General features: G+C 36.6%; 2 protein-coding genes and 2 pseudogenes across 4 annotated transcripts; all 4 read right to left on the reverse strand.

Annotated features, from left to right (window-relative positions):
• Nucleotides 1–20,901: 20,901 nt before the first annotated feature.
• PGGT1B (protein geranylgeranyltransferase type I subunit beta) lies at nucleotides 20,902–78,359 on the reverse strand. Of its 2 annotated transcripts, XM_054488202.2 has the most exons (10): nucleotides 78,178–78,359; nucleotides 68,681–68,799; nucleotides 55,512–55,579; nucleotides 51,828–51,979; nucleotides 50,359–50,491; nucleotides 44,990–45,035; nucleotides 35,804–35,988; nucleotides 29,516–29,624; nucleotides 25,065–25,228; nucleotides 20,902–24,952 (listed from the first exon to the last, which is right to left on the reverse strand). In XM_054488202.2, the coding sequence occupies exons 1-10, from the start codon at nucleotides 78,315–78,317 to the stop codon at nucleotides 24,923–24,925; spliced, it is 1,146 nt and encodes a 381-aa protein (XP_054344177.1). In that variant the 5' UTR covers nucleotides 78,318–78,359; the 3' UTR covers nucleotides 20,902–24,922. The 2 variants fall into 2 exon arrangements, with proteins under 2 accessions (XP_054344177.1, XP_054344179.1); XM_054488204.2 differs by having other exon boundaries at nucleotides 20,902–25,228; nucleotides 78,178–78,358.
• A 1,744-nt stretch (nucleotides 78,360–80,103) lies between these two features.
• On the reverse strand, nucleotides 80,104–80,883 carry LOC129036227 (small ribosomal subunit protein uS5-like; annotated as a pseudogene).
• Nucleotides 80,884–82,648: 1,765 nt separating this feature from the next.
• Nucleotides 82,649–116,423, reverse strand: CCDC112 (coiled-coil domain containing 112). 2 transcript variants are annotated; one of them, XM_054488206.1, is made up of 10 exons: nucleotides 115,982–116,423; nucleotides 104,287–104,408; nucleotides 99,125–99,246; nucleotides 96,428–96,517; nucleotides 95,456–95,531; nucleotides 94,678–95,068; nucleotides 90,672–91,085; nucleotides 89,152–89,247; nucleotides 88,326–88,444; nucleotides 82,649–83,377 (listed from the first exon to the last, which is right to left on the reverse strand). In XM_054488206.1, exons 1-10 carry the CDS (start codon nucleotides 116,096–116,098, stop codon nucleotides 83,335–83,337), a joined length of 1,590 nt encoding a protein of 529 aa, XP_054344181.1. In that variant the 5' UTR covers nucleotides 116,099–116,423; the 3' UTR covers nucleotides 82,649–83,334. The 2 variants fall into 2 exon arrangements, with proteins under 2 accessions (XP_054344181.1, XP_054344182.1); XM_054488207.1 differs by lacking the exon at nucleotides 89,152–89,247.
• Nucleotides 108,536–115,606, reverse strand: LOC129037093 (non-histone chromosomal protein HMG-14-like; annotated as a pseudogene).
• Nucleotides 116,424–144,179: the final 27,756 nt, after the last annotated feature.

Genomic DNA, 144,179 nt, shown 5'->3' on the forward strand with positions numbered 1-144,179 from the left:
TTCTCCTCCTAGAGAACTATGTTTTTCCAAGTCTTGCTGTTCTTGATGCTTCCCTTCTCACAGACTCTGCTTTACTTCATTAATTTCTTTTCTGAATCCATATTTGAAATGGAGGCTTCTGTGTCTTTTATAATTTTAAGTGAATATACTCTATTTTAAGGACTCAAACCACTTTTATGGCTCCTTTCCCCCAATGCCCACATCATTTAAGCACATCTCTGACTGGTGCTCTGCAGCTCCTAGGTGTTCTGAAGTTCCTCCCACAGCTCTGTTGGCTGTGCACTCTGGCGATCAAAGATGAAGAGCTCAATAGTTTAAATGGCTTGTCTAGGGTCAGAAGGTGATAGAAATAATAACAGACTGAATATAACCCACAACAGCCCAGCCACAGCTTGAGGCACTTTTTCTGAATTTATGCCTCTTCATTTACTGTGACATGCATGGTTTTGAATGCTATCAGGGGAAACATTTTTATTATATTTTCCATTGAAGAAGAATCTTCTACTATGATTTTCTTCTCAACACATTTCTGGAATGCAGTAGCAATATTTATAAATATTCCCTTAGAGAAATGATATGGATACATTAATATAAGTGAGAAGCATATTTTCTGCAAATATATCTATTTCAGCATTCACCAGCTTGCTAGGGGAGAACTTTGTGTTTCACAAGGCATTTGTTTACTCTTGAAAGGAAAATTGTTGACATCTTCCTTCCAATATGCTTATCTTTAAAGATTTATAATATAAAATATTCTCTGTGTGATATGTATTTATTTGAACTATTTGAGTTTCCTATAATTCCAAAAGGAATTTTACCTTTCTTTTTCAGTATTCTATTAAGACAAATTTGGTTTACCCTTATGAAAAGAAACACTTTTTATTTAACTGTAAAAGTACTCATTGAGTAAGAGTAACAAGCTTTAAATAATTTGTTACATATTATCCCATTTTTTGGTTAATAATGAAACAAAAATGACTATCAAATATAAAGTATTAATATATAACACATATTTGAGTCCAAAAAGTGTTTACTCAATGAATAAATGAACAAATGAATAAATATACTTACTTTACAATGGGAGAAACTGAGGTCAAAAGAAAAGTGTTAGCCACAATCTAGTATACTATAATCCAACTAAAAACTAACCATCTAATTCAAATATTGTTTTCCCTTGTTTTATTTAGAAGACAAATGAAAGCTTTAGTACTGAACATTTTGAAAGAGAAACCCAAGAATAATGCCTTGTGGGGAGAAAAGCTTCAGATTAAAATTTCAGAATAGAAATAAGGAGAAAAATAATTTTACCCAAACACCACTTTGCCTTTCCTTTACTCTTAAATTCAAGAGTCTCAAATAACCATTTAAATACTATGAAGTTAAATAATTTTCTTAATTATAAATAAATTGTGCTTAAGGGAAACCTGGAAGCTTTAGTAAGGTTCTAATTTTTAAAATTATGTGCACCACCTTATTTATATTTTCTAAATGACTATTCCAAGTGGGAAAATAAATACAGTGATACAGTTATGTCTTCACCTGCCAACCAACACCACAATTATAGTCCAAGAAACTGTATTTTATGGTACATAGGTTCAATATTCACTTTTCCTCCTTCTTTGTAACAGAACTTTGAGAAATGTGCCCAACTTAAAAAAAAAAAAGGAAAACTCATTTTGCAGCTTTCTTTGCAAAAAGGGTTGACCGATGAGGTATCAATGTGAGTTTTTATGTCCAGCTTCTGGGACAGCCCTTTTGCCCTCTCTTTCCTTTCCTTCTAACTGAAATACAGTTCTGACACCTGGCATCTAACCACCATCTTGGACTACTAAGGAGAATCTGAGGATAAAAGTCATTCACTAAAATGGCTGGAGAGGAAAGAGGGAGGAGCCCGAATCTAAGGATGGTGGAGCTTCCATTCCAACTCTTGGCCACCTACCTTCTATCTTCATTTACTCCAGAGACAATTAAACTATAATTTGATTAATTGATTAAACCATGTTATTTGAGTTTTACATACAACCAAGCCTAGTCACAACTAATATAGCCATGTTATAGCTATGAGACTTTTAGCAACTCATTTCTCTATACCTCAGTTTACTCATCTGTAAAAATGGACCCAATAACAGTATTGACTCGGAGAGCTGTTATAAGGATTAAATGAGTTAATATATGTAAACAGCTTAGAATTGTAGCCAACACAGACTAAAGGCTCAATAAATCCTGTATTGTTATTATTCACTTGTACCGCCTATAATACCTGCAGAATAAATGAGAAAAGGAGTATGAAGAGGAGAAATCACATTTGTTTCCCACCGTCTTCTTCAGAGATGAAAGACCTGGGTAAAGAGCATAACGGAACACATAACACATCACACTTCTCAATTAAAAGCACTTTGCAGATTACAAGTCATTCTGTAAAGATACTCGAGTTGTTCTAATCCTTACCAGAGCTCCGAGATGAGGACGAAAGTTGAAACTTGCTTGAGTCATTTGCTTGCTGGCTCAAGAGCTGGAGCCCCAAGTTCACTGTTCCAATAAAGGCCAAGTTGGCTTGGTTCTAGTTCATGACCCTAGACACTACAGTATACTTAGCTTTGGTTAATTGTCCTCTGAATAGGATTCTAAATTTAAATCATGTGGGAGAAGACATGAGGAGGTCTGAGCCATGCTCCTGAGAAACTCCAGGCATCTTCCTTCTCCTGCTGTGACTGGCTCCACCTGCCAGCAGGTGTGTGGGGCTTGTAACTAAGCCTTTTTGTTTGTTTTTTAAAGGGAAATTTCCTGAATTTTTTCCAGAAATCTATTTTTTCCCCCAGCTAATTTATTTAAAAGCCTTCTGAGCCTTTGGGTCTTAACTTTAGGATGACTCCCCAGTGAGCTCTGTTCACATCTTAATATAATAATGATAATAGCTAATATTTTTTAAGCACTCATTATAGGTGTGGCACCATTTTAAGTGCTTACTCAGATCATCCTACTTAATCCTCACAAAACTCTGCAAGGTACTATTCTATTTGCCTTTTAGAGATAATCACCCTGAGGCACAAACAGTGGAGTGACACCTACTTACTCAAAGTCACTAGGAGGGGTGGTGGCAGAGCCAGGTGAGACCCCATGGTCCTAGCCACCACCCACTACTCTTATCTCATATTTAAAAACTCTCCACTATCTGCCTTTACTTTTCAAGCCTCAACCACTTGGAAGGGCCTGGGTGTGTTTCTTTGCTCAGGTGCCTTTGATTGTGGTCATATTTGAATCTTGTTATTCCACATGCCAGTCTTGCATTACTCACAAAATATAATAAAATCCCATAGGTGATGTCTTCCACTGCATCAGCTACCCAGGTTTTTCTGTAACCTCAAACTCCTGGGCTCAAGCACCCCTCCTGCCTCAGCCTTCTCAGTCATGGGGTATTCTTTTTCTTCCCCAAGCATTGTAAATTTACCCCTAGACTCCATTTTTTAAATCCTCGTCTGGACACTAGGGCCTTTTCATTGTGTTAGGGAGACTCAGAAAAGAAAATGTTATAAAAGACCAGTTTCCCCTGATGGCTAAACAATTAGTGGTGTAATTTACCAAAGAATTGTAGCCTGTGAGACACAAGGTGCTGAATAAAGCCAAGCAAATACTTTCTCTACTCTTCTTAGCTTAGGAAGGAGGATATGAAAGGAAGGATGTTAACTGTCTCAGGATATGTTGTGGGCATTTGCCTTTGACAGAAGGACCTCCTAGGATGAGGGAAGGGGAGGTGGTGCTGACAGCAAGCAGCAGGAGAAGAGAACCCAACAGCTGGCTGCTCTTCATCCCTCAGAGAATGGCATGGCAAGAGAGCAAATAATTTCAAAATATATGGAAAAACATTTAGATAGCACAGGCAATTTATTTGGAACCTCCATATCAGGAAATTGCTTCTCTAATGCAGTGACTTACTACTAAAAAGAAAAAAGTCTCTCATGTTTGCAAAATGGGCTTTGTACAGTGCCTCACACTGAGACCTAGAGGTCTAATGAGAATGTGGCTTACTAAATTTCTCACAGGGAGGAAAGGGGCCCGGGAAGTGTCTCCCAGATCTGGTTCACAGCCTAAGGAAAAAATGCCTCTGCCTTACTATCAAAGGGTAGAAGAAAATAGCATTAATCTCCATTGTCCTGATTAATCACTCCTAAAGGTATAAACAGAAAATGCAGGTCGGTTACCACCCTCCTAGGAGTGCCAGCATATTTTACAGTCCACAAAATCCGGCGCAAATCTCCCTTCCCCATTCATACCTCAGACACAAGAGTAAGCCAACTTATTTGAACTATGATTTTGCTATTCATATATATCAAAGTGCTTTCATGTTCTCACAAAACTTGAGTCCCCGAAAGTAAGATTTATGCCCTGCCAGGAAAACTGGCTTTAAAGTAGTCCCACTACTGCTATTGAGTAAACCCTTCAGAACAGCCCTCAAGGCTTAAGAAATCAGACATAGCAGAGCCCTTACAGAACTAAAACACATTTCCCCCTAACCAGGATTCACCTGCACTTCAGGCTGAGACTTTTTTCCTAGGGCTCAATACTCACCTCCTGCCTGGTGAGGTATCTTTCCTCCTAAGCTCCCTCAACACCTTTTACACATCTGCCATGATACATAACTTCTTGTATTGAAATTGTCTATTGATACATTTGTCTCTCTCCAATTACACCACACTGTCCTTGAGCAGGAAACAGAATCTTTTTCAGTTTTATTAGGTTGGTGCAAAAGTAATTGTGGTTTTGCACTGCAATTACTTTTGCACCAACTTAGTAGCTTCCCAGTGCTTACAATACATAGTAGGTGCTAGTTAATATTTGTTGAATTGAATGGAATTGAATTCATCTGGCCAGTTTTCCTGCCCAGCCTGGAATGGCACTGGAACAGGTACCATACAAGGCTCTGCACCCAGCTATGCTGCCATTCTGGTGACCTTTGGTAAGCCCTTCCCTATGGCAGATATCATTACTGTATAACCCAGGAATCATAAAAGTTGCCACCTGGATCAGTAGAAACAATAAAAACATATATCCCTGTCTATAAAGTGCCCTAAGCTCTTCAGAGGAGAGAAGGATGTGTTTGGTTCAAGGTTTCTGTAAAGAAGATGGTATATTAGCCAGCCCAGTAGAATCTCACAAATAGGACAGGACTTTACTACATGGTGTATACTTTTTTAAAAAAAAAAAAATCTTTTTAATTTAGAGAAGTTTTAGATTTACAGAAAAATTGCAAATATAGTACAGAGTTCCCAACTATTCTGCACCAGTTTCCCCTTTCATTGATATCTTACATTAGCATGGTAAATTTGCCACAATCAATGAGCCAATACTGATGCATTATTATTAACTATATTGAGATTTCCTTAGGTTTTACCTGGTGTCCTTTTTCTTTCCAGGATTCCATCCAGGATACTACATTACAAATAATTCTCATATCTCTTCTTGGCGGTGACACTTTCTCAGGCTTTCCTTGTTCTTGATGACTGTGACAGTTTTAAGGAGTACTGGTCGGGTATTTTGTAGGATGCCCCTCTTTTTTCTTTTTTGAGATGGAGTTTTGCTCTTGTTGCCCAGGCTGGAGTGCAATGGCGCGATCTCGGCTCACCGCAACCCCCGCCTCCCGGGATCAAGCGATTATCCTGCCTCAGCCTCCTGAGTAGCTGGGATTACAGGCATGTGCCGCCACACTTGGTTAATTTTTTTGTATTTTTAGTAGAGATGGGGTTTCTCCATGTTGGTCAGGCTGGTCTCGAACCCCTGACCTCAGGTGATCTGCCTGCCTCGGCCTCCCAAAGTGCTGGGATTACAGGCGTGAGCCACCGTGCCCGGCCAAGAACATGATTTTTAAAGTGGACATAGACCAGCTAGGAATTAGAAAGAACTTCTTAGTATCTAAAAAAAAAAAAAAAGAAAAAAAGACAGTGACCAATATCTACATTTTTGGAGGCTAAAAAGCACTGAACAACAATTTATTAGACAGTGTTCATATCAGAGGATGTTTTCTTCCATAACTTATTTTGACATGATTTAGTTCCTCATTGCTATCACTTTATTATATAAACTAACCGTTAAAATACATTAAATCTGGAAAAGATGGACCTTGATTTTATATCTGGTCTGAGTGGTAAGAAATGGATTTATATGCTCTCCGGCATTTTGTGAAACTGGCCACAAATCAGAGGACTACAAACAATTATTTTGAAATGACTTATAAATATTATATACGTTATTGTTTTTAAGAGGAAGTAATTTTCCAGCAGAAATGGCCAACAAGATTACCTGATTTCTCCAATAAGCATGAATTGCATACCTATCATGTACTGTGTTTACCTCCTAGAAATTAAAAAATGAGTAAATCAAAGATACTGACACCAAGAGCTCAGAGACTGCTTGGGAAAATAGAGAATAAACAGAATTATGGTACAATGTGGTAAGTACCGTAATAAAGGCACATAGAACTAAGAAGCAAGAGGAAGGAAGGCTTTATAATAGGCTGGTCACTCCCTCTGCCTAGATCTGCTAGGGCAGGTGAAGCTTGACTTTTAAATTGAGAGTTGAACGATAAGTAAGAGTTCAAAAGGACAGGTAAAGAGAATTAATTCTAGGCTAAGAATCACCTGTGCAAAGGCACTAGGGTAGAGAGTACAGTGCCTTCAGGTGTTAGATACTTTACTATCATTGGGTTGGAGAGAGGCAGTTACCAAAGATGAGGCTGGAAGAGTAGGTAGGGAGTAGATCTCCAAGGCCTTTTAAAGCATGCCACGGAGGTAGACATTACCCTGTAGACCAACACTTCTTAAATGTTAATGCTCATATGACTCATTTGGGGACCTTGTTAAAATATAGATGCTAGCTGGGCACAGTGGCTTGCACCTGTAGTCCCAGCTACTCAGGAGGCTGAGGCAGGACGAGTGCTTGGGCCCAGGAGTTCAAGGCTCTATTACACTATGATCATGCCTGTGAATAGCCACTGCACTCCAGCCTGGGCAGCATAGATAGGTCTCAGGTGGGGCCTGAGCGTCAGCTTTTCTAAAATGCCCCAGATGATGTGTTGCTACAATAAAGTTGGTCTACAGACCGTGTGTTAAGTAGCAAATATTTACAAATTACAAATTTTATTACCCGGAATGAATTCTATGTACTAAGACATACCTTCAGCCCTTGAGAGGAACTGGGACACGATTCAACTAGAGCTTCCAGGGTGGTGAATTCTGCCTATAAGTTGCCTCCTGGGTTTACTGTGGGTGCCCTACAAATGCAATAATTTTTTTCTACATGTTCTATGATGTGAAGACAGTGGAAAAGCAATGTAGCACAAATCATCCAGTCAGTACTATAAGAACCACAATTTGGCTTTTTCGGCTGTGGGGCGAGGAGTGCAAACAGTCCCGGTTACCCAAAGCAGCTGATACTCATTGTCAGCATGGCCTAGAGCCTTTTTCCCCCAGTAGTAATCATTTGGAGATTGAAATCTTGGCTCCAGTTCACCTCTGCAGTGGGACTTAATTCATGCCAGACTGTGGTGGTTTCTGCAGCAGTCCAACTCTGCCAAGGCTCAAAGTCCAAAGATTCTGTCATGCAGTGGCAACAAAGGAGGAGTAGAATTAAAACATAAAACTCTTGTTCTATGATCTTTCAGTTATTATTGCTTAATTATTTTTATGAGATTATAAGTCATTTTGCCAAGTCACTCCTTGGCCCTTTTTCAAACTGTGACAATGATTATTAACTTGGTCACTTTTCCTAATAACCTATAATAGATATTTGGAATAGGAAAATGTCAGACGGTATCAAATGAAAGAAATGTGAATTTCTGTGGAGTCAGTTGGTCTTTAGGTTAACATTGTATATAAGTATTTGTGTAGGAACATAGTCACACATATGACATTGTACCTGCAAGTCAATTTCTAGAAAAGAAACTGCTCACAGGTGTTGCCTCTGGAGAGAAGTGGGGAATGGGAGAAGGGTCAGCTCTGCGAGATCTTTTGGGCAATAGTACTTCTTTTATTCTGTTTTAAATTTTTTTTCTAATATGATGGCTTAACTTAAAAAATACAAAAGAAAGAACTGTCTCAATGACTGAAAAGTATGATAATACTTGCAGGTTTGGGTAATATAATACCTTTCCTCTGGGTCATCTAGTATTGAAACTCTTTTTGTACTGTGTTTAAGGAGAAAAGATTAATGCCTTTAGGTCTCCTGAAGTTTAAGCCCAGTTTAAGCTAAATTACCTAAAGTTTGTTAGTAAGGAAACCAATTTTTGAAATAAAAAAATTCCCCATAAGAATTTTTTTCAGTTGTTTTCTCAGTTGATGATTTTTGCCCTCTCTTCAGACAATAATGAAACATAAAATGAGATGCAGCATTACAAAACGAAAAGAATTGGAGGGAAAAACATTTGTTTTTAATGCAGTCAAGCATCTTCATTGATGCCCCTCTCTCCACCTTCTCTCTCCCCCAACTATAATATCATAGAATGCTGAAGGAAAGCACATTCCAGATACATGTTGTATAGACTAGCAACATTTAATGGATAACTTCCATTATGCTATTATAAATTTACAAGCATAGAAGAAGCATTATCTTCCACAAATACTATGAGTATTAAACATTCAACAGTCATAACCCAGTTTGCAATCTCCTATGACTTACATAAAATTTCATCTTAATAAACTGCAGTGAAAATAGATGGCACACGGGAGGTAGGACTAAATTGCAGCTCCAACTCAGAGCAGCATGCAGAGGCTCTCATCGTGAATTTTGCTCCAGAACGACTGCAAGAACAAACCAGAAATCCAGAGAGGACCCACAGAACATCTGAAGAAAGTGGACTGCTCCTGCAGGACCCAGGAGACACCCAAATACTGTGCTGGAATCCATGGCTGAGAGACCTATAGACGGTTCACATCGCAGGACTCTGTGAAGACAACCTGAAGTACCAGCCTGGAGCCGGGTAGACTTGCTGCATGGCTAGACTCAGAAGAGAGATAACAATCACTGCAGCTCAGCTCACAGGAAGCTGCATCCATGGGAAAAGGGGAAGAGTACTACATCAAGGGAACACCCCATGGGACAAAAGAATCTGAACAGCCTTCAGTTCTAGACTTTCCCTCTGACAGAGCCTATCAAAATTAGAAGGAACTAGAAAACCAATTCTGGTAATATGGCAAAACAAGGCTTTTTAATATCCCCCAAAATCACACTAGCTCATCAGCAATGGCTCCAAACCAAAAATTTACCTGAAAAAGAATTCAGGAGATTAGTTATTAAGCTAATCAGGGAGTCATCAGAGAAAGGCAAAGCCTTTCTTTCCTTGCATTGCAAGGAAATCCAAAAAACGATACAAGAAGTGAAGGAAGAAATGTTCAAGGAAATACTTAGCATAAAGAAAAATTTAATAAAAACTTTAGGAAACATTGGACACACATAAAAATGCAAAATGCTCTAAAAAGATTAGCAATAGAATTGAACAAGTAGAAGAAAGAAATTCAGAGCTTGAAGACAAGATCTTGGAATTAACCCAATCCAACAAAGACAAAGAAGAAAAGAATAAGAAAATATGAACAAGGCTCCCAAGAAGTCTGGGATTATGTTAAATGACTAAACCTAAGAATAATTGGTGTTCTAGAGGAAGAAGATAAATCTAAAAGTTGGGAAAACATATTTGGGGGAATAATTGAGGAAAACTTCCCCAGCTTTGCTAGAGACCTAGACATCCAAATACAGGCAACACAAAGAAGACCTGGGAAATTCATTGCAAAAGATCATTGCCTAGGCATATTGTCATCAAGTTATCTAAAGTTAAGATGAAGGAAAGAATCTTAAGAGCTGTGAGACAAAAGTACCAGGTAACCTACAAAGGAAAACCTATTAGATTAATAGCAAATTTCTCAGCAGAAACCCTGCAAGCTAGAAGGAAGGGATTGGGGCCCTATCTTCAGCCTCCTCAAACAAAACAATTATCAGCCAAGAATTTTGTATCCAGCGAAACTAAACTAAACATCATATATGATGGAAAGATACAGTCTTTTTCAGACAAACAAATGCTGAGAGAATTTGCCACTACCAAGCCACCACTAAAAGAACTGCAAAAAGGAGCTCTAAATCTTGAAACAAATCCTGGAAACACATCAAAACAGAACCTCTTTAAAGCATAAGTCACACAGGACCTATAAAACAAAAATACAATTTAAAAAGCAAAAACAAATAACAAAAAACACAAAGGTACACAGGCAACAAAGAGCAGGATGAATTCAATTGTACCTCACATCAAAAGTTGTTTGAAAAGACTTAAAAGAGTGCTTCCTGAAACTCATTTTTCTACTTATATACTATAATCCTCCCATTTAGAAATTACTTTTTAAGGTTTCATGTATAAGGAAGGTAGAGATAAAATATAAACGTTTGGCTGGTCATGGTAGCTCATGCCTGTAATCCAAGCACTTTGGGAAGATGAGGTGGGTGAATCGCTTGAGCCCAGGAGTTTGAGACCAGCCTGGGCAACATGGCAAAACCCTGTCTCTACAAAAAATACAAAAAATTAGCCAGTGTTGTGGCATGTGACTGTGGTCCCAGCTCAAGAAGCTGAGGTGAGAAGATCACTTGACCCTCAGAGGTCAAAGTTGAAGTGAGATGAGATTGCACCACTGCACTCCAGCCTGGGCAACAGAGCAAGACCCTGTCTCAATCAATCAATCAATAAACGTTTTCAATATAACTAACATTGAACCAACCCCACTTCATAATTGTTTTCAATAAAAACATCTTCCTTCTCCAGTAATGAACATAGCAGTCTAGTTAGCTAGGCTTGAAGTAGACAGTCAAGAGCTGCTGGTCTTTACTTTTTTTTTTTTTTTTTTTTTTTTGATCTTAAGGCTTCCTATTACTGAAGAACTTCCTAGGAAAAGAATACTTTTGACAGAAACCTAACTGCCTCCTAAAGATACTGCTTCAAACCACTATTTAAGATGCATAATACACATAGTACAATAATTACCAGCCTGAAGTCACCTTAAGATCATGGACTCTCCATGTTAGAAAGGGCTTTATGAATTCTTTAATATAGGGATTCCTAAACTTGGCTTCTTATCACTATTACCTGTAGAACTTAAAAAAATTTTTTCTATCCACCATAGCCTTCTGAATAAAAAGCTTCAGAGGTGAGGCCTTGGAATCTGTATGTTTTATAAATTTACTAGGTGATTCTAATGAAACTAACCTTTCATTGTGCAGATAGATGTTTAGAAATAATCAGTTCAAAATTTTAGCTGTTACATAAACTTACATGCCTTCAGTGGTCAGCCACTTAACAGAAGTGTGAGAGGCAGCCCTGTGTAAAACTCAAGAAAGTGGTAAAACTGAGAATGATGAGAGCCTGGATTTTAACACAATCAAATTAATATTTTCAAAACTTTGCAGTTATCAGAGTTTTCAGAGACAATAGTATAATGGTTGCCCATTCATGCAGATCACAGATAGAACTATTAACAATATTTTGCCATACTTGTTACATCAATCTCTTTTTTCTTCTCTCTAATTCTGTAGTCATTTAAAAAGACATCTTCACTGGGTATAGAATTCTCAGCTAACAGTTTATTTCTTTTAGTACTTTAAAGATACTCTACCACTGTTTTCTCACTTGCATTGTTTCTGATGAGAAATCTGTCATACTTTGTTCTATACATAAGGTATTTTTCCTCTGGCTGTTTTTAAAATTTTCTTTTTATTACTGGCTTTGTGCAATTTGTTTCTTGTGCTTGGAGTCTGCAGGATTCTTGGATCTGTGGACTTATACTTTTTAATAAAATTTGGGAATATTTTAGCCATTTCGAATATTCTTTTGAAACTCCAATTACATGTACACTAGGCTGCTTGAAGTTGTTCTGTAGCTCACTGACGTTTTCACTTTTTAAAAAATATTTTTTCTCTCCATTTCATTTTACATAGTTTCTATTGTTATGCCTTCAGTTCCTCTAACCCTTTCTTCCACAATATCTAATATCCTGAAAATACCATCAGTGTACTTTAAAAATCTCAGACACAATAGTTTTAACATCTAGAAGACTGATTTGGGTCTTTTTCATATTTTCCATGTATCCACTTAACATGTTCAATCTTTCTTCCAGCTTTTAAAACATATGGAATATAGAAAAATGACTATGTTTGTGTCCTTGTCTTCTAGTACTAACATCTGTGTCATTTCTGGGTCAGTTTCTATTGATTGATTTCCCTCCTCATTTGGGGTCATATTTTTCTACTTTGTATGTCTGACAATTTTTGACTGAATGCCAGAAACTGTTTTACCTTGTTGAATACTGGATATTTTTGTATTCCTACAGCTATTCTTGAGCTTCGTTCTGGGATGCAGTTAAATTGCTTGAAAACAGCTTGGGTGTTTGGTGGCTTATTTTTGAGGTTTATTGGGTGGAACTAGAGTAGCATTTAGTCAATAGCTAATTATTACCACCACTGAGTCAAGATCATTTGGAGTGTTCTACTCAATTCTCTGAGTTTGGAAGTTTTCCAGTCAGTCTGGTTGGAACAGAAACTATTTCTGGACCTGGGTAAGCTGTAGGTAATGTTCCTTTTCTCTCTGGTCTTGGGTAGTCTTCTTCCCCCACACACTGAATTCTCAAAAAGGATGCCTTGCAGATATTCATATATACTCTCTGTGCAGCTTTCTCCTGACACTTTGCCTTGTGAACACTAGCCACTTTGGATTCCCAGAACCCTTAGCTTCACCTTCTCCATCTGGGGTTCTTAGCCCTGTATTATGGCCTAGAAAATCTCTAGGCAGTAAGCTAGGGCAATAATAGGGCTTACCTCATTTTTTCTCTGTCTCTCTGGGATCACTTTCCACTTCCTTATGTTCAATGTCTTGATAATCACTGGTTTATGTATTTAATCCAGGTTTTAACTTTTTTTTTTTTTTTTTTTTTTTACAAGGGAGGAAAATCCAGTCCTGCCACTTCATCTTGGTTGGAAGTGGAATTTCCACTAAAGTCTTTGAAGTAAAGCTACGACATCATGCCAGTCCAAATTCTGAATGTTTCTAAAAATATGAGAAAATTTTCTTATATAATAGAAATGACTATAACAGCTAACAATTAAAAACAATTCTTTAATACCTAATAGCTAGGTCATATTTACATTTTCTTAATTATCACAAAAGTGTTTCAAAAGTTGGTTCAAATTAGGACCCAAACAAAGTCAACATGTTGTATTTCATTGCTGTGTCTCTTACATTTTTAGAACAGTCTACCTTACTCCCCTCCATTTCTTTGTCATTAAGTCGTTGAAGAAACCAGACTTGTCTTTAGCAGGTCTGCCTTTAGGATATGGCTGATTGCTTCCTCATGGTGTCATTTTACTTGTTCCCATTTCACTTGTTAGATCTAGACCAAACTTGTCAAACCCACACCTGCGAGCTGCATGCAGCCCAGGATGGCTTTGAATGTGGCTCAACACAAATTCATAAACTTTCTTAAAACACTGATTTTTTTTTTCTAGGTCATCAGCTATCATTAGTATCAGTATATTTTATGTGTGGGCCAAGACAGTTCTTCCAATGTGGCCCTGGCAAGCCAAAGATTGGACATCCCTGATCTAGATGTTAGATCTATCAGACTGACTAGATTCAGTCTCAACTTTTTTGATAAGGATATTGTATAGATGACCTTGTGTACCTCACATTGCATTATAGCAGGAGGCATGCAATGTCTTGAGTCACTTTTAGAGATGGCAGGATTGATCAGTGGATTCAGGTGGTGGCAGCTTGAGCCTTCCACTTTTAAGTTCTCCATCATCTTTTCTCCTGATGGTTTCAGTATCCATTGATTCTTGTAGCCTAAAAATCTATCAGCATTTGCGAGAGTTATTTTCTAACCCCATTATTGCTTCTCCATTTATGAACTGAGACTTTTCCAAAAAGGAAACTTCCCTTATCATTAGGATGATTTGTTTTCTCTGCAGATGCAGTTTCTTTAAATATAATTTTTTTTAGAGAAATGAGTTGATGCTGTATAGCGTGTGTGTGTGTGTGTGTGTGTGTAACATTGCCCTGCCAAAACCAAATGCCATCTGAAAGTGAGTCAAGCCTGCAGTCTTCGTGCTGTTTTCCTGATTTCCAGAATGAGCCTCACCTTCTCCAGCAGCAGCAGTAGCAATGGAGAACTTGCTGTGGCTACTCATTCCGGCCTCATGCAGCTCTAACGTTGCAAAGTTCTTTATAGTTCTTAATATGAGTTCATTTATGAATTCCTTTATTCAACAAATACTATTAGTTGTACATGCTACACGTTTTGAGAAGTCCAGTTACTGACGAAGCCAAAGTATGGCCATGGAAGGATGTACAAGTAAGATTAACCTGTAATCTTCACCTGCTCTCTCAAAAGCCACCTCAAATACACAATAAATAAGAAGTACAGTTATATGCAAATCACCTTCACAGCAAGCCCTCTAAGCCTCACTTTCTTACTGATGGCCACCCCTAAGCCCCTCCTAAACAGAAATTCTAAAGTTGCCACTGACTGTAAACTTTCTTCCAGAGAACAGGCCTTTATATATTTGAATGTGAAAAATATGGTCCATTTCTCCTTGCCCTCCTGGAAAGCCTGATCTTCTCTGACCTTTTTAATGTGTGGCACCTTGAACCTATTGTGGTACCCGGACAGTACAGAGGACAGTGGGTATCATCACCCTCTTCATTTTAGCTACCCTACTTCTATTAATTTGGCAGGGGTACTAAATTTGAACAATTCGAATGTGCATTTTACCTCTGCATTTCCCATTCCATCAGAGGCATTCATTTACCTTGAGAGGTTTAGAATATTACAGCAAGGATAAAGTGAGGAAATATGCAGCTTCTGAGTTTGCAGCAAAACAAGAATCATAGTCAGACTTTGTCTCTTGAGAAAGGATTTTTTAAGTTTCTTAAACTCCAATTAAAATGAAAATCAGTAGTAGAGAGAACTCAGGAAATGGAGAAAAAGGAAGAGGGGAAATCCTCCTACACCCACCCCTGGAAAGTGTGGTAAGGATGAAAGATGGAAACAGGAGAGGACACGTGTGGAAGTAACAAGGTCTAGACAGGCATGAAGGAAACTAAGAACATAGAGGCTGGTGGCCTGCCAGTGCTGCCCTTAGATCTGGGCAAGAGGGTCTCCTGCACTTAAGAGGATGCCATTCTGGTGCTTCTCTCCACAAGGTAAGGAATCAGTGGGGCCCCTTTCTAGACTCTTCCCCACGTACCAGAGATCCTGGAATTCCCTATCTCAGTCCACTTACAGAACCTGCATGGGCTTCTTCCCTGGGTCATTTTTGATTAGGCTGCCAAAGTATGTGGACCCCTAGGTCCAAGGTATGATGAAGGAGCAGTTTGGGGGAGCTGGAGGTAATATGGAGCTCAGACAAAGGGGTTAGGATTCCTTCACAAATGTAAGGGAGCTCTCAAAGCATGGAAGGGGTTCTTGGATGGGAGTACAAGGGCCAGCAGTGGGCTGGGAACTTTCTAAGGCCAAGATTTCTAAATGGGAACCTGGCCTTCTAACTTCCAGTTCCTTTAAAGCACCTGAAAGGGTGACATTGGTGGGGGCTGGAGGCTGGGCACATATTGTGAGTGAAGATTGCCTGACTCGGGCTGGGTGGAGTATAAAGAAGCCTGTGCTCAGATGGAGAGGGTGCAGGTGGGCAGAGAAGACTAAGCAGGAGAGAAGGGACCACACCACTGCTCCCTCTATAAGAAGAGAAAGCATATGTTTATCTTGTGGATATGCCCAGTGACTGTAGGGAGCCAGGGCTGGCAAGTCAACAAGCCAGGGAGAAATCTCTTCCCTTTGTCTACTCTGCTCCAGCCCAGCAGCAGCCACTGCCAAATCATGGCCTAAAGTGGAAAATGCAGTTAATTTTGAATTTGTGCTATTCACAGTTATTTGATATGATTTGCTATTTTTTCAGTTGTCATTATGAAGATATATTTGCCAACCTAAAAATATAGAACATAAGAATTTGCTAGTTTTATTTGTAACTTAAAAATTAAAATTTAGACGTGGTAATGTGGGGTGGCCTTGTGACCTGCTTCTCCAGGCATCGCCTAGAAAAGGCTGTGTGCAGTCCTAAAAGAATCAGACTTTTGGCTTATATATCCAGAGTGTCCAGGTAGCATTAAAGTGGGAAGGGAGGTACCTATAGGAAGAGGAGACAGTGTTCAGGCATAAACGAGATCTAATAGTTTCTGCATTTGCCAGATAGTAAATGTGCGTGGGGAGGGGAAGTGGGGGAGAGCAGAGGATACCAAGATGGAGTCACTAAGATCCGTTGGATAGAAAGAGGCCTGGGACTGGAGTGAAGAGGTCATAGACTTGAAATCAGAGGCAAAGAGTAACCCACCTCAAAAGGCCACACTAGCAGCAGACACCTCAGTAGGCACCAGTCCAGGGACCAGACCAGAGCAGCAGTGTGCAACAGAGACCCTCTCATGCCCCACAAAGACTCATATATACCCAGACAGCAAGGATCAGGAAAAAAAGACACTGTTGAAACCGGAAGAGACTGAGATTGTTAGCTAACACATTCAAATGGCCCTTTTCCTTAGCCTCCCCCCATCCCTTAACAGCCAAAGATATGGGTAAATAAAAATGAAATCCATTTGAGAAAACAAATGTTATATTTTCTTTGCATATCTGAGTATTTATTATGTTTTCGATCCTGCTACCACACACTACAATCACATTAGTTCTTTGGGGGTAGGAGTAAAGATCACATTGCTGAATTATACAGAGCTTACTGTTAAGAATCCTATCTTTTTAAAATATAAATTTGCAAATAATCAACTGTTTCTACCCAAGCTGCTTTTTCTCTATTAGTGATTGGTTCTCAACTTTGAGTGTGCATTGAAACCACTTGGAGGGCTTGTTTAAAACACAAATGTCTAACCCTACCCCCAAAGTTTCTAATTCAGGAGGTCTAAGGTACCGCCAGAGAATCTGCACTTTCTAACGAGTACCCAGGTGATGCTAATGTTTCCATCTGTAGACCACATTTGGAAAACTAGTGCTCTAAGTCCTGCTTCAGTGGAGAGACATTATTCCGATTTCACTCTCACAGGCATACAGTTGGCATTAATTCATACAGCACATATAAAGAATTAACCTCCCCCCAAACTTATTAGAACTTGATTTGCACACATTATCAATAACGGAATACCATTTTCACCCACCTAGAATGAAAAAACTTTAAGCTTGATAAAATCCAGTGTCACAAAGGATATGAGGAAACAGGCACTCTCATACCTTGTTGTTGAGATTATGAATGGCTACACTGTTTCTGGATGGCAATTCTTGGCAGTAACTACCAATATTTTTAAAGCATAAATCCTTTAGTCCAGGAATTTCTTTCTAGGAACACCGTAAAAATAAATAAGTGAATAAATGAATGACGTTCATAGCAACGTTTATGAGTTGTAAGTAACCTAAGTTTCTCTTAATATGATAAATATTAAAATGTATCGAGTCATAAAAATGAAAAGCATCTTCTGATTATTTCTACAAGTTAACCACTGAATAATTGTCTACAGTATGTTCTGTAGTAGAAAAAAGATACTCTGTAACAGAATCTCATTTGTGGGTGTTTTAGTGTGGTACTCAATTGCTGAAACTTAAATGACAAGATGAAAATCCATTAACAGGCTAGCATACTACTTAGTTGCACTTTATCAAATCGATTTGAGTGATTGTTTTCCTTCAATCTTTAGAGATTTCATAAAGCTCTACCAAACTCCTTGACTTGCTCATGTAGGATTAAATGAGAGGGAAATTGGCTTTGAGCCTAAATTCATAATCTTTTACTTTTTCACAATTTCTCCAGTGAATTATATGTCTTTCATGATCTCACCCATACTTTAAGAAAACTTTTTGACTCACAAGTAGATGCAAACATACATGAGTGAGGTCCCACGTACCAATCACCAACTGCTTTAATGAGGATACCTTATATACTGGTAGTGCATTACCAGTTGGTTCAGGGAATCCCACATACAATTTTAATGGCCACCCTTAATTTAGTTAGAGCCTCAAGATATTTAATGAAAAGTTAGAACAAACATGGAAAAACATGGAAAGAAGATGGTGGAGAATGATCACCTCAGTTAAAAAAATGTGGCATAAAAAGAATGTTATTTCTGGAGACAGAAAACATGCACTCTAGTTACAGTACTGCTACTAATTGTTAAAGATCTTGTGTGAGTTAATTCATATTTGGAGCTCAGATTTATAATTTGTAAATGAGTTTGAGGAACGAAGCCACAAAGGTCTTTTCTAATGCCACAATTATTACAAGTAGACAGTTTTACTATCAGAAACCCATTTTCTGATCATATTTAAAATCTTAGTGTCAAGATAAAAGTGTGCATTAGTACAACCTTCTTAAAAAGCAGTTTGGCAAAAACAAAACCAAAAACATCAAATTTAAATTGTGCACACTTTTTGCCCCAGTAATTCCTTATCTATAAAGAAACATGCAAATGGGCAATTATACATTTTCAAGGATCTCACAGCAATATTTTTGTAGTTGTGAAAAATAAGGCACTGATTAAATATAATCAGTACCTCATTTGCCATTAAAATGGTAAAAAAATGCAATTACTTTTGCACTGACCTAACATGTTTATGCAATGTGATACTATGCAACTATTAAAGTATGGCTATTGAAAGGCATTCATAATATATTGTTGAATGAAAAAAATACCACGGAATATTTAGTACCTCAGATCTTCACGTATAGTATACATACATATATCTATTTGTATAAGTATATATTGTATTGGGATGAGTAATACTTAAAATGTACAGATATTTAAAGAATATTCCCTATTTTTATATCTCTATATACAGAGATTAAAGATCTGAAAGATGTATGCAACAGTGGTGTTTACCTCCAAGAAGTATAGGCTGTGGGTATAGCATAGGCTGGGATGAGGAGAGAACTATCACTTTTTCTTTAAATTATAAAACTAAATGTCCATTTTAAAAAAAGGTTCAAAGTGAAATAAGCTATATATTTTTTTAAAATGTAAATATATGAATAATTAAGCACCAGTAATCTCAATAGCACTTACTTAAAAGTTCATTTTCTCACTAACTTGAGATGCTGCCTTTACTGTATTCTAAATGCCACTGAGTCTATTTCTGGAATTCCTCTTCTGTTCCATTCTTCCTATTTATGCACCAATACAAAACTTTTCATTTATTCAACATTAGGAATGCCTTCCAATATCCATACTTTAACAGTTGCATAGTATTGAGTTACATAAATGTATCATAATCAGTGTCTTATTTTTCACAATTACAAAAATGTGGCTGTGAGATCCTTGAAAATGTATCATTGCCTATTTGCATGTTTCTTTATGCTAAATCTATAGATACAGAGTATCTGGGCCAAAAAGTGTTCACACTTTAAAAAATCCTGATAGCTTCTGCCATGGAGGATTTAGAGTATGTTTTAGTGTCGGATATGGCTGGTCCCCTCTAATTCTTTTCAGTTTCCATGGTTATTCTAGTATGTTCTCTCAAATGACAATATAATTTTTATTGGAATGGCATTGAATTTATAAATGAACCTAAGTGGGGAAAGACATGTTTTGATGTTGTCTTTCTATCTAAGAATATCATGTATCTTTTCATTTGATGGAATCTACATTTTTGCCTCTCAAGAGTTTTTTTCAGTTTTCCTCATACAGATTTTAGATGTGTCTTAAATTTACACATTAAGTTTTCTTTTTACTTTCGCTATCACAAACGTGGTCTTCTCTTCAAGTATCTTCTAACTAGTTTAGGTTTGCATATACATATATATATATAGTCTTGTTACTCTTTTTAGTAAACATTTTTATTGAGCTATAATTATACATACAGAAAAGTGCACAAATCATATAAAGCTTGATAAATATTCATAAGGTGAATGCACCCACGTAACCAGCACCTAGATCATGAAACAGAACATTACCAGCACCACAGAGTCTCCCTTGTACCCTCTTTCAGTCCTACTGAGTTAAAGCCAGTTGAAAAATAATGTATACTGTATGGTTCCACTCTTATAAAATTCAAAAACAGACAAAACTAATTGATGGTAATTTTGATAGTGCTTACCTTTGGGAAGAGAGGTAGTGACTGAAAGAGGGTGCTGATTTCTGACACCATACATAAATGCTGTCTGTTTTGAACTTCACCGAAATGGAATCAAAGTATGCACTTGTGTCTGGTGAAGCCTACTGATATTTGTATGTAAATTGTATTTAATAACTACTTTACTAAGTTCTTTTATTGTTTAGTTTTTCAACAAGTTCCTTTGGGCTTTCTAGATACATATTCATATCTGCAAATAGTTTTACCTCTTCCTTTCCAATTCACGTCTTTATTTTGTCTAACTTCATTGGCTATAACTCTCAACACATTGTTGAGTAGCAGAGGAGTTAGTGGGCATGTCTTGTTCCTGACTTCAGCTGGAAGGTCTCTTTTGCTTTGAAATTTAAGATGCTGGCTTTTAGGTAGAGGTACAATGTTAATAGATTATTCACCAATTTCTACTTAGTATATTTAACATAAGTGAGTGCTCAATTCTATCATGTCTTTTCTGCAAAGATGAAGATTTTTTTTAACTCTTAATGTGAATATTAACAGATTATCTAGTATTGAATTACTCTTGCATTCTTACAATAAACCCAACTTAGTCATGATTACCTTTTGAAAGTGCTGTTGGACTGTTTGCTAATGTTATCATTAAAACTTTTTATTAATATTCATGAGATTGCTCTATAACTTTCTTTTTGGTACAATCTTTGTCAGGTTTTTGAACCAATGCTATTACATTCATTTTATACAATGAATTTAGGAGTTTTTCTTTGTTTTTTTTTTTTTTTTTGGCACTTTGAGGTTCAAGATTTTTTTTCTAGTCTCTGGAATTGTTTAAGCAAGAACGGGATTATTTAATCTTAAAAGGTTTGGTAGAAATCCCCTTGTAACAGTCTGGGCTTGATGCTTCTTTTGGTAAGGGGTACTTTTAACTATTTGTTTCTTCTATGGTAATTGGTTTGTTGTGACTTTATCTATCTAGAGTAAATTTTGGCAATTTGCATTTTTCTCAAAATAGTTTTTGAATTTATTGTGTAAAATTGCTCAAAATAGTCAATTTAAACAAATTCCCTGTTTTACTATTTCCCCCTTGTCATTTAAATTTTTGTATTTGTGCTTCCTCCTTTTTTTCTGAAATAGGTTAGCTGGTGGTTTATCTCACTCAACTCCCCACACTACCCATCACCAACTTAGATTTATTATTGCCTCTATTGTTTTGGTTTTCTACTAGTAATTATTTTTTGCTTTTATTAATTCCTTCCTTCTGCTTTATTTTTCTTTTTACTCCAAGTGTTTGGTATTTGGTTTTTACCTTTTCCTACTTTTATTGATAACTGTACTAATTACTATAAATTTCCTGTCATATTTGCATTTTATTTTTTGGCAAATATTAGGTTTTTATCTGTCTTGTGGTCATGTCCTTCCAGTGTGCTTTCATTGTCTGTGAGGATGTTGATCTATTTATTCTCTTATTTCTTATACTAACTTTGACTGGAGTTGGACTGTAATCCTGGCTCAGTTACTCTTTTTTTCCCCTTAACTGAAATGAGTTTTTCTGTACTTTTAGGAGGAAGGAGTGGCTCTAGGATGACTTCACAGCCTTAGAGCTCCCATTTTCACAGTGATTTAAAAGAATATATATATATATATATATGAAAATACATATATATAATGTCTCTGTATCTTGGCCTTTCTTCCCAATACTTATCTAGATCTTCTTGCTTTTGTCCTATTTTACCCATCCTGCCCATTTGGATTCTAATTCTAGAAGTTTGTCCTCAGTGCTGGGCTTTGTCTCATAAGCTTCAAGAGGTACACAGTGTAAAACCCAGACTGCTCTAATGCAGTCAGCAGACCTTATCATATTGCTTTAACATTCATCTGCAAATGGGATTCTGTAGTCACTTCCCAGTTTCAGTGTCTGTTCTTAGATTGGCCCACGGCACTTTGTAGTGAGAAACTGTGGGCAGTGTTGTAGTTCTCCAATTTGCAGAGCTGTCAGAAACCAGCTGCCTTCCTTCTACTTCCTCCCACAGATACTGAAACTATGTGGTTCAGTGGTTTGTCCTCACTTAGTTGTATTTTGAAGTTCATAGAGATACCTTGTCATCTAGCGTTGTAATAGGGTCTGTGGCTATCCCAGTTGCTCTGTATTCTTATGGGGAGATTAGAAAACAACACTATTGTCATCATTTTCCCTGAGGTTAAACTGTTAAGACCTCTTTCTGTTGTAGAAGAGAGGTTTTAATTACAAAAATAATTTTATGATCATTATAAAGAAACTATAATATGAAATTTGCTGTATTCCAGGTACTATCCTAAGTGCTTTATCTGTATTATCTCATTTAATCCTAAACCCTGTGTGTTAGGTTTTACCTATTTTCCTTATTTTATCCATGGCAGAGTTAGGTCCAAGATCATGCTGCTGAACTGGCAAATCTTGGATTTAAACCCAGGTCATCTGATTCCAGAGCACCTCCTCATTAACTGTCTCTCAAAAATGATCAGGTCCAACAGTTTTCAAATTATATATCACTGTCAGCAAGATTTCTATATGAATTTAGATTAAATATAAATAACTAAAGATCTAATAACACATATATATTATAGATCAAATCTAAAAACACTGAAATGATAAACAGGTTAAATTATGCCATATGATCTGATTAATCTCATTTGTATGCAGATGCTCAAAATAAAGCTCCTCCTCCTACCTTCTAAAAAAAAAATACCACAAAATTAAGGGGCGGGAAGGAGACAAGTATAGAGTAGGAAATACAGCTTTTTGAGATTTCGGACTTCATATTTTCCCTCATTACATGACTCCTCCTAAGGAATAAAGTGTATATGTGAAATATTGCTTATAATTTATTTAATCGATAAATACTTTTCTTGTAAATAACTATTTAGAAAAGTTAGAAATAGTATCTCCACAATTCACACTGGCCTGCTATTTTCTGGTCAATTCAGTCGCTGTGGAATGTGAACATTTATGAGTCCATAAAGTTTCACAAGAAATTCTCCCACGAATATATCAATTAGAAGCATACTAAAATTTATAATCTTATGGTATTAAATTATAAGGAGTTACAAAATATTTAGCCTTATAAAATACTTTTAGATTGGAATTTTTCTCTAACATTTATGAATACAGTCACTGTTACTACCTTTATTGCCTTCTAACCTTTCTTGGTGATATAGAAAAAACAATTTGGGCTTTTTATATAGTCCTAAAGCCATTATATATATGCTACTTCAACTTCCAATGTCTAAGAGATGACTTAGTTTGAGATATGGATGTCTTCATCTGCCAGGATTTAAATAGTAGCAACTGGAATAACTCACAGAAGGATAACATCTGTTATTAAGCTTACTTTTTCCCCCACCATCAGAAGATTTATTTTATTTCTAATTAAAAAACATACAGTTGGCAAACTCAGGTTTAAAACTAAGCATGCCAATAATAAATGAATCATCTCTCCAAGTACATAGTGTTTCCCTTGGGAAGGACTGTTATTTCAGAACATTTTTTTCCTCTGATTTAGAAAAAAAGATAACATTTAAAATATTACAATGCCTAAACAGTGATACCAGTAATCCAGTTTTTATACTGATACTTGTATTTCAACATTTATTATCACCAAGACTAACTTAAAGCCAACTCCTTTAGTGAAGAGATTTCTCTCCCCATTTCAGTACTAGACTCATAGTTCTGAATGTCACTGAGCAAGTAACGGATATGAGTTATTGATAAATTAATTACTAATGAAGAGTTTTTATACTACCTCCTTTACAATTAGCTAGTTCACAGACTTAAAACAAAACAATGAACAAAAACAAAACCCTATTTCTTACCCTCTAAATGGTCGCATTTCCCTTTCACTTACCTGAAAATATGAGAATAAAAATGACCATGTATAGAGTTACACCACTGAATCTGTTTGAATGGTTCTGTTTTTGTATTTTTTACTTATTTGAAAAAAATTAGAAAAGTATTAGTTTGAAATTAGAGCAGCTAACACACTGGGGGCAACAAATTAAAAAATTCAAATGGCTAAAAATGAAAACACAAAGTATCTTTCCTTCTAGATAAAAAAGACTGTTTTCTTCCTAGAAAGCAAAAAAAAAAAAAAAAGGCAACTAATGATTTGAGAATAAAATCAAACACAACTGGTATTCACCACAGCAATGTCTAAATAAATGACCCACATAGCACAAAACTTTCTCATTCACAATCACATAAAGTTGCTTTTCCCTCAGTTACATAATAGTTGTCTTCAAACAATCTCCTTTTAGAAAACTATCACATTAGTTAAACCTATTTATTCTTACTATGAAGTTATTAATTTCATTTATATAGGCCACACAGGTTTAATTGGCACACTTTACTTAAGAATAAGACAAAATAAGTCACTCTTCTTTAAAAAAAATTATGGTCATCTGTTTTCAAAGAATAATCCCAGATACTTAATTCATTAAAGCAAATTTTCTACCATCAGCAGTGAGCTTTTCAAATGATCACTAAGTGTTCACCTGAAGATTATCAATGCTATGTGAAGTGTAAACTTGAAAATTTGTCCTTTTCATAATAAGATACAATTTGCACTGAAGAGTTTTTAAAAAGATAACCTACACACATACAGTTAATTTGCCTCAAACAACTTCTTAGAAATACGGTATAAACATTTAAGAACCACGACAAAGTTGTGGTTCAAACTTCAACAAAGATTTTCTTGAAACCCAGTATAAAGATTACTGGCTCAAGACCATATCCCAAAGTGACATCAGCAGGAGATTTGATTGTAAGACTCTACCTTTTAAAAAAAGAGCACACTTGGTTATACATGGCTTTTAAACTTGAGCTACAGTTATGCTACAAATCCCCCCACCCTCCCAATCTAAAATCAGTCATGTGGAGATATGTACATTCTCTGAGCATTGTTTAGAGTCCTTGGTTTTCCAGCTTTGATGGAGATCTAGAAGGCGTTCAGAAGTCCGTGTGCTTACATTCAGAGCAGGATGAACTTTACAAATTCCACTTTCCTCCATTAGTGACAGGCCACAGATCCCAAAGTATGCATGCAAAGCATCTAAAAAGAAGGCATTTAAAACATCATAATAGGTATTCTTACTTGCACATTCTACAGAATATTTTAGCCACATATTTACCAGCCCATCACTCCATTGAAAGTTTAGAGAAATGCTAATATAGTTTTAAAAATATTTGCTTTCTCAAAGTCTCAAACACCAATTTAAAAAAAAACCCAGATGATCAAAATAAAATATTTTAATCATGAAAATATCATTAACGAAGGAAAACAGTTTCCAGCTGAAGAGCTGATACTGTCCATAACCTCTGTGATTAAAAGACAGGAGGAGCAGCAGTCATATGTAAGACTTCTCATTTTGGGGAGTTTCCCTATTTGCTTACTAGAGAACATGGAAACGAGTAGCTTCAATGCTATATCATTAAGTTTTTTTTCTTTAAAACGAAAACAAAACTCTGAATCTAAGTTGCAATATCCCTTGCTCCACGTTTTACCTCTGAAAGTTCCTAAACCATATGCAGTACTATCCTAACACTGTGTTAAATAACAGGAGCTTAGGCAAAAATAATCCATTCTGGAATGCTGTGCCATATTTAATCCTCCTATTTAGGGTAATGTCAGTCATTGTAAAAATATCTGATCTGACAATAAAAACAAACTCACATTCTATTTGGTTGAAATAATATGAGTGCTCATACCATGACAATTCTGCACTGGCTCACTAGTTTCCCATCTTTCGGGGGCAGCGATCCTCTTCTATTAAAGTGGCCAATGAAATCACATGGCCATTCCTGCCTAGGAGTCTTATGCAGACTTCTGAAGAGCTCAGAGCTTTGCAGTTATAGGAACATTAAAAAGACAGTTTTGTACCAGTCAAAATTTTTCTCTATTTTTGAATTGGCTGACATTTATGGCCTTAAGAGCTATTAAAGTTCAAAACAGGCTGGGTGTGGTGGCTCACACCTGTAATCCCAGCACTTTGGGAGGCCGAGAAGGGCATATTGCTTGAGCCGCAGGAGTTTGATACCAGCCTGGGCAATACGGTGAAGCTCCATCTCTACAAAAAATACCAAAATTACCAGGTACGGTGGTGTGTGCCTGTAGTTCCGGCTACTCGGGAGGCTGAGGTGGGAAGCTCACCTGAGCCTAGGGAGGTTGAGGCTGCAGTGAGGCATGATTATATCACTGCACTCTAGCCTGGGCAAAATAATGAGACCCTGTCTCAAAACAACACAACAAAAAGCTCAAAACATCTTACCACGTCAAACTTTGTCAAAAGAGTTAAAGAAAAAGCTTTACTCACAAGAGTATCACTTATTTTTCAAAACAGAAATGACAAATAGCTGTGCTTACTCAATGCCATTGTGAAAATGTTATTTAACTAATGGAGGCCCATGTTGATCACCTTTTAGGCCTTTTCAGAAAATACTTAGGTTTCTTCTGGCTCACTTTCCTTTGACTTTCAGACTATAAAAAATAAATTTGATTTCACCTGTAATATTACATCATTCCATATAGTTATTCTAAAACTACAAAGGGTACAAAGCAACATTAAGCTTTGTTTTCTAGAAACTAGGAAACTTTTCTAGGAAAAAGTACAACAAAAAATATACACCCATAATAACATAAAATAGAACTGTGTAAAACTAAAATCTCTCTGGATAAAGTAACAAATAAAACTTATTTTTTTCTCAAAAAGATTTTTGTAACAGCCAATGAGATCAGAACTCAAATGTTTCAAGCCTCAAATTGTTTTTTTTTAAAAAACTCCTTATCTGTAAGTGGCAACGTACAAGCACTTTAGATGTGGAAATATATGTTTACTCCATAATAAAGCACTTTAGATGTTGAAATATATATTTACTCCATAATAAAAGGTCATTCTTTTGAAGTTTCTTTCATAAATGTATATAAAATCCCTTTGTGTCAAATTTTCCACTAAATTCACTAGAATGAAGAATAAGCTTAATTTTAAAGAATCTTGTTAAAATGATTATAAAGGTTCTGGGACCAGATCTTTACACATAAATTCAATTTAGCAAAGCCTTTCTATGCTTTCTATTGCGTACTCTGAAAACATTGTAATGTATCTGTAAAAAGTAAGTAGTACATCCAAATATTTACACAAATGTTAAAGTTAGCAACTGATCTCTCCGGAAAAAGCCTCAAGAACTTTCTTTTAAAAAAGCTTTTGGAAACACTGAATGTATTTCAAGTATGTTTATACAAGAAATGTTTTCTAAGAGACTGTCATTTCCCTATTCCCATTATTTGTTAAAACAGTACCCTGCACTGATGGAAAACATGGAATGAAGACCAAAATAATTCTCAGTTTTGAGGCACTAGAGATATCAAAAATTTCAAAATATTATTTTGCTTGAGAAATTAACTTCTGAAAACATACTTTGGCTTACGACTTTGAAAGCAATGTACACTTTCTCTAAGAAGACATGTTTTACTATTGATTGGTTGATTGAGACAGAGTCTCGCTTTGTCGCCCAGGCTGGAGTGCAATGGTGAGATCTTGGCTCACTGCAACCTCCACCTCCTGGGTTCAAGCAATTCTCCTGCCTCAGCTCCTGAGTAGCTGGTACTACAGGTGTGCACCACCATGCCTGGCTATTTTTGTATTTTTGGTAGAGATGGGGTCTCGCTATGTTGGCCAGGCTGGTCTTGAACTCCTGATTTCAAGTGATTCACCAGCATCAGCCTCCCAAAGCTGGGATTACAGGCATGAGCCACTGCATCCAGCCATTTATTTTATTTTATTTTTTGAGACATACTCTTGCTGTGTTGCCCAGGCTGGAGTGCAGTGGTGTGATCTTGGCTCACTGCAACCTCTGCATCCCAGGTTCAGGCAATTCTTCTGCCCCAGCCTCCCGAGTAGCTGGGATTACAGGCACCCACCACCAAGCCTGGCTAATTATTGTATTTTTAGTAGAGGCAGTGTTTCACCATGTGGCCAGGCTAGTCTCAAATTCCTGACCTTAAGTGATCCACCCACCTCAGCCTCCCAAACTGTTGGGATTACAGGTGTGAGCCAACGCACCTGGCCTAGAAAGCATGTTTTATATGAAAATATAGGCAAGTAGGGGTGTAAGGAAATATTCCTGCTCATTTCAAATACAAAAATATGATTTCATGAGCTCCTTATTTATATTCTGATTCAAGTACACATTCCAACCATAGCAGTTCTGTGATGGAAGATGAGTTGATGAGGCACTTTCAAGGCTGATAATAAAAACCACGACTCTATTGCAATACTGGCAAAAACAATCATTCCTTGTGTCTACTTTCATATTTGTAACTAATTCTTTAACTACTTGCTTATCAAAAGTGTGGGTGTTTGAAATTTTTTTAACACACACTTAAATGGATTTTTATAGGGAAGCTGTATATAGACTCATTTTGCTGGATGTGAAAACGTAAGTCGGGTGAGGTGTAGGCTACAGAATGATGCTAGAGGTGGGAGAGGAGCCAAATTTTGGAAGGGCCTTGGGTGCCATGCCATTTATATTGTCTGAATCTGTTGAAATTTGGAGAACAAGAGTATGGGAAGTGAGAAACACATATATTCAGGATTTAAAATATTTTATTTAATACTTTTTTTTTTTTTTTTAGACAAAGAGTCTCGCTCTGTCACACAGGCTGGAGGGCAGTGGTGCAATCTTGGCTCACTGGAACCTCTGCTTCCTGGGTTTAAGTGACTCTCCTGCCTCAGACTCCCGCATAGCTGGGACTACAGGCACGCATCACCACACCTGGCTAATTTTTGTATTTTTAGTAGAGTCGGGGTTTCAACATATTGGCCAGGCTGGTCTTGAACTCCTGACCTCAAGTGATCCACCTGCCTTGACTTCCCAAAGTGTTGGTGTTACAGGCATGAGCCACTGCACCCGGCCTATTTAATGACTTCTGAAAAGAGTAAGAACTGATTCCCTTCAGGATTGGGAGTAATTTATTATACTTAGCTCAAGTCATGACTAATAATCCTAATGGCTTTGGATGGGTTAAATAATTCTCTTCTTTGAAAAGGACCCATTCAGACCATCTACATTATTGCTGCAAATGAAATAAAACATTACTAAGTAAAATATTTGGGAAAAAAATGCACACCATTCCCATGCATCTTGATAATAAACTCTTTCCTTTATACTCTCCAACACCCTAAATTTATCCTAAGCTTACACAATATACCTTTTAAAAAATATTATTCAATGTAACTTTGCAACTGGATATATTTTCTATCATATGCCTTTTCTGATAAAGATGCTTGAAGATCTATTCAGGAAATAAAGGTTGTTCTGGATTCACAAAGAAAATAATTACCTGGATGACTGTCTGGCCACTTGGCAAATCCCCCTACAAGGCGATCTTGAGTTGATAAGATGTAATTTCTATTTTTCTCAAAGTTAGTGTATTGGAAAATTTTTAGAAGCTGAAATGACATGACAAATAAAAATTTACTGACATAAAACTCATATCAACCTTTGGCTCAAATTTCAAATATGTGTCATTTAGATATGCTTTTCTTTAGCTAAGGTGCTCAGACCAAGTCTCTGGGGCCTTGAGCACTTTTGAAATTAGTAAATCACATTAACTTTTAAATTTTCTTATCAAATCTACTCTCCTTTTCTCAACCCTCTATTTCCTTCTTCTGAACCAGGCCAACTGAACCCTTTAAATCACATTAAGCTAAATTCAAAAGACAACTCGAATCCACTCAACATAATCAGTCATTTAAAAAAGTACAATTTTATCTACCCATATTTTAACTCTTATGATAAGCTCTTGAGCTATTAGTTATAAACTAGTAGTAATTGGAACTAAAAATATTTTTTAAAAAAAGAGCAAACAAAAATTACTAACCAGATGCTACAGACAGTTTTGAAAATAGTAAAAAAGTATAGCTCTTTAATTAGGAAAGAAAAAGGTAAGAAAAATGATTGCAACTTAAAAAACTATATAGTTTTTAATGATTTAGGACATGTACTTGGCTTTTCTCTCAAGATTCCATAAAAGTAAAATACAAATAAATAAATAATACTGTGAAGTTCAAGATGAGGTGCACAGTAGGTAAGAGGGTTCAAGACATTTCTGATGATACAAAGCAATTTAATATACGTTAATGAACCAGAGAGAGCCACAGCTTTTAGTGACTGATGAAGAAGCATTATTTCTCAAAAAGAAAAGCTAAACTCATAAGAAAGTTATGGTACAAACAAGAAACAAATTTATTCATTTACATTGATTTAATTAATAAAATATAAGGAAAAAGACTTTTTTGAATCTTGATGTTAGGAATATTTTCCATCAGTGGCACATTGGTCATTACATAAAAATGAAAAAATTATAATAGTAACACTGCACTTGGCTCAGCAATAAACAATATTTTCACTATCCCATAATAAGTGTTGATTACTGGTTTTTAAATTTTAGAATCAACCTATAGGCAAAGGCTGAAAGATGTGATTATTAATACTGAACAAAAATATGAAAGTTTCCTAACTTGACATTATAAAAATAAAAGTAACCTTATATAGCATTGGAAGGTAGAAGATGAGGAAAAGATTCAGAACTAAATATAACGGGTAACAATTTGTTGGAAAAGTGAGAGGCTAAATCTTAATTCTCATAGTTGGGAATCATCAATAATGTCTAAAGGTGATAAGAAGTCAGTCTGTGATTTAAAGTCATGGTAATGTCCACAAGATTTAAAACATTTTATTATTATTATTATTATTCTTTAAGTTTTAGGGTACATGTGCACAATGTGCAGGTTAGTTACATATGTATACATGTGCCATGCTGGTGTGCTGCACCCACTAACTCGTCATTTAGCATTAGGTATATCTCCTAAAGCTATCCCTCCCCCCTCCCCTGACCCCACAACAGTCCCCAGAGTGTGATGTTCCCCTTCCTGTGTCCATGTGTTCTCACTGTTCAATTCCCACCTATGAGTGAGAATATGTGGTGTTTGGTTTTTTGTTCTTGCGATAGTTTACTGAGAATGATGGTTTCCAATTTAATCCATGTCCCTACAAAGGACATGAACTCATCATTTTTTATGGCTGCATAGTATTCCATGGTATATATGTACCACATTTTCTTAATCCAGTCTATCATTGTTGGACATTTGGGTTGGTTCCAAGTCTTTGCTATTGTGAATAGTGCCACAATAAACATACGTGTGCATGTGTCTTTATAGCAGCATGATTTATAGTCCTTTGGGTATATCTCTGGTAATGGGATGGCTGGGTCAAATGGTATTTCTAGTTCTAGATCCCTGAGGAATCGCCACACTGACTTCCACAAGGGTTGAACTAGTTTACAGTCCCACCGACAGTGTAAAAGTGTTCCTATTTCTCCACATCCTCTCCAGCACCTGTTGTTTCCTGACTTTTTAATGATTGCCATTCTAACTCGTGTGAGATGGTATCTCATTGTGGTTTTGATTTGCATTTCTCTGATGGCCAGTGATGGTGAGCATTTTTTCATGTGTTTTTTAGCTGCATAAATGTCTTCTTTTGAGAAGTGTCTGTTCATGTCCTTCGCCCACTTTTTGATGGGGTTGTTTGTTTTTTTCTTGTAAATTTGTTGGAGTTCATTGTAGATTCTGGATATTAGCCCTTTGTCAGATGAGTAGGGTGTGAAAATTTTCTCCCATTTTGTAGGTTGCCTGTTCACTCTGATGCTAGTTTCTTTTGCTATGCAGAAATTCTTCAGTTTAATTAGATCCCATTTGTCAATTTTGGCTTTTATTGCCATTGCTTTTGGTGTTTTAGACATGAAGTCCTTGCCCATGCCTATGTCCTGAATGGTAATGCCTAGGTTTTCTTCTAGGGTTTTTATGGTTTTAGGTCTAATGTTTAAGTATTTAATCCATCTTGAATTAATTTTTGTATAAGGTGTTAGGAAGGGATCCAGTTCCAGCTTTCTACATACGGCTAGCCAGTGTTCCCAGCACCATTTATTAAACAGGGAATCCTTTCCCCATTGCTTGTTTTTCTCAGGTTTGTCAAAGATCAGATAGTTGTAGATATGCGGCGTTAACATTTTTAAAAAGTTTAAAAGTGGTTGCCTTCAGAAAGCTGTCAAAGCTACTGATGTCAAATAAAAAAGACTTGGGACAACTTGAAAGGGTTCCTATAGACTAAAGATGGGACAATTTAAGCATTTTATATATATATATATATATATATATATATATATGTCATATATAACTAATACATGTAATATATGACTAAAAAATGTTAAAATCTACGTATTCACAATGATCCTAAAAAAAAACAAAAAACAAAAAAAAAACCCAAACTCTAAAATCTAATATTTTATTGGAAAGGCTGAGGGCATGGTAGGGAACCAACTCATTTTGTTGAACACTATTAAGGGAAAGAATTCGGTATTTATGTGTCCTTCTCTGTACAAAGTATATCTCAGGATAAGGTAAAATTCTTCTTTAAAAAACAATGCTAGTTAATAAATTGAGAAGGAATGAAAGAATACCACTGTTTTGTAACCTCTTAATGCCATAATTGATTTAAGCAATGATCCTTAATGCCTGTTAAAACTATTCCATAAAAAGTTGATAGTTTCTATAGACTAGCAATGAACAATCCAAAAGGAAATTAAGAAAGCAATTTCATTTACAAGCGCATCTAAAATGATTAAACACTGAGAATTTAATCTTAACAAAAAGGTGAAAGATTTGTATGTTGAAAACTACAAAACATTGCTGAAAGAAATTGAAGACCACCTATATAAATGGAAAAGCATCCTGTGCTCATGGATAGGAACACTCAACAGTGTCAAGATATCACTACTACCCAAAGTGATCTACAGATTCAATGCAATTCCCATCAAAATTTCAAAAGACTTTTTTGCAGAAATGGGAAAGTCAATTACCAGATTCATATCAAATTGCAAGGGGCTCCAAATAGCCAAAACAATCTTGAAAAAGAAAAGTTGGAAGTCTCAAACTTCTTGACTTTGAAACTTACTGCAAAGCTACAGTAATTAAAACAGTATAGCACTGGCCCAAGGGCAGCCATATAAAACAATGGAATAAAATAGGAAGTCCAGAAACAAACCTCACATATATATAGTCAACTGACTTTTGACAAGGGTGCCAAAACCATTTAACGGAAAAGGACAGTCTTTTCAACATATGGTGCCAGGAAAATTAGATATCCACATGTCAAAGAATGAGGTTGGATCTTACCTTACATCACATACAATAATTAACTCAAAATTGATGAAAGGCCCAACATTAAGGCCTAAAACCATAAAATTATTAGAAGAAAACACTGGGGAAAATCTTTATGACAGTGGATTCAGCAATAATTTTATGGACATGACACCAATAACACAAGCAATAAAAGAAAAATTTAGATAAAATTGGACTGCATCAAAAAACTTTTGTGCATTAAAGGACACCATCAACAGAGTAAAAAGGCAACTCAAGGAATGAGAAAATATTTGCAAATCATATATCTGAGAAGGGATTAATATCCAGAATATATGAACTCCCACAACTTTATAACAACAAAAGAAACCAGATTTAAAAATAGGCAAAGGGCTTGAATAGATCTCCCAAGAAGATATGCAAATGACCAATAAGTACACAGAAAGACACTCAATATCATTAGAAAAAAGCAAATCAAAACCACAATGAAATGACACTTCAGATCCATTAGGATGGCTATTATATTAATATATATACATAAAAGCAAACAGAAAAAACAAATGTTGGTGAGGATGTAGAGAAAATGGAACTCTCATACATTGCTAGAGGGAATATAAAATGTTGTAGCTGCTGTGGAAAAGTTTGGCATTTCCTCAAAAAGTTAAATGAAGAACTACCATATGACCCAGCAATTCCACTCCTATATACATACTGTACCCCTCAAAAATGAAAGCAGGGACTTGAATATATATTTATACACCCATGTTTTTAGCAGTATTATTTGCAATAGCCAAAAGGTGAAAACAACGCAAGTGACCATCAACAGATAAATGAAGAAGGAAAATGTGGTATTTATATACAATGGAATATTATTATTCAGCCATTAAAAAAATGAAATTTTGATATATGCCATGTCATAAATAAACCCTGAAACCATTATGCTAAGTGAAATAAGCCAGAAACAGAAGGACAAATATTGTATGATTTCACCTATATGAGGTACCTAGAATAGACAAATTCATAGTGACAGAGAGTAGAGGAGAGGTTACCAAGCTGAGGGGAAAGAAGAATAGGGAATTATTGTTTAATGTATACAGGATTTATGTTGGGTATAATGAAACGGTTTTGCATAGTAGTGATTACACAACATTGTAAACGGAATTAATGCTAGTGAACTGTATACTTACAAATGTTTAAACTGATAAGTATGATGTGCTATGTATATTTTCAACTCTGGAGCTCTTTGATTAAAAGGAGAGATAATTGGATATTACATGCCTCTTGATGTGATACAATAGGAAATATACATGATACAACAGGAAATCACTGGATATTTAATGATAATAAGAAATTATGGCTAATTGTTTAGATGTGATAACAACACTAAGGTTCTGTTTTTTTTAAAAGTTATTTTCATTTAGAGATTATATTAAAAAATTTCCAGAGAATATAAAAATGATATATGGGATCTGCTTTAAAATAATTCAGTGAATTGAAGGGAATTAGAGTATGGATGAAGAAAGGGTAGCTTCGGGTTGATAATTGTTGAGACTGGTTGATGGACACATGGGTGTTGTTATGCCTTTCTCTTTGCTTTTGAATATGCTTGAAATTTCCCACAGTCAAAAAAAATTGAAATGCACCTGAGAAATGGTACTACAAGTGAGGAGAGACAGGGAGACTACTGTCATCATTTTAAATCATCCTTTTCCAAATTTTTTTCAATCTTATACATAAATTTTAAGAGAAAAAATTAGGATATTATGGAGAAGACAAACATGGACTTCTCTAACAGACTCCTGTTAGATGGCAGAATATCAGAACAAGGTAACAATTCTTAAAGATGAAAAGGCAACTTTAAGACATAGAAAACTTGTGTGTATTTAGTGACCAAATAACCTTATGGAATTAGGTATATTAAAAGGTAGTAGAGATGGGAAAAAATGTGCTGGCATGTCAATTGATGAGTTTCAGAAGGTTTAAACAAATAAATAATAAAAAAGTCCTTATATGGTTTTTGAAGAAATGACCCATGGTTTGTCTTTTAAGATTAATACCTTCCCAAAAAATCTTTACTGGTATCATTTTCAGACAGATCCCTGATTTATATGAACTAGTCAGTTCCAAGTTTTTTATTACCTTATACCCACAAGAAAGTAAGTATTTAATATGTTCTATGTAAGGTTTAAGTAGGCATAAAACTCAAGTTCTGGGCTACTTGAGTTTTCTAAGAATGAAAATTTTCAAGCAGCATAAGAGATCACTGAATTCTATGGAAAAACCATACAGAGACTAGCTTTGGCACAGCAAAAGAGAAAATCCAGTAGCCTAAACCTAACAATATTTAATATACATTACAAAGATCAAACCTTTTTAGCACAATTTATATGAACACAGAATATAGGTTTATCATTTTTTATTATTTCTCTTACCTTTAGAGTTGCTCCCACCCAAAAAGAATAACAGGTGTCTACAGGCTTATTAGGTCTTCCATGATAACCATTTTGTTGCCTCATTATACACCACCTCTTTATCCTGTTCAATTCTTTTTCTGAAAAAACTTCTTCTAGTTTACCCATCAGACATAGTGAGGCAATGCCACAAAAAGTTGATCCTCCTGTTAATCAAAACCACACAACGTTTTAAACTTCAAATTAGATGCTTATGAAAATAGTACAAAATGTTCAAGGGGAAAAAGTGGTTATATAATTCTACAAAATAGTGAAATAAATTTAAATTTAAAAGATGAGATTTTAAAATAACCACTAAACACAAGTCCTCAATATTTGATAAAACAGAGAATATAAAGCTATAAGAAACATTTTACTTATGAAAAAAAGTAAGACTTGGAACAAGATTAAGGAACTTGTTTAAAATTACATGGTTAACGGCAGATTTGGAACTAAAGTCCGGGACTGCTAACTCCCTGTCCAGGACCCAACCACCTGAGACTGATTTTTAAGTCCCTTAAAGACAGTATATTGCTTATGAATTGAGGCTCCATCAACCCTAAGCTACAAACAAGTTTTCACAAATAACATAAACAAGTCAGAAGCTGATATACAGATATTACAACTAGTCAGCTTAAGAATTTTAAGGAAGTAGTTTACAGTCCCACCAACAGTGTAAAGGTGTTCCTATTTACTAGTTCAACCATTGTGGAAGACAGTGTGGCGATTTTTCAAGGATCTAGAACTAGAAATACCATTTGACCCAGCGATCCCATTACTGGGTATATACCCAAAGGATTATAAATCATGCTGCTATAAAGACACATGTACACGTATGTTTATTGTGGCACTATTCACAATAGCAAAGACTTGGAACCAACCCAAACATCCATCAATGATAGACTGGATTAAGAAAATGCACACACCATGGAATACTATGTAGCCATAAAAACGGATGAGTTCACATCCTTTGTAGGGACATGGATGAAGCTGGAAACCATCATTCTGAGCACACTATCGCAAGGACAGAAAACCAAACACCGCATGTTCTCACTCATAGGTGGGAATTGAACAATGAGAACACCTGGACACAGGGTGGGGAACATCACACACAGGGGCCTGTTGTGGGGTGGGGGCAGCAGGGAGGGATAGCATTAGGAGAAATACCTAATGTAAATGATGAGTTAATGGGTGCAGCACACCAACATGGCACATGTATACATATGTAACAAACCTGCACGTTGTGCACATGTACCCTAGAACTTACAGTATAAAAAAAAAAAGAATTTTAAGGAAGAAAAGAATGGTTGGGGGTGGGTGCGGTAGGAAAGAGGGAAAACAAATATGAAAGCAGATGCACAGCATTACTTCAAAACGTATCCATACCCACTGCGTAGGCTGAATAATGCCTCCCCAATACTTAAGTCCTAATCCCTGGAACCCATGAATGTTACTTTATATGGAGAAAGAGGCTTTGCAAATGTGATTAAGTTAAATGATCTTGAAATGCGGAGATTATTCAGTATTATCTGGATGGGGCCCTAATTGTACTCACAAGTGCCATTATAAGAGGAGAGAAGGAGATGAGACTAACAGAGAGGAGGTGGCAATGCAACTATGGTGCCAGAGATTTGAGTGTTGTAGCCAAAGGCAAGGAATGCCAGCAGCCACTAGAAGCTGGAAAGAGTCAAGGGACAGATTCTCCTCTGGAGACACTGTTGGCAAAAGGAGCCAGCCCTGTTGACATCTTGATTTTAGCCCTGTAAGTCTCGGTTCACACTTAGTCACAGATGTACAGCTCTGGCCGGAAATGGAGAGAATAAATTTGTGTTGCTTTATGCCCCTATATTTGTGCTAAAATATTATGGCAGCGATAGAAAACTAATACACTCACAAAGGTACTTTCCTTTGTGAAATGAAAAGTCACTATTTTTCCATATAAGAAAAGAAACAACAGTTTTTACTGGCACTATTTGTTGTCAACTCCAAACAATTTGAAAATACTCATACTTGCAATTTATTATGACTTCACCTAGTGATTTTTATTAATTTCAGCAATTTAAATGTCTTGTTCCTAATATATCTCATGCCTTAACTTTCCTTTTGGTGTTACAAATCTTGAATGTATTCTCTGGCAAAGGAAAGGTGAGCATTCCCTCTAGAAAACTCAAGGTAGCTATCATATTAGAAGTGTTACTGTCAGTTAAGAACTATTTAATCTTCAGAATTAGTTGGAACATCTATGTTAGTCTTGAGTGAATCAAAAGAAAAGCTAAAAAAAAATTATTACAACCTTTTAAAATAATTTCTATTAAGCAACTAGTAATCTTATTTCCTTTTCAAATGACTCACTAGTTTCAATTTTTCTTTCATGATAACCAAGCCATGACTTCAAGTTTTATTACATCATTAAATATAAAGTCTCTAATAGACAGTAAATAACCTTTCAAACTCCCGAAAAGTAAAAAGAGGCAATTAAGGATTACTCTTCAAACTACTTATTAGGATTACTTAATGCAAACTGGCACAACTCAAAGAAAAAACGCTCTTCACTTTGTCCAAACTACTAGATTTTGAAAATAGTAACTCCAGAAGTAAGTTTGGACTCTGGGTTGCCAGAAACATTTACAAAGTCTATGCTTTAACATTCATTTACCAACAGGTAAGCCTATTGCTCCTAAAGTCTCTTGTTTACACAAATCTCTAAAAAACTAGTTATAAAACCCTGTATAAAAACTATGTTAGGCTGGGCATGGTGGCTCATGCCTATAATCCCACCATTTTGGGAGGCCAAAGTGAGAGAACTGTTTGAGCTCAGGAGTTCGAGACCAGCCTGGGCAACATAAGGAGACCCTGTCTCTACAAAAAAATATTTTAAAAATTGGCCAGGCATGGTGGTGTGCACCTGTGGTCCTAGCAACTCGGAAGGTGGAAGTAGGAGGATCGCTTGACTGCACCCCAGCCTGGGCCACAGAGCGAGACTATGTCTCAAAAAAAAAAAAAAGTAGTAGTATGTTGGAAGAGTGTTAAAGGCAGACATAAAAACAAGAAGAAAAGAAAAGTGACATCTTGATAATAAGTAGATTACAAAATTCTATTTAAAAACAGGCACAACAACTAAAATGGAATATCTTTTTGGGGCTAAATGGGGTTAGATCAATGATCTATACACACTTCAAAATATTTCAAGAATACTATATCATTATATTAAAAGTACAATACTAGAATTGTTCTTTATTATGATTTGAATTCATCAAGAGAAGGTGAAACTGTGCTCATTATGCCTTAGTTGAAGATGCAGTGTGAACAAAACTTTAAGGATAATAGTAAGAATATTAAGGCAAACACAAATAAAAGAAAAAGAAAGATTTTCATCTGAAATGGTTAAAAGTTTGCCACCTACGTGATGTGCTTCAGTTATATGGAGAATTAGCATATGCAGAATACCTCAGTCATAAAACATCACAGATGAAAGGGACCATAGAGACTCTCTCTTAACCTACCCCAATTCTTCCAAGTGCAGGGTAAAGGAGGTGTTCCTGACTTCAGCTCTGTTATGTTATGATCTACTTATATTTTAACAGTGTAATAGTTATAACTTATTTTGCTCCCACAGGTTTTCCAGCTCCGTTTTAGAGATTCTCTTAGTACTTGTACGTACCAAGTTATCAGAAAGAATCCATGTCCTCTGAAATTTAAGGTAGTCAACAATCATATAGCTAAAATAGAAAACTAAGTTAATAGGCACATAAATAAGTACATCATTTTACAATTAAACACCATATTAAAAAGGTGAAGTAAACATTTTTTTTTTTTTTTTTTTGAGACAGTCTTGCTCTGCCACCCAGCTTGGAGTGCAGTGGTGTGATCTCGGCTCACTGCAACCTCCGCCTCCTGGGTTCAAACAATTCTTGTGCCTCTGCCTCCCGAGTAGCTAGGATTACAGGTGTGTGCCACCACGTTTGGCTAATTTTTTTTGTATTTTTAGCAGAGATGGGGTTTCATCATGTTGGCCAGGCTGGTCCTGAACTCCTGACCTCAAGTGATCCACCCACATCGGCCTCCCAAAGTGTTGGGATTACAGGCAGAGCCACCATGCCCGGCCAAGTGAAGTAAATTCAAGGGAGTTGAATATTTAGATTTAACATTTATCTTTATAATTAAGAAGTAGAGATATTTTAAAAGAATCATGGAACCAAATTAATTTATCTGAACTTCTGCATTATGAATCCTGAGTTGGCGGGGGTGGCGGTGGGGGCAGCGAGAATAGTTTTATCTCTAACAAGGCAGGAAAATTCAATTCTTCCAAAACAAAAGGAACATTTTACCCTAAAACTGTACAAGATGAGTATCCCTAATCCAAACTTCTGAAATCTGAAATGCTCCCAAATCCGAAACTTTTTGAGCGCCTGCATGACACTCAAAGGAAATGTCCACTGGAACATTTCAAATTTCTGATTTCTAGATTAGGGAAGCTTAATTGGTAAGTATAATGCAAATATTCCATAATCCAAAACACTTCTGGACCCAAGTATTTTGGATAAGGGATACTCAACATGTACTATCTCAAGGGAATCATGGGGATAAAGTGAATCACTACATTTGATGATCACAGCCTAAAAGGATAAAATATGTCTGTTTAGTTTTCATGAAAAATGGGCTCCAAGCTAAGCAACAGCTGGAGAAGAGTAGTTGAATTAAAATATATACATATATTAAATAATATTTAAATTGGGGAATGAGAAAGGCACATGAAGAAACTAAATTAATAACAAACTAACAGAAGTACACATTCCAAATTCAACTTTCCAAGCAAGAGATGCAAAGTGGAATACAGGACAACTAATTCATCAAATAGTACATTGTACAAAGGCATATGGAATAAGACATATATGACCAGCTTACAATCCAGCAAAGATAAACAGAGGTAACTACAATCCAGCAAAGATAAACAGAGGTAACTACCATAAAAATGGCATGAATGAAGTATTATGGGAATACAGAAAAGGGAAATATTGCTCAGAACTAAGGGGGACAAAAGATGAAGAAATGTTTTATAGAGAAGGTGACATTTGAACCCATGGAAACAGGTATAGAAAGATAGATTAAACTCTGACGGTTATGAAAAGAGAAACAAGCAGAAGCAGGTGGAAAGGAAGCATTTCAAGCAAAGGAAAAGGAATATTAGCAACGTCCAGAGGTGAAAAGCCACGTACAAATGTTTGGAGAGTATGTTTTCTTACAACCTAGAGCGCATGGAAGGGGTCACTCAGATGTGGGTCTACAAAGCTAGACTGGAATCAAATTACAGAGGAATAAGCTAAGGGACTTAAATGTAGGCAGAATGAGATTACTGAGCAAGCACAGGGTTTTAAAGTTGGTTATGACACTTACCTGATATGTAAGCCTACTAAGCAAGTGACTTCTCTGAGTGAAATAACAATAATTATTGTGGTTTTGTACTGTGTCAACTTGGCTAAGCTAGAATTCTGTTCCCCAGGACCCACTTCCCTGTATGGCCAAAAGTTAGAGAAATCTGTGTGACACTTGTAAGGTGGAAGTCAAATAGCACTCATTACCCTGGTTATGGTTAGAGGAGGTAAGCAACAAAGGCAGTGATGCTGGTAGAGTCCAGCTTGCCCTCATTCTCCCATAAACTTGGCATCCAAATTCTTCTTACTCTTGCCCTGGTTATGTCAGGCCCACATACAGATGCAGGAGCACCAGCCCTTCACAGACTTATCCACCACAGTCACAATCTGGCAGGTGACTGTGTCTGGCTTTCTAGATTTCCCTGCATGGCCTGACTTGTCCACCTGTGCCACTGCTTCAGGAGGCTTGTCAGTGATTTTCCCTGACTCTCCAACTACCCCTTTTAGGTTCTTCTCCATCTTCTTCCACAATTGTGTATAAAATCATATTTCTATTACAGCCTTTATTCTTTAATACTCATAGTGGTTTTACCTCTCTGAGTTCTGACCAAAACAAAAATGTCTATTCTCAGAGGGTTGATATGGGGATTCAATGAGACTGTATGTAAAGTATCAGATGGTAGTGGGCACACAGCAGCTGGTTAATAAATACATTATTTTCCCCTTAGTCTGTAGATCAGGGATTATAAGTTGCTAATTTATGGAGGACAACTGGTGTAACTGGCAAATTAAAAACAAAAGCAGAAAAGGAGATTAAAATTAAACTGAAAATTCCAGATTGCTGGCTTCCCCCAGGCCAAAAAAAATTTTTTTTAAAATCAATAAATCTACGTTATTTCTGAATAGCAACAACAGGCTGAAGAGGAGAATGACGGTTTTAAAAATATGCAGTTTGAGATACTGAAGTCATATCGAGAAAGATGCCTCGCAAGCAAATGGAAAGGGGGCTATGCAGCACAGAAGTAACAGCACAGATTGGGAAACACGGTTTTGGGTGCCATTAACACAGAGATAATTAATAAAGAACCATCTGTTAGTTTGTTCAATTATGTGCCAAGCATGTTACAGGTGTAGAGGATACATCAGTGTGTAACATAGGCAAAAATCTCTGTTCTCATGAGGTTTAAGTGAGAAGAAGCAGACAATAAACAAATAGATAAAACATAGGTCGTTTATAAAATAGTAAGTGATACGGAGAAAGATAAATCTAGAAAGGGGGTTAGAGAATGGAATGTGTATGTGTAGTTGGTTTGCAATTCTATTATAAATATTGCATGTGTATCTGGGTGGTTTGCGATTTTAAATCAGGAGCTTGAACCAAGATCTGAAGGATGTGAAAGAAAACCAGGTGTACGCTGGGGGTGGAGGATGATGGAGGAAGATTCTATGTACAAGGAACAGCATGTACAAAAGCCTTGAGATTTAGAAAGAACTATTCAAAGAAAAGAAAGCTGAACTGAGGTAAAGAAGTGACAGGAAGAAACAAAGATGGTGAAGGAACCAGAAGTAATTCATGAGGAAGTAGGACAAGTGGAAAGTGACATTTTAAGAAAGAAGTGGGGAGGTTAATAGCTCAAATGCTTCAATAAATATAAGATGAGGAATGAGAAAAAGATATTGGATTTGAAATACAGATCACTCATAACTTTCAAAGACAAACTTCCTAAGTTGCTGAAGGCTTACACAGAGAATTACAGAACAAGTCATTTGTGAAGAAAGGTGAATAGTACATTTGGACCACTTTTCCAAAGACAGTAACAATAAAAAAGAAAAAGAGAGAACACAATGACTTGATGGGTTGCCAAATTGCAGGACTACTTTTTAGAAAGAGGTTTCACTTGCTAGTATAGATAGTGATGAGAAGGGGAAAGAAAATTAAACCAAAATCCTTTAGGGTAGTACTTCCCAGCCTATCTAACCTCATAGCACACAAAGAAAATTATAATATTTGGTATTTGTAGGCCATACTGTAATACTGAGGAAAATGCTCCTGGCGAGAAACAACCTTACCAGGGACTCCAGATACCCAGGTCCTGCTTGGTTGTTCCAAAGGCTGAAGGGGCTATACTTTGGTATAATAACCTATTTAAGATATACAAATACACTGTGACACTATGATTAAAAGGCCTTCCTCTAGGGCTTTAGGCCTAAAACCTACCAAGCCAAATTTACAGATAGAAGGAAGATATACGCTTTGGGCATGAACTATAGCCCATCACTGATGATCCTAATGGGTACAGCCTACTCAAGCCATACCAATTCAAAATCATGGCTTGTATAACTCAGGAAGATTTTTTCCTGACAGGACCCATTAGACAGTGTCATGTTTGGGCAGCCCCTCTGTTTCATATTCCAGAGAATATAATCCCAATGTCTTGGAAATAATATCAGCTGTCTCACAGGTGAGGTGACTCCTTAGCCAGAGTGTACATTAATACCACCTACAATAGTAAACACCAGATCCTGTCTTCTCAGAAATTCTTAGAGCCACCAGATTTCCTCTTTGTACAACTATAACTATATCCCTCTTGATCATGTGGCAATGGCTAGTAACATAATTGTTATTGCCAGCTCCTCCCACCCTCCATCTCACAGAGACTCAGGCACACACAAAAACTACGGTGTCATAATTATAGTATGGCTTCAGAGCAAACTCCAGGACAGTGTTCTATATACCCCTACATACTCTACAACTACCTAAATTGAAGAAGGGAGTGAAGAGGTGAGAAGAGGAGGAAATACTTGATAGGACAAAATCCCAGAGTATATACAAGGCTATGGGGTTAAGGAATATTTGTTAGAAATATCTTTTTATATAGGTTTATGATTTACAAACCACTTTCCCCCATATCTCTTATAATACTAACAACAATCGTAAAGAAAGATGCAATTCTTTCTACTCTGTTGATGTGGAAACCCTCCGAGAAATTACGTGAGGAGCCAAGGTCACTCAGTTGGTGTCAGGGCTGAAACAAGAACACTGATCTGTTCTTTCTGCTACATTATGCTAGCAAAGGGATGGAGATAACAAATAATTATATGGAAAACTGCTGTGATGAGGAAGAAACTGAAGTTCACTCAGAGAGGCTCCATGACCTGGCCTCTTTCTTTTTAGAAAAGAAGAATGGAAGCTTATTTATTTCCAAATGGAAATTTCAACTTGAGAGAATTCAGGCTATTGATGTGCTGACAAACTTAGTGACTATCACATCATTTTTCTAGTTCTGCCAAAGTGGAAAAAAACATGAAAGAAAAGACTGTATTAATGTTTGCACTGAATATAAGCTAAGCAGCAAAATGTTTTACAACCATTACTAATAATAATTTTATTAAGGAAGGTAAATAAAAATGTTCATTTCTTCATGAACTCGTTCATTCATATTTAATATTCTTTATTTGGTCTAGCCTTTTAGAGTTATGCCAAAGAAAACCTGTTGTTTTCTAACAATAGAGTAAGAAACAATCCCAAGATATTTTCATGCAGATAACACTTCAATAGATTACTAGAAAACATCATATGAACATCCCAGCCTGAATAATATCTGAATGATTACTGACCAAAGAGGCTTCAAATAGACAAAATGGTGTCAAAAGAGAATCAGGAAAGTGACAAAGAAGAAAATTATGCTGCACCAAGGGTTGAGAAAAACTTCTGAGGTTCTCCATACTGAAGACACTAAGATGTTGTCTAAGAGAACAAAAGAAACTACATGTTCACTTATTTAAGATGTCTTACCATGAGATTCAAGTCCAGCTCCCTGTGCCAGTCCATTGTCATAGGACTGAAAAAGAAAAACATTGTTCAGTTTAACAGGGAAATAATAATAATAATAAATGAATAAATAAGTTGCCATTGCACTAAGTTTTTTTGGTCTCTTCTAATTTTATTTCTCCTTTATATCTTCCAAAATATGCGTTTTTCCCCATGGAGAAGTAGAATTAGGCACTTTCAAATACCTGATTTTCTCTTCTTATTCACCAAGCCAAATCACTAAATGCATACACTAGGCACATTCTGAGAACAGATTGTTTTAAGTTATCTACATATTCAATCTCTACTCAATAAAAGCTCCAAACCTTACTCCTTTCCCATTGCAAGTATACATGAGTTGGAGAAAAATGTAAGGATTTCATACTGATAGAACATTATAAACATTAAACAAGCCTATTCTGAGGCAGTCTGGGGTCATTGAGAATAATGGTAGCCATTATTGAGTACCATCATTTGAATCTCCCCACATACACTCCAAAATCAAAACAGAAGAAGAACAATAAAACTTTGAAATCTCAAACCTTAGTAAAGCAAGAATACACACTCAAGCTTCAGATTACCTGTCTACAGAAAAAGAAACATCAAATCCCAGCAAGCCGTCTATTGCAACTCTACACACCTTTGCAGACAGCAAGGGTGATTTATGAAAAATCATGAGAGGAGGGGAGCTAACAGTAGTTCTGAGACTGATCTAAAATCACTGCCTAAAAGAGAAAGTCCACCCTAAATATGAGAAATACAGGCAGTTCTCACTTTGCACAGTTCTCTTATGCACACATTCCAGTTGCCATGGTTTAGCTAAGTAACACAACAAACTTCAGTAACCACAGCAGCGTATTAACCATAATTGCAAAAAGTACAAAACTCCGTTGCTGGCTCTTCACTCTGCAAATCAATACATAAATAACAGATGTGCATCGTGATCAGTGATCAATCATACCACCTTTTTCAATCTGTTAGGAATTGGTCATTGCTCATGTTATTCAGTTCACACACAGCATACTGTGGTTGTGCTCTTTGTCTCTCAGTGATAAACCCACATGATGTTTTATTAAAAGGCATAACAGAAAGAGGGGCTTGGCCAACAAAGATGAAAGTGCAGTAAAAAAATAAAAAGAATTAACACTGGGTATGAACTTAAAATTAGAGTTATAGAAGAAATAGCTATTACGGGAATGTTGATAATATTGCTGTTTGAGACTCTAGATATACCATCAGAAGAACAAAGTGAAGGTGAAACATCTATAAGCAAGGGAAGAGCTTATGATAAAAAAAGATGAAGATGTTCTAGGGAACTGCTATGGGCAAAAAAACTTCACATAAAAGGAATTCTCAGAGATTTCACAACACTGAAAACACAAAACACAACGTTGGAAGCTGACAGAAACTGATCGTGGTCATTTAGCAAGACACAGAAAAAATACTCCATCTTATAACTTATATAATGAGAAGAAGGCAATATTCTCAATATTTCTAATGTTTTAAATTATAGTATACCATATACTGATTTTACTATTGAAAACATCATACATTTACAACTGACAGGAACAGTTTTCAATGTTTTGGCAAAAATTTTAAAGGTCACAAAACAATCATAATTTTTCCCATTGATGATTAAAATCACCTTGTATGATTTCAGCTTGTGTGGTTATCATTATAGTATGGCACTATTATGCAAAATGAGGACGGCCTGTTCAGAAAGAGGCCTGGTAAAAACTGCACTGGCTATATGAAAGGCACTTAAAAGAATGTGCAAGTCAAGGTGGCAGGGCTCAAAGAGTAAAAATTTTGGTAAAGAAAGTTAAAAAACGAGGGAGAAGCCCTTTGAAAATCAGGTGATAAAGGAAAGCTCAGAAAAGCAAAATTTAGATACCTGGGAAACAAGAGAGAACCTTTTTCCTACCAGAAAAATCATAGAACAACCCCAGCTACAAAAAAAAGCCATCCATTAAAGAAAGCATACTTAATTACAATGAAGGGAACAATCTTAAACTAGGAATTCTTACCAGAAAAAAAAAAATTACTAACATACAAAGTAACTCTGAGATGAAAATACAGCAAATGAAACGCAAACACCTAAGTATATGAAAATCTGCCTCTACTCCCAAGAAATAGGCATGAATCAGAAGAAAACTGTAATGTAGCACTCCACAGTCAAATACATATCCTCAAACAAGCATTTGAAAATAAAAAAGGAAATTAAAAGTTAAAAACAGATGAACAAACAATAGAAATAAAAAGAGAAATAGTGTTAGAAAAGAAATACAAGAAAAAGACAAAATAAGAAATAAATTTTAAATTACAGGATGACTGAGGAAGAATAATCTCAAATGAAAATACAAGGGACACTGAAAAAAGGAGAAAACATCCAAGAGAATAAAAATGAGATAAATAAGTCTAAAAGGTCAAAGAGAAAGTGGCTGAAAAGAAGGTCAGGCAAAAAAAAAGAACAGACACTACAATGGAATTCCTAAAAAGAAAAAAAAGAAGGAAAAAAAAAAGCAAATGCAAAATAATGGACTAGAACTAGGGGTCAGCAATGGCCCAAAGGCTAACTCTGGCCTGCAGTCTGGATTTGTATGGCCCTAGAGTTAAGAAAATGGTCAATTACACTCATAGTAAAAGAAATAATAAAATGAAAAATCATGAGAGGAGGGGAGCAAAATTAAAAATATACTGAAATATCACTTTTCGACTACCAGAAAAAAAGGTAAAAACAAAAAAAGTATAACACTTTTTATTGGTGAGGCTATGTGAAAACAGGCACTCTCCTATATTGGTAGGAAAACAAACTGGTCTATCCTTTATGGAGAGAAAATGGGCAATCTCTAATAAAATTACATAAGCATTTACCTTTTGATCAAGCAATTCCACTACCAAAAATTTACCCTGAAGATGTATCTATAACAATATATAAATATATATGCAGAAAGTTATTAATTACAGCATTATTTGTAATTGCAAAATATATGTTCTAAATGTAGAATAGCTGAAAAAAACCATGGTACATCCACACATCCACACAGTGGAGTAATATAATAGGAAACTATAAGAAAAAGAGAAAAATCTCTCTGAACTGATAAGGAGTAATTTTCACATTGTATTGATTTTTTTTTTTTTCTCCCAAGCTATATTGTTAAGTGAAAAAACCAAACAGCAAAAAAAAAGAGTATGGTATGCTACCTTATGAAGAAAGGAAAAGCATTAAAAATATCCATATCTTCTCATCAATAAGAAATGTAACAAAGATAAACTGAAAACTAATGAGAATAGTTACCTACAGGGTGACAGGGAACAAGATGTTAAGTACGGGAGTTAAGAAGAGGGTGGAAGACAGGGAGGGTGAGGGGCAAGGAGTCACACTTCTCTGTATATATCTTTTTGTATAGTTCTGACCTTAAGAACCAAATTAGTTTTTCACATATTAAGTAAATAAATAAACTCAACAAAGTTGTGGGCAGGAGAGAGCTAAGTGAAGGAAAAGCCTAAAATGGAATTCAAAGAGAAACAAATAACCTAACTGTACTTCAAACAGACAACATAACCATATTAAAGTGGGGAAATAAAATAAGTAACTGGAGTACTTCTTAAATATGGTATTCTGACTATATGCCCTCAGACTCAAAACAAAAAGAACCAATGTATTCTGGGTAATAGGAGCCAGGATTGCTTGTCACTATCAGAAATGGAGTCACAAATGAAAGGACGAAAGTTAAAATGAGCCCTGTGGTGTTAAGACTGAAATTTGAGGCATCACGATAGATTCATGATTTTAATATATAGATATATAAATAGATACAGACAGACAGATTCTGTGTGTCTGTAAGGGGATGCCTATGTACAGATACATTTCCTATCTCTGCCTGAGAAAAGGCCTAGAAGTAATGACATCGCAATACCAATGAGCATACTTAGCACCCAGATTCTAGTTTCTAAACCCTATCCTCCAACAAGAATAACCAAGGCTCCTCAAAGAAATGACTGATTCCAGAGCTGAGGATGGAAAAGTAGAAGATAAACCTGGAATATCTTGTGCCAGAAAGCAAGGAGGTCTTCAAAGAATGAGGGTAACATGTCAAAAGGGCACAGAGCCTACTAAAAGGGGTTCCATAGGCCTAATCTGGGACGATCTGAGCATCAAAATAATGACAGTAACAGATTACAACCCATTGAATAAAATAAGAAACTGAAGTCCATAGAGATATAAATAAGTAAGTATAAGTAAATAAATAAATGCAGAGAGAAAGTTTTTTTCAAACAGTAGAATTTTAACTGATATTTATAGGAAGGATGCTAGAGCTGGAAAATCATCAATGCATACTAACAACACTATTGGATAAAAATTTGATTAGGGACTCACTGAATATTTACAGTCTCCAGGTATCTCACCACAAGATATTCAGTAATTACAAAGGGAAAAGCACTAACTTTACAGAGAAAACTCTGGCATATGCCACCTTAATCAAGTGAGCAGACATAGGGCATATCAACTTGCTGCATCTCCAAATACAGTGCACTGAGAAGACAGTATTACTTCTGTACTATTCATACCAAAAATTCTTATCACCCACCCTCCTATCAAACATAAATCTCTTTTCCTCTTAAAACTCCTTTAATGGTCTCTTCTTTCTGTATCCAGAGGCTTTTTAAAATTTGTGCTGTTGTAGATTCTACAAAAATCTGATCCACAGTTACACACTCACTTAAATGCAACTCCATTCTTCTTAGGAACTCACAGACATTTTCATTGTGAAATATTGCCTATGAAAAGTTGAATTAACAGCCTAAAATATTCTAACAGCCTCAAAATAATCTATAAAATGTAAAACTTCATATTTGGGAAATAATAAACCTGGGAAGCAGTAGTTTTATTTCTCCTTTTATACAGAGATGACACAGTAGAGCAAAGGATAGTTCTGGCTAAGACTAAGCTTTCCTTACTAATGCCAATAAAAAGATTAGAGAAATAGTCTCACCAAAGATAACATAATCTTCCAGTTTGCTTGTCAGGACTCTCTACTAACTCCTGCTAGAACAGGCTGTCAATATTTGACTTTCAGATTTTACTTCTTTTTCTTTTAAGGTGACCAATCCCTTTCTTATAAAGATACTGCTTCTTTAAATAAAATCATATTAAATTTTAATGGCCAAGGAGTCAATCTGCACTTTAAGATTATTTCTTTATTGTGTTCTGATACACAATTTACCTAAAAAGCAATCTTAATGCTCTTATTTACAAATTGTTGGTGGAAGAGATGAGACATACACTATAATACAGCCCTCATGTACCAGCAAAAACAACCTAAATAGTCAATTTTATCAACAGAACTCACCATACTTCTCCTAATATAGGTGATGGCTTTTTTCATATCCATGCCTGACCAGTTGTTGAGCATATAGCAAATACAGGAAGCACAGTACACAAATCGCATGTCATTTTCACTGCCTTCAGGTACTGCACAAAAACTGAAAATAATAACAACAATATGATTTTCTATTAACACTGGACTCTGATTTTTTTGCATGGGGGTTAGAAACATCTCCTGTGTGTCTTTATTCACAGAAAAATCTGTTGATTATTCTACTTTTATTATTCAATATTCTACTTTTATTATTCAATAAAAAATAAGACTACTAACTTGAATAATATAAAACTTTCTCTAAATCATCATTCTACTACAAACTTTTCACTTCTTGGTGGTTTTACACACTACCATGTTACTCCCTCCCAGATGCTTACTCAGCATAAGCTTACTTGATCCTAGCCAGGGACAGCTGCAGTACACTGGCTTGAGAATGGCAGAAAAAATAAAAGGTAAAACCTGAGACCTAGTGGGTAGTAAGAAATTTCCAAGCCCAAGTTTTTCTATGTGAAATTCCTTCTAAATGTATACACAGATAACCATTTAATCGATTGATCATATTGTATTTTAATTTTACGTATTAGTTGTAGAGAGGCAGCAATCTATGTTATGTATGTATTTGTAAACAAGAATAAGGAAGCAATAATCAAAGACTACACTGAAATATTGAGACATAAGTCATATATGTACTGGTTGAAGTAAATATTTAGTTTCATAGCATTTCCAATTAATGTCAATTTATTCTACTTGTCTACATTTATTTTTCCCTCATCAAGAGCAGTGTTTTGAAAACACTGACAGGAAAATAGAGCTATTAGTAGATGGAGCGCAAAGAGTTAACAGCACAGCAGGATTTGTTTGCAGTCTTTTCCTTAACCTTTTCACTATTGCTTTATCCCTTCTCAGACTTAAAAATTTTTTTCTACCTTAAAGCTCCAGGAAGATTCATCTTTAGACACACCATGTGAATCACCAAATATTAATGAACATACGAACTCCTTTTTCTATCCTTTAAAAATGTCATGGAAACTACCTACCCTGGAATATAATATTCATTTTTCACCCCTTTCTTCCCTAATCAGCATAAAGCAAGGAACTGAGGTTCAGACTAAATATATACGTACTTCAAAATACCAATTTTTCATCTAGAACATAAATTAGATTCCAATCCTGAAATTATTCAACCATTTATTTATGTACCCATTGTTGTTAAGAAGGATGAGAAAGGTGTTTGGCTATTGTAATTACTATTATTTTCACTCACAGAGGAAATCTTGGGTCACTTTTTTGATTATGCACTTAATTATGTACCTTGTAAGCTTTAGGTGGGGTTGTAATAGAGTATGATCCTCTAAAGATCTAGTATAGTATTGTATCCATTTCTTAGTTCCAAAATATTTTTGTTTATTACAAAAAAAGTAACAAAGAATCACTCATACCTCCCATCTTCCAGCTGAAGGGCTCTCAAGCCTGCTAAGCAAGCTTCTTTATTTACTCGGCTTAAGTCGTCTCCAAGAATAACTAAGCATGAGAGGCCAGTGTAGGTCATTGCAATGTGGCCACTATCATAAGGATGAGCTGTTCCAGGAGCCTAAATATAAAATTAATATAGTACTAATTAATGAAGTGAAATGAAAACTTATTTCATTAAGAAATCTAACATAAGGTTTTAGTAAATAGTAAAATTAAATGTGGCTTATACTGATTTGTATAGATATCTTATTGAGAAAAACAAATCTCCATTTTATGTATGTCTCAACATGAATATGATGGCACAGGCTAGTTAATTTTTAAATTCTTTGATACCTCAGGCATTATGGAAGTAGTTATGATATTCAGGTAAACCAAATTATTTATTACTTATTTTTTTGGAATTTTTTTTTTTTTTTTTTTTTTTTTTTTTTTTTTTTATTAACAGGGTCTTATCTGTCACCCAGGCTGGAGTGCAGTGGTGCAATCATAGCTCACTGCAGTCTCCAACTGCTGGGCTCAAGTGATTCTCCTGCCTCAGCCTCCAGAGTAGCTGGGACTACAACAGGCACAAACCACCATGCCTGGCTAAATTATTTAAACTTCATACTTAATCAACGCTATCACTTATAATTTAAGTCTTATAAAGTCAGAAAAGCATACAGCCTTCCAGAAAAAAAGATTTCTAAAACAAAACTTATTTTATATAGCACAAATCTAAATTAAATACCACAGTAGTGATCACCATATAAGAAACTAAAAAACGATACAATTAAAATAAACTCCTCTGCCTTCTATAATAAATGTAAACTTTTACAATCATTGAAAGGCATAAAATCCTGGTTCTATTTCTCACTGGCTTGCTTAATGTTCCTAATTCTAGAAAATGAAGATATTAGTACCTCACAAGGTTATTGTGACGATTAAGTAAGTTACTGTCTAAAAAGCTGTTACTTATCTTAATGATGATTAAGTGCAAGGCAAATATCAGAGGGACCACTAGTTCTTTGGAGTCAAGATTCAAGGGTCTTGAAACCACCCATGAATTGTAAGATTTTCTTGCATACTTACCTTCTATGGTTCCTCACAGAATGAGTTTGAATGGTGTTCACTACCATTTTATAATAATCTGAACCCACCCCACCTACCCACCTTTAGATACACATTTTTATTTTGAGATAGGCTTTGCTCCGTCACCCAGGCTGGAGTGCAGTGGCACAATCTCGTTCACTGCAACCTCCGCCTCCAAGGCTCAAGCAATCCTCCTGCCCTGCCTCAGCCTCCCAAGTAGCCGAGAATACAGGCACATGCCACCACGTCCAGCTAATTTTTGTATTTTATGTACAGACCAGGTTTTTGCCATGTTGCCCAGGCTGGTCTCAAACTCCTGAGATCAAGTGATCCATCCTCCTCAGCCTCCCAAAGTGCTGGGATTGCAGGTGTGAGCCACTGTGCCTGGCCAGATACACAGTTCTTTATATGGTGTCACAAATGTACCAAGCAAATTTCCATCTTTCCATCTTTCATTCTAAGTTCCTCCTTAAAAGTCAAGCTCTAGTTCTCCTGGCTATCCTATTCCACATTTACAACTGACTTCTTAGAATTCCTATTGCATATTTAACTTTTTGATACTCAAAGTAAACACCTGCTATGTTAAAAGAATTGCAGCGAAGCCAAACATAAATTAAACGTGGACCTTAATCTTAAGAGCAGAAGATAAGTCTACTCAAATAATTACAATAGAATGTAATGAGCAGTCATAAGGGAGGGATAATGATAACATGGGTTTAAATAGGAATTCTTTTCTGCAGAAGAGTAGCTTGGGCAGGTATAGATGAAGAGGAGGTATTACAGGTACAAGAAAAAGTAAAAGCAAATCAGAGAAGGAAAATTCTGGGGTGCACATTAAGGACAACACAAAATTTGCTAGAGAGCATGGGATTTGTGAAAGGAAATTGTGAGAATAGTGGGAGGATCCATCAGTGTTTCTCAAAAAGTGCTCTACAGCCACTGAAGGTCTCAAGCATTTATCAGGTAAGTCAATGAATGGTCCATAGGTAGTTTGGTGGTTTCAGAAGAAAACTCAGTGACAATATTTTATTCATATATTGTACTGGACAATCCAATGTGCCTCCTCACATTCTCTTGGCCTAATCTGTCTCCTAGATGCTCAGCCACCACTCTTAGTGACGGCTCTATGTGATACCACTTGGAATATCTAGTTCCTTTTATGACCCAGAATTCAGATGAACGTAATACAGCATGAAGTGAGACCTAGCTTGCCCAGAAGATACCAGAGTCCAGGTGAATGAAGGTCCAAAAAGGAGTTTCAGGAGACTCTGTGAACCAAGGGCAATAATGGCTTTTTCTTCAATTTTACTCCTGTTATTTTGAAAATGTTTTGGTGCAGGCGTCAGTTGGGGGAAGGAAAATATTTTAAAAGTAATGTTATTAAAGCACTGCAACAAATATAGGTAGACATCTATATATAGTATAGTACTATATAACGGTCATCATAACTAGTGGCACAATATTCTGTTCATTATGACTAAATGAAGACATTACCTGTATTCAGGATTAGCTTAAGTTGGAAAATATGATAGGCACGAAAAGGGACAAATTTTCTGAATCCTTTTTTTTCTCATTCCCTGCTAAATGCAGTGGGCACCCATAATTGGAGTCCTGCTGGTAAATTCATATGACCTTGACACAGCCAAGCTGGTTTACAGCTTAAGGCAGAGGAAGAAAGCTGAAGGAGTACCTCTATCAAAGTATGTCATCTTCTCCAACATTACTGCTATTTATTCCAAAAATTTGAAGCTGATTATGGAAAAACTGGTAGCTCTGCATTTACCTTGCAAGTGGATACTCAGCCCAACAAGATATTGGCTTATAACCATTACATAAGCAGGCTGGCCCCATCAGGGAAAAAGTTTCTATGTTGTGAGGCCGCTTTAGAAAAAATGATGCTTTTCTCCACTTTCTACTGTAGAAAAATACTGGTATTTTGTGTACATATGGAACACCTACAAAGTTTCTTCTGGGTCTGCTCCTTTGAAGAAGAAATAAAGCTCCTCCCTCTGTTAGGACTCACTGTTTTTATATTGGCATGTGCTGGTATCAAAGCCTTTGGATACAACCGTGAAGAAGTTCTGCATATTCTCATAAAAGTCATTAAAATAATCACTACCTAGGTCTTCAATCACTGCCTTTAGAAGGGCTTTTTCTTTTATTCCTAAGAAATGTGAGCTAAATGTAGAGTCTTTCTATAACACAATGAAGTTTACTGGCTTCTTAGACAGCAAGTATCAAAACACTTCAGTGCTCTATTTTCCTTTACTCAGGAAATCACCAATAACTTTTACACACAGATGTATGACACTGAGACAATTTTTTGTAACAATTAATAGAAATTTCTGTGTGTTTATGTACTGTATGTATTCTTCCTGGAAGAAAGTGCACTTCTTTGAGAAAGTAAAGTAGACATCGGTTTCCTTTAAAGGATTTCAGTTTATAATATATATATTATTAGACAACATTTAGCCACATTGAAATCTGGAAGCCTGTTTTCTTCTGTGTAATTTCTTAGTTTTCTCTTCTATTAAAATATCCCTACATCCCTTCTGCTTCCTTCTGAACCAAATAGAACCAACCTTTGATGGATTGAACGGAATACCCAGGTATGAAGAGCCTCGGAAACCACAGCGATTTAGATTTGATCCTAGAAAACAAAAGCATGTGCTTATTTAAAGTACACTTTATTTTTGCACAGATTCTAAAGCAGCTTAATTACACAATCTTTCAGAAACAGACTATCTTAGTCTCCATTTTGATGCTGGCTAATGCTGAATGCTTACCACGTGCCAGGTCCATTCTAGGTGCTTATGGGAATTTCCACAATTAATTTCCATATGAGTCACAGACAACATAATGATTTCTATCATATACCTTTTTTTAATAGCCCACCTCACTGCCTATGAAGTCCTTTCATACTTCTCCTGTCAGATCAATTTTTATGTGATCAACATATTCAATCCCCCTCTCTATAGAATAGAAAACAGAAGCCCAGAGGTTAAGTGAATGTTCAAGGTAACAGTTAATAACACAATAGGATATAGTGTCTTTTTATTTTAACTCATTGCTTCTTTACATGGGAGCAAGCTAAAGGTTTAAAGCTGCAGAGAAAATACGTACTTTGTATTTCCATATTAGCTAGACCTTCGTTCTGAGTCCAGTAATCCACTTGGCTTTGAAGTATGTAGAACACTGTAAGTTAGCACTTAGTCTCTCTCTACTTAATCAAAATATGTTTATCCATACTTTTTTTCTATCTAAAAATTTTCATTTCTCAAGATATCAATGGAATATAAGTTGGGAACTTGAAAGAACAATCAACTATATAACAATTATGGTTTTAATAGCTATTAGAAAATCAGTATGATAGATGCAGAAAATAACAATGCGGTATCAGCAGACTGTAAATGCACTGCAGATAAAAAAAATCGAGTTGATCTAAAAATAGTCTCTGATATGAAGAACTACCTTCATAAGAGATTATGACTTGTGTATGACTAACTTCATTATAACTGTTTTCACTCTCCTACTTCTTTATTAGGTACTATACTTTTCCAGCTTCTTATCCCCCCAAAATACTTAAAATAGTAGCTTATACATTAATTCTTTGAATAAATTAGGAACCACTAAATTTAAACTCTCCACCAATTATCATCTCCCTACTGGAGAAAAATGTATTTTAAAAAGATACTAGCAGCCAGGTGTAGTAGCTCACGCCCATAATCCCAGCACTTTGGGAGGCTGAGGAGGGCGGATCACCTGAGGTCAGGAGTTCCAGACCAGCCTGGTCAACAAGGTAAAACCACATATATACTAATAATACAAAACTTAGCTGGGTGTGGTGGCACCTGCCTGTAATCCCAGCTACTTGGGAAGCTGAGGCAAGAGAATTGCTTGAACCCGGGAGGTGGAGGTTGCAGTGAGCCAAAATCGTGCCACTGCACTCCATCCTGGGCAAGAGAGTGAAACTGTGTCTCGAAAACAAAAAAACAAAAAAACAAACAAAAAAAAGATACTAATGGTGATTATGATTTCAGTGATTATGGTTCTCTTATCCTAAGGACTTTTAAATTGGTAAGCTACTTAAAACTTGCCAATATATAACAGAAGTTATAAAAACACTCATATCCTTTTGACCCAGTCATGATATATCTGAGAATCTATTCCAATAATTTCAAGTATGAGAGAGAAGAAATGCACACTGCAGTTTAATAATAGTGAAAATCTAGAAGCACCATAAAAGTCCAGCAGGTTAAGCGTATCATGCCTCATGTACTGAAAGAAACACTATATTCCTACTAAAAGTAATAATCAGTAGAACTATGTAGCAACACAGAGAAATGTACTTGATCAAGTTAAGCAAAAAAGTAGGATCCAAAAATAAATGTGCATTATTATGTTTATAATTAAGCAAATGGCACATATCAACGAAGACTGGAAGGGAATAAACAAAATAATATTAATCGTGTGAGATGATATGAATAAGGCTGAAATTTGTTCTCTGTATTAGTCACTGTTGCCATAACATATTACCACAAACTTGGCAACTTAAAACACCTACTGCCTTACTGTTCTGTAAGGTCAGAAGTCTAACACAGGCATCATCAGGCTAAAGTTAAGGTGTAGGCAGGGCTACCTTCCTTACCTGGAGGCTTTGGGGGAACAATCTGCCTCCAAGCTCATTCAGGACACTGGCAGAATCAACTTCCTTGCAGTTGTGTGACTGAGTTCTCCATTTCTTTGCTGGTAGGTATGACTTTTTGCTCCTAGATCCTCTCTTGCCATTTCTCATATAGGGGCCCCATATCTCAGAGTAGTAATGGCACTCAAATCCTTTCCATTAGACCCTCTCTGACTTTCTCTTCTCTCTTCTGCTCCCTTTCTCTGCAATTCCATGATGAACGTTTCTGTGTTCTTCTGCTGGTCATGTGATTATACTGAGCCCACCAGTACACATGTCACCTATGGATAATCTCCGTATTTTAAGGTCAGTTGATTAGTATAACTTTAACTCCCATCTACAAAGTCCCTTCACAGCAGTACCCAGATTAGTATTTGACTGAATTACCAGGGAACAGAAATCCTGGGGCAACATCTTTAGAATTCCACCTAACACAGGCAGGGCACGGTGGCTCATGCCTGTAATCCCAGCACTTTGGGAGGCCAAGGCGGGCAGATCACGAGGTCAGAAGATCGAGACCATCCTGGCTAACACGGTGAAATCCCGTCTCTACTAAAAATACAAAAAATTAGCCGGGCGCGGTGGCGGGCGCCTGTAGTCCCAGCTACTCCGGAGGCTGAGGCAGGAGAATGCCGCCAATCTGGGAGGCAGAGCTCGCAGTGAGCCGAGATCGTGCCACTGAACTCCAGCCTGGGCAACAGAGCGAGACTCCGTCTCACAAAAAAAAAAAAAAAAAAAGAATTCTACCTAACACAGCCCTCATATTCTAAATTGTACATAATGCTATACTTAAAAAAAAATAAAAAGTTATCTTTCTCTAAGTTATGAATTCATTTATCCTTTTTATTTTTCAGACAGAGTCTTGCTCTGCTGCTCAGGCCGGAGTGCAGGGGCATCATCTCGGCTCACTGCAACCTTGCCTCCCGGGCGCAAGCAATTCTCCTGCCTTAGCCTCCTGAATAGCTAGGACTACAGGCATGCGCTACCACACCCGCCTAATTTTTGTATTTTTAGTAGAGACGGGGTTTCATCGTGTTGGCCAGGCTGGTCTCGAACTCCTGACCTCAAGTGATCTGCCTGTCTTGGCCTCCCAAAGTGCTGGGATTATAGGCAGGAGCCCACCGCACCCAGCCTATCCTTTTATCATCACTTCTTTTAATCCTTCTCTAGTTGGATAAGGGGCAATATCAAAAGGCAAATTTTCCTGTATGATTAAAAAATTTTTAAATCTTTTTTTTTTCTCTTTTTGTTCTTGGGATTGTCTTTTTTAAAGGGTATCCTTTCAAGTTACTAATTTGCTAGCAGTCCTCCATAAAAATGTGATCCCATTTCTACTTTTGACGGCAGACAGCTCTGATACCATCTGTCAGTTCTGAATTTATACTTGCAACTGGACACCTTTCTTGAGTCCCCCATCAACTTAAACAATTCTGGCAGGTGTTTTACATAGAGGCAGACATATAGTAGTGGTTCAATAAAATATCTGCTTCTGAGTGAAATAAATGAATTTATTCATTTTCTTAGAGGTAAATCAATAAACGACATTTCTGCTCACTTCTGTTTTTAGCCTGATTAAATAAATAACTTTTCTGAAAAGCAGCAGAAATATCGATACTTAAAACTACCATATAAGGTTAGAAGATCATGGCATGGACACTTGGAATCAAACTCAGGATCCTATTCTTCCTATCAATGAGTTCTATAGGCATTAACAACCTCTCTGAGCCAGTTTTTTCCATTTTTGAACTAGTAACAATAACATATTGCAAGTAATATATTTCAGGCTTCTTGTAAAGGTTAAAGGACATGTTTAGATTGTACTTAGCAAAGTGAAACAAGGCTGAATAAACAGTAACCATTCAAAATCAGTTCATTATACTTTATCAAAAGTGAAATAGGAAGAAATTAATAGCTTTTGTTGCAATTTATCAAGGAAAGTTTTTTTAAAGTAAAAATGTTTTTCTTTTTTTTTCCAGAAAGACTGTATACTGTCATGAAAAAAGTGTTTGGATCTTAAGCACCACAGTCACAGTATAGGGAAAAGACAATGTAATATTTTTTGCTCTCTTCTTAATCACCTGTGGACTATGAAACTGGATAAAGAAGTTTATTCTTTATTCTAAAGTTTATACTTTATTCTACAGTAAGAGAATTCTACTGTTTCTTATGGAAAGCTAAGATGAAGTAACTAAGAAATCAAGAAAATTACTCATTCACTAAATTATCAGTCACACACTTAAATCCTAATGTTTTAAAAAATGATGCTCATTAGGAGGTAACATTTTCACCACTTAAAATTTTTCACCACTTAGGCTGGGCGCGGTGGCTCACGCCTGTCATCCTAGCACTTTGGGAGGCTGAGGTGCGTGGATCACCTGAGGTCAGGAGTTCCAGACCAGCCTGACCAACACGGAGAAACCCCATCTCTACTAAAAGTACTAAAATTAGCCGTGTGTGGTGGAGCATGCCTGTAGTCCCAGCTACTTGGGAGGCCGAGGCAGAAGAATTGCTTAAACCCGGGAGGTGGAGGTTGCAGTGAGCCAAGATTGCGCCACTGCACTCCATCCTGGGTGACAGAATGATACTCCATTTCAAAAAAAAAAAAAAAAATTCACCACTTAAAAAAGTTTATTAGGTACTCTTTTGTGGTTTCTGTCAATATTTGTCTGCTGTTGTGTGCTTTCCTTTGGAATTCTAGTAAGCATACCTTTTCATGATAATTAAGAAAGTATACACACACAATTCACTGTAAATTTATCACTGAATGCATACTCTGGGTACAGTATAAATTTCTTTCCAGGTTATCAAACAGCACCATCTAGTGTTCCTATTTAACAGTTGCAAAACAAACTGAAAATTCTTTGTGTGGTCTGGCTGTCCATCAGAATCAATTGCCCATTTTGAAAAAACAGAGATGCCTCTTGCATCTCCCCTCCCATGCCTGCTAAAAAGCATGAGGATAGGGCCTGGAAAATTGTATTTAAAAAGAAAAACAATCCCGGTTTGACACATAGTCAGAATCAAGAACTACTGATTTGGTAAATATACTTTTGTAGAACTACAGAGTCAAACTTGTTTATGCTGCTAAATAGAAGTACTTTAGATAGCACTATATCATAAAAATTGAGGTTACTTAAGAAAAATGAAAACTGGGTAGATGAGAGAGGTAGCAAAAATGGGAGTATGTACATGGATGTAATATGTGTGTGTGTTTATGTGTAAGTATGCAGGAGGTATGTTAATAGATAATATAATGTATTTATAGTTATCAACTATAAGGAAGAATAATTCATTTATTTGCACATTTGCACATGAAAGAAATTTATTAAGCTGACTCTTGCCTGATGACTGAGTCATATGTCACTTTAAAACTTAGTGTTTTACTATTAAGCTCATAAAAACAACTATATGTCGAGCACTGAAAGATAGTACATTTAGATATTCTTTAAAAAATGGTTATAAACTTGTGGAATATAAAAGTTTGAGAGTTTAAAGAGGTTCATCTTAATCAGGGGAGTTGCTTTTCATAAAAAGCAATAAACTGTACTGTGAAATAAAAAATTACATTCAAAATTATATTTAGGACAGCTCGTGGGCCAAAATATCACCATACTACTAATGATGATTATGCTTCTTAAATATATTTCAAAACTGATTTGCTCATGTTTTTAACTTTCTAATCCTCATTTTAAAAGTTTTTGCCCTAAGAAAACAGAATTCAAGTGAGGAATGTGGCTACTTTCTGATTTTAAAATGAACATTTATATTTTATGGATAGAGAAATAATTCCGCATAAATCTCAAGAAACACAATTTCCTAGTAAGAAGACATGCCTTACACAACTCCTTAAGGATGTCAAGAAAGTACCAGACAAGGTAAATGAAACATTCAATAGCTAAAAAAAAATTTTTAAATATACCTATTTTCCACATTTCACAGATTTCTTTTAGAAATAGACCTACACCAATTAAAGAAAAGGCAGACAGGAGATATTCTTTCACAGAGATTAGAGACTTAATAATATTTCCCTCAACAAGATAGCAAATTGAGAATTCAGAATTGCAGCTGAACTGTGAAAAGGTCTGTGGAATGGTCTACCAGACATCTGACCTGGGAAAGCTGGATATATAAATGAACACTGTAAAACTATTTTTGCCAAAATGTCTTGATCTATAATATTTCCAAAACAGATGACTTATAATTTTTAAAATATGCAACATGCTTGACTTAGCCACATGAAACCATACTTACTTTCCCTGTGTTATTTTTTTTAAAAAGTGAGCAATCTGAAGAATCCACTAAAAAAATAAAAGCATTAAACGTTTTACCCTTTAATACTGAACCTTCTTATCTATGTTTCCAAACACTTAATCCTAATACTTCATGGGATCTATTAAGGAACAGATACTAGATTTTCCTTTAAAGCTATAAGACAGTCTCCGAGTTCCCATGAGAAAAATCTGTACCGCACAGAAAAACATGCATGGTAAACAGAGCACCTATTGCACTGAATCAGCACATATAAGTAAAATATCCAAAGGACTAGAAAACTGCATTCTAATCTTGTCTCTAGCATTAACTAGCTGTATTACTGTGGACAAATTATTAATCTCTTTGAACCTTAATGTCCTCATTTGTAAAATGATGGACTGTAATAGTCCTCACTCTGTTCTAAGTCTAAAATTCTCTGGTTGTGCCCTCAAAGAAGGGCACACACAATTCCCAACCTGACCCCTTGTGTTCCCGAATACTTCCCTCCTGAAGTTAATGAGAAGGACCCGATCCTCCAGTGGTCTCACCATACACTTATTACTAGGAAACCACTAGGGTCTTTATAATCCTGGAGTTAAGTGGAGGCCAGGGTTAATTTTAATTAAATATTCACAATGTCCTTATATGCCAAATATGATTGTCTCCACTAGGGACCCATATATATAAACAGTAAAACAACAGTGAAACTTGGAGTCAGAAGTGCCAGACGTCAATCCGATTCTATCTCTTATCATCTGTGTGACGTTTCAGACAGGTCTCTGAATCACTTTGCCTCTCAGTTTCCTCTTCTTGGGACAGGCCAATTAGGTGAAGAATAAATCTATCTGATTATGTATTTGGCAGTGCTTTGAAAATTATAAAATAGTAAATAATGTATTGCATTATTTCTTCCATTAGCAAAAATATCAGTATTTATGTGTAACTATGAACTTTTAGTTTTTATTTTTGTATGATTTGAAGAGAGGTTAAGCTAAGTATTTTTCTAGTTTAAAACTTTAAATACTGAAACATATTTACTTACAATAAACATTCAAACAATTCAGATACGTAGAAAAACAGTAAAGTATCCTATCTTGCCATCCCCCACCTCTGTTTCCATCTACTTCCCCCTCCACGAAGATTTTCTGTGTATGCTTTCTGAGTTTTTCCTGTACATTTACATACACAGATTGTTAAAGCACCTCTGTATATGTTTTAAATTTATCACTTAATCATATATATTATAAGTAAAGTTTTGGTGCCACAAAAGAAATAGCACTCAAATATAAAATTTTCTTTTTTCTTCTCAGCAAGGCGATTTACTTCTATAGAAGGGTGTGCCCTTAAAGATGGAGCAATGGTGAGTGCACACTTGGACAAGGGAGGGGAAGAGGTTCTCATACCTGACGCAGGTGGCCCCTGCTGCTGTGTCGTTCCCCTATTGGCTAGGGTTAGACCAAACAGGCTAAACTTATTTCGATTGGCTAATTTAAAGAGAGAGACAAGGTGAGTGGTTTGGTGGGAGTCAGGGTAGATCAGAATGAGTCAGGGTGGAGCAGATAACCCGAATGAGTCAGGGTGGAGCAGGTAATCGGAATGAGTCGGGGTGGGGCAGGTGATTGAAAAAGGTTGCTTTACAACGAAGTTAAGAAAGAGCCCGCATCACCAAGTCAATTCTAAGGCAAAAGAACAAAGCTGGAGGCATCACACTACCTGACTTCAAACTATACTACAAGGCTACAGTAACAAAAACAGCATGGTACTGGTACCAAAACAGAGATATAGATCAATGGAACAGAACAGAGCCCTCAGAAATAATGCCACATATCTACAACTATCTGATCTTTGACAAACCTGACAAAAACAAGAAATGGGGAAAGGATTCCCTATTTAATAAATGGTGCTGGGAAAACTGGCTAGCCATATGTAGAAAGCTGAAACTGGATCCCTTCCTTACACCTTATACAAAAATTAATTCAAGATGGATTAAAGACTTAAATGTTAGACCTAAAACCATAAAAACTCTAGAAGAAAACCTAGGCATTACCATTCAGGACATAGGCATGGGCAAGGACTTCATGTCTAAAACACCAAAAGCAATGGCAACAAAAGCCAAAATTGACAAACGGGATCTAATTAAACTAAAGAGTTTCTGCACAGCAAAAGAAACTACCATCAGAGTGAACAGGCAACCTACAAAATGGGAGAAAATTTTCGCAACCTACTCATCTGACAAAGGGCTAATATCCAGAATCTACAATGAACTCAAACAAATTTACAAGAAAAAAACAAACAACCCCATCAAAAAGTGGGTGAAGGACATGAACAGACACTTCTCAAAAGAAGACATTTATGCAGCCAAAAAACACATGAAAAAATGCTCACCATCACTGGCCGTCAGAGAAATGCAAATCAAAACCACAATGAGATACCATCTCACACCAGTTAGAATGGGAATCATTAAAAAGTCAGGAAACAACAGGTGCTGGAGAGGATGTGGAGAAATAGGAACACTTTTACACTGTTGGTGGGACTGTAAACTAGTTCAACCCTTGTGGAAGTCAGTGTGGCGATTCCTCAGGGATCTAGAACTAGAAATACCATTTGACCCAGCCATCCCATTACCAGGGATATACCCAAAGGAATATAAAACATGCTGCTATAAAGACACATGCACACGTATGTTTATTGTGGCACTATTCACAATAGCAAAGACTTGGAACCAACCCAAATGTCCAACAATGATAGACTGGATTAAGAAAATGTGGCACATATACACCATGGAATACTATGCAGCCATAAAAAATGATGAGTTCATGTCCTTTGTAGGGACATGGATAAAATTGGAAATCGTCATTCTCAGTAAACTATCGCAAGGACAAAAAACCAAACACCGCATATTCTCACTCATAGGTGGGCATTGAACAATGAGAACACATGGACACAGAAAGGGGAATATCACACTCTGGGGACTGTTGTGGGGTGGGGGGAGTGGGGAGGGATAGCATTAGGAGATATACCTAATGCTAAATGACAAGTTAATGGGTGCAGCACACCAGCATGGCACAGGTATACATATGTAACTAACCTGCACATTGTGCACATGTACCCTAAAACTTAAAGTATAATAATAATTAAAAAAAAAAAAAAAAAGATTTAACCATTAAAAAAAAAAAAAAAAGGAAACCAGGAAGTGGAGGTTGCAGTGAGCAAGATCCCGCCACTGCACTTCAGCCTGGGGGACAGAGTGAGACTCAGTCTATAAATAAATAAATAAATAAATAAATAAATAAATAAATAAATAAAGTAGAAGGCAAAAAACTGAACATACTGACATATTGATTCTTTGAAAAGAAATTTAAAACTCATATCTAATATATATGATAGACAGTTTCATGTCAGTATATATATAGAGTTCTACCTTGTTTACTGCGTAATATTCTTTACTGGGCCATAGTTTACATAACTTTCACATTTGATGAACATTTATTTTGTAACATTGCTTTGATTGAATTTCCCTGATTTCTAGTAAGGTTAATCATCTTTTTATGTATTGATTGACTATCTGTACTTCTTTTGTTAACTACTTAATACATTTTGTCATTTTCTAAAGGATAATGTATCTTTTTCTTCTGAATCTTTTTCTTTATAGTCGATGTTAATATTATACAAGCCAGAATTTTCTGCAAATTCATCACTTATTTATCTTTTACTACATAAAGTATTTAAATATTTATTTAGTCAAATCTATCAAATTTTTGCTTTATAATCCCCAGGTTTTGTTTAACATTTTTAGATGTTATAATTCCCTAGATTTTATGTGGTATCTCGAAGTAGGACAAATACAAACCCATGAGTTGCAGAAAGCATATTCTATCAGTTTGCAAATGCTTTATGAATTAGAAAATATTTGAAGAGCCAGACAAGGTCCTAGGCTAAAAGTGAAAATATATAAAAGAGGAAGAGAAAAAAGTTGGAGAAGGGGAAGGTGATTTAACAGATCTAACAACTACTGATACACAATAAGCACTGAGAGGGAAAAGAAATAGAAGACACATTCACTTGTCTCCCTTCCAGAAGTTTGCAATTCAGGTGGAGGCAAAAATATTTTAAGTAACTTAAGCAGCAATGACTAAAGAAAAAAACTGGCAGTGGGTTTCAAACCAGTGAAGTCCATGGAGTTGACAGCTTAATGGGAAAGAGAATTCTGATGGTTCTCAAAAGGAGTGGTGAGCTGCAACTCTAACTCCAAAAAATGTTTAAACTTTCCCTGAAGTATAATAAACATAAGAAAAGTACTCCTGTAATAATTAAAAACCTCCATGAACTTTTGCAAAATAAACTCACCTGTATAACCAGCACTCAGCTCAAGAAAAAGTACATGACTAGCACTCCAGAAGCCTTTCCCACTTCCTTCTAGTACTCCCCAAATGCCCAGACTGGATTGACCTATTTTTGTGTTTTGTAAAAATGGAACGATATACAATGTACTTCTTTCTCTCAAGAACATGCTTGTGGCACTCATTCAAATAACTGAATGTAGTTGTAGACTGTTCATTCCCATTACTGTATCATTTTCCATGGTGTGAATATGCTAATGTATACTTTATCCATTATACTGAAGATGGGTAGTCTGTATAATTACTAGTTCTAGGCTCTTATAAAAAATACTGTTATAAACATGCTAGAACATATCTTTTGGGGAACATGTTTTAATTTCTGCTGAGTATACACTAGAACTGTTGGGTCATAGAACATACATATGTTCAGCTTTAGTAAATATAACCAAATAGTTTTCCAAAGCAGCTGTAAAACTCCTTTAGCAGCAAATGAGAGTTCCAGTTTGTTACATTTTTGTGAACACTTGTTATTTTCCACCTTCTTCATTTTTAGCCATTCTGTTGATTATGTAAGAAACAAAATTATTATGGATAATATGAAACTCCAGGTAACAGCAAATCTCTCACAACACAAGATTAAATAATGAGAAGAAGTATGTAGCTTTTTAAAACAACATAGATATAATAGTGTTATAAAAAACTCATTTCACAAATAAAATGGTAGGGGGAACTAAACACTTATTAAAGAACAGACCAAAAAATTTCTCAATCACAGAGCCACCAAATAATCCTTAAAAGTGGGGGGACATAGAAGAAAAGACAGAAAGTAGGAAGCATGGTGAGTAAGTGACCAATGGTCTGGAAACTATAACCTACAGCTTGAGTTCTCTCATTAAATGTTATGGTCCATCCTTTTCTATAAAGACAATAGCTATTTTATTTCAGGAGTATGAGTTTCAGTAAACTTTTAATTTAAAAATAATATAAAAATATATTTCGGCAAGAACTTAGGGAATAGCTTTCCTATGTGCCACAGTGTGTATATGATTTCCTATCTGTACCATGTAAGATACATTTCTTTAAAAACTGGGCATGTACTTATAATTAAAAAAAAACCAAGCACAATCTGTAATAATTCTACCATACCTCAGTCTAATAATTAACTGCTTAAAAACTCCCAGACTTTCACTTAAACTATTAAAAAACATCCTGGCAAAAAGGGAAAACAACAAATGACATGTATTTTGCAAATGACTAGGACTAAGACGTGGCCTCAGCCACATGCTCCTGGAAAATGAGGACCATAACTTGCAACTTGTCACAGCCCTTCTCTACAGGTTTAGAAGAGTAGTACTCTTAGTAGAAATTCAATAAATCCTACTCGTCAACATGCTAGATCTGTAACTATTGACCAAACTCTTACACATGCTTTCATTGGGGCTGGTAAAAAAGTGATTAGATATTTATATATTTAATTCTGATAGACCTAGTTCAAAATACTTAATCATTTTTTAATAAGACTTTATAAATAGGCATAGATTTTAAAAGTTATATAAAAACAAACACTATGAACTTCAAGAATAAAATAGCCCACAAACTATGTTCAAGATCATCTGTCAAACAGAGAAAATCTTTCTAAGTAAAGTTTTAGCTTATTATTTCTCCAAAGTTCACTGGATGAGATTTACATATGATTACTCCAACCAATGAACCACAAAATGCTGACTCTTTAAAGACAGCTAAGTGGTGACCACTAAAAAACAAACAAAAACAAAAAACAAAAAAAAAAGCATGATTTTCTAGGAGTTTGTTTGATGTTTTTAAGGTTAGAATTTATAACATGTATAAGTTATATCTATCTTAGATATTTTATACTTAATAGAGTGAATAACAGAGTTTATAAAAACTTGTATATTTGCAGTTGATTATGTAATTTATGAACGCTGAGAATTCATTTAATTAATCAAAAGTTTTTAAGTGTTAAGAAGTGTAAAAATGACTGAAGCATACATAAGCGCTTTAAGAAACCATTAAAAATGCTAATGAAACATTGGAGGGAAAATAACCAGGAAACTGAAAGAAAACTTTTTGATGGCAAAGAGTTTTTCACTGAAAAGACAAGAATTGTTGGGAATGAAAAACAGAGTTAATGCTACAGAACTAATCAAACATAAATACTGACTATAAATAATCAACAAGCAGTCATCAAAGTGAAAGTATACAACATAGTATGGTGCCACAATTGTGAATCTCTGTTAAATTCCAGATAACTCTAAATTGTTTTCTTAACAGATTATGATCAGATTTGTTAAGTATTGTATTTCAACAGAATGGCAATGCTGCATTACAAGGAAATCACAGATAAATAAAATATGTTAACAGTATACAAGTAAGTACTAAGATTTTCTAGTCCAACACATGTTATGTCAGGTACAATTTAGTCACACTAAAAATAAAATGCTAAAAACTCACTCACTGTCTTCTGTGGGAAGGACCTGCAGGGAGTAAATCCACTCTATTATATCATCTTTGTTCACCACATCTAAGGAATCCAACATATCCAGCCCGGAGAGTGCAAAAAATGCAATTGTCAACCTAAAAGAAAAAAATGTAAAATTCTATCTTAACTATCATACCACTTAAGTCTGAAGTCTTCCTGGTCTAGAAAAATAATAAAATCATTTTAATTTTCCAATAATTTAAACAATACTTCCATCTTGCAAAAGCAAAAAAATATATATATATATATATTCTTGTAACTTAATAATCAGTCAAGCCTTTTATTTCAATTTTTCAAAAGGGGACATTTGGGTGTTAAGAAACCAATCCTACCCCATTGAAACAAACAAGACCCACTGAAGCCAGAATATTACCAAATTGAAGGCTAAAGTAGATTTTAAAAAGGATTCTCTACAACTAATCAGCACAAACAGTACAGGACTTAGAAATATACGAAAATGTCAATTTTCACTAATTTGTCAGAATCAATTATACTTACACCTTGTATTTAATTCTGGAGGAATATGAGAATAATATCTTAATTCAAAGGTGTTAACAAATAACATGACTCCTTGGGAAAAGGTTTATAATAAGCTTTGAGAAATACGAAACATTTAAAAAAATACAAATGTACTTACACTGTATTTTCCCAGAGAGGAGCATTCTTTGGCAGAATGAAAAACTATAGAGCAAAACCTTCCCCCTCCAAGACTGTACACTATAAATCAGAAATCTAAACCTGTGCTTTCATATAAAAATCAGTATCTTACTGATTGCTTTGAACACAAAGAATTCGTTATATATAATTCCTTTCATGTTGAGAAGCAGTCTCTAGTATAGCTTGATTGAGTATTGTTACATCATTTCCATAATCTAATAATTCATATGACTAATAGTAATAAATTAACACTTCAAATTATCTGGTCTAAAATTTTACAGCAGAGCTACCTGATGTATTCTGTAACCTTTTCAATGAAGATTCTAAGAAAGAATTAAGCCTTAATGCCCTGAGGTATCCACTGTATGTAATAAATTTACTTCTCTCCTGTGCATCTAGAATAGTATTATCTAGAATAGTACTACAGGTTGAGTATCCCTTATCTGAAATGCTTGGGACCAGAACTGTTTCAGATTTCAGATTTTTTTTGATTTTAGAATATTTGCATATACATAATGAGATGATACCCCACTGGGACAAGACCCAAGTCTAAATATGAAATTCATTTAAACTTCATATATATCTTACACACGAAGCTTATTTTATATAATAGTTTAACAATTTTGTGCATGAAACAAAGTTAGTGTTAAGTACTTATGTGTGGAATTTTTCACTTGTGGCATCATGTCAGTGCTTAAACATTTCTGATTTTGGAGTCTCTCAGATTTTTGGGTTAGGGATGCTCAATCTGTACCATCTTTAGGAGAGATGAGAAAATAGTGATTTCTTTTCTTTTTTTTTTTTTACGGCAAATTATCTCTCTGATCCCTGGTGGAAAAAGACTAGCAGCATCCATTAGATAACAGGAGGAGATATCAGAAGTAATTTAATTCCAACCAAAGCTTAAGGGCAAAAACTAAAACTACAGAGATTTAGGTGCACTTAAGAACAATAAATATTTGGGAAACATCTTATTGAGAGACTATTACCATGTATTAGACACTGAGCTGGGATATTTCTCATATATTATTTCAATTTAATCCTAACAACACACTGAGATCTATTTGAATTAGAGAGGTAATTTATCTAAGTAAGATCAGGATTATATTAAGGGCAGTGGAACTCCTTTATGTGGGAAGCAGTGTTGCACAGTAGTTCAAAGCTCAGACTCTGCAGTCAAATTCCAAGTTGGCCAATTTCACTAGACTGACCATATGACTCTGGGCAGGATACCTAAACTTTTCTAATCAGCTTCCAATAATTATTTTAATCATTACTATACCTTATACAGTTATTGTGCTTACCTACTCACAATAAGCACTCAATAAATGGAAGCCATTATCATTGGTCTTTGCCATGATTTGGAGGGACAAGAGTAACAATGACTTTAGGATCTAATCACAGTCTATAACACTACAGGCCTTTTCTATAGACTCTTGGTTGTAACCATTTTCCCCAGAGGAATGTGCTTCTCCAAACACAATGAACATGGGAAAAACCTCTACATAATAGCAACAAAGTGTGAAAATCACTGCCCTTGGTGGTAATTATGTCTCATGAGATAAGGTCCACTTTGTTTGTATGCACTCAAATATTTACTGAACTAATAAAGGACCTGCAATACTACATCCAACCCTCCTGGAGAGCTCTAACAGGGTTTTTGGTTTTGATGTAATACATAAAGTAAATAATTACATTTATAGTCAGGTACAATTAAGCATCTACTAATATAGTTTATTAAAGCATTATTAAGGAAAAGGGCAAAAAGAAGACAGAGACAAAAGTGGAGGAAAACATGAAGGACTTGAGGTCGGATAATGGATAAAACAAAGATCTTCCTGTCAGTAAAAGCTATGTAGTAAGAGAATTTATGCAAAGGCTATAAAAACAAGTTGGCATTTTTTTCAAAATTAAGAAATTCAGAAATGATCTAGTCCATCTCTTTGATTTTCTAACTGAAGAATTTAAAGCCCAAAAATTTCAAGTAATTTACTTAAAATTTCAACACTAGACAATCAAAACTACTCAAGAAGTCTAAGTCCCAAAGTGGTATTCTTTCACAGGGGTGCTTCTCAAACCTGGTTGCTCATTAGAACCTGCTTAAAAACAAACGACCAAAACACCACCAACATAACATAGAGATCAAGGTCCTACTTCACAATCCAATCTATGGGTGTAAGGTGGGGTCTGGGCCTTTTGGGTTTGTTTTTGTATTTAACTTCTCAGGTAATTTTAATGTGCAGGCAGGTTTCAGAAGCACTGCTCGAGAACAGTGGTTCTCTACTGGGAACACTGCCCCTAACATAATATATCATAATCAAACATTCTTGGTTGTCACAGTGGAGGAGGGAGTTACTGGCATTAAGTGGGTAAAAGGTACGGCAGCTGCTAAATGTCTACAATGAACAGGACAGGTCCATACAACCAAGAATTATCTGGCCTAAGATGTCAACAGTGCTGAGGTTGAGAAAACCTGCTTTAAGGTCATACTCTTATCTGTATGTTATCTGAATGATCTGTTTGTCATGTTATTTGCTCCTGGATAAGAATGCACTTTATATGTACGTATCAAATACAAGAAATCAGCCATGTGATGGTATTTTAAAATCTTGCATACATAATTATTAAGGGCTCCTGAAAGTCCAGCATTTTCAACTCATAGGTGAAGACTTAGGTTGAGACCATAAGTTTTATGAGATTAACAGAGTTATGGTGAATGGCTTATGTTTATAAAAAGAGGTCTCATCAGAAATGCTTGGCAGGCAGAACCAATAAGTCACTTTGGGGCAAATATCTGGCCCCCTTTAAAATAGTCTGGGAAACCATTCCTCTTCCGATCACATCAGAATTCTCAAGTAGTCCTAAAACTGAAAGAGAGAGAATTAAAACAAGCCACAAAAAACACAAAGGAATTTTGGGCTGTGGGCCTCCGAGAGAAATAGTATAATGTAGGGCTTTATGGTTCCTAGATGACTTCTACTTGGGAATAAACTGCTGGGCAACCTGACTCAGCACAGGTGTATAGAGGGGTAACTGTGCGAACACATGCACCTAAAATCAAGCCAATAAAGTTATTTTTACATTTTTACTTCTTTCAGAGAATATCTGTTTATTCTCTTTCTTCTTTTCCCTAGAACTCAATCTGAATCTGCAGCCTGAGAAGTGTAAATAAGCAAACAATATCTTTCTGTTCGCCCCTCTTCTCCCACTCTGAACAATATGTAAAAGAAGTTTATCTTACAAGGATGAAAAAGTAACATCCCCTAACCCCCAATCAAGTCGCTTTACCAAAGAATCAATTCACAGACAAGAGGGTTAACCTAAGTGTCTCCAAAAGATGTCAAATATTCCAGGCTTAAGAACACGCATACCCCAAAGATTAAATAAGAACAACAACAAGGCTGGGCGCAGTGGCTCACTCCTGCAATCCCAGCACTTTGTGAGGTCAAAGCGGGTGGATCAACTGAGGTCAGGAACTCGAGACCAGCCTGGCCAACATGGTGAAACTCCGTCTCTACTAAAAATACAAAAAGTCAGCTAGGCGTGGTGGTGGGCGCCTGCAATCTCAGCTACTAGGGAGGCTGAGGCAGGAGACTCACTTGAACCCAGCAGGTGGAGGTTACAGTGAGCTGAGGCTGCAGTGAGCCAAGATTGTGCCACTGCACCCCAGCCTGGGCAACAATAGCAAAACGCCATCTCAAAAAAAAAAAAAAAAAAAAAGAATGAAAAACAGTCTATAGTCTGGACAGTGGAAAAAAGAACTTAGTCATGCTGATATAAGAAATATATTGAAAACACTAATTTATGAGAGTTGACTAGATTCCCAAACTTTGGATCCCTTGTCCTGAACCTTTCTGTGCAACCCCATCCTTTACCAAGTGTCTTAAACAATAGACTACATTCCTGCCTAGATACCAGATGGGCCTATGACTACATCATATTGCACCTAAAATTATAAATAAGCATCTACATTAAGAAATAAGAACACAAATAAAATTGATAACCATGTCAGTGAAGAGAGAGCCTTAGAGGATACATTAGACTTAATCATGAAGTTAAAATACTAGCACATAGATGCTGCCATAATACTTTGAAACAAATGACTGAAAGACTAAACAAATTCTGGAATTTTAAGCATTATTCTTCATTTATAATTATTTTTCAATGGCTGATTCATCTGGTAAATACTTTTACCAGATATCTGTGGAATTATTTAACTTGTAAAATAGTTTTTCTACTATCATACTTTTTCAATAAGAAACATCTACTGAACACCTACTACATACTAGACGTCACGACAAAAATGAATAAAGCTTCCTAACCTTAAGGAGGTTACATGTTAAGTGCTATTACATAAATCATCTTCTTCCTTTCTCAACTGGCTCCTTTTGCCTTTCATTCTCCAGACCAGATGGTAGTTCCAATTCAAGAATTCTGGGACTCCTCCTTTTTCTTCATCCCCTCTTTTCTAGCCCTACTTCCACTGCCTCAGCATCTCTCTCCTGGACTACCACATCAGTGTCCTCATTGGTCTCCCTGGTTCTGGTCCTGTACCATGTGATATATGACTATATAAATGACTATTCCTGTCACTTACATGATATCCAACTCATGTTTCTAGGCAAGCACACAAAGCTTTCCATGATCTGATGCATGCCTACCTCTTCAGATTACATTCCTACCATATCCCTTTACATTTTGAACCACTACTAGAGAACTAATTGAAGTTTTCTGCTCAACACTCACTTCTCCAGCTTTATTTTTCTTATTGTCCATTTGCAACAACAACAACAAAACACTGGAACACATTCTTTAAGATTTAGCTTTGGGGTTACTTCTTCCAAGAAGCCTTCTCTAGTCCCTGTCTCTCTTCAGGTTGAGCTACTTAGGTACTTCCAGAATGCCCTCAGAATATCACAATCATTTTGTCTAGTCAGGGGATTAGCCATATCAGAATCATCTGAGCACTTGTCAGAAATGCAGCATCTCCGGCTCACACTCAGCATCACACTCCTCAGCTATTGCAATATACTTTAACAGGCTGCTTCATGGAACACCGCACCTCTTTCACCTACCATTAGATTTACAGTTCCCGTAAAGTAAATTTCTAAGATCTTAGAGGTTCTCTGCTGCTCCTACACATAAAACACCATATAGACACTCTATTAAGAGTTAATAACTTTACAGAGGACAGGGATGCACAGGAGTATTCATCTAAAAATACAATGACCTAGGCTTATGCAATCAGAATCTGCATTTTAACAAGATCCCCAAGTAATTCACATGCACATTAGAGTTGGGAATCACTGCTGTAATAACTGTGTATTTGTTTCTTCTATAAGGCAAACAGTCTCTAACTTTAGCCTGCTTTAGAACCACCTGAGATGCTTGTTATAATGCAGACTCCCAAGGCCCACACAAAATCCAATGAAGGTCTGGGAAGGGGCCCAGGTATGTGCATTTTTATAAGCACATACAAGTCATTACTTAGAGTCTCCTACCACTACACTTTGAAAGATGTACTGCTAGACTGTGATATATTTAAGATAAGGGGGCCGGGCACAGTGGCTCACGCCTGTAATCCCAGCACTTTGGGAGGCCGAGGCGGGCGGATCACAAGGTCAAGAGACCAAGACCATCCTGGCCAACATGGTGAAACCCCATCTCTACTAAAAATACAAAAAATTAGCTGAGCGTGGTGGCACACACCTGTAGTCCCAGCTACTTGGGAGGCTGAGGCAGGAGAATCGCTTGAACCCAGGAGGTGGAGGCTGCAGTGAGAAGAAATGGCGCCACCACACTCCAGTCTGGTGACAGAGTGAGACTCTGTCTCAAAAAAAAAAAAAAGATAAGGGAGGAAATGAAAGAACAACGTAGTTGCAGAATGGGAGGCAGCAGAGAGGTTACAACGCAGGATACACAGGGGAAAATACAGGGACATGAGAATACAAAGACTAGCTAGACTGTAAATGCTTTGTGAAATAAAAGCTAACTGCCTAAACCCTTCTTCTAGAACAGCTGACTGTAAAAATAACAGAAAATTGTCACTACTTTGACTACTCTAATTTCTATTACCCAAATACAAATGGCAACAATAACTCATAACCACACTAAACTCCCTAAACTACTTACCAAAGAAACCTGATAATTGATAAAGCTCCCAACCCTTGGATTATAAACTAGTAACTATCATTTTAAGAAGTCAATATAAAAGAAAAATCTCTGATGAAACCGCAGACAATACACTTTTTATTTTCATAAAGTCATTGTCCCTAGAAAAGTAAAAATTATTCCTATTGGTCAGGCTAAAAGAAACAGGAAAATAAGAGTAATTTTGCCAAAATGGTGAATCAGAAAATAAGTTTCTAAATATCCAGTCTAATATTAGCCTTCTCAAAGCTTTTTCATACCTATTGGTAAAAAGAAACGAACAGAGGAACACCTGAATCATTAGTTTAACACTGTATCCCTGTATCTAGACACATGGGGAGGCACTCTATGAATGACTGTGGAATTTAACTGCAATACCAGGTAAGACTTGTGGCTTGCCCAATGTACTGTTTTGTCTTAAAAATCAGCAGAAACTTTGTGACCAGTCACCTCTGCTGAAAACGTTGGAGTTTCTTCACAAGCATTTTAAAGTCAGTTATGAATCACATGCACCACAAAAGAACTTAGTGCTAAAGAAAATAAAGTCTGTGAGCTAGGAAAGAGAAAAACTTAAAATCACTACAGAAACTGACATATGCAGTTATCTTAAATGTGGTTAAGTGGGCTATAAGAAAACCAAAATGATGTACAAATTCTATTCATGTGACAAACATTAGACAATAAAGGATACAATATTGCTTAACCAATGCACCAAGGTGTTATATAACACCTGGTGTCGATCGTATGCTCATACTAAAGTTAAATAAGTCAGAAAATTTGTGCTGTTTTACTTATGCTGTGAACAGAATTACACAGTTTAATGCCAATGTGCATTATTCTATATGGATTTGTCCAAGCTGGAATTTTATAGAACAGGCCAAACACATTGGCATTTTGAAAATGCAATCACAGACTTATAGTGATAGATGCAAGCAAAGTTCAACTGTTTAACAATCACAATTTAATCAGCTCACAGGACTTATACACTGCATGTATCTAAACAGTGTATGTATACGATAAATATGCACATTATGTATCAATAACAAAAACAGGATGGAAGACTTTTTATCCAAACGCTTTGAATTCACATAAAATTAATCCCTATTAAGATATAAGTGATTTATCAACATTTTAAAACATCTCATATCACTACAATCATAATCTTTCAGTTTGGAAATCTGAAACTTTCAGTGAAGGTATAGGCTCTGCTAATAGATCAACACCTATGAGAGGAGGAAAGAATATAAACGTTTCACTCTTTCTTTTGTAAGAATCTGTTCATCCTTCAGGGCTCAGCTCACATTATTCAACAAATACTTCTTAGTGCTTCTCAGATACCAGGTACTATTTAAGGTCCTAGTGCAATGCTGACCAAAAGGACTAAGCTGTTGCAAATGTTGAAACAGAAACAATTGCCACTGGCCAATATGGCAACTGAGCACTTGAAATGTGGTGGCTACTACCAAAAGAATAACTTAATTTTTAATTTGATTTAATTAATTCAAATTGAAATAGCCAAATGTGGCTAGTGGCTACCAGATTGGACAGGGCAGCCCAGTCCTAACTACAGAGATAAACAAGATAGACAAAAATGTTACCTTTGTGAAGTTTATAATCCAGTGTAATAGAAAGATATTAAACAAATAAACCAATAAATACGTAATGTAAGGCGGTCATTGGAAGTGGTCCCTTCAGGAAGGGTGTTTAAGGAAGGCCTCTCTAAAGAAATCTGGATTATGTACATGCCTGTCTATATACTCCTATGACCACTACACTAACATATAGCACAGAACTCTATACAAATGCTTGTCTTGTTCAGCTGTACTCTGGCACCTACCATAATGCAGTTCTTGACCAAGTGTGCAGAAGTAATCTGCAAAGCTCCCCAAACTGATCCGGTCATGCAGTGTTCAAAATACACCAGCAACTCAGAATTTAGAAAACGTGGGGAGAAAACACAGCAAAAACAAGCTGCTCTTTCCTCCCATCCAGTCTCAAGCAGCTTTTGAGCCTCACTTCAAAACACAGCAATGCGGAGCAAAGATCGCCTTCTCCTTTCTTTCTTCTCATCCCCAGCTTTTACAGTAAATGAAGTTGCTTAGCCTCTGCCGCACCACACTCTTCAGCTATTGCAATACTTTTAACAGGCTGCTTCACGCAACACCGCACCTCTTTCGCCTACCATTAGATTTATAGTTCCCATAAAGTTTCTAAGACCTTAGACGTTCTCTGCCGCTCCTACACATAAAACACCATACAGACACTCTATTAAGAGTTAATGACTTTACAGAGGACAAGGATGCACAGAAGTATTCATCTAAAAATACGACGACAAACTTTGTCCTTTTCCTTTTACACTCGGAAGTAATGAGGCAAAGTGACAGGCTATGGGAGGGGGTAAAAAAGCAGCTCAGAGTTGCCAGAAAAAAAGGGAAGTGAAAAAGGAGGAAACTGGAGATTCTACAGCCCTAGACGTACAGCCTTCCAGACCTTCCCACCGTACGGCGGGAGAGTGGGGGTAACCTCAAGCCCTCTTGAAACCAGTCAGTGCCAAGTGGGCGGCCGCGCAGCCCCCTTCCGGCGCCCAGTTTGCGGTCCGACTCTGCCGCGCCTTTCCGCTGGGGCCCGGGCCTTGTGCCAGCCTGGCTGACTGTGCCACGAGTTACCTGCTTGTCTCGAGTGAAGAATAGCGCTCCGGCAAAACCTGGAGGCAGCGCTGGAAAAATCGCACGTGCCGATCCCGCAAGAAATCCAGCCGCTCTCCCTCACCGCTCCCTGCTAGCTTCTCGTCCTCAGTGGCCGCCATGCTGCTCCGGAAGCGACGTCCGCCGCGACCCGGAATCAGTGCCCGCGGAGAGAAAGAACCCTCCTGTGCTGACCCAGAGGTGCCGGGTGAGGGGACCTGCGCCCGCCACAGACTAAGCCAGTATTTGAAACCGCTATCATCTGGGTCCTGTGCAGCACTTCCTCTCTCCGATATCTCCCTAGCTAGCGCATGACCCTACCTTTTCTACTCAAAGCCCTTGAAGCTTGTAAACACCTCGCAGGCCTTGTGAAAATCCAGTCCACAAATCCCTCCGTCAGAATTTTTATCTTGGGAAGCGCAAGGTCAAAAGCATCAAGTTCGCTTTGAGACAATTCCCTGAGGATGGTATATCTGAAAACGGGGATGGTTCAGTATAAACTTGCTAACACATTGATTTTTGGAGGGCCAGTTTTAAGCTGAACGGTTAGGGAAACAAAAAGAAAAACCAGCGGAAATAAATGTTTATTGACACTACAAAAGTTCAGGACTTTCCTAATCTTAATCTTTTCTGGATACCAGGAATCACTTAAAAATCTGTGTATAATGCCCCCAAACATATACAACATGGATATTCATACCTATATATGACTGCTTGCGTCATTCTTTTACAAATCTTACAGATTTTACTTTCCTTGAGTCGACGTGTTATCAAGAATCAATGGTGCATCAATCTGCAACAGCAAAATAAACTCAACATCTTCTCCAATTACCTGCATTCTAAAAACATTAAACATGCTTCTAGTTCTTTTTTCCTAAAATAGGGATTTAAGTTGTTTAGCCGTTATACTATGCCCTTTAAACGTTCATGAGGCATTCCTCAGTAGCGGGTGGGGGGATCCACCCAATAATATAACTAAACTAGGTTTCCTGTAATCAACTTAGCTAATAAAATTTGGGGTATAATTTTGTTAGCTTTCTTAGAAAATGTAATTCTTATAGTCTATGGGCTGGGGTATTCTTACACTTATTCAACAATCCAAACTGCTCTGAATAATTTTTGGTACTATTAACTACTTATTCACAGGTATTCCTGCATGTCTTCACAAAATACCGCATTAACAAACAGCCAGAGACGGATTCTAGGCTGTCCTCTGTACTTCCCTACAAATACGGAGCTCACAGTCCTTGCCCTTCAGGTATGCCCAGTCTGGAGTTTCCACTGTTATTACAATTAAGATCTCTCACTTAGCACACATACCCCCAAATGCCTGAAGATTTTTAAAGTGGAGTCTTATACACGTTTAACTTACTGAAATCAGCTATGGACACTGTATACATTCTCAGAAAATTAATTCTAATAAGCATGGCCCTTAAGTTAGGGAAGCCAAATGTTTCATCTGATTCTCAGCTCAAGGACTAGCAATCTGATCCAAATCTAGAGGAAAAATTTGCGATGTGGGACTCATTCAGAGATAATATAGAATGCCTCCTAGGTTGGTAAAAGGCTTTCCATGAGTGATTTTATCCATACAAGATTTTTGGCATATACATAACAGAATGGGAATGATAGAACATCTATATAATTGAATATTATTTAGCCATTACACAATAATGTTTGAATTATGTAGAAATGTACGAAAATATGTGTAATGCAATTATAGCATTGTAATTAATATGTACTATATGACTGTAACAATTTAAAAATATGTAGGTATGTTTTTTGAAAAAGTTACCCTGGAATTATGGGTACTTTATAATATTTCTTCTTTAGTGTTTTTTCTATATTTCTTATTAATGTACTTTTCTTGTTTCCAGGCTTACTTCAGTTTATTTTTCTTGTACAACCCTATGTTGTAGCCACCGCTGCAGCCTGGGTCCTCTGCACGGAGACTCTGGTTGTGGGTCTTGAGGAGGTGGTCAGTGAATTCCTGATAGGGAGACTTGGTGAATATAGTCTCCTTCCAGAGGTCAGGGGTCAGCCTGCTGTAGGCCTTAGAGATGGCATCAAAAATGACCATGACGAAGTTGCCCAGGATGGCAGTGCAGCCCCTGGCTGAAGTGTAGCAGTCATTGATACCAGCCATCAGCAGCAGCCTCTTGGCCATGGGGGCCGAGATGATGCCAGTGCTCCTGGGCGCAGGGATGACCCGTGCCAGCACAGAGCCGTGGCAGCCTGTCACCTTGCAAGGGATGGTGTGGGGCTTGCCGATCTTGTTCCCCCAGTAGCCTCTGCGCATGGGCACAACGGAGAGCTTGGCCAGGATGATGGCCCCGCAGATGACACCGGCCACCTCCTTGGAGCACTTACCACCCAGATCAGTGTGGCCATTGTCCCCGATGGCAACAAACGCCTTGAACCTGGTGTGCTGGCCAGTGCGTCTCTGCTTCTGCACTGGCATGTCTTCAAAACCTCCTCCTTGAGAGAGGCCCCAGGAAAAAGTCAATGATCACAGACTCCTTGATGCGCAGGGAGAAGAGATAGATCTCCTCCAGGTACTTAATCTTCATGTCCTTGACCAGGCAGCCCAGCTTGGTGACAAGCATCTACTCCTTGTCCTTGGTCTTGCCTCGGCGAGCCCCGCGGCTGGCCCCGGCCCCGTCCATGGCCGCGACCCGAGTTCCCCATCCCAGGGCCGGCCGAGACCCCAGTTCCCCATCCCAGGGACCCTGGGGCCTCCGGGCCTCCCAGGCTCCCTGCTGCACCGGCATCATCCGTGATTTGGTGTTTTCTCAGAGAAAAAGCTAATGTACTTTTTAAACCAGTATAAGAAATATTTATTTGACATCTTGTTTATGAACCTGTAACTTCTATGAACTCTGTAACTGAAGATATTTGTGTTTATCTTACATCTTTTATATAAAGGATCTATATAATAAATTCATCATTTATTTCAGATTCAGCTAGAAAAACTGATTTCTTCAGAGGAACTTCCATACTTTTCTTTATTTAAAAATAAAAATAAAAAAACAAAGCCATGAGAATCACATCATCCAGAATGCTTACCTTAGATACAGGAATTTGAAAGCTGCATTTCAGTGCAACAAAAAGCAACACGCAAAAAAGCAATATGTAAGAAACATTTTCTGTATCTTGTAGCTTCTCAGTTTTGCTTTTAATTTCCTCATCTTGCTCTATGTTTTATTTATGTATTTATTTTTTGAGATGGAGTCTCACTCTGTTGCCCAGGCTGGAGTACAGTGGCACAATCTCAGCTCACTGCAACCTCCGCCTCTTGGGTTCAAGTGATTCTCCTGCCTCAGCTGGGAGTACAGGCGTGAACTACCACACCAGGCTAATTTTTGTATTTTTAGTAGAGATGGGGTTTTACCATGTTGGCCAGGCTGGTCTTGAATTCCTGACCTCAAGTGATACGCCCACCATGGCCTCCCAAAGTGCTGGGATTACAAACCTGAGCCACTGCACTCAGCCTCTATATTTTATCTCTGAACTACTTCAAATCATTACAAAAAAGTTTTGGAAAACAGGTAACAAAACCAGCACTCCTGTTTAAGGATCTTTTATGTCAATTTTCTCATTCTGCACCAATAACTGTACAAATCAGAATTCAGTTTCTAAAATTTGGAAGCCATCTACTTTGAATATTAACTGTAAAATAAGAAAAGATTTTGACCGCTACTCATAGTACATTTCCAACTGAGTCATTTAACCTAAATGCATCACATTAACAATGAAAGATAAACAATGAAAGATAAAGATTATCTAAGATAAAAAAAGATTTATAAGAAATAAATTTCCTGTGTTTTTATGTATATAGTATCTTTCCTACGAGAACAAATTAAATAACGTTAGGAATATTTTATAATATGAAAAGTTGAACTGTATTCAATTACATTGTGTTTTCATGTATAAAAGTTTAGAAATTTAAGAACTAACTCTTTTGGCCAAATATGTTAATCTAACAACTTTAAAAGATCTTATTCATTCATTCCTTCATTCATTCATTTTAGAGACAGGGCCTCTCTCTCTCACCCAGGCTGGAGTACAGTGGTGCCATCCTAGCTCACTGCAACCTGGAACTCCTGGGTTCAAGTGATCCTCCCACCTTATCCTCCCAAGTAGCTGGGACTACAGGTGTGTGCCACCATACCCAGTTAATTAAAATTTTTTTTTTTTTTTTTGTAGAGACAGGGTCTCCCTGTGTTGCCCAGGCTAGTGTCAAACTCCAGGCCTCAATTCTCCTACCTTGACCTCTGAAAGTGCTGGGATTACAAGCATGAGCCACCATGCCCCACCTAAAACATTTTAAGTGCCATCAAGAGAAATTACAGTATTCTAAAGCTGGCTTATTTCAGACGATGTTTCAGAACAAAGAATTTTCCTACTTTGAGGCAAACAGAAGCAGAAAAGAAAACTGCATTAGCCAGGAAGATGTGAAAGACACAAAGATTTTATAAATCTGTGAAATCCAGAAAGGCTGAAGGAAAATTTGGAATTGCTGAAGGAAACCAAAAAGATTATATTAATAATACAATTAATAGGGTATATGAGAGACATATTTTTAAAATAAATATTCTCTATATAAAACAAAGCATGCTTCAAACAAATACAAAATATTTATTACACAAAAATGTCATAACTGACAAACTGCCAATTTGTTAAACATAGAAAAAGTACTAACATTTCATAACTCTAAACAAAAACCACTTTACCTTTTTGTTACTCAAGCTAACTTAACTCCAAGTTATAAAAGTTACAAAATTTTAGTTTAAAAAATGTCATTGTATGATTGTTCCAATTTATTTTGCTATGCTATGACAAAAACAAAATCTCTTTGACATGTTTTCAGTATTTAAATTGAATAATGTTTCTAACATTAACTTATTTAAATAACTTTTACATCAATAATAGGCCAACACATATATTAAATACCTTCTTGGTAGAAGCAGGAATACTAATGACAAAGCCTCATGAAACTTAATACCTCTCAGTTCACAATATAGCACAATAATCAATCTGACTAAGCTATCGATATTTAAAGAACATGGTTAGTCACTCTCTCCCTGGTATAACTTAGTATGTTAACATTCTTATCAACTGAGTAGCAATTTCATTATCTCATACTCTTCTCTGTATTCCTTGTCTCCAGGTTGGAATAGCCCTAAGGAGAAAAAGAGAAAAGCAATTGTAAATATATAGGAAATTAAAAGAAAAAAACCCTATGTGATTAAATGCTAACTTTAAAATACATATATAACCTACCATGCATGTTGTTTGTCTGGTTCATATGGGCATGTAGGTTTGCAACCCTCATTAAGGTTTTATTTCTGGCTCTAGCTCTCAAACTGATTAACAGACAAACCAATCAGTTAATCTACTTAATCAATCTTTCATTCATTCTTTTTCAATACTACTCTCCTTATAAAAATAAATATTAATGTGAAAAAGGCAGAAAATGGCATCTACTAACATGAATCTAATATCTAACAGGGCATCAGGTACTACTTTTACTTTATTGATTGATTTATTTTTTTTTTTTGAGATGGAGTCTCACTGTTACCCAGGTGGCGCGATCTTGGCTCAACATAACCTCTGCCTCCCAAGTTCAAGTGATTCTCCTGCCTCAGCCTCCCGAGTAGCTGGGACTACAGGTGCACACCACCATGCCTGGCTAATTTTTGTATTTTTAGTAGAGATGGGGTTTCACTATGTTGGCCAGGCTGGTCTCAAACTCCTGATTTCGTAATCCGCCCTCCTCGGCCCCCCAAAGTGCTGGGATTACAGGTGTAAGCCACTGCACCCGAACTACTTTTACTTTTATCTACTGTTTATTTTTAAATAAACAAATTGGATAAAAAGTCAATGCCCATCAGTGTGCTGTATTCAGGAAACCCATTGCAAGTGCAGAGACACACATAGGCTCAAAATAAAGGGATGGAGGAAGATCTACCAAGCAAATGGAAAACAAAAAAAGGCAGGGGTTGCAATCCTAGTCTCTGATAAAACAGACTTTCAACCAACAAAGATCAAAAGAGACAAAGAAGGCCATTACATAATGGTAAAGGGATCAATTCAACAAGAAGAGCTAACTATCCTAAATATATATGCACCCAATACAGGAGCACCCAGATTCATAAAGCAAGTCCTGAGTGGCCTACAAAGAGACTTAGACTCCCACACAATAATAATGGGAGACTTTAACACCCCACTGTCAACATTAGACAGATCAACGAGACAGAAAGACAAGGATACCCAGGAATTGAACTCAGCTCTGCACCAAGCGGACCTAATAGACATCTATAGAACTCTCCACCCCAAATCAACAGAATGTACATTTTTTTTCAGCACCACACCACACCTATTCCAAAATTGACCACATAGTTGGAAGTAAAGCTCTCCTCAGCAAATGTAAAAGAACAGAAATTATAACAAACTGTCTCTCAGACCACAGTGCAATCAAACTAGAACTCAGGATTAAGAAACTCACTCAAAACCGCTCAACTACATGGAAACTGAACAACCTGCTCCTGAATGACTACTGAGTACATAATGAAATGAAGGCAGAAATAAAGATGTTCTTTGAAACCAACGAGAACAAAGACACAACATACCAGAATCTCTGGGACACATTTAAAGCAGTGTGTAGAGGGAAATTTATAGCACTAAATGCCCACAAGAGAAAGCACGAAAGATCCAAAATTGACACCCTAACATCACAATTAAAAGAACTACAAAACCAAGAGCAAACACATTCAAAAGCTAGCAGAAGACAAGAAATAACTAAAATCAGAGCGGAACTGAAGGAAATAGAGACCAAAAAAACCCTTCAAAAAATTAATGAATCCAGGAGCTGGTTTTTTGAAAGGATCAACAAAACTGATAGACCGCTAGCCAAGTCTAATAAAGAAGAAAAGAGAGAAGAATCAAATAGACGCAATAAAAAATGATAAAGGGGATATCACCACCGATCCCACAGAAATACAAACTACCATCAGAGAATACTACAAACACCTCTACGCAAATAAACTAGAAAATCCAGAAGAAATGGATAAATTCCTCGACACATACACCCTCCCAAGACTAAACCAGGAACAAGTTGAATCTCTGAATAGACCAATAACAGGCTCTGAAATTGTGGCAATAATCAATAGCTTACCAACCAAAAAGAGTCCAGGACCAGATGGATTCACAGCCGAATTCTACCAGAGGTACAAGGAGGAACTGGTACCATTCCTTCTGAAACTATTCCAATCAATAGAAAAAGAGGGAATCCTCGCTAACTCATTTTATGAGGCCAGCATCATCCTGATACCAAAGCCGGGCAGAGACACAACCAAAAAAAGAGAATTTTAGACCAATATCCTTCATGAACATTGATGCAAAAATCCTCAATAAAATACTGGCAAACCGAATCCAGCAGCACATCAAAAAGCTTATCCACCATGATCAAGTGGGCTTCATCCCTGGGATGCAAGGCTGGTTCAATATATGCAAATCAATAAATGTAATCCAGCATATAAACAGAACCAAAGACAAAAACCACATGATTATCTCAATAGATGCAGAAAAGGCCTTTGACAAAATTCAACAATGCTTCATGCTAAAAACTCTCAATAAATTAGGTATTGATGGGACGTATCTCAAAATAATAAGAGCTATCTATGACAAACCCACAGCCAATATCATACTGAATGGGCAAAAACTGGAAGCATTCCCTTTGAAAACTGGCACAAGACAGGGATGCCCTCTCTCACCACTCCTATTCAACATAGTGTTGAAAGTTCTGGCCAGGGCAATTAGGCAGGAGAAGGAAATAAAGGGTATTCAATTAGGAAAAGAGGAAGTCAAATTGTCCCTGTTTGCAGATGACATGATTGTATATCTAGAAAACCCCATTGTCTCAGCCCAAAATCTCTTTAAGCTGATAAGCAACTTCAGCAAAGTCTCAGGATACAAAATCAATGTTCAAAAATCACAAGCATTCTTATACACCAATAACAGACAAACAGCCAAATCATGAGTGAACTCTCATTCACAATTGCTTCAAAGAGAATAAAATACCTAGGAATCCAACTTACAAGGGATGTGAAGGACTTTTTCAAGGAGAACTACAAATCACTGCTCAAGGAAATAAAAGAAGATACAAACAAATGGAAGAACATTCCATGCTCATGGGTAGGAAGAATTAATATCGTGAAAATGGCCATACTGCCCAAGGTAATTTATAGATTCAATGCCATCCCCATCAAGCTACCAATGACTTTCTTCACAGAATTGGAAAAAACTACTTTAAAGTTCATATGGAACCAAAAAAGAGCCCGCATCGCCAAGTCAATCCTAAGCCAAAAGAACAAAGCTGGAGGCATCACACTACCTGACTTCAAACTCTACTACAAGGCTACAGTAACCAAAACAGCATGGTACTGGTACCAAAACAGAGATATAGATCAATGGAACAGAACAGAGCCGTCAGAAATAACACCACATATCTACAACTATCTGATCTTTGACAAACCTGACAAAAACAAGCAATGGGGAAAGGATTCCCTATTTAATAAATGGTGCTGGGAAAACTGGCTAGCCATATGTAGAAAGCTGAAACTGGATCCCTTCCTTACACCTTATACAAAAATTAATTCAAGATGGATTAAAGACTTAAACGTTAGACCTAAAACCATAAAAACCCTAGAAGAAAACCTAGGTATTACCATTCAGGACATAGGCATGAGCAAGGACTTCATGTCTAAAACACCAAAAGCAATGGCAATAAAAGCCAAAATTGACAAATGGGATCTAATTAAACTAAAGAGCTTCTGCACAGCAAAAGAAACTACCGTCAGAGTGAACAGGCAACCTACAAAATGGGAGAAAATTTTCACACCCTACTCATCGGACAAAGGGCTAATATCCAGAATCTACAATGAACTCAAACAAATTTACAAGAAAAAAATAAACAACCCCATCAAAAAGTGGGCAAAGGACATGAACAGACACTTCTCAAAAGAAGACATTTATGCAGCTAAAAAACACATGAAAAAATGCTCACCATCACTGGCCATCAGAGAAATGCAAATCAAAACCACAATGAGATACCATCTCACACCAGTTAGAGTGGGAATCATTAAAAACTCAGGAAACAACAGGTGCTGGAGAGGATGTGGAGAAATAGGAACACTTTTACACTGTTGGTGGGACTGTAAACTAGTTCAACCATTGTGGAAGTCAGTGTGGCGATTCCTCAGGGATCTAGAACTAGAAATACCATTTGACCCAGCCATCCCATTACTGGGTATATACCCAAAGGACTATAAATCATGCTGCTATAAAGACACATGCACACGTCTGTTTACTGCAGCACTATTCACAATAGCAAAGACTTGGAACCAACCCAAATGTCCAACAATGATGACTGGATTAAGAAAATGTGGCACATATACACCATGGAATACTATGCAGCCATAAAAAATGATGAGTTCATGTCCTTTGTAGGGACACGGATGAAATTGGAAACCATCAGTCTCAGTAAACTATGGAAAGGACAAAAAACCAATCACCGCATGTTCTCACTCATAGGTGGGAATTGAACAATGAGAACACATGGACACAGGAAGGGGAACATCACACTCTGGGGACTGTTGTGGCGTAGGGGGAGTGGGGAGAGATAGCAATAGGAGATATACCTAATGCTAAACGACAAGTTAATGGGTGCAGCACACCAGCATGGCACATGTATACGTATGTAACTAATCTGCACATTGTGCACATGTACCCTAAAACTTAAAGTATAATAATAATAAGAAAACAAAACAAAACAAAACCTTTGTGGTTAAATTTACTTTAAAAAAAAAAGAAGTGACCTGAAAGGCAAATATATATATATTATATATATATATGAAAAAATATGTATATTTATATATATATTATATATTCTTAAATATTATATAAATATATGTTATATATTTATATAAAAAAGATTTAGGTAAAAATCATTTATATATAAACATATATATCTTCATATATATGAAAAATATAATTTACATAGAGTAAGTGCATAAAATTTAAACATGCAGCAATTAAATTACTAAATGAACACCAATTCTAACTCTTACCTATGTGGGATATGTAGAAGTGGCCCAGAGCCCGTTGGTCCTATCTTTTTGGTTCGTTCTTCCCAACCTTTGGTGGATTTGTAAAGCCTAGAGGGATCTCTACTAACATTGTTTTCAACCTGTAATCAGAAGTAAAATAGTACCATTTAATTATACGAACTCAGTTTGTACTAGTAAATAAGTAAAAGCCTTAGTGCAGTTTTAAAAGACATAGTTGATATTGGCTAATAAAACCATTAATAGCCTCAATAAACTTCTCATTGGGCTCATATAGCTAAAAGAAAATTTAGACTACATCAATCTATTCATAAACTGTTAGTTTATTTCTTTTAGTTCTATTATTTTATTCTATTCTATTCCTATTTTTCTATTTCTATTATGAGAGAAATGTAATGCAGCTAAGTATGCTAGTGATACAGCCAGACAACAAATTTAGGATAAGTAACTACCAATAAGTCTTCCGTTTTATCCATGAGGGTCACGAACATCTTTAGCTCTGAGTACTGCAAGAGAGATTAAGCAATGCTCATAGCTGCCATTGATCTAAAATAGAGGTTCATATAGAAACAAATTTTTAAATGACAAGTAGGGGGAACAATAATTCAGAGTGAAAGAAAATGGTGCTCATAAGGTAAAATGACAGAATTCAAATAATGGTTGCTTAAATTGTACCAAGTTATGCTTCCTAATACGTAAATAAGTATGAAATTTAAAGTAGATGTTATAGAAATAAGGTGAGATATAAAGGAAATAGATTTGATGTCAGTATCCTTACAAATCAAGGAATTAGGATAATAACAATGAAAATAATCTCGGTGCAGAGTACCTTTTCTTTTAATTTTGCCAGTCTTCTTTGTTTTTGTGCCTTTTCATCTTCCTTTGCCTGTCTATCTAGAATTTTCAATTCAAGTTTATGTAAATCCTTAAAAAAAAAACCCATAGCATTAAGAAAGCATTTGAACTAGAATTTGTTCAAAATTTAGTTGTTCACAAGTAAAATTAAATTACCTTACCTATCAATATTCCTTCAATATTAATTCTTTCCAACAAAGCCTAACTAAGAGCTTTATTTTCTCTGAATATAAATGGTAACACATGCACATCCTTTCTGTATTATTTTATTTTAGGCATCTCTTGTTTTACTTTAAGGTTCAACCTAAAACTCTCTTTTAATAGGTGAGTTAAGCCCATTTTCATTCATCAATGTAGGTAGGTATATGTCTGATTTCAGATCTCTCTTATTATTTTATATTTTCTGTTTTGTGGGTTTTATTTTTTTCTTTTATTATGTGTCCTGCTTATTTTTGGGGTGTATGAGGAGGAATGGGAACTTTTGTTACTTAGGAAGATTTTTATATATGAACTAAAATAAATGAACTAAAATTTTCAGTATTAATGTGCTTTGTCCGTGTTTTTGTCTGTTATTTTTCTTTGTACCTCCCTTAGTTTTTGCTTTACAAACATTGCTGCTATATATTTTGATGCACATAACAATTCATAAATTATATCTCATTTGCACCCTTTTTCATTTTAAAGTCCCCTTCCTTGTCTTAATACTTTTTGGAATGAATTCTGCCAGTATGTCTTTATTAGCATTTTTCTTGTATATGTTTGTTTAAAATCACCTTTAATTTGACCACCCAGCAATAATCACAATTCCTTTAAGAAGACAAGCATCTACAATGCACTTAACTCTAGGGTACAGGGATGCTCAAAAAAACACACCACTAATGCAAACACACCACTAATGCCCTCATGGAGCCTACATTATGGTGGGGAAATGAACAAATAAGCAAGTCATCAATATGGTAAAGCCAGCCAGTTTGGCAGAGAAGACAAATCATTCAATCTTGCCTATGGCTACCTTTCTAGTCTCATCATCTGTTGGTTCCCCTCTCCTGCTTAATGCCCTAAGAATATTGAAGTGTTAATAGTTTCCATCACAAACCATACTGTTACACTCTTTCAAGCTGCTATTCATGCTGTTGCCTCTGCTAGGAAGGACCTCATCTTTCCTTCCCTTCTTCAAGACTCAACCTAAGTATTACCTTCTCTCTGCCACTCATAGCTGTGGTAGTGTCCCTCCCTGTACTCCCTCCTAAGTACTCTGTCCATACCTCAATCACCACACTCTTTAACACATTATACTGGAATCTCCTACTTCCACATATCTTTCCCACTAGACTATAACCTACTAGAAGTTAGGGAGCACGGCTTACTCATTTTGGTATACTAATGCTATATACAGGTCCAATATACAAGTACTCAATTTTTGCTGAACTGAATTTGGAAGTAATACCTCCATGTGTAGCATTTAAAAATTATTTAGGAAATAGATTTACTCACTCTTTCTTGAAATCTGGAAATTTCATCAGCAGCATTTTTCCTTTTTTCTGCCTTTTCTGCCTTTTCCCTTATCTCCTTTTCAAGCCTCAAAAATTCTTCCTGTTCTTTCTTCTGCTGGGTATAACTTTCTAGTAGTAATTTTAACTTAAACTGGCGCTGGCGTTCTTTCTGATGTTTTTTCTGTTTCTCTTCTTCTTCTTTTAACTGGGAAGCACATTTCATTGACATTTCTATACTTTTCTGTTTCTTCCAAGCTTCAACTGCCAATTTCTGTTTCTTTCTTTGTTCCTCTTTTTGCTTTTGATTATCCTCTTGTTTATTATGAAAAAGCATAGGTGTGTTGTCTGCCTTTCCCTTTAACTTGAAAATTTCCTCCCTTTTTTGCTGCTTTTTAGTTTTCCAACTCTGAATTGACTAAATGATTTTTTTAAAAAAAGAAAGCAAGAGAAAAAAGTTTTTTAATAGCCAAAAGTATTTTAAAATACATCAATTCCATCTTTCTAGAAAGAATATTGATTGCAGGATGCTGGATGCTTAGGTTTTTCAGCTTTGTTTTATTTTTAACCAATGCGATTTTTTTCTACTTCTGTTTTTTAAAAATTGCTGTCTCTTAAAACTCTGAATAATGGGTTATCCTTTTGGCCTTCCTCTTTCTCTCTTAATCACCAAGTTCACAAGGACTATAACTCATGAATTATCCTTCTCCTCTTTACCTGCTTCTTTTTTTTTTTTTTTGAGACGGAGTTTCACTTTTGTTGCCCAGGCTAGAGTGCAGTGGCGCGATCTCAGCTCACTGCAACCTCTGCCTCCCAGGTTCAAGTGATTCTCCCGCCTCAGCCTCCCAAGAAGCTGGGATTATAGGTGCCAGCCACCATGTCCGGCTAATTTTTTTGTATTTCTAGTATAGATGGGGTTTCATCATGTTGGCCAGGCTGGTCTTGAACTCCTGACCTCAGGTGATCCACCCACCTTGGCCTCCCAAAGTGCTGGGATGACAGGTGTGAGCCACCGTGCCAGGCCTACCTGCTTCTTTTATTTTCATGGGCAACATCCCTTTCCTCTAATCATCTCATTTCTGCTTTCGAATTCTCTTTCTAGACTTAGAATACTTTCTGAGTGATCTTTATCTGGTCAAATATCAGAAGAAGAATTAAAGAGTAGGGTGGTTAAGAACATGAACACTGAAGCCAGACTATTTGGGACCAAATCCTGGCTTTGCCGTTTACTAGGTGCGGCGTTGGATGAGCCACTAAACTTCCCTGTCCTCATTTTGCTCATCTATAAAGTGGTAGGTAGTATTTCTTGCACAGTGTTGTTATGAAGATTAAATGAGTTAGCGTCTGCCACATAGTGCTTCTGAAGTATGTATAAATAAATAAATAAAACAGCTCAATAGCTACAGAGCTGTCTTTACATATGGGTATGTAAAAATTATTTCAAATTCTAGCAGGCTTCTCCATGCCATTTAGGGCATATTCACTGAATTACCTTCCCTCCAAGTCAAGAAACTATTTCCTCATCTTTCTTTATGACATATCATTCATTCCACTCAATAAATCTTTATGGTATGTATATATACTATATACAAGGCAATATGATGGCAACAATGAAACAATATTAAAACTATACCAAATGCCATCTAGTACAGTGCTACTCAAAATACCAGTCTGCAAAAATATCGGGAATTTGTGTCAAAAGGCAAATCAATGCACTGCTTCTTTCAATGTGAAAATTTTCTATGGAAAAAAAAAAGTCAATTGAACTAAACAGTGCTCACTGCATAGTTAATTCTGGTGCAACTATTTTATCCCACTGTAAACCAGTAACAGTTTGCAAACCCATATTTAATCCATGGACCAAGTCTGAGCAGCACTGTTCTAGGTGAAGTTCAACACAGGCATACCACAACACATCATATAAAAGGTGTAAGTGTTAGTGAAATCCTGAGGGAAGTTACTTATGTTTGGGTGGGCAAGGAGGAGGCAACATCTGATCTGGGCCAATTTTGATAAGCTGGGATTGGAGGGGGAAAGAAAGAATGGAGGTTCCAGAAAGTGAGAACAAGATAAGCAAAGGCATTCAGGCCAGAAAGTTCACAGCATGTCTGAAAATGTCAGTATAATATCTTCACTTATTAAAAACACAGGATATATTAAAGGAAGTGGGAGATAAAAATGGTAAATTTCCTACTCAACTTCTTAAAACTCCGTAGATTTAAAACTGAGCTCCTGATATTTTCCTCCAAACTTCCCTTTCCTCCTCCAACATGCCTTTCTTCAGTAAATGGCACCTCCACTTTCACAAACCCTTCTATCTCACTCCTACATCCTGCTCATATCCTATCAAACTGATGATATATCAGTCACCAAATATCAGGAAATAGAGCAAATGGGAACAAGGAAAATAAGCTAGAATCTGAATGGTTTACTTTTATCACAAGAATCAGTGTGTCTGTTTCTTTAGGTGGTTTTCATTAGCAGAATAAACTAGAGGACTTGGTAAAGCACAGATTGTTGGGCCCTACCCTCACAGTTCTAATTAGGTCTGGAGTTGGAGCCTGCTAAGTTCTAATAAGGTCCCAGGTGATGCTGATTTTGCTGGTCTAGGGACCACTTTGAGAATCCCATGTTTTCAGTATCTTGGGGAAAAAAGCCCAAATGACTTATGTTTCAAACATTTTTCTTAAAACCCGAGAAGTCAATTTCCCTACATTCAATTTATTGCCGGAGGGAGGGATGGGAATGACAAGAACAACAAAAATGCAGCTATTCCCTCTAAAACTTTAGACTAAACATGGACTCAATTATTTCTTTAATACTCCTTAGGTATACCATCTATGGAATAAACACAACCTTTTTGTTAAACCAGGTAAGTCAAACTTCGTCATCGCTGAACTCTACAAAAAAAAAAAAAAATGACTCAGACTTACTGTGGTTCTCAACTAGGGGCTATTTTTCCCCTCCAGTGGACATCTCGCTAGAGACATTTTTGATAATCACAATTAAAGAGATATTATAAGCATCTACTCGCTGGAAACCAGGGATGCCATCCTATAATGCACAGAACAGGCCCCCACAACAAAGAATTATCTAGCTCCAAATGTCAATAGTATCAAGGTGAAGAAATCCTGATCTGATGGAAAGCCAGAGTAATATTTTTGTAAAAATGGACCTTTTTAGGTATCTGCCACAATCAGGCGTTATTTTTTTTCTGGGGTAGCTAACATTCTGAGTCTTTAAAATAAGCAATATGGTTGAAGTTTAAAAATCTCAAAGAAATGTTTACTAGTCAAAGCATTTTTTCTACTGCCTCTTGATTTTTCTATTCAAAACAATGTGGCCTTTGCTGGTAAGATGACTTTTTTCAAAAGTCTCAGTGGATCTGGATTGCTCACATTTCTGAGAAGTGGATACAGAGGACTGGACCCATAATCAGAGGCTTTTTGTCCCATTATGTTATTTGTGAGGGAGACATGTTTGGCTATGAGGAAGTCCAAATGTTGTTCTATTACTTGGGTAAAATTACTTGACTTTCTTTTTTTATTTTTATTTTTTCTTGAGACTAGGTCTCGCTCAGGCTAGAGTGCAGTGGTGCAATCACAGATCATTGTAGCCTCAACCTCCTAGCCTCAAGCAATCCTCCCACCTCAGCTTCCCAAGTAGCTGGGACCACAGGTGCGTGGCACCATGCTCAGCTAATTTTTCTGTATTTTTTGTAGAGACAGGGTTTTGCCATGTTGCCCAGGCTGATCTCGAACTCCTGAGCTCAAGCGATCCATCCGCCTTAACCTCCCAAAGTGCTGGGATTACAGGTGTAAGCCCCTGTGCCTGGCCAAAATTACTTAACTTTCAATGCCTCAGTTTCATCTTCTATTAGATTGTCGGGGGAGGGGAACTATAAACACACTTCATGGGATTGCTGTAAAGTTAATGAGACATGTTAAGTGTTTAGTACAGTGCCTAGAACATAGAAACACAGAATGAATAATAGCTATTATAATTATTACCTCTTTTTTTCTTTCTTCTAGAGCCAGAAACTTTTGATACCATTTTTCATGCTGTTGAACTTCATTTTGTGTTTTTCCAGGAAGGTGTTCTAGAACTTCTTCCATAAATGTTGGCTTCCCTTTATGTTTGTTTCTCACCTTTACAAAGTTCTGGTGATCATAATCATCCCAGCCACCTTGTCGCCCTCCTGTTTGCTGAAGGAATTTTTCAAAATCTAGTACCTCTTCTGGAAGAGTACTTGGTATTACTTTGTCTACAGGAACTTTGCTTGAGATTGCTCTGAAAGCTTTCTCTGTTTCTGAATTACCCAAAGCCCATGTGTCAATTTTTCTTGATATGGCACTCAACTCATTATTAGTTGTCTTCTCTTCTTTAATTAGCTCTTCATATCTAAAATTTTAAAAATAAAGTTTGAATAAGAAGACAATCCATATTAACTCTTCATTTTCCATCAAATTTAAGATACCAGACTCTTTATATCATCTTCTCCGCTTCACATTACTAACATTTATAAATTTAAGCCTTAAAAGAGTCTCCTCAGAGATAAAAACAATCTTTCAAATTCTTATTTGGGATTTTATAGTAACTAAATATGAATAAAATTTCACTTTAAATACGAAAAGCCACCTAAAACTGAGAACAAGAAAGATATTGTATTTCTTTTGTATAAGACTCAAATACATAATAACAGAATGCATTATATACAAAAACCTACTGGGGCCAGTTATTAAAAAATAAAGGTCAATAATTTTATATTAAAATGAGTTTAAAACATACATCAACCTCTGCTCTTCTTTAAAAGTGTTAATTGCATTTTCAATTTCTTCCATCATTTCTCTGAGCTTCTCAACAACTGTAAAAGAAACATGGAAAATTATTTTGTGCCATTTTCCCATATGGCTAAAAGTTAAATATTAGGAAGAAAAAGAGGAATGTTCCCCTAATTTTAAAATATTTCTTAGCCTAAGGCATAAGAAAGTTGTGCTCAAAAGTGAATTTTTATGATTGCTATTTTTTCTGATTACAGACATTTTCCCTATATACTCATATCATAATTATCTCCATTTTAGAGCTGAGGGAATGAAAGCTCAGAGATATCAAGTAACTTGCCTAAAATTACATAGCTAACAAGTGAAAGATCAAAGGTTTGACCCAACACCTGTCTGATTCCTAAGTCCATACACCCTGAGCCCTTTAATTTGTTGCTTTGATTCTCAGGAATGAATATTACAGTAAGCAAGGAGGTAGGGATATAATTTGTGGGATTTTTTTCCAAAAACTAGCATTTGTCCTAAATCAGTTTAACCTTTCCTTATGTATTAGAAATGCCTCTCAAAGATAATTATTTCAAAAAGCAAATGAAGGGAAAACGCTGGGACAGGATTAAGGAAATCAATCTTTTTTCCCCTTAATTAGCTGTTTTTAAACCTTTGTATAACATAGATTCCCAATCCTGTAAATGACACTAGTATGTTTTCGGCCTACCTTATAATTTCTAAGGATTTGATAATACTTTAACAGATATATGCAGAAATGCCCGATTATAGTTCTCCAGTGTAAACTTACTAAATCCTAACCGATAGAGTTTAGCTACATTAATAAACTTATTAAGTCCTAACCAATAAAGTAGAGTTTAGCTCCATTAATAAACTTATTAAGTCCTAACCAATAAAGTAGAATTTAGCTCCATTAATGCCAAATAGAAAATACTAACACATAAGAAAGATTATAATATTTAAATTTACTTACAATCAGGTGTAGGCTTCACATCTTTTAACTGATGCTGAAGTTTCTTTACATTATTATGTATTTTGGCCAATTGTTGCTGGATTTTTGCTCCTATGAGGAAGAAGTATGCACTTAAAAATAATTATGTGACAAATGTGGTTACAATTCAGGATTCTATATGTAAGAGTGATCACTGTTAGTAAAAGCCAAGAGCAATTAAATAAAGAACAAAAGATAGTTATTTATGTCAAAACATTAATACTTTAAGCACCTTTGCTCTAAATAAAGCATCTTTCGATATCTTCCAATATTTAAAAGCATAATGGGCTAAGTCTTACTATAACCCATGCTAAGGAAATGTCTTTTTTCCCCCTCTGTGTAGATTGAGTTATTGGACATTGTGTTCGATGTAAATATTAGCAGTTTCAGCATAGTTTGTTTTGCTCTTTAATAGTGTTTCATTTCTTTTTAATTTGTTATAATTTATGGAAATAGAATTTGGTCTTAACTCTATTGTGGGAATATTAAAACTATTTAGTTAATTCTGTGAATACTGAGAAACTTCCCATTGAGAATTAATTTCATCCAACCAAATCCTCTAGGAAAGGGGCAGGTGATACTCATTGATATCACTGGCATGGCCCTGAGGAGGTGCCTCGGGTATCATTCAGTGGTATACTACGCCACAGGTTGCCAAGCTCAATCAAAGGACCAGCCTGGAGTAAAATATTAGGCCCACGACAAAGCCTGAAAAGTAAATGAGAGTGTCAACGATGTTTTCAAATCGTCTTTATCAGCACAAAGGATTCTTCTTTCATATTTTTTTCTGAAGGAATAATCTTACTTTAATATTTACTTAAATTACCAGGCTAATGTCAAAATATTTGCATTCTTATAATAGTAGTATTATTATTTTATCATCTTGGGGTACTTTATGCACCCTTCTCTTTTTTGTTTTTGCAACTTTTCCACAAATGAGCACGAAGCACCAAAGGCTTGGTACAAAAGTCCTTAAAAGTAATTATTTTTTAAGAAAAAGTTTATCTATAGGTTTGCAGTCAGTGTGAATATCCAAAATAAACCTCTTAATACGTATATGACAACTTTGTCTTGTTCTGTGTTTTTCATTAAAATTCAAGAATTCCATAAAGGCAGAAACTTTTTGTAATTTACTTTGTAGGGTCTTACTGTTGAACTTTAGGTCAAGAAACGTCCCTAGTAAAGTAATTAGGAAAGTGTTTTTTGTTGTTTCATTTTAGCCTTAGTTTGATCAGCTACCAAAATATCACTACAGGGCTGATAATCTTTTTATTTTATTTATTCATTTGGATATATAGACAAATCATTTAAGTACAATATGACATAAATGCAGGCTAAAATTGAGGTATGATATTTGAGGTAAGGAATAGGTATTTCTACTGCTTAGCTGTAATATATGAAGGGAAAACTTCTCTATCTTTATGCTAAGACAAGCATTCTTTACTCTCCTAGACAGGAAAAACATAAAATGTAGTAACACTACACTTTATAAGAGCAAAACTTATAAAAATAACTTAAAAAAATAAGAGCAAAACTATAGAACAAAGGGAAATAGATTGGTACAAATAAAGTTGCCATAATAAAGGGAAAATCAAGTGACCTAAAATTTGCACAAAATTTTACTTATTGGCATTACCGAGACATAGAAAAATCAGCCTCCCAGTTGTCTACAAAAGAACTGAGGGAAATAAAGAAATATTGAATCGGGGTGTCTAGGTTTTTCAATGTATCAAAGAAGGAAAATGATTCCTGCCACTGCTTGACAAAGGATAACTTTTTAAAGTAGTGTAATCTTTTCTTTTAAAAAATAGTGCAACCTTATATTTTGAAAGAAAAAAATCACTAGGAATTTATTTTAATTGATGATAAGGGAGTATCACGAGCAGTCTCATCTCTACATAGTAAGTCTTAATATTTTATAAAGCTTAGTTATTTGATAACCATTATTTTTCCTTTAAGAAATGCTAAGCAGCTTTTTTAATATAAAGATTTTATAACATACAGAATCTAACGCTACAATGAAACAAAATATTCTCAAATTCTTTAAGGGTAACATTCAGTACACTCTTGACGATGATTAATATTCATAACAAACAAAAGAACACAGTCATGTACAATCTATCTATAAGGTACATTTTTGTATATTATCTCATCAGATGCACAGTAAGGCTCTCCTGAGGTAGAAATGACAAGTTTTAGAATGTAGACAAGGAAACCCAGGTTTATGCAATTATCTGACTTGATCACCTCATACAACTACTAATTATAGCTTTGAATCTGTGGATGCTTACTGAGTCCAGGGCTCACTCAACAATGCCAGGGTAATGAGCTAACATCAGACAGCCCAGAAATCACTCTGCTTTTAAGAAATTTTAATAGCATTTGGTGGTGTGTCAACCAAAAAAATCCCCCAAATCCTCTCTTTCTTTTTAAATTGGAAGAAACATACAACAGAAAACAATCCAGTTGGTATGACTAAATAGTGACCCGAAAGAATAAACACATGTCCCTAAAAGACAAATTTTACCAACTAAAATACAGAGAATATAACACAGTCAATAGAGAACTGACTCTGTTGATAGAGAACACAACACAGTCAATGCACAAAGACAAAGCACAGGGTAAAACTGCAACTTTATATCGCTCAATAGTTTTTAGATCATCACAAACTCAACTTACTTTCTGTTTTCCTGCTGTGAATCAATTTATTTTCCAATTCTTCTAGCATACTATGTTCAATTCTGAAGTCACTTTTTTGGTTGTAGAAATGACTGTGTTTATCTTTTTCCATGTTAATTACTCTTTAGGAAAAGAAATAAATAGTATAAATATGATTTAAATATATTCTTAGTAGTTTAAAATATGAAGACACTCAATAATCAGTATTTTATATTTGGATTAATTCATCTATGGAATAAAAATAATTACTTTGGTTAATAAGGCTAAGGAATCAAAACATTAGTCAAAATAATAGCTAGAAGAGTTAATTTCAATCAAAAACAACTATAATTTGAACTGCTATTTAAATCATAAAATGATAATTTAAGAAAATGTGGATATACATTTGCTTTGAAAATGCATAAGCTTTTGACTATTGATTCCAACTCAGTCTCACTGGAGCCTGAAAATGGCCATCACTGCTGACAACTGCTTTCAATAGTAGATACTATTAATTTTGTAACCTTAGCCAAGATGGTTAACCTCTCCAGGTATGAACCTCCTCATCACTAAAACGTGAATAATAACAGCTCTCCACTATCTAATAGGGCTATTATTCACATCAAATGAGATAATATATGTGGGAGATCTCTGTACAGTACAAGTATACTATGGAAATGCAAGTTATTAATATTATTAATAAAACTAAAACTTCAAGAGACTAACCATCTACAAAGACAGGAAATTTCGGGTATTTAATGACTATTGTCTACATTTACTTCAGGGCTTCTTTCAGCACATCTTTGCCCCTTGAATTTAGTCTATCTAACAGTAAGGAGTTCTCATTGTTAGTTTGCACCCTAAGAGAAAACAAAAACAAAATAAAACACTACTGAGAAACTTTTTTGATTGGGCAAAGAAATTAATTCTCAAGTTACCTTTTTTTTTTGAGACAGGGTCTGGCTCTGTCACCCAGGCTGGAGTGCCATGGTGCCATCTCAGCTCACTGCAGCCTTGACCTCCCTGGCTCAAGCAATCCTCCAACCTCAGTCTCCTGAGTAGCTGGGACTACAGGGGCGCACTACCATGCCCAGCTAATTTTTTTTTTTTTTGATAGATACAGGGTTTTGCCATGTTGCCCAGGCTAGTCTTGAACTCCTGAGCTCAAGTGATCTGCCCACCTCGGCCTCCCAAAGTGCGTGAGCCATCATGCCCAGCCAAAATTAATTTTCTTAATGTGTTTCTTTCTCCCAGAAGGTGGAAATTAATATGAATATTTCTCCACTAATCTTGGATTTAATAAGTGGTGGAGCATCGCTGGCCATTTACTTAATTCACACAGCCTGAGAGGCAACTATCTATACCGTAGAGTTTCCCAATCTTTTCCACTTTGCCACACATACAGAATTTTTTTTTTTTTTGAGACAGAGTCTCGCTCTGTCACGAAGGCTGGAGTGCAGTGGTGAGATTTCAGCTCACTGTAACCTCCGCCTCCCTGGTTCAAGCAATTCCCCTGCCTCAGCCTCCCAAGTAGCTGGGACTACAGGCGCCTGCCACCATGCCTGGCTAATTTTTGTATTTCTCGTAGAGACAGAATTTCGCCATGTTGGCCACGCTAGTCTCAAACTCCTGACCTCAAGTAATCTTCCCGCCTTGGCCTCCCAAAATGCTGGGATTACAGGCATGAACCACTGCATCTGACCGCCCATAGAGAAAAATTTAATATTCATAAGACACATGGGGGTAGACAGATGAGACTGCCCCAGAGCCCACCACTGCTCCAAAGGCTGAGGGGATCATGTCTTAGCATGTGTGTTTAGGTAGCTTCTACTGTTTGTGAGAAGAAATAATGGGTAGATAAAGATATGAAATAGATTTCAGTCCCACCTGGCAACTCTAATGGACTGAGTCCTGGGTTGAGGACTGGGAAGTTCATCTAGGCTCTGGTTGCAGATGGGGAAAATTACTATGATAAAAAGAAACGTCTGCCATGGACACGGGATATGCTTCAACTTTATATCACTCAACAGTTTTTAGTTCATCAGAAATTCAACTTACTTTCTGTTTTTCCTGGATTAGAAATATTAACCTATAAGGATATTCAAAATATGCTAATTAATGGAGACAAGTTGACAAAAATGAAAACAACCTCCTCAATAGAAGAAATGCAAATTAAAACTATATCACAGTAACACTGCACACCTATAATATTGGCAAAAAAATCACAAATTTAATATATTTTGTTAACAAAACTGTGAGAAAAACATGTCTTCTCATACGTCGTTGGTGGAACTGTTGTCTACGGTGGGCAGTTTAGCAATATTTATCACATTTGCAAATTCATTTATCTCTGACCCAGTATTTCCTTTTAGGAATTTATCCTAAAGATATACTTACAAACAAATAATGTTGACCTGTGTGGGTATGGTAATTAATTGCAGCAGTGTTTGTTATTAAAAAAAGATTGAATATAACCTAAACGTCCATAAATATGGGCAAGTTAAATAAATCATATTACATTCATATACTGGAATATGATACAGTCGTACTCTGTTCTACGTATTGACAGGAAAAGATCTCTAAGATAACCTCTTTTTATAACAAAGTTTTTGTAGGAAAATGTTAGACATATTCAAAAGTACAGAATGGTAAATTGATGCCCATCATATGATATGAATTTTATCTCACCCTGATTCAGCAGTTTTACCTCTCATCTATCCATCTATCTTTGCTTTGCTCAGTTTAAGTATTTTCAAGTAAATCCATTACATCTACCTTTGCTTTGCTTAGCTTAGCTTAAGTATTTTCAAGTAAATCCATCACATTATGCAATTTCACCCCAACAAACTTTTGTGTGTGCCTCTAGAGTACTGATATTTGACTTATCTAACTATAATGCCATTATTGTGCCTAGCAAAATCTACAATTCCTTGTTATCTAAGATATACACTTAAAAAAATGCAGAGCAATGTGGACAATATGCTACCATTTATACAAAAAAGGAAAAATCTGAATATATATTTATATTTCTTTATAAACACATAAAATATCTGGAGAAGGATACATAAGAAACTAAAACTAGTGGGTTATCTGAGTGGAAAGGAACTGGGTGGCTTGGATGAAGAGTAAAACTGAGACTTTCCACTGAGTACCCTTTGATTTGTTTTGATTGTTGAACCATGTAAATATATTACGTATTTTAAAAATTTAAAAAAATGATATTACAGATTGTGGTTTTTTGTTTGTGTTTATGTGAATTGTTAGATAGAAACACTCTTACAATGAGTTTTTCTAATATTCTTTCAGTGAGTTTTTCCAATGCCCTAAAACAGATGAAGAAGCCTGCTCAGAACTGTAAAACACACTGGTTGCTGCATCTGTGGATATTAACCATTTGGTGGACATTACCCTATCTAGAAAGAAACATAAAACAGAACCTCTAACCTAAAATCTAATTCTATCTAGAGTAATGCATTTTAGAAATTTTAAAGAATTGTATTTTTTCAAATTCTGAATACTAAACATATAGGTATTAGCAACTTCAAGCATACAATACGTTATTATTAACTATAGTCACCATGCTGTACATTAGGTTTCCAGATTTTTGCTATTTTATAACTTGTACCCTTTGACCAACATCTCCCCATTATCCCCACTCCCACCTCATCACCCCCGGACTCCTGGTAATCACCATTCTATTCTCTGTTTCTGAGTTTGACTTTTTTAAGATTCCACATATAAATGAGATCATGCATTGTCTGTCTTTCTGTGTATGGCTTATTTCACTTAACATAATGAAAATCTCAGCTCACTTTTCTAAGAAAGTTGATCTTAAATATTCTCAACCCTTCACGCACACACAAGATAACTATGTGAAGTGATGGATATGTTAATTAGCTTGATTGTGGTAATGATTCTGCAATGTATGTGTACATCCAGACATCACACTGTAGACATTAAATATATATAATTTTTATTTGTCAGTTATACCTCAATAAAGTTGGGGGAAAAGACAAAAGTATTATATAAATGCAATGAGAATTTAGTCTCCAAAAGCTACAATATGGTATAGCTTTTTAAAATTCTAACAGTACACTTTTTCATTGGTAGAATTTCTAAATAGAGAACTGCCACCAATTCTGATCCAGAGACCATTCCTTATAATAGGCTCCTTTTCTCATGTCCTTTGGCAAATTGATACCATGTAGGTTCAAAGCAATGTTTTGATAAAGCTCTCAACTGTAGGGTAAAGCAATGTTTTGATAAAGCTCTCAACTCAAGGGGTGCCTTGAGTTCTAATTCTTTTTAACATTCCTCATATTTACATGCTGGTACTGCTGACAACATTGAACATTCAATAAATATCAATGGTTGTTTAAAAAAAAAGTTCATATATATTGAAAATTTAAAATAAATGGAAGCTTCTCAAATAGCTTGGTCATAAGGGGCAAAATGGATCTGAAAGGAGCAGAAACCAAGGAAGTGAGATCAATTAAAAAGCCACTCAAAAAAAAGTAAGAGCACAGACTTTTCATTAAAATGATTCACTGTCTTCCTTAGTGAGATCACACCCACATATTCAAATAGGCTTGGTGGTGAACAGCACTGGTTAGTAAGAAGAACAATGGCTTTCAGAGTGGCTGGAGCCAGCCTAAGAGTCCCTCAAACACCATTTATTAACCATGTAACCTATGGAAAGATGTTTATCCTCTATGATCCTCAACATCCTCATTTGTAAAACAGGAAGAAGAGCAATTTAAATATATGATGTTCGTCATTTATAAAACATTATAAAACACTTTCATACATACATAATAAAAAACACAAAAACGATTCACTTCCTCAAAAACATTTACCAGGCGTTTAGTTACAAAGTGAAAATAGATTAAGTCTGTTATTTGTTACATAAAATCTAAAGAAACAGCTATTTTGTTTCCCCTGAAATACACAGATTCAAAATTGTAAAAATAAAGAAAATTGAAATAACTCTACTTACAATTAACTTTATATTAAACAGCCTATTATTTCATACCTCCCGTCTTTCTCTTGTTATATTTGACAGGCTAGTGATTACAATTTTATAACTTAATGTGAGCCTAGGTAGGGTAGAGTAGAATTAATTTTTTATTGTCCATTATAAAATGGCTAGTAATGTTATTTGAAGATTATATTCTTATACTTACTGATTTTTAAATTTTTCTGCTGTGCGTACGAATTCTGCTTTCTTAGTCTGATTAACTTTCTGCTTCCAGTTTTGTAGATGAAAAGGACGAATTCCACCTGAAGTACTAAAACAGCCATCACTCTGCATTGAGAACAAGAAAAACTTAACAGTAATGAAAATAGTAAGACATAAATGTGGAATTTTTTCAGAGAGATAAAATGTCAATAGTTGAGTTTCTTGAAGGATAATTTTGGGGCCAATCTCACTTAACTCTTAAAAGTACATTTGTGGAAGAAGGAGTATCTATCAAATGAAGGAATATCTATCTTAAAATGCTAAACTGAGTAAGAAATGTTAAATATCCAGGGATTATTTGCAAAATAATCTAATTCATTCAGTTGGTCATTTAACAAATATGTATTGAACACTATGAAGTGACACGGGCTACATTAGACACTAGGGAAACAATGATGATCTATAATAATATGGCCCCTGTCTGAAGGTCTAGTGAGGAAAAACAGATTTAAAGAGATAAGAGTAAACAAGCAATAAAATGAAAACTCCACCAGCTGCAATAAACGCTATTAAGAAAATAAATATTAGGGCTCAGATGGAGAAAGCGGAGCAAGGGTTTGCTTTTTTCAGTTACAATGGTCACAGAAGTTCTATTTGAGGGGATGACTTTAAGGAAGATTGAAGCCAGCCATGACAGGAGCAGTAGGAAAGTGTGTTCTAAGCAAATGGTTCCACATGTGCAAAAGCCCTAGAGCATGAAAGACTTTGCTGAGTTCAAGCAGAGAAAGGCCAATTGTGTCATGAGATTAGTAATGGTGCAGATCTTGGTAGGAGATGAAAGTAGAGAGGCAGGTATGTGCCAGATCATACAGACATTTTAGGTCACTTAGGGGGTCTGGATTTTATTGAAGAGTTTTGAGCAGGGAAATGCCATGATACATTTAACTCTTTAAGAACAATTTTCTGGCTATTCTTTTGGAGAGTAAATTGATGGGAGGTGTAGGGGTGGAGTGAGGCAAGACTGGAAGCAGGAGATCAATGAGGTACCTAGTACAGCTATAGAGACAAGGAATGACAGTGTCCAGGACTACTGGGCTGATAGAAAATAAAAGAAGACTCAATGTATTTTGGAGGTATCACCGAGAGGGATTGCTGAGCAATAAAAATGGGTTGTGGGGGATGAGGGGAAAAATAAACAAGGCTTCAAATTTCCTGGAGCAAAAAAGAACAAAGTAGCAAATCTAAATCTAGGAAATATATTTTAAGTCAAAATGTAATTCGCAGACCATAAAATATGTCTGTTTGAAGTGTACAATTCAGTGGTTTTTAGTGTATTCACAAAGTTTTGTAACCATCACGACTATCCAGTTTCAGAATATTTTCATCATACCAAAAAGAAACCTCATACCTATTAGAGGTCACTCCCCATTCCCCTTCCTCCCAGCTCCTGGCAACCATTAATCTACTTTCTGACTCTATGGATTTGCATATTCTGGAGAATTTATATAAATGGGCTCATACAATGTGTAGCCTTGTCTGACTTCTTTCACTTCACATGATGTTTTCAAGATTCTTCCATGTTGTACCATGAATCAATACTCCATTCCTTCTTACAGCTGAATAATACTCCATTATATGGGTCTACCACATTTTCTTTATCTACTCATCAGTCATTAGCTGATGGACAATTGGGGTGTTTTCATTATTTGGCCAAATTAATCTGAACATTTGTGTACATGTTTTAATGTGAATATATGTTTTCAATTCTCTTCATTATATACCTAGCAGCAGAATTTCTGGATCATAAAGTAACTATTTTTTTTTACTTTCCCATTTTGAAAAATTGGGTGGCATAGTGGGGCCTGGTGGCTCATGCCTCTAATTCTAGCACTTTGGGAGGCCAAGGTGGGAGAACAGCTTGAGCTCAGGAGTTTGAGACCAGCCTGGGCAACATAACAAGATCCTGTCTGTATAAAAATTAAAAAAAAAATTAGCCAGGCATGGTGGTGTGAGGCCACCAGGAGGCCACCTCAGGAGGCTGAGGTGGGAGGATCACTTGAGTCCAGGAGATTAAGGCTGCAGTAAGCCATAACCACACAACTGCACTCCAGCCTTGGGGGACAGAACAACACACTGTCTCAACAACAACAACAACAACAAAAAGGATTGCCCTTTTATTGTTGAGCTGGAAGCATTCTTTATATACTGGATGTAAAAGTCCCTTATTAGACATATGATTTGTAAATATTTCCCCCCATTCTCTGAGTTGTCTTTTCACTTTCTTGATAATGCCTTTGAAGCCCCCAAATTTTAAACTTTTTAAAGAATTGCCAGACTGTTTTCCACAGTGGCTGCACCATTTTACATTCCCACCAGCAATGTATGGGGGTTTCAATTTCTCTACAAACTCACCAATAACTGTTATTATCTGTCTTTTTCATTACAGTCATCTTAATGGGTATGAAGTGATTTCTCACAGTGGTTCTGATTAGTCCATAATGACTAATGATGTTGAGCATTTTTTTCATGTGCTTATTGGCCACTTCTTTTAAGGAATGTCCACTTAAATCCTTTCCCTTTTTAAAAATTTGGTTGTCTATTTATTGTTGAATTGTAACAGTTATTTATGTTACTCAACTTTTATGGGAGGCTATTGTTTTGAACAGAGCTCCTGCAGTAGGCCCCAACAGACCAGACAAAATAAAAATAGAGTCACTCATGCTAAGTGCCATATGATCAAAATGAAACTTTGAGGAAAGAGGTAGATTTCCCCAACTGACCAATTTTTCCTGAAAACAAGAGATGCACAGCAACCAATCAGAAAGGGTCCAGTCAACCTGAGTCCGAGTAATAAGAAAAGCCTCTCCGCTTTTACCTTCATAAGTTACCTGAAGTAAACAGATGTTAACCAATCCTCTTTCCTTTTTTTTTTTTTTTTTTTTAAATTAAAGTGTTGAGGGTCTTCTTATGTTGCCCAGGTTGGATTCCTGGGCTCAAATGATCCTCTTGTCTCAGCCTCCTGAGTAGCTGAGACCACAGGCGTATGCTACTGTGCTCAACTCCAATCTGCTTTTTTCTTTTATTTTTCTTTTTGCTTCAAAATATTCTTTCATAATTGAGATTTTATTCGTTGTGTTGAAAATCAGTACACACACATTTCAATTTGCACACAATTTTTAACATAGGTACCAAAAATCTAAAATGCCATTTTTTTTTCCCCCCGAGATAGAGTTTTGCTCTTGTCATCTAGGCTGGAGTACATTGGTACCATCTTGGCTCACTGCAACCTCTGCCTCCCGAGTTCAAGCAATTCTCCTGCCTCAGCCTCCCGAGTAGCTGGGATTACAAGCGCCCACCACCACGCCCAGCTAATTTTTCTATTTTTAGTAGAGACAGAGTTTTGCCATGCTGGCCGGGCTGGTCTCGAACTCCTGACCTCAGGTGATCCGCCCACCTTGGCCTCCCAAAGTGCTGGGATTACAGGCGTTACCCACCGTACCCAGCCACCATGTAATTTTGAAAGTTACTCCAGTGACTTTCCAGCTTAAATTTGGAGGGAAATTTTCCTTAAGAGGTGATCAAGTACCAGTATCTTCACATGTTGATAAGCTGTTAAATACATCCCAGCAACTCACAATTTAATACCATATACACTACAAACTCTAATTTTCAGTCTTTCACAACACACTAACAATGTTATTAGGAAAATATAGGACTACCATAACCAAAGATGTCACAGAGTGCACACAATTCTGACAGGGAAAGCCATGATCAAAGAGTGGTTTTTATAAGGAAACAATTCTACTAAAAAATGACATGGGAATGGAAGTAATTTAAAATGTTCAAGACATTAAATGCAGGACCGTGACTCCATATCGCCATTTAGTATGCTTAGTATTAGAAGATATAAGAACTAACCCCCTATCTATGAAATGCTATGCTGACACCCAAGACAGTCAAAGCCTCCCATAATTGAATATTCCACACTATTTTCTGGTTATACCAAAAAATAAACAACCAGCGAATGATTTCACCTCTTAAAGCATTTACACTTAAAAAACAGGATGAGGTGGGATTCCCTCCTTCTTAAAAATGTTCCCTGAGTGACTAAAAAACTTGCATTTACAAGATAGTTGATAAAAATATTCCTCTGGATTGTACAAGGAGGGAGACGGGGACTACTAAGACACAGTAGACGACATTAATCAGACTGGCTTCCTTTTTTTTTTTTTTTTTTTTTAACCAAATTCATTTTATTGCGAGACAGACTTGGCTTCTTTCCCTCAGCCTTCATCAAAGGCAGGACTCCCTTTGGTTTTAGTTTCTTTGTTTTCTGCAGGTAAGTCTTCTTTAGTTTCTTGGTTAGCCACTTTGGCCAGTTTTCCTTTTGTTCCCCTTTTCCCTTCGGTTTGCACTTTGTGTCTGAGGGTTTATCCTTTCATGACTGCCTTTTTTGGCTTAATTTCTGCTTTTGTAGGAGCAGGTTTAGATGACAATTGCAAGAATCTCCTCTTGGGCTCTTCCTTCACTTCCCCTTCTGCTGAGCTGACCCTTCCGCTTGGGCTTCTTGGCAGCAGGAAAGGCGCCTGCCTGGTGCTCAGTGCTTGCAAGCCCTGGTGTGTCAGCCTCTGTGGAGCTGGGCTACCTGGCTGTTGCCACTCCTCCTGCCACCCCAGCGGCTGAGATCCCCACTTTTTTCTACTGTTTCTGGGTTTTTTGTTCCTACTTTACAGAACCCACTGTTCTGTCATGCCCTGTGGAAATTCTTACTCTATTTTATAGAATGGGATGCTGCCCCAATTCATGAATCGCAAATAAAAGCCAATTCGATCACAATTGAACTAAATTTCTTGTAACTTTGTTCAACATATATTTTAGATGTAAGACCCTTATCAACATATAATTTGCAAGTATTTTCTCCCATACTCTGACTTATCTCTTAACTTTCTTAATAATGTTCTTTTGCAGTGGCTTAATCCTGGCTCACTGCAACCTCTGCCTCCACCTCCCCGGTTCAAGTGATCCTCCTGCTTCAGCCTCCTGAGTAGCTGGGACCACAGGCACACACCATCAAGCATGGCTAATTTTTGTATTTTTAGTAGGGACAGGGTTTTGCAATGTTGGCCAGCTGGTCTCAAACTCCTGACCTCAAGTGATCTTCCTGCCTGGGCCTCCCAAAGTGCTGGGATTACAGGCATGAGCCACTGCACGTGGCCTAAAGCACAAAAGTTTTTTAATTTTGATGGAATCCAACGTATCTATTTAGTCTTTGGCTGCTTGTGCTTTAGGTGTCACACAGGGGAAACTACTGACTGACCAAAGGTCATGAAGACTCATGCCTGTGTTTTATTCTAAGTTTTTTAGACCTACATTTAGATCTTTGATCAGATTAGATATTTTTCAAATATGGTGTGAGGTAGTTCAGCTTCTGTAGGTGGTTATTCAATTGTCCAAACATTTGTTGAAAAGACTATTCTTTTCTTATTGAATTGTCTTGGCACCCTTTTGAAAATCATCTGCCCATAAATCTGTAGGTTTATGTCTTGACTCTCATTGATCTATATGTCTATTGTCTATCCCTATGCCAGTACCACAGTTTGATTACTGTGGCTTTGAAGTTAAATTCTGAATTTAACAAGTGTAAGTCCTTCAACTTTATTCTTCTTTTTCAAGACTGTTTTGGCTATTTTGGATGCCTTGCATTTTCCATATTAATTTTAAGATCGGCTTGTACATTTCTGCAAAATAATTTTAAAAAGGCAGCTAAGATCTTTACAGAGATTGCACTGAATCTGTAAATCAATTTAGGGATTATGGCCATCTTAACAAAATGAAGTCTTCAAAATCATAAACATTAAGTATTCATTTATATAAGTCTCCTTTAATTTTTTGAATAATTTTTATAGGTTTTAGACCATAAGTTTTATGCTTCTTTTGTTAAATTCATCCCTATGTATTTTAATCTTTGTGATACTATTATCAATGGTATTTTTTCTTAATTTCATTTTTGAATTCTCCATTGCTAGTGTATAGAAATACAACTGACTTTTGTATATTGATCCTGTATTCTGCAACCTTGCTGTACTTGTTTATTAGTTTTCTAGTAAGTTTTTTTTGTGTGTGTGTGTGAATTCCTTAGAATTTTTAATATATATTAGGTCATCTGTGAATAAGTATCATGTTACTTCTTCCTTTCCAATATGAATGCTTTTTATTTGCTCTTCTTGCCTAACTGCCCTAGTTAGAACTTTCAGTGAGTAAAGTGGTAAGAGTGGACAATTTTGCCTTGTTCCTGATCATATGGAGACGGCTTTCCATATTTGATCATTAAGTAATACGTTACTTAATGATGCCTCTATCAGGCTGAGAAAGTTCTCTTCTACTGACGGTTTATTGACTGGATAATCTGAATTGACCTATCTTCATGAAAGGGTGTTGGATTTTGTCAATTGCTTTTCTGCTTCTTTTGGGATGATTATGCAGTTTTGCCCTTTATTCTATTAATATGTAGTATTATATTAATTGATTTTCATATATTAAACCAACATTGCACGTCTGGAATAAACTGCAATTGATCATGGTGTATAATCTTTTTCATGTTTTTAGATATGTTTGATAGTATTTTGTTGAGTATTTTTACATCTGTATTTATAACAGATACTATTCTGTATTTTTCTTTCTTGTGATGTTTTTGTTTGATTTTGGTATCAGGGTAATAATGGCCTTACAGAATCAGAAATGTTCATTAAAAATGTTCCTTCCTCCTCTATTTTCTGAAAAACATTTGTTACAAACAAAAATACACTTATGCTGACTTTCATATTTACCTATATATTTGCAGTACTCTATTCACACTATTCTTCATGTGGATTCAAGTTACTGTCTAGTGTCCTTTTATTTTAGCTTGAAGGACTCCTTTTAATGTAGGGCAATTATGCTAATGATAAATTATTTTGGGTTTTGTTTGCCTCAGTATGTCTTAAATTCTTCTTCAATCTTACAGAATAATTTTGCTGTACAAAGAACAACTGGCTGGCAGTCTTTTTCTATTTTACGTCATCCCCCTGCCTTTTGGTGTCCATGGTTTCTGATGTGAAAACAGCTGTTAATCTTATTGAGGAATTCCTTATATGTAATGAACTGTTTCTTTCTTGGTGCTTTCAAGACTTTTTGTCCATATTTATTGGCAGGTTTATTACGATGTGTCTAGATATGAATTTCTATGAGTTTATTCTACTTAGAGTTCATTGAGCTCCATCCATATGTAGGTTAATGTTTTTCATCAAATTTGGGAAGTCTATTATTCTTCAAATATCTGTTTTCCTCCTTTTTTCTCCTTTCCTTTCTCTCTGGGACTCTCATTATGCACATGGTAGTATGCTTAACGGTATCTCACAGATCTCAGACTCTGTTCATTTTTCTTCATTCTTTTCTTCCCTCTGTTCTTCAGTCTGGATAATGTGAATTGACCTATCTTCAAGTTTGTTGATACTTTCTTCTGCCAGCTCAGATCTGGTGCTGAGTCTCTCTAGTGACGTTTTCATTTGAGTTCTTGCATTTTTTAACTCCAGAATTTATACTTGATTCTTTTTTAAATGTTTAATTTCTTTAAAGATTTCTATTTGATGAGACCTCATTCCCACACTTTCTCTTAGTTCTTTAGATATGGTTTCCTTTAGTTCTTTGAACATATTTAAATAACTGTTTTGAAGTCTTTGCCTAGTATGTCCAATAGCCAGTATTCCTCAGAGACAGTTCCTTTTCACTGTTTTCCCCATGTGTGAACCATACTTTCTTGCCATGTCTCATAATTTTGTTAAAGATTGGATATATAAAATAATATAATGGACAACTCCAAAAATGAGATTCTCTCCCCTTAGCAGGGTTTGTTTTGTTGCTGTTTGTTTGGTCACTTTAAACTAATTCTGTAAAGTCTGTAGTCTTGGTCAGGTGTGGCAGTGAAATCTCTGGTTGGTTAGCTCAGTTGTCAGCCAATAATTGGTCAGAGATTTCCCTAGATGCATTAAACCACTATGTGTCCTAGCCTTTGCTACCTTTGGGAAAGGGGGTCTGTATGCATGCTGAAGCATACCTCCTACATGCAGGCAGGCAGTTTACAACCCTACCTTAGTATTTACTTTCTGCCAGCACAGTGTTTCAAAGACAAACAAGGATGAGGACTGAGAGTTTCTTAGGTCTTTCCTGGTGTCTCCTATTGCTGCTGTAACAAACTCACCACAAGTGCAGTGGCTTAAACAACACAAATTTATTGCCTTATAGTTCTGGAGGTCTAGTCTAAAATCAAAGTGTGATCCTGGAGGACATTACGCCAAGTGAAACAGAGATGCAAATCCTGTATAATCTGACTTAGACTGCACGTGGAATCTAACAGAGTAGAACAATAGTTGCCAGATGCTGGTGGGGAGGGCAAGGAAGGAAATAGGGAGTTGATCAAACGGTGCAAAGTTTCAGATAGACAGGAGGAATGTTTTGAGATCTACTGCACAGTAGGTTAACCATACTCAGTAATAATGTATTGTGTATCTCAAAATAACAGAGTAAATTTCAAACGTTTTACCAGAAAAAATAAGTGAGGTGATAGATATGTTAATTATTAGCCAGGTTTAATCATTCCACATTGTATACATATATCAAAACATCAATTGTACCCCATAAATGTATCTAATTATGATTTGTCAACTGAAAATAATGTTAATTAAAACAAAGGTGTTAGTAGGGCTACATTCATTCTGGAAGCTTCAGGGAAGAATCCACCCCCTTACCTTTTTTTCCAGCATCTAGAGCCACCTTAATTCCTTGGCTAATGGCCCCTTCCTCACATCACTCCATTCTCTTCCTTCCATCATCACATCTCCCACTTCTGCCTCTGATCTTCCTGCGTCTCTCCTATAAGGACCTTTGTGATTACACCAGGTCCACTCAGATAATTAAGGTATTTAATTTATCTTAATCACACCTGCAAAGTCCCTTTTACGATGTAAGATTACATAGTCACGGGTGAAAATAGTTATTATTGAAGGGTTATTTCAGGCAGCCAAGGAACATAAAATTCAGGTCATCAGAGGGAAGGTCCTTAGAAACAAAACAGAAGACAGAGCCTTATGCTGGTATAAAACCAGCATCACACTAATGTGATGCTGTTAGAGATACTTCAAAAAAGTCATAATTCAACAACTACAATGATCAAGAGAACAGCTGGTAACAAGAAGGAAATGACATTGGAGAGGAGGATAGAGATTTGTGGTCTTCAGTTTTGAAAGGCAATAGCTAAGAGAGGTTATGAACAAATAATACACAAATATTAAAAAGCATGGAAAAGTAACACAGTTACTTTTCATAATGAGTGAGGAATTTATGAGATTCCACGCCCTGAGGATATTGTAAAATAAAATACAGTATAAAATAGTTTTAAAACTTCAGAGATAATTACTCCAAAGTAATTTAAAGAAACTGTGATGGACTGAATTGTGTTCCCTCAAAATTCCTATGTAGAAGGCCTGATCCCCAAATAACTCTATCTGGAGATGGGGCCTTTATGTTAAATGAGGTCATTAAGGTGGGGACCTAATTTGATAGAACTGGTGTTCCTATAAGAAGAGACACCAGAGATCTCTTTGTCTCCTCTTGTAACAGAGAAAAGACTATGTGAGGACACAGTGAGAAGGTGGCTGCCTACAGGCCAGGAAGAGAGGCCTCACCAGAAACCAACCCTAAGGGCAACTTGATCTTGAACTTCTAGCTTCTAGAACTGTGAGAAAATAAACTTTTGTTGTTTTAGCCAGCAAGTCTGTAGCATTTTGTTACAGAAGCCCTAGCTGACAGGAACTTTAGATATTTTGGTAGACATCTCTAGTATCATGAGATTGCCACCAGGAAAATTATCTCTTCTCAAGAAAATACTAGTTGGTTTCAGGGTTAAAATCAGTAGGAATATTCGTTCATTTAATCATATGACAAATATTCAAGTTCGGTGTTAGGCTGTAGAATTTGTGTGTATAGGTATGTGCGTGTGGGATGCTGGGGGAAGTACAAAAATGGATAACATGTAAACTCCTAAACATTATCACAATATAGCATGCAGTAATTCTGTTTTGTTTTTTTAAAAAAGCCCAAACACACGTGAAGAATTCTACCTAACTATGCTGAGGTAGATTCTCAACAATGAGGCTCTGCTTTCCCTACTAAAGTGGTAAGAAAGTATACACCATGGTTCTCAATCTCAGCACTACTGACTTTTGGACCAGATGATTTTTGTTATGGGTGGCTGTTCTCTGGCCTCTATCCATTAGATGCTAGCAGCCTCTCAACACTCCCCTGCTCCCCACTCTGACAGCCAAAAATGTCTCCAAACATTGCTACATATCCTCTAGGGGACTGATAAAACATCTGAAAGAGCTCCACAGGTGATCTGATCCAACCCCTGAGAAGGCAAACACCACAAAAGTGTGCATCAATAACAACATTAGGCAACTCGCAAGAAATGCAGATCAGAAGATAAAACATTGCTACAAGAATTTAGAAAAATGATGGAGAAAGCCAACAACATGGGGTCACACATTTTTTTGAGCATAGTACTTAAAAATACTTTATGTATTATGTATTTTTATATATTTTATATTTTTTCCTGAGATACTTGGGCCAGAGTTAGAATAATAAAGAGAATTATAGAGGATGTGTGAGAAAATTTGCCGTAGGTGGAATTTCCTGAAGGTCTACGAGTAAAGACACTGTATTTCCTTAAAGGAGGAAAAAGATGGAACCTGTCCTCAGCTCACGACAGCCTTCCTTCAGGTTTATATTGATCCACAAATTATTCAGTTAAGTGCATACTACGTTCCAGGCACTACACAACAGGCATAGTTCTTGGTGCTGGGAATACAATAAAGAATAAAATTTCCAATACTTTCTGCCCTCAAGGAGCTTACATTCTCATGGGGGTGCGAGGGAGGGTGAGGGGTGTGAGGAGAAACATAAACAATAGAAACAAAATATGTAATATAATATATGGTACTAAGTGCTATGGGGAAAAATAAAACCAGAAACAGGGACTGGGTGTGCCGCGTATCAGTTTAGGGAGATCATGGAAAGTGTCGCTGAGCTGATAACATCTGAACAAAGATACCTGGTCCTCCCCACCTAGAAAGGGGTCCTAAGCCGATCACTGGAAACACCTCTGCCTCCGACCATCCCATATTGTCTTTCTCCTTGTGTTCCTAGCGCCGGTACAGTAACAGAGCTGCCACCAATTACTGAGCACAGAGTCCCCCTGCAACCAAGCACTGTGCCAGGGGCTCCCCAGACATAACGTTAGTCCAAAGCTCGGGAGATGCATGTTACTATTCCCAATTTTTAGAGAAGAAAGTGAGTCGCCGACAGCATATGTTCTTATCACGCGGCTAGGAAGCGGCAGAGCCGGGTTCCCACCCAGGTCTTCCTCGACTCCGAAACCACATGGAGGCGGCTCTGCAAAAGCTGTTAAACGTACAAGCCAACAAAGAGCAACGCCCGGCGCGTGCCAGGCCCGGAGCAGGGGAGGCGAACGCCGCGCCTCCCGCCTCCCGTCTCCCGTTGGCGCTGCAGAGGGCACCTGTTCAGCCAGGGCCTGCAGCCCCTCGGCCCCACGCCTGCCGCCAGAGCAGCTCTCGGTTTTACCTGTTGTTTACCTCAACTGGATTTACCTGTTGAGGCGCTGGCGTCGCTCCCACGCCGGTCCCGGTGGCCGCGCCCGCCCCTGCCACAGCCCCGGCTACCGCGGTGGCCGCAGCTGCTACCACAACCGTCGTCAGTGCGGCCATGTTTACCCGCCGAGCTGCTCGGGCCGCGGCGGCCACCGGTGCCTGGGGATTCGTGGCAGGCGCACCCTGGCGTCTGCAGACAGCTCCCTGCGCTGCGGGCTTGGCCGGGATGCAGGGCGGGGCCGAGATGTAGGGCGGGGTCGGGATGCAGGGCGGGGTCGGGATGCAAGGCGGGGCTGAGATGCTGGGGTGCAGGGGTGTGGGGGCGCGGGAGGGGCGGGACTGGGGTGCAGGGCGGGGCCGAAATGCGAGGCGGGGGCCGGGATTCAGGCGGGGAGGGGCGGGGCGAGGGAGGGGCAAGGTGCCGGGCCGAGCCGGGATGCCGGGGAGGGGCGGGTTTGGGGTTCTGGGGTGGGGTGGGGTGGGGTGGGGTGGGGTGGGGTGGGGCGGAGCGGGAGGGGGCTGCGCGCTGCCCTGTCGCGGGTTTATATACCCTTTGGGCGCTTAACCGGCTCTGCCAGCCCAGTCCCATACCTATCAAGAAAATTCATTGTCTTACATCGTCCTTAAATTTTATTCGTGTTATAGTCAATATATACATATTTTTACCTAATATACATACGCTTTCTAGGTTTCTACTTAGCGCTGCTGAGACTGAGTCTAAATGAAAAACGTTATCAATGGGTTCTAACAATAAATCGTATTTTAGATTTTTAAAGAAAAAAACCCAGCTTGCTCCACAGAACCAGATATTAGAGGCAGGAATGCCACAGTTGCATTCCTAGGACTTGGTCAATGAGAAGACAGATTCCAAAAATACAGTGCTGGGAAGTTGGAAAAAAGCCACAGATGACGCTTCCAGTCAAGACAACCTGTGGCAACTGAGCTGATTTCTGTAGGTACTACCTTTTCCCCCTTTATAGAAATCGATTCATTCAGTCAGTCAATATGGAGCTCCTAGCATATGTCAGGCGCTGTTGTAGGCCTTGGGAATTCATTGTTGAATTAGACACATAGGTAAGGTTCCTTCACCTTTAACAAGTAAACAAATAGGTATTTATTGAGCAATTCCTTTGTGCCAGCGCTGTTATAAGTGCTTTATATGCACTTTTGCATTTAATCCTCACAAATAACTTCATGAAGTAGGTAGTATCATCATCTCCATTTCAGTGATAAAGTTAAGGATCACATGGCCACACAAGTAGAGAGTAGGATACCTATCTAGACAGCCTGACTCCAGAGACCATCCTGGTACAGGTATTAAACAGGCAGCGGGATAAATGCCTCTGGAGCCCAGGAGAGAGAGAGCTAAAGATACGAATTTGACCTTCCTATAGAAAATATTTGAAACAAGACTGAATGAGCTCACCCAGGGTGAGTATAAATTGAAGTCTGAGAACTAAGCCTAGGCCACTCCAAGAAGGTGACCACGGACAAGAGGAGAAGGGGACTGATATGGAGAGATCTGTGAGAAGGGAGGAAAACCAGAAGTCTGTGGAGGGAAGTTTTTGCAGAAGAGGCGGGACGCGGTGGCTTATGCCTGTAATCCTAACACTTTGGGAGGCCGAGGTGGGCGGATCATGAGGTCAGGAGATCGAGACCATCTTGGCCAACATGGTGAAACCCCGACTCTACTAAAAATACAAAAGTTAGCCGGGCGTGGTGGCGCGTGCCTGTAGTCCCAGCTACTCGGGAGGCTGAGGCAGGAGAATTGCTTGAACCAGGGAGTTGGAGGTTGCAGTGAGCCAAGATCGTGTCACTGCACTCCAGCCTGGTGACAGAGTGAGACTTTGTCTCAAAAAAAAAAAAAAAAAAGGAGAAGAAGAAGAAGGGAGAAGAAGAAGGAAGAACAACGGAGAAGAAGAAGGAAGAACAACGGAGAAGAAGAAGGGAGAAGAAGAAGGAGGAGAAGAAAGAAGAAGGAGAAGGGAGAAGGAGGAGGAGAAGGAGGAGAAAAAGGAGGAGGAGGAGGAGGAGGAGAAGGAGGAGGAGAAGAAGGAGGAGGAGCAAGAGAAGAAGAAGTAGAAGAAAGAAGAAGAAGAAGAAAGAAGAAGGAGGAGGAAGAGAAAATGGTCAGCTGTTGTGGTTCACTGCCTAGAGGCTGAGTGAAGGGGTAACAAAGAAATGATGGTTGTATTTGGCAACAGGGAGGCCATGGGCTTATGGGGTGGGGAGACCAAAGCCTGGCTGACTGCATTGAGGAGATAATGGAGGTGATGAGTAGAAACGGTGTTTTTCGCTATGATTTTGATCGATTTTGTGGTGCAGGTGATCAGAGAAATGAAGTGGTAGCTGGGGGAAGATGTGTGATCAAAGAGGGTCTTTGTTGTTATGTTGTGTTTCAAGGTAGGGACTAGTAGAAGGACTTTTTCATGCTGCTGGGAATTATCTAGTGGAGACAGAAGTTTGATGCTGCAGGACAGAGGCAGTCAGACCCTCTTGAAAGTAAGGCTGATGGAGTCCAGAGCATAAGTGGGAGCTTTGGTCTTTGATAGAAGCACAGACTCTTCTGACACAGGGATGTAGTGGGTGGGGACTATGGGGAGGCCAGAGAGTCCTGCATACATGGGTTGCAGCACAAGGTAGTTGGGAGATTTGGAGGGAGGAGATGGTTGGCCCCACCTCGCCACTCCTGTATGAAGTAGGAGGAAGTAAGTCGCTTGGGTGTATGGAGAAGGTAAAACTTCTTTAATTTTTGTATTACCTTTTATCCAAATTAGCCCTGTTACTATAGCACTGTCTGAATTATTAGTCCAGAATTATCTTGCAGCCTTGGAAAAAAACAAGTCAACCAACGATTTGAGTTGAGTGGTCTTTTACAATTTTAATACTGCCACTAAAAATAAAGTGAAGTCTAAGTTCATTTTCCACTTCCTATTGTTTTTAGAGTATATCCTGCATTGGATATCTAGAGTACTGTGTTCAGAAGTTTTCTGAAATCACCCTTTTCTCTATGTGCTATGGAATCAATTTGATATATATTTCAGTTCTTTTGATTACATTTGTGTTCAATTTCAATGTTTCCTTTTTTGTTTTGTTTCCTTTCAATTTAGTTTTTTTAAAAAATAAGTAAGTTATGTATAACATGTATAAAGTAAAAACTCTATGACAAGTTATGTTTAAAGAAGTCTTACTCCCCAACATATCCTCTCCATGGCCTTTCAACTAATCCTCTATGGTAAATAATTGTGTTAATTTCTGGTTCTTTTATGTTTCATTTGCAAAAAAAAAAAAAGGTAAATAGACAAATAAATTTTTATTTTTATTTTTTTTCTTACAAAAACATCTAGCATATTATATTAGTGTTCTAGGGCTGCATAACAAAGTGCCATAAACTGGGTAGGTTATAACAACAGAAATTTATTCTCTCATAGTGTAGGAGGCCAGAAGTTCAAAACCAAGGTGTTGGCAGGTCTGGTTTCTTCATGGGGGCTTAATGGGAAAATCTGTTCCATGCCCCTCTCCTAGCTTCTGATGATTGCCAGCAATCTTGAGACTCCTTGGCTTGTAGAAGCATTACTCCAGTTTCTACCTCCATCATTGCACAACACATATCTGTGTCTCTGTGTCCAAACTTTCCTCTTATAAGAATACCAGTCACTGGTTTAGGGCCCATTCTAATGCAGTATGACCCCATTTTAACTTGATTACATTTGGAAAGACCCCATTTCCAAATCAGGTCACATTCATAGGTAACAGGGATTAGGACTTCAGCATATCTCTTTCGAGAACACAATTCAACTGATAACACATGTATTATACTCTTGAAATTTTTGCTTAACAATATATACTGCACCTTGAAATTTTTGCTTAACAATATATACTGGAACTTGCTTCATGTCAGTTCACAGAAATTTTCTTAAATTTTAAAAATTAAATGCATAATCCTCTATTATTTTATTCAGCCAGTCATCTGCTAATAGATATTTAGGTGATTTCTAAACTTTTGTTGTTGCAAGTAATGATTCATAAGTATTCCATATTTGGGAAAGTGATTATCTTCAGTAGAATAGCTAGGTCAAAGGTTAAATGCAAATGCAACCTAGTTAGATATTGCTAAATTCCTCTCCATAGGAGTTGTACCATATTGCACTGCCACTAACAATGTGTGAGGGTGCTTGCTTCTTTATTACTTGAGATCTTAGTATTTAAGTTGTTGGATTGTTGAAAATCTAAAGAGATGAAAAATTGTATCTCTCAGTAATTTTAATATGGGCATACCTGTTTTTATTGTGCTCCACTTTATTGTGCTTTGCAGGCACTGCATTTTTTACAGATTGAAGGTTTGTGGTAATCCTGTGTCAAGCAAATCTATTTGGGCCATTTTTCCAGCAGCATTTGCTCACTACATCTTTGTGTCACATTTTGGTAATGTGATGGTATTTCTCAAAACATGCTCACGATATTTCAAACTTGTTTCCTATTATGATCATCTGTGACCAATGATGTTTGATGTTACTATTTTAATTGTTTTGGGGCACCATGAGGCATGCCGAACTTAATAAATGTTGTGTGTATTCTGACTACTCCACCAATTGACCATTCTTCCATCTTTAATTTTGAAAGAAGTTTTACTATGAGTAAAATGCTATCAAAAAGCATAGAATGCTACAGAGAAATCTTTTGTGAAAGGAAGAACCAGTTGAGGTGGCAAACTTCCATTGTCTTATTTTACGAAATTGCCACAGCTTCCCCAGTCTTCAGCAGCCACCATCAACATAGAGGCAAGACCATCAGCAAAAAATATTATAATTCACTGAAGGCTCAGATGATTGTTAGCATTTTTAACAATAAAGTATTTTAAAATTAAGGTAGTTACATTGCTTTTTTAGATGTAATGTTATTACACACTTAACAGACTGCAATATAGTATAAACATAACTTTTGTATGCACTTGGAAACCTTAAATTTGTGTGTAATATTTCCTGCAATATTGCTGAGGGATGTCTGTATGCCTTTATGTTATTATGAGGAAGGTCAGCCTTTTTCATAAGTTTAAGAACAATTGCTTGCTGTTTTTTTTTTTTTAACTGTCTCTTTACATCTTTTCCCAACTGGTATTTGGTATGTTTCTTCCCAGTTTTTAAGAGCTGTTTATTAATTAGGAGATTATGATATATTTTGTGGTATAAATTGCAAATATTTCTTTCAGGTTTTAAATTTGTTTTATGACTTTTCCTTTTTTTGCTTTGAGCAAGTTCTTTTTATTTTTATATAGTCAAATTTGTCAGTCTTTTATAATTTTTTTCAATGCTTTTGGATTTGTAATCATCTCTAGAAAGGCATTTTTCACTCCAAGTTTATAATGAAGTGAATTCCTGTTTTCTTCTGTGGTTTCACCTTTCACATTTAGATATCTGGATTATTTGGATTTCATTCTGATATTCAGTGTGGAATATGGACCCAGTTTTTACTTTTACCCAAATGACTATCCAGTTATTTCAACATTATCCTTTAAAAGTATATGTTTAGTGGTAATTTTTGGTGTCTCTTAACTTTTCATATATAATTGTCCTATTTCTCCTGAATTTTTCTATTCTCTTCTATCATTGCATCTGTCTACTTATGTATTAATGAATAGATACTTTTTAAATTATAAGGACTTTATGAAATGTTTTAATAGCTTATTGGACGAGTTTCTCTCATTCTTCTTTTCCAGAGTTTTCTTAGCTTTCCCTGCTTGCTCATTTTCCATGGAAACTTTGAATCAATAGTCTACTTTGGGGAAAAAAGCTTGACATTTTCATTGGAATCACATTAAATTTATTAACTTGGAAAGAATTAATATGTGTATGAGGTGCCGTTGTCCTATCCACGAACAAAGCATGTTTAGATTTGTTTACATTTGTTCTAGTCCACTTTTGCATCTTTGAAAATTAAAGATTTTAAGTTTATTCTTGAGTTTAACAATATTTACTGCAACTGTAAGCTGGATTTCCTCTTCCTTTATATCTTCTAGCTTATTTTTCTTTGAATATGTAAAGACAATCGCTTTTCTTTATTGCTACTTTGATCATTTTTCTTAATTTTGATATTATTTTTAGAATGATTATCTTAGGGTTTCCATTTATAGTATCTACTCTCTGAAAATAGATATCATGCTATCTCTTTCTATCCAATTCTCAGACTTACATTCTAGACAGGAAGAAGGAAAAGGGCTGTCATAGTTTGGGTTCTCGTGAAATTAGATCATGAGACAAGGACTTGGGTACAGGAGGTAGGTTGTTTGGGAGGTGATCTCAAGAAGCCAAGTGACAGTGTTGAGAAAGTGAAATAGGAAAGGGAGAAAAGCCAACACAGAGTGTTTTAGTGGTTAGTGCTGTGGGCAACTGGGCCTCATTCCAGCTGGGGACCTCTGAAGAATCTTATAGGACTGTCCTCAGAGTTTCCCTACTAAGGGGTGGGAAAGCTGAGTTATCTATCTACCAAATCCCAAACCTCACTGGTTGAGCGTTGCTGTGGGGACAGTAAACACCAGCTTTTATAGGCTGCCCATACAATGGCTAAACAAGCTTCTAGAGAAAGCTGTTAGGTCAAGAAGCAAAACAGCGTGGGCACAGGTGGAGGCTGTCAGTGTGGATGGGTGAACTCAGAGGCAGGACATCTGCAATGTGTTGCTACAAAGGCAAAGAGCAAAAGGAGGATGACAGCGGACCTGCCACATTTAAAAAAGCTTTCCTATGAGTCCTTCCTACCCAATGCCCTCCACTTAGGTATCATTGACTATAACTGAATCATACAAGCACTCCTAGCTATGAAGCATCCTGAAAATATACTTTATTGGGGTTATTATGAGGATGAGTGGGTTAGTTGCTAGCATTGCCTGCCATACCAACCTGTCTTTTTAATTGTTCTTGTTTCTTGGTTCATAAAGTTCATAAAAATAGGCTTGGGTGCAAGCGTATTTTTCCTCTAAGTCTACTTATTATTAAAATACTATTTGAAAATATTTTATAGTCAGTTTTACTGCACATCATTGTATTCCCTCCCAATCTTCACTTAATTTTTTGAATTCTTAATCTGTCTTAGTCTTCTGATACTTATGTTTCTATTTTTTTCTTCTTGTATCTCCTGTAGTCCTTCTAATGAATGTTGATGCTGCGTTATTTAGGGTATAGAACATATAACTTATATTTTCATTGTCGATTACACCTGTTATTATTGTAAAGTATACTTCCTGTTTAATTATTTTTGCCCTGAATTCAATCTTATATTTAAAATCACTCTTTGGTGATTCCTTTTTGTTCACATTTATTCTGGTATGCCTTTGCCCAGCCTTGTAGTTTCAACATTTTAGAATCACTTTGTTTAGGCCTGGCTCTCATCTGCACCATATAACTCAGTGTTGTTTCATGACCAATATGTGAGTCAAGTCACAGCCTTCTATTTTTTCTATTCCATTTCATTGTCAGCTTTTTGGAAAAAAAAAATACTCTACATTTACTGTCACCAATTCCTGACTTTTCATTAGCTTCTCAAACCTTCCTTGATCCTGAAGTATTCAGTAGCAGTGTGTAGAATGCAGAAAGGGGGTAGGTCAAGGAGAGTGAAAGAAGAGCCTCTACCTCTCTTCTCCACTGCTGGTTACTGATTCTGGGTCAGGAATAAGGAAAAGCTTTATGTTGGACATGATATGATGGTTGCGATTTAGGCAACGCTGACGTTTCAATGCCTGAAAATGAGTAGTACTCAAGGTGATCAGAAAATATATGGGCTCCACCTAAGATATTATCTGAGAGAGGGAAGAGATATCTATCAGATTAAGTTTAAAAAGCAATCAGTAAGAGGAAAAAAGAGGCTATTTTCCAGTTATAACCAAACAAGTTCAACCCAATTAATGAACTTGTTGCCCAGTGTTGCAACTAGTGATTTTCGAATATTTTACATAAGGATCACTATTGCAAATTGAACAGATGGTGAGACAGTTTTGATTCATTCTAAGGTCGCAGAATAATATGCTAAAAATGGGTGGAATTGTTCCAGAGAGTTACACAAAATCAAATGTCTTCGTACGCCTGGGGACTGGATTTTTAAATAAGGCTTAATTATAACAAAATATTTGTATTAATCTTTCAAATACACCAACAAATGGATGATTTTACAGTGCCCTCTAGAATTCACCAGTATAAATGGACAAGGCAGGAATAAATTGTTTTTCACTGACTAGTGAAATCACAATGCAAACTAAGCGATATTACATATAGGGTGATAGCTCCCTCCACAGTTCTCTCTCTCAGGTAAAAACAATTGAATGTCTTCTATCAACTTTTCACTATTTCCATATAAAATATTCTATTGTTTAAACTATATTTCTGGATATGAAAAAGAGAAAGTTATTTAAATAATTCCCAGTCATTTAGCTTCTATTTTACAATTCCTTGGTAATGTTAGAGTTCCCTAACCAGACACTCTCTAACAGATTACAGTTCCCCAAGGATGGGCCTAAAAGATGGATTCTTTAACAACTGTAACAGCTGCAGCAACAACCGTGAGTCTTCAAGTGTAGCTGTTAAGATAAGATAGTTTGAGGGCAGGTATACTAAAAGGAAAAAGTTTAAATATTTATTTAAAAAATAATAATTCCTACTTTTGATTGCCTGTTATATGTCAAACATTCTTATTAACACTGATAATCTCCTTTTGGTGTAAATAAATTAACTTTGAGCGCCTAGTTAATACATTTTTTAAGACAATATAGCTAAAATACAGCAGAACCAATCATCAACCATCAACCTGCCTTTATCATTAATACTTATTTTCCTAAACCACCAAACCCTCAAAGTCTATTTTTCTTATTTTGAAAAATAATTATTTCTTGGAGGCCAGTATAAAACAAAACAATCAATTGTATTTGAATGGATGTTGATTATTCTGTTGCTGATAGTATCCAGTTTATGCCCCTCAGACCATCCTCAGAGAAATAAAAAAATCTTCAATGTGGATGATAGTTTTATGACTACACCACTTAGTCCCAATAGAGTATTTTTCTTTGAGAATTCAAACCTATATGATTGACCACAAACCTACCATTTAAAAATTATTCCAGTTATTATATTATAGAGTCATTTATTTTACAGTTAGAAAATCAAATGCATACAGTAGATCATCTTTCTACATATTTCCTTGGATTACAGGAAAATTCTCAGAAACTTCTAGCTCATAGGTACAAAATAAGTTTTAAATTATTTACTCTTGCTTGAGAATTTTAAATAAAAACCAGGTCCCTATATATAAATACAGAAGGTAAGAAATGTACTTCAAGAATATAGAAGATAAGAAATGTACTTCAAGAAATGATAAAACATCAGTGGACGGGTGGGACTTACGTAATGTTGGGAATTTTTCACAATTATCATGCACTAATTTTAACAGCTGTACTGACTACCTCTAATCGCTTTTTATGTGAGAAAAGCAACTAACTATTTTTTCAACCAGTGCTTTTGGATTTTTGTTATACATAGTCTGAGATATAATAATCCCAACTGATACTGTTAGTTTAACATTAACTGGGATCTATAAAATATAACAAAAAGGAAATGTCTAGTGATGGGTGTAATCTGGAGCACAGAAACATTTTATAGCTTGTTCATGTTGGAAGGAAAATCAACTAACATTAGGCTCTTACTAAGCATTAAGACTGCACATACCAAACCAGTTTGCCTACTACAGAGAAATACAAGGAAGTGGATGTCCCATCCTGATTTGGGCATGGAAGCAGGCCATGTTGAGACTGCTTAGGGTATTACAGGTCAGTCTGAGGAAAGTGCCTGGTGGAAACTTTGGTGGAATCAAAAGAGAAAGCAAAAAAGTGCGTGTAGTTGGGGAGGTTTGTTTTTGTATAAATATGCAAATAAATATGCAAATATGCATATAAATATGCAAGCATGTGCTTGACCTGGCTGCCAGTCAGTGTAAATGAATGAGAGGTAATGACTTGTTGATTTTTTTTTTCTCTTCCTATCAATATTTCTGCAAGGTTTGGTTCTTAATATTGGAGGCAGGAGTATTCACTCCCTTGGCAGAGGTTGGAGCTATAGCTGTTAGACACCTGTCACAGAATTGCTGATCTTCTTCTTTAAGGCTGCCGTGGGGAGACTACCTGAAGAAGGGTATAAAGAGTGGGGTTTCAATATAGAGTAGACTAAACGATATGTTTTATCAGGTAGGTCTAATTGACACATATTGACTCTATGCACTGAAAACAAGGATTATACCTTCTTTTCTAACAGTTTCACAAAAATTTAGGCCCCAAATCCTCAGTAAATGCCGTTAAGCAGAAATAATGTGAATATATTTCATTGATCACAAAGCAAATCAACTGAGAAGACAAAAAGACCCTATTATCTGGAATTTTAAAACTCTCTTAAAATCTAGAATCAAAGATGATATCAAAACCAAAATTGCAGCTTAATTAGAAAATATTGATAACACTACATACTAATATCCGTGGACTATAATTAAAGCAACCCCCAGAAGAAACAGTGGTTTTCAATAATTGTTTTAATAAATACAAAAGAATAAGAGTAAATGAATTAACTACCCAGCTAAAAAATATAGAGGAAAAAACAGCTGCCAAAAAGGAGATAAGGAAAAATGAATTATAAAAGAAAATAATAAAATCAAACTAAGAAAAATGATAATCCCAATGAATAAATTTAACAAGATGGATAAACTACTACCTAACTTGGTCAAGAATAAAATTAAGAAAGCACAAAAATACATAATAAAAAGATACAAAGGAAAACAAAATAATCATAGGAGCCTATTTCCGTCAACTGCCTGCAAATAAATTTGAACATTTAGGTGAAATTAACCCTTTTTCTAAGAAAACACAATTTACTGAAATTGGTGAATTAAAAATATAAACATTAAATATTAAATGTCCAAGAAAAATAAAAAGAGAACAGTTGTCAAGGAGGTAGGCTCCTAAAGAGCATCAGGCTCAGAGGGCTTCACAGGCTAATCTTACAGATTCTTTATGGAAGAAATAAATAGGCTCTAATGTTATTTTTTTGTTTTTGAGACAGGGTCTTGCTCTGTCACCCAGGCCAAAGTGCAATGGCATGATCACAACTCACTGCAGCCTTGAACTCCTGGGCTCAAGCGATCCTCCCACCTCAGGTAGCTAGGATTACAGACACTGCACCACCATGTCCAGCTATTTCTTAATTTTTTTTTTTTTTTTTTTTGTAAAGATGGGGTCTCCTTATGTTGTCCAGGCTGGTCTCAAACTCCTGGCCTCAAGCAATCCACCTGCCTCAGCCTCCTAAAGTGCTGGGATTATAGGCGTGAGCCACCATGACTGGCATCTAATGCTTTTTAAATTGTTCCAGAGCCGAGGCAAAAGAGGAAAGCTTCCAAATTCTATTAATGAAAGTAGCATACACTTGTTACTAGAAACTGACAGCACAAAAATCACTTATGAATACTGATTTTAAAATGTTCACCAAAGTTTTAGCAAACAGAATCCAGCAGCACCTTAAAATAATTAAGGGAAAAAGAATTTTTTCCCTATGGTCTCAAGAATGATTTAACATTATTCACTATTTTAATAAGTGGTTGGGTATAGTAACATGGTTCATTCACTATCTACCCCAATCTCTCTTTTGTATGACATCCTATACCATAAAGGCTGGAAAGTTCAGAATCTTCATTTCCTAGGCTCCCTTGCAGCCAGGGTCTTCAATGTGAATTACGTTTGACAATCAGACAGATGCATTTGTGTGAAACTTGTTTTCAGAATACAATTGGTGGCACCTGAGGCAGCCATTTTTCTGGGGTAGCTTGTAGCAGACACAGTGAGACTCTGGAGCTGGTAGTTCTTTTATCCGTTTTCTGATCCAGAGGTGAAAGATAAGAAGGTGTGTTCCTGAGCTAAGAATTGTGGTGGCAGGCTATCATTCCAAGATCACCTTAAGATGACATGCTCACGAGCTGTGGGATGGGAGCATGACTTCCTGACTGTGACAGAGGCGGCAGATCCCTGGGTGGGCCAGTTTTGCAGTGTGGTTCCGGGAGCTACTACTAGACAGCCTGCTCCTCCAGCTTTCTACTGATTTATATGCAGCCAATTCCCTGTATTAAACCCTCTTCTGTTTCCTGCAACTGAAATTTGATAAAAATGATTAAAAGAGAAAAAAATTATGCATGATTTTCTCCAAATATGCTGAAAAGGCATTCAATAGATCTCAACATCCATACTTGATTTTTAAAAAATCACAATAAAAGAGGAAAGATAGATATTTCCCAAAAGCCAGCAGTCTGCTCAATGAGGAAACACTAAAAGCATTGCCATTAAAATGAGCAGCAAGACAATTGTATCTACAGTCATCACTATTATTTGGTGTAGTTCTGGAGGTTTAACCAATGCAATTAGACAAGACAAAGACATAAGAGTTATAAACATTGGAAGAGTGGTACAATATCACTATTTACAGATCATTGTATACCTGGAAATCCCAAGAAACTCAATTATGCATCTGTTGTGAACAATATGAGAACTTGTGGAATGGATGGGTACAAAATTAGTGTGAAAAAATGAATCACTTTCATCTGTACAAACAACAAGCAGTTAGAAAACATAATAGAAATAAAGACCCAATTTGACATAGTGAAAAACAAAAACAAAAACTGAATGTAAGCTCCATTCTGGAAAGGACTTTGCCTGCCTGCTCACTGTTAATGGTTTTTGAATATGTGAAAGAATATAACAAAAACATAAATATTTTAAGTAGACAAGCTGGTCTATAGCTTACAATAAAAAGAAAGAAAAAATCCAGAAATTTTCAGGAAAAATAAACCAATAACAGTGAGGGACATGCTCTAATAAATACTTAATGGAATACACTCACTTTCCCCAACTAGAAATATTTGACAATTGAGTAAATGATAAAGATAGCATTTTAAATAGTAATCCTTTCAAAGAGAACTCATGCAAGGTTAATTTTCATACCCATGCATATCTCAAAATGCCTTTATTTTTACATCTATTGGAGAGTTTGGCTCAGCAGAGAACTCTAGAGAGAGTAAAAATTCTCTTCAGAATATTTAAGATATTGTTCTCTTGTTTTTCCTATTTACTATTGTCAATGAGAAGTCAGATATTAATTTGATTCTTGTCCCATCTGTAGCTGATCTGTTTACTCACTTTGAAAACTCCTAAAAAGACAAAATTAAATCAGGCCATTTAGCTACTTATTGCCAGAGGTTTGAGCAGGACCCAAAGCCTACCAAATCTACTAGAGCACTGAAGTGTTCTTCCTATCAAATCTCATATCACAATTTCTACTTACTGAGAATAATAGGATGCCAAAAGTATAAGCAAAATTAATCATCAATCAGTAAGGCTCAACTTCTTTAATGACTCCCTACCAATGGAATTTGAGAACCTCACTTTTCTTAAACTATATAAAATTGCATTTCAGTTTTTATCCACCAGATGTCACCTGAGCAACAGTAGAAACATACAGTTCATATTTGATTCTTTCCAAAAGAAAAAAATATTTTCATCTTTTAGGCATGAAAATTAGAATGTTCTTGTTATAGTATATCAGTAATAGAAGTAAGAGCAAACCAGTTGAAATCCTGGCAGATAAATAAAAACATTTACTTTCATATTAAGACTCACAAATATAGTCAACTGACATTTAGTTTCTTAAATGGATTGTTCCCAAAATTTTATACTAAATCTAATAATTATTTTTAGCAAAAATGGTTAGAATAGTTTTTAATGCTACACATTTCTATGTGATACAAATAGTTTTTAAAAAAAACACCTCAATACCAGAATATAAATCAAAACAATAGATACTAGCAACTTTGAAGTTCACGAACTAATTTTTGCCTGCAATCTCATTCAGCCTTCATTAGTTATTCCCTAATGTGTCTGAACAGACTTCTTAAATGACCTGTAAAACCCTGCATGATATGGTCTCTGACCACTTTTCCTGCTTCTCTCTCCATCTTTCTTGGTTCTCTAGCTACCCTGGGCTTTTTTAGCTCTCATAACATGCCAGCATCCCTTAGCCTGTATTAGTGGTTATGTCTGGAGGGAGCCTCTAACCCTCCCTTCCTGACACAACTCGAATGTCAGTTCCTAGGGAAGCCTTTTTTGGCCACCTCCACCCACATCTAGATTTGGACCCCATCTAATCTGATTTTTTCCCTTTATAACAGTTGTCATAATTCATTATCTGTGTGATAATTTGATTAATATTCTTTCCCTTCTAGAGAACAACCTCCATGGGGCACCCCTGTATCTCTGCTATTCAGCACGGAGTCCATAGGAGCACTTAATAAATATTTGTTGAAGGAAAGACTTCCTGAATACAGATCATAATGTTTATACTCCTCCGCCATTCAAATGCAAACTCTACAAGAGATGATGTTTGTTCCATTTACTATTGCATATTTGTGCCTGAGACAGCCCATCTTGGGCATAAATTTGAATTTGTTAGACGGATCCATGAAAAAATAAATAAGCATATATTTTCTAAACTAAAAATTAGGACATATTTGGACAAGTATTTGGAATGAGGGTCAGCTTCAGATATATGGGACAGAGAACTTCTAAATATGGGAACAGTTAAATGTCATTTCTTAATAACTATTCTTGTTCCATTGGTGAAGTGAGATGGAGATGACAAAAACACTGGTCATCTAAGGCAAGTCCTAGGTATATACATTTCACTTATTTTTTTTCAATAGTAATTTTTTTTTATTATCCTCACTCACTCAGGAATCAACCAAAAACATGACATTGAGCCTTCTTTCCTAGGGAAATTACAGGATTTTTCAATTGGGATGGCTCAATGTAATTATTGACTGTATCTCACAGGTGGGTGGAAGGATGAAGCACTCTTCAATCCAGGGAAGGGTTGGATAGATTTTTTATTTTATTTAATTTATTTATTTATTTATTTATTTTGAGATGGAGTCTTGCTTTGTTGCCCAGGCTGGCGTGCAGTGGTGCGATCTTGGCTCATTGCAAGCTCCACCATTCTCCTGCCTCAGCCTCCCCAGTAGCTGGGACCACAGGTGCCTGCCACCAAACCCGGCTAATTTTTTGTATATTTTTAGTACAGACGGGGTTTCACCACCTTAGTCAGGATGGTCTTGATCTCCTGACTTCGTGATCCACCCGCCTTGGCCTCTCAAAGTGCTGGGACTACAGGCATGAGCCACCACACCCGGCTGGATAGATTTTTTTTTAGCCACTGCCACAACATGGCACAGGGACCCTGACTAGTGTAATTCAGTTATTCCATAAACATTATTTATTCATTCAAACAGCTTTTAATCAGACAATCATTATGTGCCAGTTACAGTGCTTGCTGCTAGGGCTACAAAGCCAAATGAGGCATGGTCCTTTCTCTCAAGCAGCTATCTTGTTAGGGAAGACAGGTCAATAGACCAGTAGCTGAAGTCCAGTTTGGCCCAAATAAATACAATGCACAGGATATTATAGGAATATGCAATTTGGTATAAATTAGAGTTGTGGGAGGGGGTCTTCAGCAGGGATTCACTACAGAGAAATGATATACAATAGTTTGTTTAGGGAACTAGAAGAAATTCAGCATGGCTATAACAAAGCATGATGCCATTTGATGTAGCAGCGAGGAAACTCTCATTGAATTTGAGAGAGCTGACCAGTTCATTCATCTACCCCTCACTCTCACAACCTGAACCCCCAATAAATAATTCTTTCTTTGCACATAAGACAAAACTAGAGATAGTAGAAAAGAAATTTTTAGTATGAACGACAGTTATGGCAAATGCAGTCTTACAAATTGGCATGAGCTTCTATTACTAGTTTTCTAGGAAAAATAATTGAAGCTTGTCATAGAGACCAGGCAAAGGCTCTAATAAGAATACTTTGCATCTGCAATGAGATGTTTTTGCACCCGTAGAAACCAGAGCCTAAAGGAAAGGCTTATGTGCTGCTATCTGTTTTGGGAGTTACATTCCCAGGAAAACAGAAGTGAGGGAAAGGGGGCAAACATGAGGGAAGTTTGAGTCAGCCTCTTGTTGGCAACAAGTATAGTTCATGTTCCATCTCATGGGATGTGCTCAGTAAGGCCAAATGAACTCTACATCTCAAGGCAGCTCATCAGGGGAGAGGAAGGGAAAACAATTTATCTGCCAGTCCATTTCATTCTACATATGCCCCTGGTCAAGAGTCTGCCCATGGGCATTAACTCCTCAGGAAGATGTGACCCGGGCTTTCCAGGTCCCCAGGGGAAGCTAAGGTTATACTACTTGAAGTGAGCATTGCCACTCATTACCTTTGAGCCCATTTTATATTTGGAGAGTTTCCTGATTCTGAGAGTCCGTTCTTCAAAGATAAAGTCAGAAACTCTCCTGACATCTTCAATTTGAGGATCTAGGGTCCAGGTTCTGCCAATTAGACCCATCTGATTGAGACCTCCATGCTGAAGTGAGGGAGGCACCTCACAGAATCCATCATGGCAGATAGAGGGAGAGGCTCCACCTTCCAGAGATGTTGCCAGAGGTTCTAGCCAGAGTTTCCAGTGTCCACCACTCGGGGCAAAAGCTGGGTTGTCTGTGCCCAGGCACAGCAGCAATAGAGTGCCCCCTGGAACCATCCTGCTGTGTAACTTGCATATGGCTCCCAGCCTCAGAGCAGCCATGGTTTATTCTGTAGCCCTCACTGAGATTCCAAGAACTGCTTAAAATCTTTAATACAATTCCTTTTTCTGCCTAAACTAGCTAAAGGGAGTTTCTTTCATTGTCTGAAATCAAGAACTCTGAAAGATTCATGTAGCCTAAAAATAAATTTTGGGTTGCCTTCAAGTTATGACATGCTTCTAATCCTAAATCTGCTTGCTTAAGTGAAACAGATTCCATTAATTTTTATACTATATCCTAGAATCATAGAATTCTTGAATTTTAGATGTAGAAGTACCCTTTTAGAGCCCTTTTTATTTTATCATTCACCTTTGGCTTTAAGCCAATTTTCATATCACAACCATTTGGGGGAACCAAGTTTCGCACAAAACCAGAAAAAAGGTAATTTATGTGGGCTGAAATGTCTTTGTGCCAGTCATGAGTAGGACTGAGAGGACACCCTTGGGTAATGTTATTTATGTGAGAGACAGGTGAAGGGCCTGCAGGATGTAACCTAATTTAGTCAGACATTTCTGGCACAAAAAAAACAGTGACCTATAAACCAGTACTTTCCTGCAATTTCTAGTGAAACCAGGTCACTATTTCCAGCCCTTACTTTGTTCCCTGGACTCTTAGCATTGAGCTATGTCATGAATTTCCTTTTGATAAGGGTGATTAGTAAATTTATGGGAAAAATTTAAGTAAAAGCTCACAAGAATCTTTGGAAAGTGTCACTCTATAAGTGTTCACTTATGTCCCAGTAAGTCATGGCTGTATTATACTAGGATCACAAATTCTTAGAATTGTTATGGTAGTTTTTGTTCCTTTTAGCACATTGAGAAGAATCTGGTGAAACTTTTCTTTGTTTCAGTTTAATTTCCCCCTCAAGTAGAAGGCTATAATGACCCAATGGGCCACCAGTTTAATATTTGATTCTGAACAATTTATTCACCAAGAATGGCTGGCTGAATGAGTAAGTATAGATGTTAAATTGGACTTGGTATCAGAATCACCAAAGGATAGTATTGCCCCTCTCCTTCCCCAAGGTTTTCATATGCTACCCTTTAGATTAGGTTGGGAAAGAAACAGGATCCTATGTTGGATTTAGCTGAGGCTGATCAGAAGCATTTTAATGCAAAATGCATTTGCTGGCAAGATGGCACTAAGCAGAACATACACACACACACACATATATATATATATATATAGAGAGAGAGAGAGAGAGAGAAATAATATGTAGAAATTATCTTAGTTATAATAGGGGAACAAAAAACAATAATGGTTCAAAAGCATGTTTAATAATTTTATAAGGATATGTTCCTTTAAAGCAAACCTTTCTGTGATTACATTTTTGGGAATACTCTACTCCTCCCATCCCTCTCTGCCAATGGCCCCTGGAACAAGTTTAAGGCTACATGTCCTAGACCTACAAAGTATGTGGCACTAAACTGAGACTCACCTTTAAGAGGAGTGGCTGTTCTTGAACAATGTGGATCCTTCAATGTGTTTGGGGCCAAAACTAGATTGAGGAGCATTAACTTAAAACAATTTGAGGATAGGCCTTATAATATTTGGCTTTTCTTCCCCTTTAATTTCAGATGATAACTATGTCTACTTTCACCAGACTTGAATCCTTAATTTGAAACTCTATTCTCAGTAGGGTGTGGAATTGACTACTGTACGTCTCTATGCTTCAACATAAATACACAAACACATTCACACACACATGCACACATTTATACAGCACATTCAAACATAAAAGAGTGTATGGTGATGAGTTAGTTGACCTCCCTGCCTTGAAATCCATTCCCTTCTCTAGAAGTAACTATTGTTACAGATTTCTTTTTTTAAAAAAATAATTCTAGAGATATTGTTTCCTACATAAGCAAATACATGTGTAGGCATTTATATATACATATATCTTCTTTTTACACAAATATTTACATAATACATACACTGTTTACACATGCTTTTTAAATTTAAAAATATCTTAGAGATAGTTCTGTATCAGCACAACTACGGCTGCAAAATATTTGTAAGAGAGAGCCTGACAATCTCTTAGCTTAACTGTAGTTATGTTACTTTTTCCTTAGTCTCATGTAATTGTCAACTCTAATTATGTCAACCCATAATTAGAGATTGTGGCAGCGTTTGCAATTAGTCAAATAGTAATCACCTGTAGAAAAGTATTTTGTTGTCCATCTATCTGACTCTGACTTCCTTTTATTTGGTCCAGAACTTAGGTGGGAAGAGGGATTTTCTATAGAAAATGACTTTCTATAGGTGATTGGAAGGTACTTTGCTAAAAGTGAGATATTTGTTAGTTTTCCCTGTATTTTTAAAGCCTCTTTTTAAAAGAAAGACTTAAAACTCCATTTTTCCCAAATACCTTCCCTCCTCTTGGCACCAATTCTTACTTCATCTAAATATGTGTAGGATTAGTTTTACATTATCCCCAGGTCTTTTTAATAGGATTGTGTTTCCTGTTTTCACTCAGTTAGATGACCAGAGAGTACACAAGTGTCTAAAGGCAAGCCAGAGTTTTGGAAGGATAGGGGAAGAATCCAAGCTACATCTCTGTCCTAGCCCAAGAAGTTCTTTAGCTATATTGGCCTCAGAAAATCTGCCCTTGGAACTTTTGTTGGCATAATGTTTTGGTAAAACCAATCTGATATTCTTCTGGTCTATTCCTTTAGATTTAATAAGATTTTTCTAATGAGATCACAGGCATTGCAGTAATTGAAGGCTCTGTCAAAGTCTTATTCAAAGTATGGGAAAGTGACAATGAGAGGAGTCTGCTGTGTTACCCTTCCCTCACCCCACCACCAACAATTAACAACCAACAATGGCTCTCTTTCCTTGTACCAGCAGATTTGATGAGAACAAAGAGAAGCTAGTAGTGATTCCACCTATTTCTGCTGCCAAAGAACCTCACAAGCCTATAACAACACCCTTTAGTACAAGGAAAAGGCCAGAGAATAAAAACTTTATAGTGAATAACTCTTCTTTGAAAGAACCAGCAATACCACTTTTAGGTGTTGCGGCAGAGATGGTCAGCTATCCTGTAAACATTTATGTTCCCCATTCCACAGGTAGGGTTGTCTTGGGAATGAGGCTGCCCAATCAGTGTCAATATTTCTTAGCTGGATAGCATTTAAGTGTACTACTGTTTCTCACCAATAGAAGGTAAGTGGAAGTAATGTGTGAAATGTCTGAGCCAGAGAGATTGAAAAGCTGGTGTATCTTCGCTTTTTCTTCACCTTCTGGCTGGATGTTGACAAACAGGCTGATCTTGAAAAGGGACAGAACATCCTTCAGACTGGATCTTTGGATGGCCGTGTGAAACGGTTGTCTCTCCCTGTTCCCCACATCAACTTGGGCTTTACATAAGTGAGAAATAAATTTTCATTATGTTAAGCCACTGACATTTCAGAGTTTATTTACCACATCAGCTAGTCTTTGTTAACTCATCTAGATATCTACTACTGAAAAATTCTGATAAAAGGAAACATACAATAAAATTAATTGTAGTGTTGCTCACTCTGAGGATAAAATGGGAAAGAACAACTGTGGGTTATTCATATGATGAAATACTATACAGTAGTTAAAATGACCAGATCTATGTATGTATCAACATGGAAAAACTTGAACAATAACATGGAGTGAAAAAGGTGGGTTTCAAAAGGAAGTGTGCAGGATGATGCCATTTTACAAAATTGTAAAACACATAAAACAATATAAGATTGTTTACAGACATAACACTATACAGTAAAATTACCAAAACATGTATAGGAAGGATACATTCAAGTTAGTGAGTAGCCCTAGGGGAAGAAGAAGAAAATGAGGTGTGGGATGGAAGAAAGCTTTAGCTATAATGTTAACTTTTATTCATTTTTAAAAGGAGAGTTCTGAGTATGGTCAAATTTTAATGTTGGAATTTGAGGAGTCCCTCAAAATAGCACCCTTCTTCTCACCTAAGTTCTGGACCAAATAGAAGGCAGTCAAAGTCAGACAGGTGGACAACAAAATGCCACCTTTATTACTAGCTAAATAGATGATGCAAATGTGGCTCAGATCTGGAATTCAAAATATTGGACCCATAGAAATACACAGGAGTGCTCATCCAGTCACCAACAGGGCTAGCCCTCCCACACAGGGGCCTTTGAAATGTAGCTTGTCACATGGCAGAAAGCAATTAAGAACATATGTACCCTGTGGGCAAGCATGCTCTCAAAAGGAAGAAAACAGCAAGAGATATGAGTAGTTCCTGCTCCCAAACCTTAGAGTGCATTAAAATGCACACCATCCCCACCCCAACAGTTAGCATCTCCTTAATCTTGGAGGTGGTTACATAGGCATCTGTTACGTTATTTTGCTTTATTTTTTGTTTGTTTGAAATAATTCCTAGTTAAAAATTTAAATTAGAAGCCTCTTTAGTGTAAATGCCTCCTAAGTGTCCAGGAGCCCTCCTGTGATACAGAAATCTGCTTCAATGTCAATACTTCTTTTGCATTAAGGCTCATAGTGAAAAACAAAAGCACTAAGACCAAATATCTTTTCTGGGCATTGTCAAAATGAGTTCTTCAAATGCTCTGGAGTTTGTCCAGTGGATCTAGGCACTTCACTTTAGGAAAATAGCCAAGTGGACCATAATACTGTCTAGATTCAGATTTATATTTAAATGACATTTCTCAACTGAGAGATCCCGTGAAGTGGTTGAATGTTTATGGACTCTAAAGTCAGACCTAAATTAAAATCTAGGCTCTCCCACTGACCTGCTAGCTATGTGAATCTTCACACGTCACTTAACTCTCTGAGTTTCTGTCTGTTTTCTTACCTGCCTGGTCAGGTTGTTCGCAAGGTTTAAATGAAGTAATGGTTCCTGGCACTGGGCAGAGACTGTGCAGTTGACAGGTAGAGCCCAGAGTCTTCCTATGTATGTGTGTGTTCTTTAGAGATGGTCTCAGGGCATGCTCTCCATGCAAACAACAAAACGTGTCGCTCCATGAACACTAATCTTTCTTATCCACCAAATAGGTAAAAGCTATTTTATAAACTCCATTTAGAAAATGCATTTTGTTACACGATTAGAACAAATATCCAATATTTAATTTGTTTCAGTAAAATCTGGGTACAATCCTCTTTCAGTTCAATAAAAATATAATCCTACTAGAAGACATACTTCTCATCTGCCCCACATATCTCACTGGAATCTGTATCTTAATGAAATTCTGAATTCTTGCTAGAGTTAATGTTTCCTAGATCTGTCCAGATAGGTATAAAATAATCTACACGAAGAATATTAAAGATTGGTCAGGACTATTATTTCAGACATCTTGCTTGACATTTAGAACCACCAGATTTAAATCTGCATTAAATTTATTCGCTTGCTTTATAACTGTCTGTTTGCCTCCACTAGTACATAAGCTCTGTGCAATCTTGGAATTTCACTTAGTACATAATAGGTACTTAATAAGACCTAATTGAATAAATGGATTAAAAGATTTTCACTACTCAACTATAAAAATAATGTCTGAGCTAGAAAATAAGGTTGGCATTCAGGCTAGTGTCTTTCATTTAAATGTAATGAGAGTTTTTCTGTAAATTCAATAAATTATTTTAACTTTCCTCCTTTTTCATCTCTAAAGTTAAATCTAGAACCTTTTACATGTATGAACTGCATACATTTACATTGTATGTACACATGAGTCCATTTTTAATGATAATATCCATGTGCTACTGCCTAATGCATGAGATATGTTTTGTCCTAGGAGCAGATCCTGAAGAATATGATGTCTGCTGAACAGCAGCCTTAGTTCATCTGTGTGTTGGTAACTTAAGGGGCTGTTTAGGTCTGTCGTTCTGCTGTGGAGTGTTTGTCTAAGTTTAGTAACAGTACAGATGAATGTCTGTTAGAGGTCTTTCCAAGGATAAATGACATCATTTCTTCCATGTGACAAGTCTATTTTTATTTTTTGTGAAAATATTGGAGAACTAGTTTAAGGTACAAGGCTATTTTCTCTACTAGGCTTTGTATGTTAATAGCTTCTCATGTGTTTTTTAAAAACTACAAAGGGAACTATAAACGAAATGTTCAAAAGAGTGTTTATAAGTGATTTTTGTTCTCTTCTGAAAGAGGGACTTGACTTTTTAACAATGATCCCAGAGACATTGAAGGGAAAAATTACCCCCAGGTATCTAAGTGAGCTCAGCACTTGGGAATTTCATTTTTTTTTTGTTGGCCTTAACGGCAGGTAGGTGAAGATTGACGAGAAAGAATGTAATTACTAGTTAAAATATACCTCCCATAGACTTTCCAAGTATGTTGCCTAAATGACAGGAGATAGGACCCATGTAGGAGAACGCATTTCAAAAGCACATTCTGAATAGTTCTACTACTTGACACTTATTTTTTGCATTCTGACTGCATATTGCTCTTTGATCTAAATTAATTTTCTCTAAAAATTTCTTATTTTCTACTTCAGACATGTTTTATAGTTGTAGGGTAAAAATCCTGCTGGTTCATACATTCATTCATTGAATGATGATTTATTAACTACCTATTATATAAAAGAAGATATTCCAGGTTCTCATAGAGCTTATGTACTGATGGAGGGAGATAGACAAAGATTAAGGAGGCAAATGAAGAAACAAGATAATTTCAGTTAGTGATGAGGGCTATGAGTGAAATAAAATGGGAAGATGTGATGGAGAATGTGAGTGGGTGGTCTTGCGAGAAGGTTGGTTGGGGAAGTGCCATTTGAGCCAAGACCAGCATGTGAACAGGAGTCAGCCCTGTGAAGATGTAGGGACACACTCTTTCAGGCAGAGAGAAGAGACGAAAGCAGATGCAAACATCCGAAGGCAGAGCATGCTTGGCATGTGCTAGGAATGAAAGAAGGCTTATGAGCTTGGCTCAAGGGAGTGAGGGGAGAAGAATGGCAGATTAAGGTCAGAGAAGCAAATAGAGCAGGATCATGGAATTTGGACTTTATGCTAAAATAAGAAGCTGCTGAAAGATTTTAGTCAAGAGAGGTACCTAATCTGATTTGTGTTTTCAATCCAATTTGTGTTTTCAAAGATTACTCTGCATACTGTATGGAGAATAGATCCATTTTAGCCTTGTACTTTGCACTGACACCAATTAAACCAGTAGTTCTACCTGGGTCAGTAAAATAATTATTATTTTTATTTTATTATGAATCCAGATTAGTTTATAATCTCTCTCGTTATTCTTTTTTATCTTTACACTTGACTTCCAGAAATAGCAGGGCGTTTTTAGGTAATAACCTTTCCTATCCTCAGAGAACATGCCCAGAATGACCTAGAATAGGGGAAAAATCAGCCCATTGCTTCGTGCATTCCTAGCAAACATATTTGTTTGTCTGACCTGGAAAAGCCATGCTACAACTGTGCCAAAAACCAAGACTTTTTGATAGGTCAGCTATACATGATTAATTAAAGTGACTCTGTAGTTTTCCCAGAAAGTAGAAGCCTTATTCTACCAAGCTACTGCCCTCATGACACAGGCCTAAAACATGTATGGATTTTCTAAGAGAGAGGCTTCAGAATTATGATGGAAGGATAAACTATTTGGAATATGACTGTATCAGGCTCTTAATGGATGGGACAGGTTTGGTCTCCAAGACATCAGGGTGAACTTTTATAATAATAGTAAGAACAATAGTAAACACTGAGCATTTCGGTTTCGCCAAGCCATCAGGTGTCAGCAAACTTCTCCTGTAAAGGACCAGATAGTAAATATTTTCAGTGTTGTGGGCCATATGATCTCTGTCACAAGTACTCAACTCTCTTGTAATGAGAAAGCAGCCACAGATATTATGTAAGGGATGAATGTGCCTGTGCTCCAATAAAACTTTATTTCCCAAAACAGATGGTGGGATTTGTGGGATTTGGCCACAAATTTGGCCCACAGGACATAGTTTGATGACCTCTGATCTACATGACTGACATATATGAAATTATTTGATCCTCAAAATACCCTGATTGTTATTATTATTTTTAATTTACAGGTGAGGAACTTGTGGTTGAGAGAGGTCATGTAACTGGCCCCAGTCAGTGTAGCTCAGACATTGTAGAGCTGAGGTTCACACTCACACAGTGTGGCTCCAGAAGCCAAGCACTGACTCACTGTGAATGTGGCTGGGCCAGGGCTAGCCCATGCTTAGTCACCCGTAGACTTAATTGACACATTTATTTTATCTGGTCTCTTTATCTGTAAGATGCCTACCTCATAGGATTGTTAGAGAATAAAATGTTGGGGAATGAAATGAACCGACAGCACAATTCTTGTATCAGCACCGTGCTTTGGAGGAGTTGTCAAGTCACTCCGCATTTGTGTGTCCTTTCGGTATAATATTTGAGGAAATACCTGAAGTCTCTGGGTTACAATGAACACCTGTGACTGGGTATGTGTGTTGGCCTTGGCAGTTCCTAGAAGAATGATAGTATTATCAGCTGTGGTTTTTCTGCTTATGTTTTTTCCTCTATATACATCATGTGATTATTTCGAGGACCAAATAAAAGGGAAAGAAATACAGAGAATTGTGGAGAATTAAGAATTTCTGTGATAACAGAAATTCTGAAGCATGTTGTATACATATAGTGAGAACATTTATGCTTCACTTTCTTTCTCTAAAAATATGGATAAGTATGTGTTATTTAACAGCCATGCCAGGAACTCTTTGATTTTTAAAAGATTAATAACAACATTTGGAATTAAAGTTTAACATTATTTTAGAGAGCATACTTTTTATGATAAAATCCACTTCATCTGTGTTAAGAAGCTAAGTCAAAGAGGAAGTCCTTTGGATTACTTTTTTGAATCTAAAAGTCCCTCAGTGCTCACTCTCTATACATCATTTGTACTTCCATAGGGCTCCCTTTCTATATATGTCTCTTGAAAAAACACTATTGTGTGCAATGGAAATATATTTTGTGCAGAACTTCTATTTATTATTTTTTGTTTTTGCTTTGAAATAATTATAATTATTATAACTATTGTGAATAATTATAGATTCATGAGAAGTTACAAAAAGTGTGTAGACAGGGATGTCCCGGGTACCCTTCATCCAGCTTCCTCCATTTGTATTATCTTGCATAACTGTAGCTCAACATCAAAACCAAGAAAGGGACAATGGTAAAACACACAGAGCTTATTCAGATTTTACCAGTTTTATATGTCCTTAATTGTGCATGTGTGTGTGTGTGTGTGTACATAGTCCTATGCAATTTTATCACATGTGTAGATTAGTATAACCATGACCATAATCAAGATACAAAACTGTTTCATCCACACAAGTCTCCCTCATGCTATCCTTTAATAGTTAAGTCTCCCCTCCCTAAACACTAATCTGGCAACTGTTAATCTGTTCTCCATTTCTATAATTTTGTTATTTTAAGAATGTTACAATAAATGGTGTCACACTTTATGTAACCTTTCGATATTGGCATTTTTCACTCAGCATAATTCCTGTTAGATTCATGCATATATCTATCTTGTTGCATATATCAATAGTTTGTCCTTTTTATTGCTGAGTAGTATTCCATGGTATGGATGTACCACAGTTTGTTTAACCATTCATCCACTGAAGGATGTTTGGGTTGTTTACAGGTTTTGGATGTTATGAGTAAAGCTGCTATAAATATTCATGTACAGGTTCTTGTGTGAACATGAGTTTTCATTTCTCTGAGATAAATGTCCAAAAGTGCAATTGCTGAGCTGTATGGTGTGTTAGTTTGTTTTCTGTTGCTATAACAGAATACCTAAGACTGGGTAATTTATAAAGAAAAGAAATTTGTTTCCTCTAGTTCTGGAGGCTGAGAAGTCCAAGATCATATCACTGGCATCTGGTGAGGGCCTGCTTGCTGTGTCACAACATGGTGGAAAGCATCACATAGCAAGAGGGCAAGAGCATGTGTGTATGGTAGCCCGGGTTTCTCATCCTGTTCTTATAAAGCCACCAGTCCCATCATGAGAGCCCCATCCTGATGAGTTTATCTAATCCTAATCACCTCCCCACGCCCCACTTCTAATCATCATATAAACTTGGGGATTAAGTTTCCAATACATGGAATTTGCTGGATACATTCAAACCACAGCATATGGTATGTGCATGTTGTTTTAAAGAAACTGCCAAATTGTATTCCAGAGTGACTGTACCATTTTATTTCTATTTATTTCCTAAAGTATATGTTAAATAATAAAACACTTTTGTTATTTAATATTAACTGCAATATTTATTATGTGTATTTTAAAATTCAATCAAGTTGTTTATTTTACCACTTGGTAAATTACAAAATTCATCTTAGAGATTTATTTTTAACGTAAAATTAACCTAATAGAGGAAGAGAATGTAATCCTTTTAGTGTTTTTCTGCTATTGAATATACTTTATGTAGTTGATCTTTATTGATGTTTACCTCTTCAATCTTATAAAAAAGCTGTAGCACTCCAAGGGTATACAGAATGTGTTTTTTTCCTCTTTTCATAAATAGAGAATATAAGTAAGGTGAAATCAAAAGATTCTTCCAATATCATACAGTTTAAGAGGAGAAGCTCTTATTGGATTGGCTCAAAGTAAAATTTAAAAACCACAGAAGAACTTGATTTTTGTCTCTTCTCTTCCTTTATATTGTATGTAGGTAGATCAAAAGATCAAATTTCAGGAACTTTAAAAAAAGTCAGAAAGTGCTTAGAAATAAAGGTAGGATTCTATATATAAGGAGCAAACAGAAACTAGGACAACGGGTGACACAATTTCATGGACTGCAGAAGAAAAGAGTCCATGATCAACTGCAATATCCATGACTCAAATGACAAATATTTGTTGAGAACCCACTATATGCCAGACATTGTAATGGGGGCTATGGGGAGATGGGAGTTTAAAGATTTAGGATAAGAAATATGCCACCCAAACCCTTCCTGTCTAGCTGGGAGGCAGTGGATCATGCATGAAGAGACTGGAGAGTGATACAGAAAGGCAGATACTTAATGACAATGGCTGACGTGCACTTGATTGTGGGCCAAACACTGGGCAGAGAGTTTTGCAGATGTTACTCAATCCTCACAACAACTCTGTGAGGTCACTGTCAGCATTACCATTTCACAGATGAGGAAACTGAGGACTGAGGAGTTAAAATATAACATGTTATTTACAACAGTCATTTTCCATGTTCACTGAAAGAGTCTTTCTCATCTGTATTATCTTTCCCGTCTTGAAGATGGAATGGACACATTCTCTCTCTTACAAATGTGTAGGCTGAGCTGGGAGGCAACTATAGGATACAGTCTTCTCTGGCCAAATGTAGCACCGAGGCTTACTCTAGCCACTGCATATTGAACTTATCTGAGCTCCAGGAAGCAAGGATTACAACCCAGATCCTTTCCACTCCTCCATCTTTGTTTTCCACCTTTCTTTTGGCCCAAACCCCTTGTCAAACATTTTACACTGAAAAAAAGGAAAAGCAAGGAATTTCTTTGAAAAATAAAGTAG

Source organism: Pongo pygmaeus, chromosome 4 (genome assembly GCF_028885625.2).
Source record: "Pongo pygmaeus isolate AG05252 chromosome 4, NHGRI_mPonPyg2-v2.0_pri, whole genome shotgun sequence".
NCBI lineage: Eukaryota > Metazoa > Chordata > Mammalia > Primates > Hominidae > Pongo > Pongo pygmaeus.

Excerpts from the sequence above, each read along its gene's own strand:
- PGGT1B (XM_054488202.2), bottom strand. The coding sequence starts at position 78,317 with ATGGCGGCCACTGAGGACGAGAAGCTAGCAGGGAGCGGTGAGGGAGAG. Across the intron at positions 68,800-78,177 it reads TCTTCACTCGAGACAAGCAG|GTTGACAATTGCATTTTTTG; the intron begins GTAACTCGTGGC and ends TTTTTCTTTTAG. Across the intron at positions 50,492-51,827 it reads CTTCAGCTGGAAGATGGGAG|TTTTTGTGCAGTACCTGAAG; the intron begins GTATGAGTGATT and ends TATTATTTTCAG.
- CCDC112 (XM_054488206.1), bottom strand. The coding sequence starts at position 116,098 with ATGGCCGCACTGACGACGGTTGTGGTAGCAGCTGCGGCCACCGCGGTA. Across the intron at positions 95,069-95,455 it reads AAAGAAGAGCAGAGGTTGAT|ATATGAAGAGCTAATTAAAG; the intron begins GTATGTTTTAAA and ends TTAAAATTTTAG. Across the intron at positions 83,378-88,325 it reads CTTCTACATATCCCACATAG|GGCTATTCCAACCTGGAGAC; the intron begins GTAAGAGTTAGA and ends TTTTCTCCTTAG.